The sequence below is a fragment of the Vulpes lagopus genome, chromosome 18 (genome assembly GCF_018345385.1).
Source record: "Vulpes lagopus strain Blue_001 chromosome 18, ASM1834538v1, whole genome shotgun sequence".
Taxonomy (NCBI): domain Eukaryota; kingdom Metazoa; phylum Chordata; class Mammalia; order Carnivora; family Canidae; genus Vulpes; species Vulpes lagopus.
This window is the reverse complement of record NC_054841.1, coordinates 25,178,826-25,321,411: the sequence shown is the minus strand read 5'-3', so window position 1 is coordinate 25,321,411 and position 142,586 is coordinate 25,178,826. Positions and strand designations below refer to the sequence as shown.

The window sequence follows — 142,586 nt, the reverse complement described above, 5'->3', positions numbered from 1 at the left end:
TCCAAGACAGCCATGGGTCCCGGGTTCCAGCCACCCATGATCAGTTCCTGGAGGAGGGGCACCCTGGAGGTTGGTGGATAAATAACCTGCTTCCTCACCCATCGGGGCAGGGAGGAACTCCACACTGGCTCCCACAGCACCCCACAGGACCAAACCCAGGTGCCCACGGGGATCACTTACTTACTAACACCTTTACAGGCTGGGCCAGCTCCTTCCCCGCCTCTCTTTCCCCCTCTACCGGCATCTCCTGGGATCGCCGCTCAAATCAGCCACCTGCCCTCAAATCCTGCTCTCAGGATGGCTTCTGGGGAAGCCAAACCAAGACCAGCATGTGCTCTGCAGGTATGGTGCTAAGGGTGTCACAGACTTCCCCCGTCCAGGCTTCCCCGCAGCCTCTGGCAGCCCCACATGACAAATGAAGAGACCGAGACTCTGACAACTCAACATGACCACCAACCAGCCCCCAACCACTAGCCCACACCACCTCCCTCCACTTTGTGCTCCTTCATCACCTCTCCCCCTTCTCCACTTCCCATAAAGAGGAGAAAGGCTGTCTTCTGCACCAGCCTCCTTCTGTTTGGGCCCCAAAATGCAACCGCCCTCAATGCACCCCTAAGGCAAGAACCCTCAGACCAGAAGCTCCAAGACTCCACCGCCTTCCTGGGCTAGGGGAGGGAAAACACTGCCTCCTTCTGAGTCTTAGCAGCAGCAGCAAATAAAAAACACCAAGTGATATCTCAGTCAGTTATCCTGCCCCAAAGGAATTATTACTGTCTCTGTCTTACAGATGAGATCAAGTAGCACACAGCCAGTGAGATGATGGGAACCCAAGCCTCACTCCTTTGTCCAGCCTCCCACCTGAATCCTTGGCAGGACAGTGGCCCACTTTCTTACTTCTCAAAATACCAGTGACAGCTAAACAGCCTCTAGTCTCTGACAGCCACTCAGTCCCTGGCATAGTTTAGTACTTAGTGCACTTCCTGCGAGATTAACATTCTCATTTTACAGATCAATAAACTGAGGCTCAGAGACAGACTATCCTGGTGTCTCGTACCTCTCTATGTCTTTCCCACAGCTTCCCTTTCATGAAGGAGACCCTCCAGAAATTCCCCATTTCTCAGCAGAGATTAGTCAATGAGGTAAACAGACAACCCACGGGGCTCCCGCCAAATTCGTCCCTCCTGTCCAGTTTAGAAAGGCCAGATTTGGGAAGAGAAGGGAGAGCTACATGCTTCCACCAACATCCTGCTCCAGGCCTCAGTGACTCAGAGAAGGAAATTGCCCCAGAGCCTTTCTGTGCTCCAGGCAGAAGGAGCACAGAAACTTGGCAGTAATGTTGAGACACTATCAACAGAGATGAGGGGTATCCACCAACTTTGAAAGCATCTTCCAGGGACTCCTAGGTGGCCCAGTCAGTTAAACATCTGACTCTGGATTTCAGCTCAGGTTGTGATCTAGGGTTGTGGGATTGAGCCCTGAGTCCAGCTCTATGCTCAGCGTGGAGTCTGCTTGGGATTCTCTCTCCCTCTCCCTCTGCCTCTCTTCCCAGCTCAAATAATCTTTAAAAAAAAAAAAAAAGGCATCTTCCAACCAAAAAGTCCATGATTTCATGACTGAGATTTTAGAATAGGTACATCCCATTGAAAATATGCCACTGATTCATACTAACTCTAGCCATTTGCTTTTGACATTAGCCAAAGCGAGAACTTCAGAACTATCTAACATCAACCTTGCATTTCCCAGGCAGCTGCTGCCTCCCAGAACCCACTCTTCCACCACCAGCCCCTCTGCCCTGAGTGTTCAGCTGAAGACTAGAGTTTAACACCTGCCCTGACCATGCCTCTGAGTTGTCAATGGGAAGAGAGTTAATCACAGGGAGAATCCTTAGAAAATCTAAAAGCTACCTAGAGATGAATACAAGTGCCATTCAGATGACCATGGCAGCAGTTAATGAAGGAGTCCATGCTGACATGGCCAGCTGTGCCCACTCACAATGGTGGCACCAGGATTTCCACGTAAGAGGACCTTTGCATACTGAATTTCCCTTTCACTAGGTATCCAGTCCCTTCTCTAGGCCCAGATTTCAAATCCTACTTTTGCCATGGTGGACATGCTGTGCAACCTTGAGCAAATCACTTAACCTCTCTAAGCCTCAATTTTCTCCCCTCTAAGATGGAAATTAAAATGAATAACTTTTTTGAACCCTTCCTATGGTTCAGGCCCTATGCTGCTGACATCTATATGAGTTCCCTCAATGAATCTTCACAAATACCAAAAAAAGTACGTAGATTTATTATTCCCATTTTATAGATGTCAAAAGTGAGGCTCAAAAGAAAAACTTGCCCACAGCTACACAGCTACTGAGTGACAGTGGTGATTTGAACCCAGGCCTGTCTGGCTGCAGAGGCATGACACAGAACCATGTAATGAAAGGGCTGGCTCTCCCACACGTCGGCTGTCTTCCACACACACACCCCAACACACTCCCTTACTCACTTAGGTTCTGTGACTGCCACATCCTGTATCCATGTATCGGCAGCTTCCTCGGGCCCCTCCCAAGAGCTGAAGTCCTCGCCCCAGGCTCTGCAGCTCTGATGTCATTCCTAAGGTAAAGGGCCCACCCCCAAACCCGCAGAGCCCCCACTCTCCTACCCCTCCTCCCCTGAGGTCTGTAGGCCCCGGGCCCAGTGCCTGCCTGCCAGGCCTCAATGATGAGCGCTATCAGTTTTGGCCAGAAGCCCCTCTGCTGCCTGATGCCAAGAGGACTCCTTCCTCCACTGAACAGCTCCTCTGATCACAGCCCTGGCCCCACCCAGCCGGGCTTCAGAGCTCAGGTTATAAAAATTGTGCCTTTCGGGGAGGCTGGAGACAGAGACCAAGGAGATTCCGGGCAATCCTGTTATTAGAGAGGTAAGGACAAGGAGGGCACTTCTCAAATGCTCTTGGAGCACCCATGATAATGTGAAGTGGTGCACAGGTCCTTAATGGTTGGAATCCAAGCTCTGCCACCTGTGTGACCTTGGGCGATTCATTTCTCCACTCTGAGCCTGTTTTGTCATCTGATAATTGGACTTGCAATCCATGATCCCAGACCATTGTGGTGAGGACTCAGTGATGAAGCTTTACAATGTTCTCGGCATGGTGCCTGCCCCATAGTAAGCACTCAAGCAGACGTTAGGGCTGGTATGGATGATTTAAGGCAAGAGGGAGAGAGAGCTGGGAGACGGTGTGATGTATGGAGGGGAGGAAGAGAGGAGAGGCCAACTTGGGTGAACTGGTTGAGAAAAATGCCAAAATAGGAACTGACTAAACCCTGGTAGGATGAATCGGGGTGAATTTCAGACCAGCCTGGAAGCAAAAATGTGAATATTTAATGCCACAAGAACAAATTTTCCTGTCCAAAACTCACATATACAAATGAATAAATACATTTTATTATTACCCAAAGTAATCACTGTTTTGAGCTCCTATGCCACCAAGCAACATAGGACTGGATACTACTAATTCAAGGCATTACCAGGATTTTCTCAGGTACTTCAGAATAGTCTCAGCCTTTGGGGGGCCTCCTGTCCTTCTCTGAGGGCAGCATTTACCCTCCCGGTGGCTGATTCATGGGAGTGGCATGGGAGGTGCAGCGGTGGCTCCTCAGTGTGCCCTGTGAATGCTGGAGAGGTCTGCATCCCAGCTGGTCTCTGCCTCGTAGTTCCAGAGACTGCCCACTTGGAGGGCTCCCTGCCTATGTCCTTTGGTCACTGGGGCATTTCATCTGGGCAGAGCTGAAGTTCAGCTGATAAGAACCTGTACGAACATCCTGGCTGAAATATTGAAATAGTTCCCTACTAGAGCTGGCAAAGAGCTGTGGCTTCCAGCCCCTCCCTGTGACGCCCAGCCCAGCCAGTCTAATACCTACCCCAGGACCTTCATCCCTTGTCCTCCCCCAAGATCCAGAAACCTCCATAGTTCAAAGGGAATAGTACATCTTCTGACACCTCACAGTATCACCCAGCCACATTAACAGGTGCTGAGCACACTGCTTGCTGAGTGCTCTGCACGTACTGTTGAATGTATTCCTCACAACAACCTATGTTTATCTCCACTTTACAGATGAGAACACTGAAGCACAGAGAGGTCATGTAAGTTGTTCAGGGTCACACAGTCAAGAAGTAACAGAGCCTGGATTTGAAAGCAGTCCACACAATGGGGAAGGGCATTCCAGGAAGAAGGAAACAAAAGCACTAGTGTGAGGTGGTGAGAAGTATAGCCTGTGTACCAGGACATGCAGATCTGGACCTAGGGGGAAAGGCAAGGAGAGGAAAGTTAGACAGAGGTTCCGGGGGAGGCAGAGCTAGGAGACCCTAGACAACGGGTCCCCAGTGGGGACATGGAGGTGGCTACTGGGGTTCCCAGCTCTATGTCCACAGGTCCTGACTGGGAGGATGCTGCTGTTCTGCTGGGGGTTACTGCTATGCTGGGGGCTGTTGCCCCAGGCTCAAGGGGAGGCCCAGCACCAGCTCTTCCTGCGAATCAGCAAGAATCAGCTGGAAACAGGTAAAATTTAAGGAGAGGTCTTCAGGAGGGCAGATCTCAGGGAAGGGCAGGAATGGGAGAAGGTACCACTTCCTTCCCCAAGGCTTTGTTTTCTGGCCTCCCCATCACCAGAAGCAGAATTTGCCTTCCTTCACCCAGACCTGACCTCATTCTTCACCTGCTCTAACACTTGCTTGGTTCCCTAGTGCCCTCAGGAGAAGCTCCAGGCTCCTCATCTTGGCATTCAAGGCCCTGCATTCCCTGTCTCTTCCACTGCCACCTGCCCTGACTTCTTATCCTTCCCAGCCTCTTTCTCTTCCTGTGCTATTTCTTCCACCTACAATTCTCTTTCTCTCCTTCCCAACATAGTGAATTCTGTCTGCCTCATCCTTTAAGGCAAAGCTCTAACAGTCCATCCCAGTTTTCCCAGGAAGAAGGAGTCTCCTTCATCTGGGCTCCCACAGCCCTTTGGTGAAGCCTCATCTATGGCATGACCTGATGTATTACAATACCCTATCTGTCTGTCTCTCTCCCTCTTGACAATGAACTCCTTATTGCCCATCTACTTCCTACCCCATTCACCACTGTCTAGCCTCACTGAACTTTCAGTTCCATAAATTCACCAGACTCATTACCACCTCAGGGCTTTGCACATACTGTTCCTTCTACCTACATTGCTCTCCTCCCTGATCTTGCAATAATGGATTCCTTCACTTTATTCAGGTCTCAGCTCAAATGCCTCCTTCTCAGAGAGGCTTTCTCTGACAACTCTATCTAATATAGACCTCACCCCAGTCATGTTCCAACTCAGCTCCATCTTATTTCCTTTGAAGCATTTATTTACTTTCAAAAATTACCCTGTTTGCTTATCTGAGTGCCCAATTCTTGTCTGTCTCTCCCACTAACATGTACACTCTATAGGCCCAGGCTACCCACTGTTCCTGTTCCCTGAGCCCAAAACAGAGTGTGCACTTAATAAGTACCTGTCGCTAAATCTAAATTGCTGACTCTGAGCTGGTGCTAGTGAGCATTTGCTGAATGACTAAATGAAAGGTAAGCCCCACCTTGAGGAGAGGCTTGTGTCCTCAGACATTTCAGACCTGTTCTCGGAACACCACGTCCTGGACCGCCTGGCCAAGATTCCTGTGACGGGGGCCACAAGTGAAGGTGTCGCCATCCTAGACCACCTGCCCTTCGTAAGAGAAGGCCTCTCCAAGAAGAGCAGTGGGCTTGATCTGTCACTGGTGGGGGACCTGCTCTCGGGGAAGAGCCTCCCACTACTGAGGGAGCTGCTCCAGGCAGACGGGTGAGTCTGCAGAGGCTGCCTCTGGTCTTTCCTCCCCCTTCAGGCTCAGCCGTTTAGGGCAGGTGTCCTTGGAGGTTCTCTATAGCCTGGAAAGCATTCAGCAAGTGCATCTTTAGCGTTCTAAATCTCTCCGAGCCACTTAGAACTGTCCAAGGAACAAAGCACAGTCTAAATCAAGGATGTCAGCCTGGTGGCCCTCCAGACCTCTACATTCAGCCTATACCTGGGTATTGCAAACTTGCATAGTGTTTTTTAAGTATTTCCATTTTTAAAAATTAAACCATTTTAATGAATTGCCAATATTTAAAAATCAAGGGTTTGTTTTTTGTTTTTAGATTTTATTTATTTATTCATGAGAGACAGAGAGAGAGAGAGAGAGAAGGAGGCAGGGAGGGAGAGAGAGAGGCAGAGACAGGCAGAGGGAGAAGCAGACTCCATGCAGGGAGCCCGACGTGGGACTTCATCCTGGAACTCCAGGATCATGCCCTGGGCCGAAGGCAGGCACTAAACCACTGAGCCACCCAGGGATCCCCAAATCAAGGGATTTTAATCAAAATCTAGGTTTTCTGATTGTATAGGTTGTTAGGGCTGCCATAACGAAGTACCACAAACTGTGCCTTAAACAACAGGAATTCATTGTGTCACAGTTCTAGAGGCTGAAAGTCCAAGACCAAGGTGTGGGCACGGCTGCACCCACGCCTCTCTCCTAATTTGGGACATTTTGCTGCCCATTCTAGCGGGTACCAGATGACTCACCAGCTTGTATCTAATGTTCAAAAAGTGCTCTGGGCTCCTCTCACCTCAGGGAGATGCTGGGAACTGACATCACTGAAGGGAGTAGAAGGCTCATGTCCTCCCTCCAGAACACTTGGCAGGGCAGATGGCCCCTCCGCGGATGGCGGTTGGGATGGCAGTTGGGATCACCAGCCATCTTGCTTTCTCTGATGCTTGCTTGCTTCCCTCTTGCAGAATGCCTATACTTGAATTCAGGCAGTCTCAATGCACATAGACAGCCTATCCACTATATTCTCCCCATTTTGTAGAGGGTGATACTGAGGCCAAAAGAAGGGAAGGGACTCAGCCAGGTGTTCAAGGTTTGGAGGCTGGAACTACAGCCCCATTGTTCTTCATCTGGGCTGGGGATCAGGGATAGGGTTGTCCCAAAACTGTTCAGACTCCCCTTGGGGCCCACCCTTATTCCAGCCAACCAAGATACACACACTCTACAGAACAACAGTGGCCTTACCAGGCCATACCAACACCCCCCAAACCTCTCACAGGTTGGTCATAGAAGATGTTAAAGGACCTGAGGTTACCCTGCAAATCCTGAGCGACAGCCTGCTGCAGGTCACATTGCGAAGCAAACTATACCTCTCGCTCCCGGAGTGAGTACACTGGGTTCACCCTCCCAACCTTCCTCAGAGCCAGGCAGGCCAACCCCTAATTGCTATGACTCAAGAGGCAGCCATGCAGGGCTACACAAAGCTTCCTGCCTATGTCACCAGAAGGGTCATAATAATTCTTGCCACTTGGGCGTGTTTCCAACTCGTTTTTACTGATGGGGAAACCAAGGTACAGAGTGGGAGAGGGACCTGCCCAGGATCATACAGTGAGTCAGCAGCAGAGACTGGATAAAACCCTCTGACCCCCACATCAGGGAACATGTGCCGCTCTGAGTGACAGGCAGACACATTAACAGGATGATCTGAGGAGGGTCTGGTGCAAGCACCTTAGTGTATGGCATAACTGGACTGCACTCCCACTCACCATCCAGGCAACTTGAAAAGGGCATCTGCTCCCTGGGCCTCAGTTCCACATCTACAAAATGGGTGTATGATCCAGTCCACTCCTGCACTTGGCTGCTGTGAGCATTCACTGCCGCCCTGAGAGCTTGGATCACCCACTAAGCTGTGGGTGATGCTGCTGACCTGGGGTTGCAAGCAGCAGCAACAGAGGGAGTGCTACGGGTGGTGACTGCACATGAAACAAATCTTCTTAAATGCCCTTTAGGAATATGTCCACTCCTCATTTTCTTATAATATGTAGCCTTCTTGGTCTAGCTTCCCTTTTTAATAGACAAGTGAGCACAAAGAAATATTTCTTTTGATAGAGATGTGGACACAGAGAAATATTTCTCTCCTATATGATAAATGTGTCATCACCCTTGTGGTGATGTGCAGTAAACACACAGTTTGACCTGTGGCCTAGTGGGGACTGGAGCACCTGGAGTACCTGTGGCCCACCTCGAGGTCACCATCAGCCCCAGGTGATTGCCCCACTGCAAGGATGTGAGCGGGTATTGTCAGATCTCTCAGATTTTCCAAAGTATGAGATCTGTATCTTTAATGACCTCTCCTAGTTTTTCATGAGCCCTGCAGGCAGCTGCAGGCCACCAGCCTATGACTTCTGGCCTCCACACTGGGCTGTGGCTTGCAGCCTGCCTAGACATACTGCCCCTACAGGATACTGCGGCTCAAAGTCACCAAGAACATTCGCATTGGGGTACGGCTGGAACATACGGGGAACAAGACCAAGGTGGTCTTCGAGGAGTGCCACACCCCACCAGGATACCTAAGCATCAAGGTTCTGGAGCAGTGAGTACCTGCCCACACCCATGCCCCCACTTCCTGTACTGCTCCTGCTGCCCTGCCCTTCACTGAGACTCACCGCTGGGGCTGCCTCTTCCCAGCCTCATTCTCAGTGACCAAGGGCATCAGGGATAGGACCATCTCCATGGCTACAAGCTGCACACCCCATCCATCAGCATTTCCTCCCTCCACATGGAATGCCATGGCTGAGCGTGGGCATCCACCCAGGTCAAATCTCAGCGTGGCTGCTTCCTATCTCAGGGGCCCTGTACAAGCTATTTGACTTCTAGAGCCTGTTTCCTCACCAGTAAAATGGGATTGCCCACAAAACCCAGCCAGCACAGGGTGCCTATGGGGAAAAGATGGCCTAACCCCGGTGCTGAGATAACCTTAGCACAAAAACCACCTCCTCCCAGAAGCCTTCCCTGACTCTCCCTCCTTGAAAAATCCCAGAGATCTTTATCAGAGAGGAAATAAAGAGATAGACACTGGGAGGGACAATCAGGAAGAAATAAAGAGGAAGAAGTCATAGAGAAAGAGAGTAAAGGCATGAAGGGAATAAAACAGAAAAGGAAAGGATAGGGGTGGGAGAGAAGAAAAGAGACACCAGGAAGGAAGCAGCCACCCTAGAGTTCCCAAACAATACCAGTCCACCAGCCCTGCCATGGACTCCTGCCCCTGGCCTCAGTTTCCCCTTCCCTGGTGTCTCAGACCCCACCTGCTCCCCCCCATCACTAGGATGGACCCCCTCCTGGTGAACGAAGCTCTGGAGTTGGTGACAAGTGTCCTGGATGAGGCATTGCCCTTCCTCCTGCAGAAGATAGTATGTTGTTTATCCTCCTCTGCCTCCTAGAAGAAGGGTGTGACCCCAAGGGAGAGCCCCTCAACCTGACAAGGACCCCGTCATACCTTCCCTGCAGGTGTGCCCCCTGGCCACGACTCTACTCAACTCACTGCTGGAAGGCCTGCTGCATGTCACTCTACGTATGTTCTAGGCTCTGAGAATACAACAGAAACCAAACAAAGCCTATCCGCAGGGAGCCTACTTTCTAGTGGGGGCAAGAAAGGGCACTATGCCTTATGACCTTGGGAAGTCATTTCCCCTGGAGCCTGTTTCCATCTGTAAAATGGGACTAATCCTAGGCATACAAAGTAGATCACACTGTTGTAATAACACACATAACCTGGCACAGAGTTGTTGCTCAATAAATGTTCATTGTCACAAGAAGCACAGACCTAACCCATGAGGATGTTCGAGCTACACAGAGAAGGAGAACAAATTTCTCCCCTCCCTCGCTGCCTCCCCACACCCTTCCACCCTTCCCCAGGGGAAGCTGAGTCCTGGTATCATTGCAGCCCCAACCATCTCAGGCCCAGAAGACTTCCAGTACTATGTCACCACCACGGAGTTCACAGAAGAAGCCATCCTGATGAAAGTCCGAGTAAGCCACTCCCCTTTCCTCCTGCCAGCCAGGGCAGACCATCTGGGAACATCAACTGGCCTGGGGGAGGATGGGCAAAGAGGAAAGTGAGGCAGGGCTTCTCTGGATAGGAGGCATAAAGAGGAGAAGGAGGAGGAGCAGGTAAAAGGAGGTGGCAGGAAAGAGGAGGAGAGAGAGAAGGAAGGAGAAGGAAGGGGACACCTAGCAGGTCCCTGCCCTCGGGGGCTGATGCTGAGCCCAGAGAGTCCCTCCTCACTCCTGGACAGCAGGAGTAGCCATAGGGCTGCGTGTCCATGAGCAGGGAGCAGGCTCCAACAAGAGGGTAGGTGGGGCAGTTCAGGGGTGCAGAATCATGCGTAACACCCAGCTGGAAGGGAACCCTCAGATGGGGAAACTGAGATGCAGAGAAGGGATGAGGCTGGCTGCCCAATTCCTGTTCACTTCCTCTTCCCCACGGGAGGGTCTGGAGGGGGGGTCAAGTGGACAGGAAGGATTTGAGTGGATGGGCAGGAGGCATTGTTCACAAAGGCACAGAGAAGGGAATAGAATCAGATAAGGGAGAAGCAAGGGGAGAACTCCTGGGTTCAAAACCCAGCTCCACCTCTGACCATGTGTAGGACCTCACGTTACCCCTCTGGGTTTCAGTTTCCTCATTTGTCAAACGAGGACAGTGATAGTTCCCATCTCATGGCACCCTTGTAAGGTTGAAATGAGATTGTGCAGGTGTGTTCAGCACTGCCTAGCACACAATGAGCCCTTGATATCGGTTACAGCTGTAACCAGTTGCTGGCCAGAGGAAATGTTGCCCTGAATTTCCCCTTCTTTTCTGAAGCTTGTGACGCCCTGCAGCCCCGGCCACAGACCCCAAAGGCCTGCCCTCCTGACCCCCGAACCTCTTCCAAAATTAGCCGAAGGCAGCATGGCGGACCTGGCTTTTGGGCTAGAAACCTACAATGATATCCTGTCCTGCCTCTACACCAGCAAGGAGATCCGTGTGGAACCCCAGGACTCGAAAGTGAGTACTCAGGAAAGGAGAGTACATGACATTATTGCTCTACTTTTCATATGAAGAAACTAAGGCCCAGCTGGCAGAAGTGCCTTTCTGGGTAGACCTAGGTAAGTCACTTCTCTTTGGACCTCCCTGGAGAACTCCTATTCAGCTTTCAGAACCCAGCATATAAGTCCCATCCTCTAGGAAGATTTCCTTGAACATCCAGGTCCATTTATTATTTCTCTCTTCATAACACTTATCCATTCATTCATGCCACAAATATTAATTGAAAGCCTACTATGTGCCAGGCCCCGTGCACCCAGGGTCTCTGCCCTTGCAGAGCTCAAAGTCAAGGAGGAGAACAGAAACTGAACAAGAAAACAGTCAGATAAATAAAACAATTTATCTTATTTGTAATAAGAGCAATGGATCAGCAAGTGACTAGTGGAGATGACAGGGCTACCTGGGGTGCTGCAGTCAGTGAAGACGTCTCCGGGGAGGTGGCCTGAATGCTGACAAGGAGGTACACACATAGAGGTCTGCAAGAAGAGCAAGTGCCCAGGGTCAATGACGGGATCAAATGAGGGAGAAATCCAAGTACATCGTTGCTTCTAGCAGCTCCTCACCACACTGAATGAAACCCACTCTCCTCCCTGTAGTTCCCCGCCAGCCTCTCCAGCTCTGTCTCCTTACCCACTTCACTCCAGCCACACAGGCTGAGCTGGTACCCACTTCAGGGCCTTTGTATGTGCTGGTCTCTCTGCCTGGAACATTCTTCCTGCCACTGTTGGTCTCAGCGTAAACATCATCTCCTCAGAGAGCCCCTCCTTGACTAACGCATCTAAATACCTAAAATAAGCCTCCCCGTCTCCCCCCACTTCCTCTCTCTTTTTCTTTCTGTCCCTTTCCCTTCAAAACACTGATCACACTATGTGTGTGTGTGAGTAAAGTTGTATATCCAAAGGCATATGTATACTCATACACATACATGTAGGTGTATTTGTGTTTACTTATTTAACTCTCCATGTTTACTGTCTCCCCCACTTTGAGGACAGGGACTATGGATGGTATACTATGTCTACAGCATCCAGTAGGTACTCCATAAACACGGAAATACAAAATCCTAAGACCCATATCCAGAGATCCAACGTTACTGCTTCAATTTTTACATGAAGACACAAAGGCCCACATAGGGAAAGTGACTTGCCCAAGGTGACCCACCGGGTGGGATCAGGAGCGGAGCCAGGCTCCCCATGCTGTTCCCTCCTTCCCACACAGGTGTGGCAGCTCTGTGACGGTTAAGTGAACACGGTAATTCCATGTCTACAGAAATTCTTACACCAGTGGGCAAAGGTATTTGTACAAGAGTGCTCTTTATACCTTCACTTGCTACAGAGTGAAAAATAAAGTTAACCTAGGTGGCCATCAATAAGAAATTGGTAAAATGAGCTAGTTATGGTCATATTAGGTAGAACACTATGCAAGTGTTAAAAAGACTTAGGTTGTTCTATATATACTGATATTGAGAGAAAAATGACCATGATTAGAATGTTCTCATCTGGGACACCTGGGTGGCTCAGCAGTTGAGCGTCTGCCTTCAGCTCAGGGCGTGATCCCAGAGTTCCGGGATCGAGTCCCACATGGAGCTCCCTGCATGGAACCTGCTTCTTTCTCTGCCTATGTCTCTGCCTCTCTCTCTCATGAATAAATTTTTAAAAAATAAAATCTTTAAAAAAAATGTTCTCATCTATGCATGCTTAAATGTGTGTAGAGAACAGGATATACTCCAAAATGCCAACAGTAGTTACCCTGAAAATAGGATTTGGAGTAAAAGGGGAAGAGGTGTTGGGGTAGACTTGTACTTCTTACTTTATACATTTTTTATTTTTTATCATGATTTATGATTTTCAAAAACCAATGGGGTATGGATAGATGGATAAAAGTGTGATAATGGAAGTATAGGAAATGTTTATTGAAGAATCTAGGTGATAAGTATACAAATGTTCCTATAAAATTCTTTCAATTTTGCTGCATATGTGGGAATTTTCACAGTAAAAATTGGGAGGAAATCACTGAAACAACAAAATGTTAACATTTCCAGATATATCATGGTGAGAAACCAGGTGAATGGTTCCTCCCATGTTGACAATGACTAATGTGCAGGTAGTGCATTCAGTTGAAAGCAATTATATAAAATTCACTGAATCCCATTGACACCCCTACCCGGAAGCTGCTCAGAACAGATCTACAAGATTCTAAAAGCCACCCATTTTGCTCTTTTTCCAAGCTGCCAAACTCATTCAGCTGTTGTCACTGGGAGAGCTGGAGCCTGGGCTCCCAATGGGTGTGTTACCATCTTCCTTCCCCTCCAGCACCACAGCCAGGATCTCAGGGAAGAGTCTGGGATGGGGGCAGGGTTGGGTCACATAAGCATGTTCCATCTGGCCAGAGTTACCTACTGTGAGCTCCAAAATTCACTGCACTTACGTCACAGGTCATGAGGTTAGAGGAGTTGATTCGAGCGAGGCACTTTGCTCATCACCCTGCCTAGGGACCATGGCCAGGGTGCTAGCGTTATTACTCACTCTTGAACAGGTCCCTGACCCTGCTAAGGCACACCTACTGAAGCAGACAGATGTGCACATGCGAGACAATAGTGAGCAGTGACTATGTGCCAGGCCCCTCCACCTATATCAACATAATCTGAGACACCTCATGCTTCATCCCATTTTCATATATGAGCAAACTGAGGCATGGCAAGATGAATTCTGTTGCCCAAGCTCACACTGCTCAGTAAACGGCAGAACCAGGATTTAAATCCAGTCCTGGACTCCAGAATCCATGCTCAGTGCCCTCTCTCCAAAGGCTATTAGAATATGGCATCTGATGAACAAACGAGAGCAGCAGATAACAGTAGCATTACGAGCTGCTGGGCTCTATCCTAAGCACTCTACATGACTGAATTCATCCAATCCACATAACAACCTTATGGAGTAGGAAGGATTATCCTTATTTTACAAGTGTGAAAACAGAGAGGTAAAGCAACTTGTCTCAGGCCACACAGCCTACAAGTGGTGGAGTGGGGATTCTGGCTCCAAACTCTATGTCCTTTCTTGCTACTCATGCCCAAGGACAGGAGAATGTGATCTTACCTTAAAGGAGCTTAGAGAGGTTAAGTAAACTTTCCAAGGCCATGCAGCAAGTTGCAGCAGAGCTATAATACCACCTCGGAGACCCTGACACCTTAGATGATCCTGTTCCGATTCCTCCAAGCTGGGAGTTAAGGAACTCCATCCTCTCTATCTGTCTGCACCTTTTCTGCTTTAACCTCATTCAGACTCCTAATCAATCCAGAGGAAATGTGAGACTGACCATCAGCACTCCCGACCCTCCCACTGTCCACATTGACGGCCACACCGCCACCATCACCCAGCCAGGCTCGCTGATGCTGCTGGCGCCTAGCAACACTTCCTCTGTCTCAGTTTCCTGGGTGAGTAAGCCTTGAAATTCTTTGTTCCTCAGGAAGGCCTGGGTCTACTTGGGGGCACCTCCAGGGCCAGCTGACTGAGGCAGCGCCAGACCTCACTGCCAGACCCCAGTGCCCTATCACATGCTAATATTTGATCAGTCCACACCCAAATAGCTGTGCCTGTTGTCAGAACATTAGAATTGAGCACCTGCTCCCCTGAATTCAGCTTCCAGTGTTCCCCCAAGGACCTCCTCAGCAACTAAGGGGTTGGCCTCTGACAACCTCTGCTCAGTGCCTTGCAGGTACTTGTCAAGTCTTCTGACTGTCTTCCCTGGACATGGCTGCATTGGAAGCCCTTGTCCACAAACTGAGGAGAAAGATCAGAGAAAACAGTTCATAAGGGGCTCAGCATGTCTGTGTTCTCTATTTCTGGGGAAATACAGCTTCCTTCAAAGTCTCCACCTCTTTATTCTGAGCCCCCTTGGAATTCCCATTTCCCATTCCACAGACCTTAAAATTGGGAAGGTACCTCAGACAAGGAGGACCAGAGGGTTGCTCCACCACAGGTGAGCCCAGCAGCATCCAATGTATACATAGGACCTTGGGATCTTAGTTAGCATGACTCTGTGGTCAAGAAATTGGTCATCTCTGGGGCACCTACCTGGCTCAGTTGGAAAAGCATACAACTCTTGATCTCAGGGTTTTGAGTTCAAGCCCCATGTTGAGTGTAGAGATTACTTAAATAAGTAAATTAAAACTTTAAAAAAGAAGAAATCGGTCATCTCTGACTGGTAGTAAAAAGTCCTATTTCTGGTCTACAAGGTGACTGTGTGGATTATGGAAGCCCATAGACAACCCCCTCAAAACCAGAGTCCTCTGGCTTCCATCAATAGTGATGCTATGGCCAAGTACCTCATTGCAAAAAGTTTTCAATCCACTGGGCTGAGCCTCATACTCAGCCCCAGCCTTCCCTGGCTTCTGGGAGCACCAGCATCATCAGTGTCTCTCCCATGGTAACACCCACACAGGCATGATCTGAACACACATGACCAGCAGTTGGGGTGGAGGGAAAGGACCACATGAGAGGGACCAGCCCTCTCACAAGCACTCATGGTGGTCAGGGTGAAGGGAATCCCTCTAGCTGGAATATAAACTCCTCTCCTGTTCTGACCTAATTTCAATTCCCACAGAATCTCCTTTCAAAGGCTGTATTTTCCTCAAGAAATCAGGAATTAAAACTCCAGTTCGCTCCAAACAGGTAATGTTCTTCTGGTTTTGGATGTTCAGAAGAAATAAGAGGACTGACAGAGAGATGGGGGAGTAGGGGGCAGGAGTGTGGTCCGGGGTGCATTTCCATGCCCACTGTCAGCATGCACAGAGTGATGTATGAGGAGGGAGGAAGAAAAGGAGGGAGGGGGTGTTGTGTTGGAAGGTCACTGAGTGCTGCACCCTCAAGCAGCTGCCATGACCTGAAAGGGTGATGATCTCTTTTCTCTGGTAGCACTGCTGTCACCCTGGGCCCTTACCCTGCTGGCCTTGCAAAGCAGGTGAGTATCCCCTTACCTCTGGCCTCTCTCCATGGTTCTGAAGGACCCATCAGCAGGTCCCTGATTTAGGAAGGTGAAAGCTTCACTCTCTATCACTGATCTTACCTTGCCCTGGAATCCCACACCATATGGGGTCAGGGTAGCCCCCAGAACTTATCCACTTCACTCTTTCATACACTTAACAAATACCTACTAGGTGCCCAGCCTTGTCTTAGGTATTTGGGATATGTCAGTGAACAAAGCAAAGGATGCTGTCCTCGTGGAACTCAAAATCTAGCAGGATAAGGTCAGATAATGAACAATACACACAGTAAGGTAAACGATATAATATGGAATCAGGTGATAATGCTAGGAAAAGTAGAAGGAGGGCAGGGGATCAGGAGTGCAGGTGAAGGTAATACTAAAAAGGAAGATGGGGGAAAGGTCTAATTGAAAAGGTAAGTGTTTGAGTGAAGACTGGAGGACTTGATGGGAGAGAGCTATGGGGTTATGGGGAAGAGGGGACCCAAGCCCCAAGGCAAGGGTGTGTCTGATGGTTCAGGGAACAGTGAGGGGGCCAGGATGGCTGGATCAGAGAGTGGGAGGGGAGGTCAGAGAGTGAACATGGCCTACTGGGGTGGGGAGGGGGGCTGGATCTTCCTGAGTAAGATAAAAGTTGATGCAAGGTTCTGAGGACAGTAGTAGCAGACTGGAGAGGGCTGGAGCAGAGCCAGGAAGGCCACTGAGCAGGCTGGTAGAACAATGCAGAGGCTTGATGAGGCTTGGACAGGATGGTGGCAGGTGGCAGTGGGGTGGGGGGAGGAGTGGCCAGGTGCAAGACACATTCTGAACATAGAGCTGACAGGATTTCCTGCTGCATTGGATGTGGGGAAGAAGTGAGAGAGGTGTGCAGGATGATGGAACACCTCCTTCTCTACAAGTTGAAAACAGCCTTCTTTGGGAGAACATTCAGTTTGCACCCCCTTTCTGGGTTTCCACACCCATGGCCTCCCAGCTTAGTGTCCTGAGCCACCTCCGCCATCTGCACCCCATGTGGCAGTGAGGAGTTTCTGCTTAGTGTGATGAGTCTGGTCCCTCCTCACCCTTGGGGCACTGGCCCAACTTGTCAATGAGTCCACAGGTGGAACACACGGTCTCTTCCCTCAAGCACTGTTCTTGCTCCTACACTGAAAGTTTTTCATGCCCCTGCCTGTCTGAGAGAGGCCCCCTAAAGTAACTCCCCTTTTGCCCCACCCTGGGGATATCCCACCATCCTCCACTTCCACAAGACTATGAACCTCATTCTCTAGGCTTTAATAGGAGAAGGCTGCAAGATGGAAAAACAACAAGATGAAAGGACTGAACAAGAACATGTTACTGGGAAATACTTCAAAATTATCAGCCCTGCTGTATGAGACCTTGCTCTGGCCTTACTTGCATAGGATCCCAGGCATGAAAGGTCCTAAAGATTATCTTCCCAGGTCAATGTCCCTTCTAAGACATCATCAGAGGGCAGTCATCCAGACCAGGGCTGCTGTATATGGTTGCACAGGTCATGCACTGTACAAGCCACTGACATCATAGATAATACAGATACAAATATGTTTGTAACAGTCTCCCAGTACATGAGATAAGAATGTCTTTAAAAAGGGAAGTCTTTTTCCAATCTGTCCAAATGGATTGGGGCAGCCCTGATCAACCTCTTGAAACTCTTAAACATCCCAGGTAGCAGAAGGCTTGCTATCTCAATGAGAAAATTCCTGCCCCATTACCAAACTGGTCTAAGCATTGGAGAGCTCCTCCTCGGACTGACCCAAAGTTGGTCCCTGTGAAGCTCTGGTCCTGGGGTTTCCTCTGGCCCAACCTATTTGCTCTCTCCCTGGGCCATTCTACAGATATGAAGATAGCCCCTGTGACCTAGAGTGAGGGTAACTCTTTGTCAGGTCCCTCAACTTGCCCCAGGCCCTTCATTCTCCGGTCAGCTGGCTCCAATGCCCTTTATAAATGGAGCCCCCAGGACTATTTCTGATCTCCTTTGGGCACCTGTAGTGTGGAGGTGCCCAATTCCCATGATCAGAATCTGCCAACCCAGCCAAAATGACCTTCCTGTTCTTTTTTCATCTGTTGTAGGAAAAACGTTTGGAGGCCTTTCTCTTAGAGCTTCTGAACAGGATATTTTTGCCCCATCACAATGGTAAGCCCCCCATATTTCTCCCCATGCCCATATACCATGCAGCTTGGAATAGCATCAACTGTATCCAAAGCTCTGCATGGACAGCTGGTTTCTGCCTTGTCCCCTAGAGTTGGTCAAGAACTGCCCACGGGCAAGGCAGATGGAGGCAGGGTAGACACTGAAATTTGGAGTGTGGCAGATAGCGGGGTGGGAAGGGCCCTTGTTCTTTGCCCAGTCAGCTTGTGCTGAGAGGAGCTCAGAAGTGGGATGAGTGGCCAGGAAGGCTTCTTAGGGGAGGTGGGGGTTGGCATCTTGGAAAGTGAGAACAGGTAGGGGCCTTAGAGATGGTGGAGACCACAGTTCACAACTCCAGTGCTTTCAGGGTCCAGGGAGGTACCATTCCCAAAGGAAGCAGGTCAGGTGGGGCCGACAGCAAACATGCACTGCTGTAAGTGGGCAGCTAACACTCAGCTCAGTCAAACGTTGCCAATAGGGTGGATGTTTTGTATCTTAGAGAGACACTCTAAAGCTGAATTTTTTTGAGACATCACATCTATATTTAGCTATCAGCAACAAAACAGCACTGTCTTTGTTCCAGCTCCCTCAGAAGCAGATCCTGAGATAACAGACTGCAGGCAGATGTGAGGGAGATGACCCTAGGAAGTGGGAAGTGAGTTCTAAGGGAGTGTGGAGCCTAGTCAGGTTCCTCTGCTCCATAGAACTCACTGTTCTCCCTCCCCTGACACAATCTATGCAAAAATTGCCCACCTACTTACATGATTATTTGGTCAACGCCCATTACCTTAAACAAATGGTAAGCTGCCCAAGGGTGAGGACCCTGTTTGCTTTTCATTGTCTCCCCACACCCCGTCCAGTGCCTCCCATCCAGGTGACACTCCGGAAGTACATACAGGATAACCAGCTCAGACCTAACTCACCTTTGAGAAATCATCTGGCTTAGCTTCCTCCTTTTTCAAATGGGCTCACTGAAATTAAATGACTTATCCAAGGTCACACAGCAAGTCTGGCAGAGCTGAGCCAAGAACTGTGGCTTTTCTTCCCCCTTATAGGGGCATCTCTCTACACTCCAACTTGAGGACTCCTGTTAGGACTGCAGAGTAAGGCTAGAGATGTAGGCAGGAACTCAAATGCTGGTTGGGTTGAAGGGTTTGGCATCATTCTGTGGCCCTCAATAGCCAGGAAAAGTTCTGGGCATAAAGTAAGTAAATCTGTGTTCAAGAAGGGGGACCAGTTGGAGGTGGTGAACAGTGGTGATGAAAGGCCCAGCAAGGCAGCCAGAAAAAGAGTGTAGGTAAGCAAGGATGCAACCTCACCTGGCCAGTGCCTACCACAAGCAGCTTATTCAATAAGTGTATCTTAGATCCTCAACCAAAGAGAGCTATGGTGAGAGTCAAGAGATAACCCAGGAGCTATGTCTGGGTTCATGAAGCCTAGATAGTCTTGCAGGATCTAAACACCCAGGCCAGTTGGTTGTACAATGTTAGAAGGTGCCATTCACACTGGGGTCCTGTCCAAGCTCCCCCACAAGGAAGAAAGGAGCAGGGCCAAAGCCACTGAAGGAAATACGGGAGAACTGCCTGTAAGAAGCAGCCTAAGAGTGGGAAAATTGGCAGGGAAGAGATTCACAGAAGCCTCTGATGCAGGCAGGGTCATCTGGTCCCAACACAGAGAAAGGATTGCAACGAGGAGTTAGAAGGCTGGTGACAAGGCCTCTGCAAATCACAGGCCAGATGGGAGACCAGAGGCACCTGTCACTCTTCCTCCACCCTGCCTCTCACCTAACTGGGCTGGAATGATACAATGGGCCAGCAAGGGGGTATGAGACCCTCCCCTGAGCCCAGAGTGATGGTGGGGAGCCTGGGGGGGGGGGGTAAGAGCTGGTCAGTGCAAAATTTGGGGCAGGACGGGCCCATGCCAGGCCCTCAAAGTCAAATCTCAGAAATTCAGTTTGCCAAAAATCAACAGGCCAAATGGTTAATTCTTTGAAACTCAATTACAAAATGACCAATTCTCCAAGTTTACCATTTACCAACTTACCAAAAATTTACTCTAAGGACTACCTTTCATATATTTGATAAATGAGTATATTGATTAATATTTTCTTTAATATATTTAATGGATATTTTCTTATTATATAACCAAGTTCCTAGTGTTTTAAGGCTGATTTTTCAGTTTATACTGACTTGTTCCTAAACTTTTTCTGAGACATTTTGTTTCTGCCAACATTCTAGCATTTTCAGGAGCACATTGTTTCAGTTGTTTTCCTCAATTAAATGAAAAGAATGAAATTCATTAATAGAATCCTAAGATGCTTTCAACAAACCGAACATTCCTTAAAATGCTGCTAAGAATATCTCCACAAGAATGTGTTCAAAGTTACTGAAATTCTCCAAGAAGAAATTCCCTCAAGGCAGTTTTTTGGGGTTTTTTTTAAGATCTTATTTATTTATTCGTGACAGACACAGAGAGAAAGAGGCAGAGACACAGGCAGAGGGAGAAGCAGGCTCCATGCAGGGAGACCAACATGGGATCCCAGGTCTCCAGGATCACACCTCGGGCTGAAAGCGGTGCTAAACCGCTGGGCCACTGGGGCTGCCCTCAAGGCAGCTTTTGCATAAATGAGTAGAGTAGCTGTTTAGAGACCTGATTTTCTGGAGTGAGGTTACCTGATAAGGGATGGTGTCCCCTGAGAAAGGGGAGGAGAAAGGGGCCATGCCAAGTCCCTTCTCTGCTCTGGAAAGTGGAGCAGTCAGCCAGGGGCCAGCTGGCATGGCCCCACCCCACACTCATCAGGGCACTGAACTCTCCCCTACCCACACTTCTCACAGAGCTGCTCGGAGAACAAGACCTTCCGCTGCCCAACGTCAAGGGCATCTCCTTTGACCAGGCCCACGTGGAGCCCTCCAAGGTAAATGCTGAGAAAAAGAGCCTCCTGAGACACCCATGGGAGGTCAGAGCTCGAAGGGTCTTGGACCCCTACAGGTGCCTTGTCTTCATCCTGCAGGGGTAGAGGCTGAGTCTCAGGCAGAGGAGGCACTGCATGTGGCAAGCCCTTTACTTCCCTAGTCTCACCATCTCATAGCCCTCCTGGATATAAGGAGGGCTCACATTTATAGATGAAGAAACTGAGGCTCCATGAGGCTCCATGAATCCCTCAGGGAGCCAGGCCACTGGCTCACTGAAAGCTTCAATGCCTCACACAGAAGTTGTCACAATGAGCTCCATGAAGTTGATGTTATTATTTCTCCCATTTTACAAGGGAGGGAACTGAGGCTCAGAGAGGCAGAGACATTTGCCCAGGGTTCCAATTGGGGTTTATCTAATTTTAAAGCCTTCACCCTTAGCCAGGACCACCCACTAACCCCCTGCCCCCAGAACAGGGCTGTTGCCTCTGGCACCTGCTTTCTGTGAACTATCAGAGGGTAGAAACCCAGGCTGGCACTAGGTTGGCTAAATGTCACAGAGGTAAGATGAGGCCAACAAGCAGAGGGGCAAGAAAACTAGCAGAGGACCACAGAGGTGCCACCAAGGAAGAATGCCAGCTCTGAATCTGCCCCCAGAGTCACCCTGCCCCCTTGGCCTTCATTCCATCCCTCCGTGAGGTTAATCTGAGAAGTAGATGGGGTTGGTGGAAAGACATGCCCTTCATGTCTTCATTTCCCACCTTAACGAGACTCCCACTTAAACAGCAGTGCTGAAGGGGCTCTAGGGTCAGGGCAGAGAGACGATCAGATGGAACCTCCTGGCTGTGACATCGGGCAAGCCACTGCCCCTCCCTCAGCCTGTTGTCCCTATCTATAAAATGGAGATAAAGATAGACAGTGGAGGTGAGGGTTCCCCTCAGAGGCACAAGGAACTGCTAGGACCACTGATTTCACTCAGCCCTACTTTGACCCACCATCCCAGACATAAAATTTGAGCTTCAGGACCCTCAGCTCATGCCTGGTTCCCAGTCTTGATATTTGGGAGACACTAGAAACCTGCTTTCAAGAACCAGAAGTTACAGTGCCAGAGGCAGGAGAGAGCAGCAACAGTTTGTCTCATAAAACCCCAGATCCTCACCTGTGCTACTTCCCCACCCCATCCTCAGACCCCTACCCTATGCCCCACTCAACCAGGGGTGACCCTGGCAGGGAGGGGTCAGCCCAAGATGAGCTACTACAGGTAATACAGGGGCTAGGGCTGCTCCAGGAGTGATGCCACAACACCTGGCAAAGTGGGCCAGGAATGGCAGGGGTCCCTCTATAGTTCTGAATGCCAAAAATGGCCAAGTCAGAACACAGCTCCAGCAGCTCTCTCATAACCAGACCTACAGAGACAAGAGGAGACAGAGTGGGAGGACTCGTAGGCTCACTCACTGATTCACTTCTAGGCTGCCTCATACATTTGTGCCAGTTACATATTACACAACTCCAAAATGCACCACTCATACTATGGTACACAAACGACATCACCTGAAGTTGGGCAGCGCACAAAGTGCACATTCTTACATGGCCACCCTAATCACTCCCTCATTCATTCACTGTCACTAGTTCATTCTGTTAATATATATCACAGGCACTCTGTGCCTGGCCATGTGCCGAGTGATGCTAGGGCAAAGATAGGAGTTAGACCCAGTCCCTGAAACCTTCAAGAGCTTTTCCACCCTTCTGGTGGAAAAACAGGTACAGAAACAGATAGATTCCAGTAGCATGGTTTGGGCATTGTGGGTGGGAGCACGTAGAGGCTCTAGCTGGATGAGAGACCTACCTCAGGGTGACCACGGCAAGAGCCCCAGTGCATCAGAAATAGTAGAGGACTCTTGATAGATAGGTTTTCAGGAAGAGCTCCAAGGATTGATCTGTTCCTTCCTTCACAGACATTCTCAAGATCCTTCTTCCCCTGCACTCTGTCCCCTTGTCCAGTCTGTCCCTGACTCTGCCTTCTTGCCAACAGGGGAAGCTGTACCCTTAGGACACATACAACCCTACCCAAGATGGCGAGCTGGGATAGCTGGTTTTGTGGGCAGCGAGGACAGAGAGGGCATGTCTACCTGTTTCTATCCACAGGGTTATGTGCTCCTGACCGTTCCAGAGGAGTAGCCGGTTCTTACCGAAGGCCTGTCCCTCCCTCAGCCACAAGTGGTCTGGATCCTTGAGAGTCCAAGAATGGCCACAGTCACAGTGGAACATCTCAGTTGCAATAAAGATGACTTCTGTTTAAGAGGGAGTCTGGGGGCAGCCCAGGTGGCTCAGCGGTTTAGCACCACCTTCATCCCAGGGCCTGATCCTGGAGACCCAGGATCGAGTCCCACATCGGGCTCCCTGCATGAAATGGAGCCTGCTTCTCCTTCTGCCTGTGTCTCTGCCTCTCTCTCTCTCTCTCTCTCTCTCTCTGTCTCTCATGAATAAATAAAAAAAATCTATAAAAAAAAAAAAAGAGGGAGTCTGGTTCTGAGTTTGCTAGGGGACTCTGGGAGGTGGCAAAGCTACCCTGAAATGTTTAAAAGGAAGGGCTGTTCTCCTTAGTAGTTCTTGGGTGTCCTTGGCACCTCAGGGAGATATTCTGAATTCTGTCTTCAGCATCTCAGGGAAGGGAGGCTCCTCAGAAAACACAGGGAGAGCTTGAGCTTCAAGAGCTCAGGCCCAGGGACACCTGAGTGGCTCAGCGGTTGGGCGTCTGCCTTTGGCTCAGACATGATCCCGGGTGCAGGAATCAGGTCCCACATCAGGCTTCCTGTGAGGAGCCTGCTTCTCCCTCTGTCTATTTCTTTGTCTCTCTCCATCTCTCATGAATAAATGAATAAAATCTTTAAAAAAAAAAAAAAGAGAGAGAGAGAGAGAGAGAGCTCAGGTCCAGAGAGGCAGCTGGGTGACTCAGTGTTTGGGCATCTGCCTTTGGCTCAGGTCGTGGTCCCAGGGTCCCGGAAGGTCCCACAGGGAGCCTGCTTCTCCCTCTGCCTATGTCTCTGCCTCTCTTTCTGTGTCTCTCATGAATAAATGAATAAAAAAATTTTTTTTAAAAAAGAGCCCAAGCCCTGAGAAGATGGGACATAGAATGGTCACAAGGAACATATACATATGGGAAAGTTCCCTGCTCAAGAGGGAGGAAGAGGAAGGAAGCAGTCCCTATGAAAAGAGGGACTACAGGAACCCAGAGATATTTGGGAAGCCCTGAGCTCAGAGGAAAGGGGTTAAGGGAATCAGCTAGACATCTATGGGTGGATCCAGGTCCAGGTGGGTGATTATGATATGGCCACACCATAGAAGTGTGACAGGCAGAAGAGGGACTGTAATGCTCCCAAGAGCAGTGCCATTGAGGGAGAGAGCGAGGAGCCCCCCCTCTCCACCAATGTCCAGTCCTGTGTGGCCCAGGAGGGCAGGGTAGTGCACAGAGAAACCTCAGAGACCAGAGGGCTATACAGGCAGAAATACAAATAGCTCCATGGTTGCCAAGGGTGGCGGAGTGGACAGATGCCTCCTCTTACACCTGGACACCTGCCAAAGCCCACAGCAAGGTAGGCCTGGCCCCAGAAAAAGGCAGATAGGAGAAACTTTAGATTGTGATAAAATCCCCACTGCGGGCAGGATGGAGGCTCATAATGGTTTCTGTCTTGGGAGTGAACAAGTGATCAGCAGCCCAGTAATCCCAGTTGGCCTCTGGAAACTGGAGGGCCTGCAGGGAGGTCCCCCTGAGGCCAGTTCTTCACCAGCAGCCCAAACCGTGGAGTGGCCACTCCCTCATGGGGAGTGCCCTCATGGATCTGGGGCAGGATCCCTGTTCTGTAGTAGGACGTTGCAGCCCAGAGCGAACATTGCTGTGGGTTCTTTGACTCTCCAACCTGTTTTACAAATATGAACCACAAGCCCAACCTTGAAGGAAATAAGTCCCCAACAAGCAGCCCCCAAAGAAGTCCTTGGGCAAGGGGGCAAGACCACCAGCACTTTGGCCTTGCGAAGTCTCCCAGCCCTTGATACACCTTTTCTTAGGTGTATCAAGGGCTGGGAGACATATTCACCGAGGAGAGTTGAATCCTAAACCCAGAATTTTCCCACCCATGTGTGAGCACACTGCCTAGTGCATGGTAGATACACAGTAGGTATAAAATAACTGAATGGAGGCATCCTTAGGACCTTGAAGAAAGCCAAGGAAGCCTTGGCCTGCTCCTCAGCAGGAATGAGCTATCCAGGCATGAGAGGCCCTATCCTACCATGGAAGCTCTTCATTTCCCTCCCATGACTCTAACAGGTGCATCTCACTTTATAGTCTGCAGGCAGGGACAGCTGGTACCCCTTAGATTCTTAGGATAACACTGAGTGGCACCTGATGGGGTGTGCAATTACCCCCATTGGCCCAGCAGGGTTGCCCACACCATCTTTGGTGCTGGAAGTCAACACACTAGATCCAAAGACCACCATCCTCCTCCTCCTTCTACCCCAGAAGACCTCCCCTTGCCCCCACCTCCATCCCAGGCCTCTTAGCTCAGCTGGGGAGCAAATAGCCCAAAACATCTCTCTCATTCACCTGCCTTGGTGGCCTAAAGTCTTCCCCAATGGCATCACTCCTGAAGGTCTTTTTAAGGAAATATACTTTTTAAGAAGTAGTTTTCAAATGTTTTTCAAAGCTAATGATTCATTTCCTCAAATAAAAGCTTGCAAAGAAACCTGATACATAAGGCAGATGACAAAGAGAGGCCCTGATTAGAATAATGCTGGGGGCTAGAGATCTGCTGCTCTAGCTCCACCTTCTAACCTACAAAGCAGACGTATCTGAGGAACCTCTATGCTCCATGGAGTTAAGGCAGTGAGCTACCCAGGAGGGAGGCCCCAGTGCTCAAACCATCAAGAACCAAGGAGCAAAGCGCTAAGGGAAGTGAACAGAGGATGGAGGCGTTTTGACAGCTAGGATAGTAACCTAAAGAACAGAAGAAGGAGCACCTGGTTGGTTGACCATGCTCCTCCACTCTCGATCTCAGAGTGGTGAGTTCGACCCCCATGTTGGGTGTAGAGATTACTTAAAAGAATCAACGGGGGGAAGTTCCTCAGAAGTAAGAAAGGAGTCTAGAAGGGAGGACACAGAAGGCTCTCACTCTTCCCCACTGGCAGCAAGGCACCCCTACTCCCCAGCTGAAGGCTCTGCCTCCTCCACACCTCGTCCAATACCCATTTCAATCCTGTTGCCCTACTTTGTAAATGACTCTCACATCCATCAGCAATACCACATGGACAAGGCACCCATTGTCTCTCACCTGGATTATAATATAGCAGCCAGAAAAGACTTTTCAAAACATAAGTCAAATCATACCACTCCCTGATGAAAACCCTCCAATGGCCTCCCATCCAACGCAAAAGAAAATCCACCGTCTTTACCACAGCCCGAAGCCTCTGCCTCTACTGGTCTCTAGTTGCCTCCCTGCCACCCCCTTGCCCTCCCTAGTCAGGCACACTGGCCTTGACTTGCTCCCCACGGGATTGATCCCTACTGCAAGGCTTGTGAAAGCCACTCCCTCTCCTTCTTTCCCTCACCCTGCGTGGGATAGTATCTTCTCATCCTTTAGATCAACTAAGAAATCACCTCATCTGGGGCAACTGAGTAGCTTGGTGGGTTAAGTGTCTGCCTTTGGCTCAGTTCATGATCCCAGAGTCCTGGGATTGAACCCCACTTTGGGCTCTCTGCCTGCTTCTCCCTGTCCCTCTCCTTCTCCCTCTCCTGCTCCCCCTGCTCGTGCTCTCTGGCTCAAGCTTGCTCTCTCTCTCTCTCTCTCTCTCTCTCTCTGTCTTAAATAAATAAATAAATAAATAAATAAATAAATAAAATCTTTTTTAAAAAAGATCACCTCATCTAAGAGGCCCTCCACTACTCGCATCTCAAACTTTCATTTCTTTCAAAACACTTAGCACAACTTGTCATTATTTTATTGAATGGTCTGTTTGCTTCTTCTGTGTCTGTCTCTCTGACTACAAATTATGATAGGAGAGACCATGGCTCATTGATGCATTCCTGGGCTTGGTACATAGTAGGTGCTTAATAAATATTTGACGAATACATAAATGGATAGATGAATGAAAGGAAGGATGTGTGGTAGACGGATGAACTCATCACCACTAATTCAGGCCCTGCTTCCATCTGAGGACACACTACTGCTAGAAACCAGAGGGTAGGTAGGGCCAAGGACTCCAGATCTTCCATTTGCATAAAGATATATTCCAAGGAGAAATAATCCTTATCCATTTATTAGAGCAAAGAACTCTTTTACATGATACCTTAAAGTAAACAAAACTTAGTTTGAGATGTTAGATGGAGTCAAACTGCTTTTCCTTCTAGCATAAACTTGTAATTCAGATATTTCACTAAATGATACTCACCTTCCCCCACAAGAAACCCAAATGCCTGAGGTTAACAAGAGCAAGCCAGATCTCACGTTGATCAGGAATCTTGAAGATACTCATTTTCTTTGAAGTGTCTATGATAAATTTTCACTTCTGGAGATTTTCTAAAGAAATCATCAAAGATTCAGAGAAACATTTAAGGGCAAGGCTGGTTGCCACAGCTTTGGTTTTATGATGAAAATTTGGGGACAAGCTACATGTCCAACAAGAGAGGATTTATTTTTTTTTTAAGATTTTATTTATTTATTCATGAGAGACACAGAGAGAAGAGGCAGAGACACAGGCAGAGAGAGAAGCAGGCTCCATGCAGGGAGCCCAATGTGGGACTCAATCCCAGGATTCCAGGATCACGCCCTGAGCCAAAGGCAGACGCTCAACCACCTAGCCACCCAAGAAGCCCTAAAAGGATTTATTTTTTTATGACAAATTCTTAGTAAGAAATATTACATAGCCATTAAAGTCATGCTTTTATCTTTTTAAAAAAATTATTTATTTTAGGGTGGGTGGTTCAGTGGTTGAGCATCTACCTTTGGCTCAGGTCATGATGCTGGGTCCTGAGATTGAGTCCTGCATCGGGCTCCTGGCAGGGAATCTGCTTCTGCCTTTGCCTATATCTCTCCCTCTCTCTCTGTGTCTCTCATGAATAAATAAATATAATATTTTTTTTAAATAATTATTTACTTTAAAGAGAGAGCAAGAAAGAGCGTGGTGTGGAGAGATGGGGGAAGGTAAAGTGAGTCTCAAGTAGACTGCACAGAGCACAGAGCCCAACATGGGGCTCCATCTCACAACACTGAGATCATGACCTAAGCCAAAACCCAGAGTCAGGCGCTTAACTGCCCTGCCCCACCCACGGCCCCTAAAGTCATGCTTTCAAAGAACATTTGGTGTCAAAAGAAACTACTCACAAGAAAATCAAGATGCATGGGATGCCTGGGGGGCTCAGTGGTGAAGTGTCTGCCTTTGGCTCAGAGCGTGATCCCAGAGTCCCAGGATGAGATCCCGTATCGGGCTCCCTGCATGGAGCCTGCTTCTCCCTCTGCCCGTGTCTCTGCCTCTTTCGCTCTCTCTCTCTCTCTCTCTGTGTCTCTCATGAATAAATAAATAAAATCTTTAAAAAAAAAATCAGGATACAAAATTATTTAGAATAAGATCCCCCCCCAAAAAAAGAATAAGATCCCAGACTTGAATATATATAAAATAAATTAATTCAAAATGTTATGCGATTGTCAGATGCTTGAGTTGGTAGGATTGCAAATGATTTTAATTTTCTTCTTAACATCTTTTCCAAACATTTTATGGTTAATATGAATGACTTTTATCATTAGAGGAAAAAATGTCCGATTTATTCAATTAATAGGATATCAAGCACCTACTCTGTGCCATGTGAGCAAAACAAAGCAAGAGCAAGAATGATTTCTGCCTCATGAAGCTTGTAAGGCTCAGCCAACAAACAGACACATGACTACAAATTCCAATGATGGCTAAGAAGGAAAACCACAGGGGTACTGGAAGATAATAATGCAGGCGTGCCTGATTTCACCAAGGTGCCAGGGAAGGCCTCTCAGAGGTAACATACAAGCTGAGACCTATAGGATGAAAAAATTAGGCAAAATGTGGAGGAAAGGGATCAAGGCAATGGGGCCAGAATGTGCAAAGGGTCCTGAGACAGGAACAAGGTAGGTATAGCCAAGAAACTAAAAGAAAGCTAATGCAACTAAAGAGATTAGCAAGAAGTGTTGAAGAATGAGGTTAGAGAGGCAGACAGGAGTCAAACCAGACAAAGCCTCACAGGCCAAGGCCAAAAATAAAGATCTTACTCTGTGTGCAATAGTCAATTATTGCTAAGTATTGAGCAAGAGAGTTATATGATCCAAATTATGTCATATATATATGACATAATTATATGTATATATGATCATTATAATATAATTAGTATAACATATTAATTATATAATTAATATAATTATATACATATATATATAATTTCTTTAGAAAGAGAAAGAGCAAGGGGAGGGGGAAAGGGAGAGGGAGAGAGAGAATCCCAAGCAGACTCCTGCACTGAGCACAGAGCCTGACACAGGGCTCGATCCCATGACCCTGAGATCATGACCTGAGCCGAAATCAAGAGTCAGATGTTTAACCAACTAAGCCACCCAGGCACCCCTGAATTATGTCATATATTTTTAGGAGAGAAAAGATTGAACCAGAGCTTCAAAGCTACAGACCCATAGAGCTTTGGGGGATAATCCAATGTCTTTTATCATAAGAAGTCAGAGAATTCATCCCGAGCCATCCAAACTGACCACCTAAAGGAGTCCATATCTCTTCCCAATGCCATTTTGAAAAGGAGTCTGGGACAGGACAAAGGTGGGCTGAAGATGGAGGGAACTCCCTACCTCATGTATGGCTGTCACTCTAAACACGCAGAGCCACTGTGTAATACCGACCCACCATGTAATAGAAGGCAGGGAAATGTTAGCCTATTTGACAGTCAGAGAAACTGAGAAGTTGGCCCATTTATATGTTCATTCACCCATTTGTTCAACATTTGCTATACACTGAGTGGAGAGAGGAATATACAAGATAAGTAAGGCATGCCCCAGCCCTCAAGAATCTCACAGACTAGTGGAACAAGAAGACAAATGGCATGTCCTATGTCAAGGCTTTGGTTTCAGGCACATCTTGGGCTTGGATCTCAATCCTGCCACTTCTGTAGAGAAGTCACTTAACTTGTTTGAGCCACAATTTCATCATCTCTAAACAGGGATGTGGGTGATGCTGCTGCTGCTGCTGCTGTTGAGGATGATGATAACAGGCTGTTGTCAGGGTGGAAAGCATTTTCTGAGTGTTCATTAGTAGGGTTTGGTAGTTGTGGCCTTAGCACTCAAGTTTCATTGCGATTTTCATGACATGACCCTTTCCTCCTTCTCAGTCAGAGCTAGTTCCCCATAATGTAAAACCCAAGCTGGCTGAATCTATAGGCGAATGCCATCATATTGACACCTGCAGCTATATATGGAGCCAACTTATTACACTTCCAGAACAGGATGCCCACAGGATGCCCATCAGCAGCCATGTGTAGCTAGTGATGGCAAAGTCATAGCAAGTGCTCAGAGGAAGAGCAGCAAATACAAGGTGTCTGTCAGCTACTTGCTCCTCTGGGGATAATGAAAAGCTCCTCTCAGCATAGACACATTCACCTCTGGCCTACAAAGTCAAGACCACGGGCCTGACACTGGACATTGACACCTGTGGGGCAACTGGGTGGAAAAAAGAACAGAGCCAATACATAGGCATTTGAAAGGTGTCCTGGAAGTAAATACTTAGCCTTTTGACACCTTTTATGCACTTCACAAGTACAGTTGCAGTAGAATGTACCAAGAAAATTCCATCTTTCTACTAACAATTAAAAACTCAGAGTGACATTAAAACGTCTCTATACCTGCCTTCATTTTGGTAAAACCACTGTAAAGGATCCATTTCTTTTGTAAAGAAACAATTTAAAAATCCATATTTTCCTGTTGCAAATAAGACATGATAGTTGTCAAAATCTAGGGAAATGGTATGAAATCTAAGATAAAGATGGATGAAAAAAACTGAAAAAAGCCAATATGATAATAAAAACTGATTATGATGATGATGATGAGTAAATTATGGAATGCTCACATATGCTAAGCATGGTGCTAATCTTGTAACATATTTCATCTCACTTGATTCTCATGACAATCCTATATGGGGACAATATTATCTCTATTTTATGGATGAGACATTGGGTAATGTCCAAGATCATACACCAGTAGGCAGCTGAATCAAGATATACATCCCGGTCTGTCTGGACCCAAAGCCTGTACACAGAAACTTCACATCCTCCTAAAACTCATATTCTAAGCCTTTGATAACTCACAAAGAAAATCTCGTGAGAGATCCTAAGAAATGAAAATTGACCCAAATTTTACAAGTCACCTAAGAGTATGCAGGGATATAAGTTCCCTGCAGGAGGCCCCTGTGAATTCCTGTTATTGGCCAAGATCTGAGATTGGTTACACCAGAGAAGGAAACTGAGGCAGGACTGCTGGACATGACCACTGAGTTCCAGGGACTAGAAAGACATAGACAACCACATGACTGTGTACACAGGTGTGTGTACGTAACTAAAGAAACACCTACAAAAGGTCAAAATCCTGATGCCTGTCAGCAGGACATGTACAGCTCAGCCAGACCTATTGAGACATCTTCTCACAGAGGCCATTAAGAATTGGTACTTGCCTTATCATCTGCAATTGTGATCTTAGCCAAGCCTTGGCCAGCCTTAAAAGGGTCCTCTCCTTCAAGAGTCAGCAGGTCAAATCACTTAGGGCTTGGTTACAAGCAGGCTCTTTTGTCTAGTATGATAAGCCACCATGCATGAAAAATCTTGGATTAGCAGAATTCAATGGCTGCCCCACCTCCCAAGGTTGAAGGAGAGAAAGACAAAAGAACTGGGAGGTCCCAAGGGCTACTAGAGGCTGCATCCAGGATGTGCCCTTTCCCAGCCTTTGAAGTTGGATTCATTCTTTGGGTCCAGGAAACCACTGGAGGCATCAAAAGCAAGGGCCACGTCCACCAACAGGTATCACAAATTTTGCCTAAAAGATGACTCCATTTCCCTCAGATATCCAAGAAAAATAAGACCCAAGACAGTTGGGTTTTGTCTTCTACTTATCATCATGTATAAAACTCTAGGTTCTACCCTTTGAGAAAAGGTCAACTGTCATTTGTTCTAAGCATCTGACATTTCAGCAAAGCCCAAAATGAGACTTTTGGCAAATGAAACTATAGTTGAGGTTCACAGTATGGGAACCCCCCATGGGGTGGAGGAGAGCCCTGCAACAAACATCTGGAGCCTGCCTGAGGCAGGGATCTGAGCTTCCCCAGCCTCAGGTAGGCAGGAGCAGGCATTAACCAACCCCTTAGTCAACATCATCTCTCTCTCTCTCCCAGACTCTTGCATTGTCAGGCTGTGCAAGAAATCACAAAATTTCAAGTGGTAGGAACCTAACAGGTGACTAGACCTTCTCTAAAATAAAGGAAAAGCCAGCAGCCCAGAGAACAGGCTCTAGAGTTGTGGGGGCCATTAAATGAGGTAACAGATGAGAGCAAGCCTAGAATTCTTGAATACAAATGAGCACCACGCCAGGCTACCAACTCTGTTCAAGTTTTATTCCAAGCGCAATTAGGGAAAGGAAAGAGGACTGAGCAAATTATGTAACTACCATGCTTAAAATCCCCCAGGCATGCATTCATGCTCTCACTGGTTGCAGACATCATGTACTTTCTAAGCCCTCTGGATCCATCACTTCCTTCTTATCACATACCTCTGATATAAAATGTCACTTGACAGAAGGCTCTCCCTAAACACCCTCTCCAGAACAACCCCACCCCTCTCCCTAAGATCCTCACCCTTGCAATGGTCAGTGCTGAGTGCCTACCATGACGAAGCCATGGCATTGGCACCATAAAGGGCTCTCACTGGGTTGGCACCTGGCAGTCTTTCAAATCCCTCTACTCTGCCATTCACACAACACCCACCTAGCTTGAAGAAAACAGGCCTGTGAAGGTTTAAAATAAGGAAAGGACAGATACCTGGCCTGGCTGCACCTCCAAAAAAGTTCTAAGCACCCTGAACATCTCTCAGAAAGACACTGGCAATGTCACAACCATTAACAGGTGCTGATTTTGGAAGTCAGCCTATATCACGCCACCCTTATCAGCACACTTGGATTATGCCCCTTCATGTCTAACAACTTCTGTGAGAGACACTGGGCTATAAAATGAGATGCAGCTTTCCTTCTGACAGTTCACAGACAAGAGCAGGAGAGGACACTTCCAAAAAGTCCACCTATCATCCACAGAGACCCATCAACACTGGGCAAGGTAAGAACTTGCTAAATCAAAATTCATGAAAGAAAAGGCCAAAATTCTGAGGCAGGGACACATATAGGACAGTTAATCAAAGGAGTGATACCTAGGATTTTGCATTTATAATCTCTTTAGCAATGCCCCTTCCCTACTGAAATGCATAGCACTCTATCTAGCGTGGTAGGTGTTAACAAATGCCTGGTATGCAACTGCTTTTAAAAATGAGGGATCTTGGGGATCCCTGGGTGGCTCAGTGGTTTGGCACCTGCCTTTGGCCCAGGGCATGATCCTGGAGTCCTGGGATCGAGTCCCACATTGGGCTCCCTGCATGGAGCCTGCTTCTCCCTCTGCCTGTGTCTCTGTTTCTTTCTGTGTGTTTCTCATGAATAAATAAATAAAATCTTTTTTTAAAAAAATGAGGGATCTTTTGGGGTGCCTGGCTGGCTCAAGTCAGTAGAGCATGTGACTCTTGATCTCAGGGTTGTGAGGTTAAGCCCCATGTTGAGTATAAAGATTACTTAAAAATACAATCTTTTAAGGAGTGCCTGGCTGGCTCAGTTGGAAGAGCATACAAGCATGTGACTCTTGATCTCAGGGTTGTGAGTTCAAGTTCCACATTGGGTGTAAAGATTATTTAAACTTAAAAAAATAATTAATTAAGATAAAATCTTTTTTAAAAAATAGGGGATCTTTCCTGGGATTATTGGATGATTCCATTTAAGACAATGTCTTAAAAATAGTGCCATAAATTCAGTCACAGGCAGAGAAGTTTATTTCTCCCTCACAGGACACCTACATGTTGCCTTAGACACCAAATCCTAAATTCTCACAGATGAAAGTAAAATGAGAAAAATAATGAAAATGTGATGAGCTTTTTCCTAAAGTCTAACTTATTCAATGTGAAAGATGTCATTGACTTCCCATTATGTCTTCCCAATATTTCAATAATAGCGGTTCTTCTCGGTCTTGGTAAATGGCAGGCAGCTTGATTTGGGCAATGCCTATGCATGGCAAGAGCAGAGGTCAAGGAGCCTGAGGTTTTTTTTTTTTAAAGATTTTATTCATTTATTTATTTGAGAGAGAGAGAGAGAGCGCACCAGCAGGGGGGAGGGGCAGAGGGAGAGGGAGGAGCAGGCTCCCTGCTGAGAAGCCTGGGACCATGACCTCAGCGGAAGGCAGACTCTTAACCGACTGAGCCACCTAGGTGCCCCAATAAGCCTGACTTCATAAAACTTTCAAGGTAAGAAATGTAAACAGAGAGGAACTGCAGAGTCTACTGGCTTCATTGAGGGAAAATACCCTAAGACACAAACCTCTCTACTACCTTAAACAAGACAGAAAGACTTGAGAGAATCATTGTTACAGGAGGAATCTGATGGCCAGAGAAGGGAAGTTACCACTAAGTCACACATCTGAGCTCAGAGTCAAACAGGGGTTTTCTGCCTGGGTGGACCCAGCTCTCTGTCTCCTTGCTGAGGCTAAGTCTCCTAAGCTGGAAATGGGATAATAAATATTATCTAATTCCTAGACTTGCTGAGGATTATATAAAATGTTGCAAATGAAATGCTTAGCACACTGACCAGTACCTACACTGACCAGTACTCCATGAGTAGATATGTATGGACACATCCTAACAAAGAGAGGTAAAGTCAAGACTTACAAGTTTACACATTCATGACAGCTATGGCTGCTCATCCCTGGCCAAAACAAAAAGAAGCCACATGCTCTGTGGTCAATAGAAGGAGCTACAGAAAGTGGGTAAATGGGTTAATTCAATCATAAATCCACACAGAGGAGCCTCCTTTGTGCCATCCACCAACACAACAGTGAGGATGGTCCATTCCCACCATCAGACCATGTCTATGCTCTCTGAGTTTAATGGGTTTTTAAAAAGATATGAGAAGGCCTGATATGGTCATACTGCCATAAAGATAGCTCTAGCCTCTGCACACTGAGCTGAAATGCCAGGATAGCTCAATGACCAAAGGGGTGGAGGGTGCCAAACCTGGAACTGATTGAATAGGTGAGTTAGTCCTGATTAGGTAAAACTACCAGCTGGAGACTGGCCATTGGGCACAGGGTGAGCATATTGTCTGCTCTGTACCACAAGTTTCACCATCTTTAAAATGAGGATATATCCTCCTTCTCAGGGTTGTGTAGAGAGTTTAGAGCAACTGATGTCCATTTACTCTCCACAAAGGGTCTGGTACATAGAAAATTCATACCAACAAGGCCAGTACTATATGCTAGTTGACCACATGCTGGGAGAGACTTTTGCCACCACTGGAGTGACATCTATTGTGGCTGGTTCATCCAAAATCCTTGAATTCTCCAGTTGGTAACTGGAAGGCTCCAAGGATATTTAAGAAAGGAAGACTGGCAGAAGGATATGGACCCTAGAGGTAAGGCTGTTGGCAGGGCTTGGCCTGTACTCAAAGGTTGCCACCTGCCTGTAGACATCTTTATGCAAAGTCGAAGAAGTAGTGGGACGCCTGGGTGGCTCAGTGGTTGAGCATCTGCCTTTGGCTCAGGGTGTGATCCCAGGATCCAGGATCAAGTCCCACATCAGGCTCCTGCAGGAAGTCTGCTTCTCCCTCTGCCTGTGTCTCTGCCTCTCTCTGTGTGTGTATGTCTCATGAATAAATAAATGAATAATCTTTGTTTAAAAAAGTTGAAAAAGTAGAAAAAATAAGACTTTGCCATGTGATGGAACATTTTCCAATAAATACAACATACAGACTAGAATATCAATAATGTGAATAGCACCTTTCCACAAGAGCTAGGACCTTGTATGTGCATAGCCAATACAAATGTACAGGTACCCGTATGGTCCTTTGGAATGTGGTGTCTAACAAAGCTCACTTTTGCAGGTATCAGTTGCCAAGATGCTGACCCTCTGGGCCCTGGTCATCACGCTGACCATTCAGGCAAGAGCAATTGACCTGCCAAGTCCATCTTTACTGGTGGGAACTCTTCCTATCAATGAAGCCACCGGGGCTGTGAAAAACGTCCCTCTTGCTCTAACGGGAAGACAGCTCAGAAATACCCAAAAAGGCTCTCCATCTATAAAACGTCAAGTTGGGACCCCAGGAGTCAAGTGTTCACCTGTGGCCAAGTACTTACTATCTAGAAACTACCTTGAAGAATGTAAGTAAAAATTGTTTCACCTGCACACCTTTGATTTTCCACCCCCTCACACACACTTCTCATTTCCAAGCCCAAAAGTTAAGTACACCTTCACTAAGAATACATTAGAATCATCTTGGGAGCTTGTTAACAAAACAGTTGCCTTGGCTCCACTCGCAGACATCGTGGTACAGCACTACTCCAGTGCACTTGAAAATCTGGTTTTCTAATAAGCTCCAAGATGATGTTGAAGCTGCTTGTCTTTAGTCCACACATGGGGAAGGACTGGTTGAAGCAATCTCGGGAAAGGGAACTCTTGGATCCAGCAAAATGTCTGGTTACCTGCATTTTATGTGATCTTTATCACCTGGACACTGCTAGGAGCTCTCACAGCTTCTCAGTGCTGGACTCTACAGTTCACCCCAAACACCCACAGGTGCTTTGATAAGGAGGCAGGAAATGAGAAATCCAGGTCCACTACCAAACTCCCTAACCAGATTCACTCTCTCCAAGTTCTTTTCTCACACCCTTCCTGAGACTCAGCCTCCTCCTCAAAGATGTGGAATTCTGTTCTCCAGCAATCTCCCAGGGCCAGAGAGCATAGGAGCTCAAGAATTACAAGGCTTGGCAAAGAAGTGACTCTTTTGGGGGACCAAGAAAGGAGCAGGACTCATCAGCAAATAAAGGCCAGTAGGAAAGTCCACAAAGCAAACTGTCATGGCCTTTTGCAGCCATGGCTTCTATAGCCAGCCTTCCAGGATGACGAGACAGAGTAACATAGGGGAATCAGTGCCTGCCTAATGATCATAGTGTCCAGTCCCAAAGCTCACACATCCACTGTTTTGCCTCTTTAGGAACATTTCCTCTGCTCTGCCTCCCATCATCCTGCCTTATGGCAAAATACTTGAAATATATAGAAAAGTTCAGACAGTGATAAAAATAACAGCTGTGGAGGCACGTGGGTGGCTCAGTTGTTAAACATCCAACTCTTGATTTCAGCTCTAGTCATGATCTCAGGGTCATGAGACCAAGCCCCATGGTGGGCTCCATGCTCAGTGGGGAATCTGCTTGAGATTCCCTCCCTCTACTCTTCCTCACCTCTTGCACTCTAATAAATAAACACATCTTTAAAAAAAAAATAACAGTTCTGTGCCCAACAAACAGTGATTTGGTGGTGGTAGTTGTTAATTTCATTGTTAGACATACAAAAACCTTTATATATATGTATATATATCAAATACTCTTGTACACACAACTGAGATTAAGGAAGAAAATATCCAGCCACAGGACTGAAGGCCCTGGGGTTCCTGCAGAACTGCCTCCCTCCCTCCCCTTCTCCTCCTACCCCCCAAGGAGACCTCTGGCCTGTTTATTTTTCCCTTGCCATTTCTCTACATGTTGTGATATGTGGCTATTTCTTCTCAATATAAAAAATTGCACTACATGTTATAAAGTTTTCCCAAAAGGTAACCTGCTTGCATGGTCTCTCAATCTAGTTTCTGAGGTAATTAATCCATGTTTAATGAGAAAGACTTTCCATTCATTTCCACCATGGTATTCTCCTGGATGAGTCCTCTAGAATATGCATCTATTCAATTTCCATTCTGTGCAATTCTGTGCTACTCCAAACAATGCTGACCTAAACACCCTTGTATGCATCTCCTAGTGTCCATGTGAAATTCTCTAGGCAGAAACTTATGATGTGGGTGCATCCACCTTACCCTACATAGGCAAGGCTCTCCAGAGCATAGAGCCCTATGCATGGGAAACAGCAGCAAGACTCCAAAAGCCAAGGCCCCTCAGCTCAGCAGGGCTGGTACTAGTGGACTTCTTCCTCCTGCTACTCTGTTGCCCTTTGGTCCAATTAACTTCTTTGCTGAGAGACGCTGGGTTGACCACCAACCAGATGTAATAGCTCCCCTTCTGAGTTGCTTCTCAGGCCACTGAGAGTAGTATGATAGGACAGGACCCCTGTGACTTCAAAGCTCTCCAGTTGGCCCTTGACCATCTCTCCTTCTCAACCATCTTCTGGGATTCCACTTCTCTCTGCCCTGCTTATCTCCAGCGTAGAGGAAAAGACATGGTGAGCACATCCCCCACCCCGACGATAATAATGCTTCTGGAGGATCAGCGCTGATGCAGGAGGTCTCTTAGCATCGGCAGCTTGTCAAAGGTGGCAAGACCTACCAGTGACCCACAAGGGGGAAATGAGGCCTAAAAAAGAGAAGCATTTGCACAGAATCACACAGAAGGAGAACAGGAGAGTCCAGATCTGTCAGCAACACCGTCTTTTCTCTAGCCACCTCAACCCTACTGACCGCTTAAAATTAGCTCAACTCATTCATCCTGTACCCAATAACCCATGCTGTAGGTTCTATCATGCACCCCTGGAAGGGTGCAGAGACTGGAGCTCAGGAAAGAGATCTTGCCCCAGGCTACTCCCAGGAACAGAATCTAGACCTATAAGCTCTGGGCTACTGGGCTCAAAAGCTAAACTAAGTCCTTTCGTTCCATGCTCAAATCATTTTAGATTTGATACTCATACTATACTTAGATTTGATACTCATACTTTAGATTTGATACTCATACTATACTAGTATACGCATACGCAAAGTATGCGTATACTTTGATACGCATACTCAACACCAGGTTGGCCTCAGGTAGGTGCTAATAAATGTTGACTCTTGACAGGGGACAGGTTATCCTTACATCGCCAGGCTGTCCTATTGTGGTCAGTGACAGGGATGAATATATCCACAAGGCATAATATACAGGACCTACAAGCCTCACAATTCAGAGCTGGTGCTGGCTCTCCAGCTGGAAAGGTTCCTCAAGCTGAACCAGCTGGACAGCCAACAGCAGGATCATGTCTCTTAACCCGTTTCAGATCTGAACGCCACCCTGCCCCCAAAGATCAAGAAGAAGTTGATGTGTGAGGAGGTCCTTCTGTCTGGTATGATTGGGAAAGTGATATCCACGGTGTCTAGCTCCGATCTACTGTCTGTGTTAGACATCACTTCAGCCCTCAACATACCTGGAGGTGTTCCTCTTGGTGGCATCCTGGGCAAGGAAAGTGGTGGCCAGTCCCCAAAGCTCCCACTGCCATTGCTCTCAAAAGCCACTGATGCACTTGGTACCCAAAAGGATCTGGGCAGCCTACCACCCACTGGTGCAGAGAAGAATCCTGTAAAAGGACTCATCAACAACCTTGGTCTTGCAAATCTTCCCCTGCCCCTGAATGACGTAGGTGACCAAGCCAGCAAGCTCACAGAATCCACCCAGGACATGCTGAACAGTGTAGTGCCAGCAGGTGTTGAAGACGCAGTTACAGGCCTGCTGGGAAATCTTAACCTAGAAGATCTCCTATTAGGGTAAGTGATTCCTTGATCATAAGGTCTGGCACAAGAAGAAAGTTGCTATTTAGGGACACTGAAGTTCAACCTCCAACAATCTCATGGAAAGGGACAAGCACATCTTCATGAAGAAATATTCTAGCTCTGTGCTGAAAGGGTGCCCTTTCAGAGGGAAATATGATCGAGATTTCTTGAGCTTAGAGAGCAGTGTGGATGGGTTGGTAAGCTGTTAACTGGCTGCTTCGAGGTTATTTTTCCTACTGCCCAGACTGATTCCCGGAGCCAGGACTGACCCATGATACTGTCACTTTGCAGATTAGAGGTTCAAAAAGTGACTGTGGAGAGCATGACAACAACCATGACAGGTGATGGGATTCTCGTCCATGCCACAACTACTGCCTTCATAGGTGGAAAAGGGTGAGTCTGTTTCCAAATGAGTCAGCTGAGACAGCACAGACTGGAGACTTATGTATGATTCAAGGTCCAAGGGTCAGACAGAGATAACACAGAATAAGGTAGAATGACTGAGGATGGGACAAATTGGAAACAAGGCACAGCTGTCTCTCTCCTCTTCCCCAAAGGACCAATGGAGGGGAATGACCCTATGGAGCCCCATTCTCACATAGTGTAAGCACAGCCAGAAATCCAGATTTCCATGTGAAATCTGCACAATTCTATACATGGGCAATAGAGAAACCTCAGAGAATGACATGCATACTGGTATTATGGCCCCAAATAATCTGGACTCTCCAAGGAAAATCAGCCCATTCTACAAACAGCACTGTCCAAGGCAGTAAGGGGGGACACAGATGATTAAAACGCATGCATCATTCGTCCACCTAATCTGTAATTAATACACAGCTCTATACCAGATGTTGTGCTGGGCACAGGAGGACTAATGGCAGTCCCTGTGCTCAGCAAGCATCAACGTGTGGGGGAGAAACAGGTTAACAGTGTAAACTCAAGGCACACAGGAAGGCATTCATGTGAGAGGAAGGTAATCCACACTGGAGAGAAGGCTTCTTGGATGAACACACACAGCACTGAAACCTCTTACTAAGCAAGCTCCAGGTAGGCACCTAACTGAGGCACTCTGAACTCACTGACCCCTTTTGACAACCTCATCAGAAAAGCAATCCTCTTTCTAGACTAGGTAGTTTAAACTATCAAACCCAGTCATAAACCTTGCTCAAAGTCACACAGCTGACAGAGTCTGAACCGAGGCATTGTGCCTCCAGAGCCCATGTTTGTGACCACTACAGTCAGCAGTGTCAGGAAGAATCATTTGTCTTCTCCAGAACATCTGACTCTAATGAGACTTGGCTCTAGTACATGGTGAGTTTTTCTTATGCTGTCACCCATCCAACAGACAGCTGGGGATACTAGGCACAAGCATAACCTGTAATGGACATCTTATTCCAAGTTGGCCTGATGCTACCAACAAAAGAAGACATCTTGAAGGCTGGTGATTGAAGGAGAGTGATTTTATCAATGTTTACTGAATGCCTCCGATGAGCCAGGCTCTGAATCCTGTGTAGAGGAGGAAGCCACCCTTGAGGCATGCTCACTGGAAAACACCAACCTTTCCCTCTCCCAATATAGACAAATGCAGGAGGCTGACTCCCCAAAAACCTATTGTTTAGCCTGAGAGACATCTTGCAGCCAGGTCTGGTTTCACCCACATCTTGCTCTCCCAGTCTAGCAGGACCTGTAGTCAGCATACTAGGATATGAAGTACATGGCGATGTAACCCTGAAAATTGGCATTTCCACGAACAACACCCAGTGTGTCAACCTCCAAGTCCAGGACAAGGACATCAAGGTCAAGAAAGTGACTCTTCAGATAACGGACATGTACGTGAGACCATTTTTCTCATTCTCTAGATCAATGTGTGCCAAAATGTCCCCACTGATACCACCCTTAGAGATGGAATTTGGCCAATCCAATGGTTTGAATAATTAGTAAATGGAGGTTCAGCGAGTAGTCTCTGATTGGGAAGAGCTCACTGTGTTTGAAAATAGTCTTCTCTCACTCTGCCTGTATTATGCTAGGTGTAGTATACTCTTTGTATTTTGTTCTTTTTGCATAAGCAATACACCCACTTAGATCAAAATTCAAAAGATACAAAAAGCCATACAGTGAAAAGTCCTCCTCTCACCCATGGATGCCAACTGGCTAACTATCCTCCCTGGAAGCAACCAATGGATCTAGTCTCTTCTGTTGGCTTTCAGACATATTATTTGCATGTGTACAGTTGTGTGTGATGTATACACACACAGAAAGGGGCAAATATTATATACGCTTTTCTGGACTATGGTTCACTTAAAAAATAGCTTGAAATCTGTTGCATCCATTTAAAAATAGCTTCTTCACTTTTTTTTAAAGATTTTATTTATTTATTCATGAGAGACACACACAGAGAGAGAGAGAGAGAGACAGAGACACAGGTAGAGGGAGAAGCAGGCTCCATGCAGGGAACCTCACGTGGGACTCGATCCCAGGTCTCCAGGATCACGCCCTGGACTGAAGGTGGCGCTAAACCACTGAACCACCCAGGTTGTCTGCTTCTTCATTTTTTATGGCTTAGTATTCCACTATGAAGATGCACTAAACTTAACAGTCCCTTATCAAGGAAGAGTGCATTTTTCAATTAATAACTTTTTTTAATTTTTATTTATTTATTCATGAGAGACACAAAGAGAGGCAGAGACATAGGCAGAGGGAGAAACAGGCTCCATGCAGGAAACCCAATGTGGGACTCGATCCCTGGACTCCAGGATCACGACCTGAGCTAAAGGCAGACGCTCAACCACTGAGCTACCCAAGCATCCCATCAATTAATAACTTTTGTATCCAACTCCAACTAGTAAAGTCCCAGACAAGTATGTTCACTATCATTAACAAGTACGTGAAGCACAAATATCTCTGCATGGGATTGCTGGGTCAGATGTCAGGCATTGGCAGTTTTCCCAGGCATCCTTGCATCTTCCTTAATGACTGAAACTGTAGACAAAAGGGCTCAGGTACTTGAATGAATTAAGAAGCAGGACATCACACAACTGTTTCATCAAAAAAATGGGTTTTTCCCAAAATCTGGGCAAAATCCAGAAATGCAAGAATTACACGGTTCTTCACATATCTTTCCCAGGCTCACAGATACTTTGCCTCTCCCTGTGCCTCTGCCTTTGGACAACATCATTTCTCAAGTGTTGACAGTAGCTATGAAAGAAAATGTAAGTCCTGGGAAAAAGGAGAACACCACCTCAGAGGTCTAGGTCACTGGGGGAGGACAGAGAGGAGCCCCTTTCTCAGATATTGTCTGATGCTGGGAGAGACTCAAGAAGGACATATCAACCCTTCTGGCCCAAAAGACCCCAGCAGCACAACAGAATAAGGCCTCAGGCTGGGAGAGGGAGAAGTCTAAGAAATAGAACAGAGAGGAGGAGGATGGGGAAAAGGGGAAGAGGAGCTGGGCTGAGGAGGAGGACAGGCCTGTTGTACTCCTTTGGCAAAGCTAACTCGTGGTGATTTCACAGTTTCAAGAATCGGAATCGTGTAACATTGATTTCAGTGATTTCAACGAATGCAAGAACTGTGAGTACAACCAGACCTCCCTGGGGCTGACAGGTCGATGGAGGGCTCCTCTGGGATCCCACCAGATGACAGACCAGGGAGTATGGGGCTTTGAGCTCCAATACCATGTACCTCCAAGCATTCAAACCTCAGTACCCTCAGGGCAGAAAATAAGGCAACTTACCTGCTTCTCTAAACCACAGTGACTCATCCTCCAGGACAGAGCAGGGCAAAGAGGTCTCTGTAGCAGCCCGCCTCCCAAATGGTTTGCAAAATACACACATGTGCAGAGTCAGAGCAAAGACCATTCCCAGTCCTCATGCCAGAGAAGCTGAGAAGCAAAAATTCCCTCCCATACCCAAACACATCCAGAAGACAGGAATGATAGGATACAGTGGACAGTGACTACCAACACAGCCAAAGCAGGGAAGCTGGTAACATTTCCCAAATCCCAGAGTAGATGAATCTGGAACCTGGGCAACAAGTCTATCCCTCTCACTTAAGGTTTTGGCACAATGAGGATAGGTTTCAGAAAAACCCCCCATGTTTTCTTCTTCCCTGAAGCCTCCTCCCAGAAATATGGAAAAGTCAGTAAGACACCAGCTTCCTGCCTGGGACCTAGAAAGAGGAGGGTGTCCAACTGATCCCCCATCTGGAGGGCAGGGCCACCAAGAGCCCAAGGGTTGCAGGGGTCTCTATAGCTCTCTTTCCTCTCACCTGCAGCTACTGGCTTGTTCAAGTACGATGTTAAAAGTTCCAGGATTTCTACACGAGGTCTTTTCATCTCATACTGTGTAAGTGTTCTGTGTGCTTACAATAGATTCTGGGGGAGGGCTGGAGACATCCCCGAACTCATGAAACATATGCTACGTGAAGGACACTTAAATGGGGGAATTCACCTGAAAAATGAGGATTTGTGGCTTCTCTTAGACAATCAGAGGTCTGGTAGTCCTACGTTGTACTACATCTTACAGCCCTAAGTAGGGCCAATCTGCTAGAGAGGAGCCATGCTTCCTCCTTTACAAGAGGTGTTCCTACTCTCCATTCTCCACAACCCCACAACTCCCCACAGACTCCTACAGAGGCTGAGAAGGTCTACCACTGTCATCATTCTCATCCACTGCAATGCTCACAAGGGGCACTTCAGTCCTCCAAATCTCAGCTGTGCCTCCAAAGACACAGAAATTGATGTTAGTCTCACATAATGACAGGGATTTTTCTGCTTTTCTTTTTCTAGGCTAAAGCCCTCTTTAACAACAATATAGTCCCTGTGCCCGGAAGCCCTCTTCCACCAGATCCTAAAAATGCCAACATTTCCCTAACTCTATCCCATATGTTACTCAAGGTAATCATCACTCTAAGTGCCAAGCAGAGCTCTGCCAAGGTAAGCATCATCTATATGGCCCCTGGCACCATTCTCCTCTTCACTTAAGCTTAGTCTATAAAACCCTGAAAGAAGGTAAAAATGCAGTGGGTTCCAGAACATTCTTGCAGAGATAAATATGAGAAAACCCTGTGGGATGTAGATTTTCCCTTAATAATCATGTAAATGGATCCTTGTTGACATTGAAGGACAGCAGAGAGCAGGGGAATGCTCTGGGAATACCTGCTTGGCGCCAAATTCAATGCCAGGTGTCTTATTTACATAATAAATGTCCTTGCATTCTCACAATAACACTAGAAGGCAGGGATTCTTATACCCATTTTACAAAGAACCAAAGTGAGAGAAGTAATTTACCCATAGTCACAGTATGAGCAAGGGAGTGGGTTTATCCACATGTGAGGTATTCATTTGCTTCTGGCCCCAAAAGAGAAAGAAGAGAGGCAGTAATTAACAGGGATATAATAATCACTGAGTACTTTCTATGGGCTAGACTCAGTTTCAGCAGTGTACAATGTTTCCTTAACAGTCTCCCAAAATGATCAACTGCAGAGCAGTCTGCCACAAGACCATAGTAAGAAATAGGTTTAAGCTGGATGAATGTAATAGAAAAGTAAGATTTTATGTGTTAAATGCCCTACTGTCTTTCTGAGAATGGAAATGAGATATAGAAAAATATCTGAAATTAGACCCTGTCTGTTGTGGTCACATCGGATGCACCAGCATCAAGCTAGGTGATCAACTCATACTAGAGGGCCAATAAATATTTGAATAAATGAATGATGCATGGGTGTCTCATAAGGCAACATTCTGCAGTCCTTCTTCTCCATATTCTAAATGATGGCTTCTTTACAACAGATGAATAACCTGACTGCAAGCATCACCAAAATAGCCTACTTCTTCCAATCAGGCAACAAAATCCAAGCCACCTACTGGGTTACTGTGGAAAAGGATGGTGAGAGTGTTGCTAATGGGAAAACGGTAAGTACAATAACAAATCAGGATTGAGGTGTGAGGAGGAACTAATAGGAGCAGAGGTTCCATGGAAAGAAAAGTGGACTGGAGTGTAAAGGAAGCTAATCCCAAAACCTGAGGGCCCAAGTGTCTGGATGTCTCTATGACAAGGGAGGCTGGTGTGCTCAGCCCCCAGAGCAGAAGAGATAAACAGGTTGTCTCCTGAGACCAGGTAATCTCTGCTCTGGTCCTTACCTGTGATCTTGTTGGTGATTACCATAATGTGATAGGTTTGCTGACTAGCCAGGTCAAGGTATTATTTTTAACTCATGTTTGTTTTATATTAATACAGACCTTAATCATCTCCCATAACTGCAAGATTTCAAAAGACAAATTGATATTAAGCATCAAGATTGAGAGGTACTGTCAATAACTACAAAATCCTCTTGACATCTGTCAGTGTAAAAACATATATCAAGAACCCAATTTAAATCATATGCATAATTATAGAGAAATCAAAATGGACTTCTACTCACCTTAAAATTGCTTTCTCCTCTGTACCTGACATTTTATTAGTTGCTTTGAAAAGTGACCTAATACCTAAACTCTAGAATTGGTTAATATTTATGTGAAAATAATTTTTCCTTGTATTTTGTTTCCTGACAGCTCTGAACACTCAGTGACACCCCCTGAGGCTGTAAGTAGATTCAATTTTCAAAATATCTCTATGTGAGAAATTATTTTAATGCCAGATGCTTAGTGACACAGGGACTCTGGAAGGAAAAGACAGAGTAGAGCACAGATGCAATGTAGAGTAGAACTACAGGTTCCAAACCTAAGCCCTCTCTGAAGAGTTCTTAAAACTAGTTCCCAAAGTCCATTATTGGAGTCCCACACTCAGTTGGTGACCTAAGGAAGGCCTAAATCCATGCTTTTTTAGTGTCATGGGTGATTCTGATACACAAGGAAATGCTAGGGTCCACTAGAAGAATGACAAAATGATCTAGATTCTAATCTTGCCTGGATTCATGAGAGTTGCTCAAAAATATACCCAGCCTCCCATGGCCTCACTCTTCCCATCAGTGATTCTCAACTCATGTTCTATGGAGTATGCACATGATCACTAGATGGGAGCCTGGGGAGTGGAGAAATTGGGAAAGTAAGGGTAGGGTCCAGTGAGCAGCCTCCAGGAAATTCACAGGTGGTCCACCAACCTACCTTCTTTAAGATATTTGATTTTATACACGTTCATGCCTCCGTTCAACCAATGTTTAGTGAGCACCACTATGTGCCCAGCCTTAGAATACAACATGAAATAATGATGGGGGATGCCTGGGTGACTCAGTGGCTGGGTGTCTGCCTTAAGCTCAGGGCATGATCCTAGAGTTCCAGGATCGAGTCCCACATTGGGCTCCCAGCCAGGAGCCTGCTTCTCCATATGCCTGTCTCCATCTGTTTTTGTGTGTCTTTCATGAATAAATAAATAAAATCTTTAAAGAAAAAAAAAAAAAAGAAATAATGATGAGATCCCTGACTCCAAGAGTGACCCTCAAGTTTAGGTGGGAAGACAGAGACAGACTAAAATCATAAATAAATCAAGTAAATCATTTGGGAGTCTAGCAACCACACACTGGGTGGAGGCATATAATAAGCACCCAGAAGCAAACAATCTTATGACTATCGGTGACTACAGGGACTGTCTGCATCTCATATGTCAGCCCTGAGATATAAAGGAGTCATTTAAGACAGACTCTGGGAGGTGTCACAAGCCCAGTGATCCTTCTTCTCATCTTTACTGCTGTGCAGTTATGTAGCATGCCAGGCTCTATACAGGGGAAGGGATATAGAAAGGCATAGTCCCTAACCATGTATCTACCCACCTGATGGGACACAAACATTTATGCAGGAAGTTGTCAATTTAGCACAAAGATGACAGACAGAGCACCAACTAGATGGCAGACAGTGAGTTCCCTGAGATGATGCCTGAACTTAGCCTTGAAGGAGGAGTTTACCACAAACCCAAAGTGTATACCACATGAAGAAAACAGGAGGGGTCAAAGGTAGGCATCACAGAATCATAGGCCTTTTGAAAAAGGGAAAGATAAGCAGAATGCCAGCAGAAAGAAGCAGATCTTGGAGGCCCTAGGAGGGTATGCAAAGGAGGCAGGCTCAGCTGCTCAATTCCCAATACTGAATTCAGCATTTGTCTCAAGGGTATGCAGCTGCACCAGTGAACCTACAGCACTGTCTGCAACATAATACTAATCCAAAAACATTTGTTCAAGGAGCCACCTAAGGCATCAAAACCTACTAAAGGGCTTTGGAAAACTCCTGAGTCAGAAGAAACCTGAGAGACTGACCCAGATCCACCTCCCTATCTAGTCTTGTCTAGTAATAGACTTCTACTAGGACAAAACCCACGTATCAGAGGCATCCAAAATATACTGATAAAAAATGCTCCTCTCATCTCTTCCAGGAGGACGAGGTGCAAGATATAATGCACTTGCTTCTGAAGAAATTTTTGTCTGCCTTTAATGGTATGTGGAATTAATAATGTAAACACAAGAATCCTAAGAAAGGGACAAGGGTATGAAACCACACTACAGAATGTTCCATGGCACTGAGCACAGTATCATTCAATCACCATCTGGACTGAAAATCGCTTGTTTTCAGATAGAGACTTCAGAATCTTGAGATGGCAAAACATGAAATTAAATCTAAATGCCTCTTCTATGGGTCCTAATGAAATCTAGCTCACTAGGGGTCTTCAGGACCAACATCATCATACCACTTAGAGGAAACATGGACCTGGATCACCTATCACAGAGATGCTGAAGTTTGAGAAACTTGAGACTGAGATCATGAACTTCACAACCATCATGAGATGATGGTACAAAATGCCATTTATACGTATTTGTGGTAAACCTGTAGATGGGTTCCAAAGATTGCCAATAACACCAAAATAACAGGGTCTTTTAGTCTTAAGTTAGTGAGGGCAGACATGCCTACGTGTCTCTTAATATCAATTCTCTGTACATAGAATATCCACCACATTTCCAGTCGGTTCTAGGGTCATTTCTGATCCTTGTGAACTCTCCCTTACACAAAACTAAGAGAATCTATGTCTAAAATCTGTCCATTGAATGGGCATGGGAACAATTCTTCCTAACCACAGATCTAACCAGAGACCCCTCTGGTTAACTGTAGCTAAAACAACTCAGCCTGGTCATTGTTTCTTTCAACACCTATCATAAAATTCTTTTATTTCAGAAATGACGAGTACATGGAATGTTCCACCAGAAATAACCTCAAATCCTCTAACCAATGCCAAGGTTCAAGTACTTAAATCGGTAAGAGAAAAATACAAATACTTTCCTTTTGCCCTAAGGCCTACTCTATACTTCAACCTTCACAAGATTGAATGGGGCCAACAGGCCTCATCCTCAGTCAGTTCCTCCTGCTTTACCAGCTCCGACCAGTCTCCCCATTCTTTCCTAGGCAGATTCATTGCCTATTGTCCCTTTAGACAGAAGTCCTAAAACTGAGACACTCTTGGTTATACATAAGCAAATAATCTACCCATCCCCATGAGGACTCTCATACTTTTCTGAATATGTCTCAATCTCTTCTTTGGAAACATCTCCACCACATATGCCTAACTCATCTACATTATCACCTTCTGTATACTAGAGCCTCTCATTCCTTGCCACTTTGACTCAAATTTCCACCCTTCTTCCTATCTAATCTTAAACCCAGAGAAAATTACAAAGAGAATTTGCTTCCTAAGAAACAGATAAAAGAATGAGATTTTTATTTAAATTTGTCACCAGAAAAACAGCAAATAATGAGGATGGAACAAGGGAAGATATATGAAAGAGCAAAGAAGTTTAGAATCTCCATCACCCTTAGATGTTCCATTCTTGATAAACATGCTTATTGAGTATGTAATCTAACCAGGAAAATAATGCCTTTCATTTCGGTTCAAATATCAGAAGTTGTATACTTGTGCTTTTACTTAACCCTCAAATTTCCCTGGATCTGTGGCCAAATCAATACTAGAGTATAGAGCAGAGTAAATCAGCATTTACCTTACTGTTGGTTTGCTACCTCCTGCTCTTATACTCCATGGCTCTGGGTGGCCTTGGACCTATCATTTAGCCTCCTGAAGTCAGCCTCGAGTCAAGGGATTAGATTAGATGAACATCAGCTATGTTCCAGCTACAAATGATAGCCCATCCAGAACTGGTTTATGAAAAAATAAAATTATAGGCAGTGAACATCCAGGGATGGGACTAGCTTCAGCAGTGACCTGATTCAGGGCCCAAAATATGACACCAGAATCCATCTCTTGGTTCTACTATTTCTACATGGGCTCTATTATGGCTGTACATGAAGGTCTCCATGTACTGGGAGCTTCTCTCTCCATTTCTTTCTGGAATAGTTCAAACAACAATCACCCAGAAATAATCTCTGAGGCTCCCACCATCCTGACTAGTTCTCTTCTTGAAGCAAGCTCTGTGGGCAGAGGAATGGAGTGTACTGGCTAGCTCAACCTGTGCCTGCAGCCAGTTTATGTATTTAAGAGTATAATTAGTTGTCTTTTATCTCCTCACAGAATGATCTTCAGGCAGCAAACTAAACCCACCACACATGATGCCAGATAATTTTCCAGAATGAAAGCATTTTAAAACTTCTTTAAGAAATGTTAAGCCAAGGACATCTTTATTACTAAGAAGCCAAGTAGAATAGAGTTCTTAACATGTCAACTATTCTTTGGAATCTCACCAATATTATCTGGAATTAAAAAGTGCAAGAAAAGCAAGAATCCAGAGATTTTTAGCATTTTGTAAACACTTCTTTAATAATAAGCTTATTTTCATGCAAAAAAACCAGACTCCTTTGTCTTCAATTCATACAAATAGGAATTTTGTCTTATGTTTATGACTAGTGAAAGCACTACTTCCTAGGGACATAAAAATTAATAGTATGAATGATGAGGCAAAAAAAACCACAGGATTAATTTATCTAGTGCACTAGGGGACAATCCTGACAATGATTAAGACTTTTCTTCCCATATCTCTGCCCTCCTCTCCCCGATTCCAAGTGCTTTATTTTGCCCGTTGGCCCAACATGAAAATCACACAGGGGCTAGAATCCAACCTCCCCCATCATCACAAGCTAAATAGTGGGGGGCACAGTCCAAATGCTAAAAGCTGGATGGAAAAGAGAAGGAAGAGCCTGCCAATACCATGAACAGGACAGTAAAAGATCTAGGTCTCAGCTTAGGAACTATAGGCCATGCCAAGTGGCTATGAGAGGAAAGCTAAGCCGAGCAGTCAGGAAACCAATAAATGCAAAAAATTCCCAGAAAAGTATACAAGAGGGATACTGAGAACACAACTGTGATCTCTACATCAGGCAAAGACCCTATGTCTTGTACACAGTGTCTGCTCTGGAACCAAAAGAATTCAAACTGTGGATACAAAGACCAGGTAGGGGAAGCAGGGCCAGATACTGGGCTTGCCTAACAGCAAGGGGCAGCACAAAATTAAGGCCAAATCTTCCTATTACCTTCAGCCTCTTGTCCAAACTTTAGGTTCTGATTTCTCCCCAGGCCATACCTCCCATAGTCAATCCCATCTCAGTAAATGGCAATACAATCCACTCAGGTTCCACAGCCAGACACCTGGAATCATTCTTGACTCATCTTTTTGACCAACAGACCAAGTCCTATTGATTCTGCCAAAAGAAGACCTCTCCCATCTGTTTGCTTCTCTCTCACCATCCTAGTCCAAGTCGTCATCATTTACTAGGGCAACTGGACCTCCTGTTTCTGCCTATGCCACCTACCATCCAGTCTACCTGGATGTGAGAGTGAGAGAGCGCAAGCAGGGGAAAGGCAGGCAGAGGAAGAGAGAAGCAGACTCCCTGCCTAGCAGGGAGCCTGATATGGAACTCAAACCCACAACCCTAGAATCAGACAGACCCGAGCTAAAGGCAGACCCTCAAATGACTGAGCTACCCAGGCGCCCCTAAAACAGAAACAGAAACTTCTAAGCAGAGACTAAACAAAACAGACACTTCCAGGGAAGATAGTGGAGTAGGAGGACCCTAAGCTCACCTCATCCCACAAATATACTAGATAACACCCACATCAGTGTAAATAACCCAGAAAGTGACCTAAAGACTGGCAGAAAATACTCTCCACAGCTAAATGTAGAGAAGAGGCCACACTGAGGAGGGTAGGAAGGGAAGAGAAATGGTGGGGAGCTAAATGGACTTGCAGGGCTGGCCGTGGGAGGGAGGGATACCAAAGGTGCTGCATGCTACGGGGGGGGTGGGGGTGGGGGTGGGGGGACAGACCTTCATACCAGGCATCCCAGGTACAGCGAACCCCCACAGGAAGACAAATCCCCATAACATTTGGCTTTAAAAACAAGAAGGGCTGAATTTCACGAGTTCTTACCATCAGAGGAGCTTAACACCTGGAACTTTAAAAATCAGCAAGCTCAGCTCTCAGAGAGCTGAGAGGGCAATAACAAAAACAAAAACCTTCCTGGGTGACTGAGTGGTTTAATTCGTTTAGTGTCCAACTGTTTCAGCTCAGGTCATGTTCTCAGGGTTGTGGGATCGAGCCCCTTGTCAGCTCCCCACTCAGCACAGAGTCTGCTTGAGATTCTTATTCCCTCACCCACTCTCTCTGCTCCTCCCACTGCTTGCTTGGCTCATGCGGATGCTCTCTCTCAGACAAATAAATAAAATCTTAAAACAAAAACCTTCCAACTCATAGTAGCAACAAACCACTCAGACATTGGTTTCTTTTTTTTTTTTTTTTTTAATTTTTATTTATTTATGATAGTCACACACAGAGAGAGAGAGAGGCAGAGACATAGGCAGAGACACAGGCAGAGGGAGAAGCAGGCTCCATGCACCGGGAGCCCGATGTGGGATTCGATCCCGGGTCTCCAGGATCGCGCCCTGGGCCAAAGGCAGGCGCCAAACCGCTGCGCCACCCAGGGATCCCTAGACATTGGTTTCTAATACCATTCTCTATAAAAGAAACAGGACCCCTTGGAGAAATGGCTAATTCTAGAACTAGAGAAACAGTACAAGATGACCCTGAAGCAGCTTACTAATTACTGAAAAAAAGAAAGTACTCAAAAAAACCACAATGATGGAAGTATGTTAAAGTTACAGTGCTAACTGAAAGGGCTGCAAAAGCTGAAACAACAGAACCAACGGAATAAACAAAGTGGTACTGGATTATAATCCAAATATAAATAAATACCCAACAGTCTATACGGACATAAACAAATTATTCAGTAAATAATTGGGGAGAGAACAGACAAACCTCTTGTGCAGAAAACCCCTAACTCATTTACACAGCTACTTAACCTGCATGGAGGTGGAGCATAACTTCCCACTACTTAAATTCTCAGCTGCACAGTGACTTTTCTCCGAAGAGCACAGTATGGAAAGGAGGAGAAAGCAACTTTACAATGAAGAAACCTGACAAACACTACCTCCAGCCAGGTGATCAAGGGTAACAGGAATAATGATAAATCATATTAACAGTATGTATCCTTATGTTGTGATGAGAATGGTACTCTATCTCAGTAGCCTTCCTCCTCCAAACTTGCAACTGTAGTCTAGTTATGAGAAAAATTTGACAAATTCCAATTGAGGGGCACTCTACAAAGTATATGACCAGTTCTCCTCAAAACTGTCCAGGTCATCAAAAACAAGGAAAATCTGAGAAAGGGTACAACGAAGAGGAGAAACTCACTTTAGAACCAAAGACATAACTAAGTTGAAAGAGAAGGAATGGAAAAAGGTATTTCATTCAAATGGTAACCAAAAGACAAATGAGAAAGCTATTCTAGTATTACACAAAATAAACTTTTTTTCAAACTATTTTTTTATATAAAGATTTATTCATTTGAGAGAGAGAGAGAGCGTGCACGCGAGCATGGTGGGGGCGGGGGGGCAGAGGGGAAGGGAGAGGGAGGCTCCCCGCTGAGCAGGGAGCCCAACTCAGGACTCTATCCCAGGACCCCGAGATCATGACCTGAGCCAAAGGCAGATGCTTAACAGACTGAGTCACCCAGGGACCCCCACAAAATAAACTTTAAAACAAAAACTGTTGTAAGAGACAAGGGACATTATATAATAATATAACAATAAAAAGGCAGGTTATCAAAATGATGTAACAATTACAAACATATGTGCATATGAACCCAAAAGTTATGGAGCAAACTCTGACAGAACTGAAGGCCGAGGGACACCTGAGTGGCTCAGTGGTTGAGCGTCTGCCTTTGGCTCAGGGCAAGGTCCTGGAGTCCCAGGATCGAGTCCCACATCGGGCTTCCTGCAGGGAGCCTGCTCCTCCCTCTGCCTTTATCTCTGCCTCTGCCTCTCGTGAATAAATAATTTTAAAACTTTAAAAAAATATATTTAAAAGATGAGCTTTAAAGGCATGAAAAGACATTGAGAAACTTTAAATGCATATTACTAAGTGAAAGAAGCCAATCTGAAAAGGCCAAATAACGTATGATTCCAACTATACGACATTCTGGACAGGGGCGCCTGGGCTGCCTTCAGCTCTAGTCATGGTCTCTGGGTCCCATGCTTCAGGCTCCCTGCTCTGTGGGGAGTCAGCTTCTCCATCTCCCTCCTCCCCTCCCCCCCTCAGTCCCCTCTACTTGTACTCTCTCATTCTCTCTCAAATAAACAAATAAATGGAATTTAAAAAAAAAAGAAAAAGAAAAAGAAAAAAAAAGAGAGAAAGCTAGAGGCATCACAATTCTGGACTTCAAGTTATATTACAAAGCTGTAGTAATCAAAATAGTATAGTACTGGCACAAAAATAGATCACTACAACAGAATAGAAAACCCAGAAATAAATCCACAATTATATTGTCAATTAATCTTTGACAAAGCAGGAAAGAATATCCAATGGAAAAAGTCAGTCTCTTTAATAAGTGGTGATGGGAAAACTGGACAGCAACATGTAAAAGAATAAAACTGGAGCACTTTCTTACACCATATACAAAATTAATTCACAATGGATTAAAGACCTAAAATGTGAGACCTGAAACCATAAAAATCCTAGAAGAGAACACATGCAGTAACTTTTGACATAAGCAGTGGCAACTTCTTTCTAGATACGTCTCCTGAGGCAAGTGCACCAAAAGCAAAACTAAACTATTAGGACTACATCAAAATAAAAAGTTTCTACACAGGGAAGGAAACAATCAACAAAACTCAAAGGCAACCTATGGAATGGGAGAAGATATTTGTGTAAATGATGTATCTGATAAAATGTTTAGTATCCCAAATATATAAAGAACTTATAAAATTCAACATCCCAAAACAAACCAAAAAAGGGGGAAGAAGATATGAACAGACATTCTCCAAAGAAGACAGATGGCCAATAGACACATGAAAAGATGCTCTTTATCACTTATGATCAGGGAAATGCAAACCAAAACTACAATGAGATATCACCTCACACCTGTCAGTATGGCTAAAAACACCACAAAAAACAACAGGTGTTGGCAAGGATGTGGAGAAAAAGGAGGCCTCGTGCATAGTTGGTGGGAATGCAAATTGGAGCAGCCACTGTGGAAAAACGGTACGGAGGTTTCTCAAAAAGTTAATCACACTACTAGATATTTACCCAAAGAACAGAAGAACACTAATTCAAAGGGATATATGCACCCTTGTGCTTATAGCAGCATTATTTATAGTAGCCAAGATATGGAAGCAGTCCAAGTATCCATTGACTGATAAATGGATAAAGATGTGGGATGTATATACAATGGAATATTACTCAGCCCTGAAAAAGAATGAAATCTTGCCATCTGCAGCGACATGAAAGGAGTTAGAAGGTATAATGCTAAGCTAAGTGAAATAAAGTCAGTCAGAGAAAGACAAGTATCCTATGACTTCACTCCTATGTAGAATTTAAAAAACAAAACAAACAAGCAAAGGGGAAAAAAATGAGAGAAAGGCATATTGGGAAACATTCTCTTAATTATAGAGAACTTCTGGTTACTAGAAGGGATGACTGGGGGGGATGGCTGAAATAGGTGATGGCGATAAAGAAGTGCACTTGTGATGAGCACAGGGTGATATATGGAAGTGCTGATTCACTATACTGTACATCTAAAACTAATGTATTAGTTATATACAACTATAATAACAGTTAAGTAACTGGAATTAAAATTACAATGTACAGGGGTCCCCGAGGGCGACCCGCGAGGCGGCGACCCAGCGGTCCCCGGGCGCGGCGGCCCGGGAGGCGGCGACCCAGGCGTCCCCCAGCGCGGCGGCCCGGGAGGCGGCGACCCAACGATCTCCTGACGCTACCCAGGGTGTGGTTACCGGGTTATGAAAGTACTTCGGGCCCGGGAGCAGGAGCCAGGCAAGGATAAAGTGGAAGACCTTACTAGTGCTCTGTTCATCTAAGTCTTGCTGCTTCTGGCAGAAGCTGGGGAAGGGATGGTTGTGGGTGATTTTGGTCCCTGCCCCCATGTTAAATGTTTGCAAACACTGATCTAAAGAGTTCTAATAAAGAATTGAATTTCAAAAAAAAAAAAAAAATTACAATGTAATATAAAAACAAAAACAAATTTAAAAAAATAAAAACAAAATCAGGAAAAAAAAAATCCTCCAAGTGCTGTCAGACCAAAGGGCAATGAATAAACTGGCAAGCTAAAAAAAGAAGGCCATGAGGGAAATTCTCATGTAAAACATGAGAATAAAGTAAGGAGACAGGCAGCTGAGTTAATGTCATTAAACCAAAATTAGAAAGATAAATAGCACAGTTTTTCCCAAGCAAATGGGACTCTCCACCTTCCCCTCCTTCAGTCTCTAATTTCTAGCATGCAGGGTCAAAAATCAATAAGTTAGCAGCATCCAACCCAAAAATTGGGTTGCTAAACATTTAACACAGACTGTAGAGAAAACCCCAGAAACACTAACCAAGGCAAAAATGAAGTAAAAGTAGAGAGACAAAGGGATCACTTTACTTTTGGTAAATTTAATGACTGTAAAAGCTGTTCACATAGCAGCAAAGAGATACATTTTCCATTTGACATAAAGTTGCTTTACCACTTGCAGCTTGTCTCCAGAAGTTCTACCTCTTTCATTAGTGACCAGTCATATCTCCCTTCCTGTTGGGAAGGACAGCCCATGTCAACTCTAACACCATCCACTCAGGTCAGCAATATGCTGAGGAGTCCTTCAGGGTGGTCCTGCAGAGAACATGTCCTTTAAGTGTCTGAGAGCTGGTGGACGTGATCTGAAAGAAAACCAGTCAGAAGAAAACAAGGTAACCAGGACTGCACTTGAGGGACTTAATGTGGGGCCTCCTGAGGAGAGGCCACCAATAGGGATCTAATGGAGGTGGTGTCAAGCTAGCAGAGACTGCATGGTTCCCATGTGCCCCCAATCCTGGAAGGAAGAGACATCTAATACAGTGGTAATATGTATAATTTAAGAAGTCTAATAGTTAAGTCCCAACTACCACTTCCCCTTTTTCTCTTAGGAGATGGCTCTTCTCTAGCACCAACCGTAAGTTTCTGGTATGAGCTGCCCATCATAGACCCTGCCCTCCTAACCCCAGGGGTAAGCTGTGGTTTAGGCTTACTAGTCAAATACTTCCTTAGGATATTTATGACCAAAATTTGGCAAGAAAAACTCTCTTTTTCTCTCTAATTGAGAACTGAAAGCATGTGACCCCAAAGGAGCTCTCAGGAGAAGACCAGCAAAAATAAGTAACCAAGGATAACTTCAAGCACTGAAAAGTGTCACAAAGATAAAATGGGCTGATGTGATAAAGGGAAACTGCTTTAGCTTCCCTAAAGAGGCTTTTCAAGGAAGTGACATTTCAGAGAGAAACAGAAGGTTAAAAAGACAGCAGTCACATAAAAATCAAGAGCCTCCCAAACAACACAACATGTGCAAAGTCTCTGACACTAGAACTAGGTCTGAGGAGCAAAAAGGAGGCCATCAAGGCTAGAGGAAAGAGATTTAGAAGAATAGAGGGGGCAGGAGGTTGGAAAGGTTGCTAGGACAGATCATATAAGGCCTCAGACACTGTGTTTCATGCTGGTTCCAATGAGGGCTTAAGCAGAGGAGTGAGTGATCTAATTAAGAAAGGCCACAGCAACTACTGTGGGGCGGACAGACAAGAGGAGGGCAAGGATGGAAGTGGGGAATATGAAGCCTTTGGAATTTCCATGCACTGCTGGGGGAGTGCACTATGGTACCTTTACTTTGGCTGGTTCTGTTATATGCACTCTATGACCCAGCAATTCTAGGCCATATATCCAATAGAAATAAATACATATGTGCACTAAAACACATGTACAGGAATAGTCATAGCAATACCATTCATAACAGCTCCAAAATGGAAACAACCAAAATAGCCATCAATAGTACAACACAGGGGCAGCCCGGGTGGCTCAGCAGTTTAGCGCCACCTTCAGTCCAGGGTGTGACCCTGGAAACCCGGGATCAAGTCCCACATCAGGCTCCCTGCGTGGAGCCTGCTTCTCCCTCTGCCTGTGTCTCTGTCTCTGTCTCTCATTAATAAATAAATAAAATCTTTAAAAAATATAAAAATAGTACAACACATAAACAAATTGTAATATATTCATGGATAAATATTATCACGGATGAACTGTACAACATAAGACTGAGGAAAAGAAGACAAGCACCAAAAATACACACTGTACAATTCAATTTTGTAACAAAAATACACAAAACTAAACAATGGTATTAGAAATTAGGATGTAGAGGTGCCTGGGTGGCTTAGTTGGTTGAGCATCTGACTCTTGATTTTGGCTCAGGTCATAATCTCAGGGTGGCGGGATTGAGCCCCACAATGGGCTCCATGCTGAATGTTGAGCTGCTTGGGATTCTCTCTCCTCCTCTGCCTCTCCCCTGCTCTCTCACACTCTCTCAAAAAAAAAAAAAAAAAGAAGAAGAAGAAGAAAAGAAGAAGGAGAAGAATAAGAAGAAAATTACGATGTAGGGAAAAAGAGTGATGAGTAGGAACATGAAGGCCTCTGAGGTTCTGAAAATAGTCTATTTCTTGATCCATGTGGTAGTTACAGGGGTAGGATCACTTTGTGGTAATTCATCAAGTATTATAATATGGGCAATTTTCTACATTTATGATATGCTTCAATAAAATAATTCATCTTTAAAATACAGAAGCAGAAAATCCTGAGAAGGCTGCTGAAACCTCCTAGCCAAGAAATGATGATAGTTTGGAGACGTAAAGAAATAGGCAGCTTCAAGATACATTCCATAAGCGAGCTGAAACAGATGAACTGCTGATAAAGAAAAGGAAAGTGAATATCTAGGATGAGCCCTATATTTTTAGCTTGAGCAACTGAGTGTGCCATTTACTGAGATGGGGAAGGCTTAAAAAGAAGAAATTTGCAATAAAAAATTCATTCTATTTTGGCTACATGAAGCTTAAGATGCAAAAGAGAAAGGATATAAATGTAAATCTTGAGAGGATGAGAAGGAATGGAAAGGAAAATATACAGGGACAGTGTAACAGAAAATGAAGATGTTTCCTATAAAGTCCCATATGACTGGACAGCATGTATGAGTAGGGATATGAATGAGCCAGTGGAAATAATGAGACAATAAGGCTTCATCTGATTATATTGCTTTTCTTCATGAAATATGAGGCAAAGATATCAGCTGAGAAAAAGTTTAGATAGGTGAGTAAAGATTTAAGGAGAAAAAGTAGGAAAAGTCAATTTACTAGGGAAATATAGTAGGATCAGGATTTCAGGGTCATGCTGAGTGCTCATGTAAGTTTCATCATCACAAATTTGAACTGAATGCAGCTGGATTCATGTGACAAAGACTGTTATTTGTCTCCCAACACTCCTCCTCTTCCTAACAAAACCCAATTTTTAGCTGGGCATCTGATCATTCAGAATGAAGACCACACTTCTCAGCTTCTTTGCAGCCTGATATGTTATAAAAAGTGTGGGGAAACTCCCACAAACTGCCCTGAAAGGAAGAGAGTATGCCCTTTCCTGCTCTTTTTCCTTCCTGGAAGAAGGAAGAAGGAAGATATTTTTCTTGCTAGTTAGAATATGGACATCGTAGCTGGAGCAACCATCTAGGATAACCTTAAGAATGGAGACCACACACAGCAGGGCAAAAGATAGGAGCCTGGACCCCTGATGATCACAAAACCATCCCAATCACCAGTTCTGGACCTTCCATATCTAGATTTTTATGTAAAAGAGAACTACCATATTTTAGCCATTGTATTTTGAGTTTTTAATCACCATCATCTGACCTAATCTATGTAATAAAGATTATCTGTATGCTTTTCCCTAGCAATGTTCAGCTGCTAGGCTGCAGATGCAAAATAAGAAGATAACCACTTTCACCAGGGTTGGGGTTTAGCCAAATAAGCACCAGACAAAAAAGGAGACAAGAAAGTGAAATCTAGGGCACCTAGCTGGCTCAATCGGTGGAGCACGCAACCCCTGATCTTGGGGTTATAGGTTCAAGCCCCATGTAGGGTACCGGGATTACTTATTTTAAAAACTTAAAAAAAAAAAAAAACTAAAAAAATCAAAATATGAGTGTATCTATCTCTAGTCTAGAGACTCTCTGTGAAGAGAAATGAGAACAGCAGAGGAAGGAACAACAGAGAAACCCACAGAACCTCTGCTCCACAGAACTTCTTTATTTTGATCCTTCCACTAAATCTTTCCTGTGAGGTTTAGGTCACTTGGGAACAAAAAAGGAGTAGCAAGTAATACAGCATCAACTTTCTACCTTTCTTGACAGATGGAATTTTTCCATTACATAAAAGAATATCGAACTAACAATAAAACCCAGCACACCAACCTCATCCTTTTTTCAAGTAACCCTTAGCTAAAGTGAAAAGAAAGCAGGAGATGTGAGAAAGTAACTAAAAACCAAAAGCAAACATTCAAGACAAAGAAATAAAAAAACGAAAGTGTCCTAAAAAAACAACAAATGGAGAGGCCTATGAAGAATTATTTCCAAATCAATCACATTGTTGCCTATTAGGAATTATTCCACTTAGTAAATTCTTAAAGTAAGACAAAGCTCAGTTGAAACAAAGCCAGAAGGAAATAGGACCAACCAGCAAACTGAATGTTTTATGTTTTTGTCAGATGGACAGAACCGAACATCTCAGTGATGGTAAAATTTCCAGGTCAATCCAAAGAAGTTACATGCCTTCTTCAACTGAAAGCCACAAACCATGGCCCCCATTACAAGACAGATGTGACAATAAAAGCAAGGACAGAAAGTAGAGTAAAGGGTTAGGCATGAGGGAACAGGACAAAGGATATTATACTGATCAGCATCAGCAGAAAAAAGAATCACCCTCTCTCCATTTCTCTCTTCTGTAGATTCTTCAGACCTTGGTTTGGAAGAAGTGGCTTTATTCCTGCCTACCATCAGTATGTGTCCTGTCAGGCTTTGGTTCTGGGGTAAAGTGGACATGTGGACCAGAAGGAAAGGAAGATGGCACTAACAGACCTGTACAGTATGATAAGGAGGTAGAAAGAAAATACAGGAAGGAGGGAAGAAAGGGGAAATCCCACAGCCATTCACCTCCATCTGCTAGTCCAGAACTGAGGGATACCTAGGATATCAGAGACCTTAGAGAGTATGCTCATCTCTGACAAGAGAGATGATCAACTCACTCAGAATCACTTACACTTCCTAGTCTCTCTATAGTAGGGAACTGTATGCTACTACGTACTCTAATCTCACCAAATTCCCAAAAAGAACCCTTTAAGACAGAAGAAAGGAGAAGAAAGACAGAAAGGTATTAGTTGGGAGCAGTTTAAAATTCAATTCAAGGTGTCCTTTCATTGTTCAGGCTGAGAAGAGATTTTTATTTCACTAAAAAATTTCCCCTGAAGAAATTCCATTCCCCCAAATTATCTAACCCAACATCCATCTCACAATGCAAGCTAAAAGCCCAAAAGGACACCTTACCTTCACCAGTACATAGTCCCCAGGCTGAGCTCTGACCTTGACGTCAGAATTATTAATGTCCTCCATCTCTACATCGGGGAAGATCACTTTAAGGTTTCCATCATTCCGGCCACATAGATCAGTGGCAGAGCGTTTACTGTGCTGCAGAAAGAACAGAGACAGTTTATGAATCTGTCACAATTACCAGTTCTGGGATAGCAGAAATTATGCTTTCTCTGCCTCAGATCCCTAAAGGTCTTACTTACAGAGCATTCCTTAATCAAGCAGTCACTGAAGTGTTTACTGCTGCTTCACCAACAAGGAGAGTGCATGACAAACTATAGAAACTCAATAAAGTTTTGCTGTCTATATCTTAATAAAGTACTCAATCAGTCTTTGATTAAAGAATCACCTTCCTGGGAATCTGCCTTTGGCTCAGGTTGAAACCCCGGAGTCCTGGGATTGAACCCCACATCGGGCTCCCTGCAGGGAGCCTGCTTCTCCCTCTGCCTATGTCTCTGCCTCTCTCTCTCTCTCTCTCTCTGTGTGTGTCTCTCGTGAATAAATGAATAAAATCTTAAAAAAAAAAAAAAAAAAAGGAATCACCTTCCTTAGGAGTGGACTTCCAACAATCCTGAAGGCAAGGCAATGACATATGGGTGATGCAGGTGGCAAACTGACTTTCACTATACCTAGTCTCATATTAATCACTCGGGAATGTTCTGGGGTTGTTTGGCCTGAGTTACTTGCTTCTAATGAACAGGAAGACATGACACCAGAGTCTCCATCACAACATATAGAAGACAAGGTCAGGAGAATAATAAAACCACTCTAAATAAGAGAAGAGTTTATTATTGTAAGTGTATTACATTATACATGTTCCATGGGATCCCTGGGTGGCGCAGCAGTTTGGCGCCTGCCTTTGGCCCAGGGCGCGATCCTGGAGACCCGGGATCGAATCCCCCGTCAGGCTCCCGGTGCATGGAGCCTGCTTCTCCCTCTGCCTGTATCTCTGCCTCTCTCTCTCTCTCTGTGTGACTATCATAAATAAATTAAAAAAAAATTTAAAAAAAAAATTTTTTTACATGTTACATGATGCCCTATCTGCGGTTAAAACAAATGGCCATGGGGTACCTGGGTGGCTCAATCAGCTAAGTGGCTTTACCTCAAGTCATGATCCCAGGGTCCCAGAATTGAGTCCTACATCGGGCTTTCTGCTCAACTGGGAATCTGCTTTTTTTTTTTTTTTTTAAGATTTTATTTATTCATGAGAGACACAGAGAGAGAGAGGCAGAGACACAGGCAGAGGGAGAAGCAGGCTCCATGCAGGGAGCCTAATGCAGGACTCGATCCCTGGACTCCAGGATCATGCCCTGGACCCAAGGCAGGCGCTAAACCACTGAGCCACCCGAGGATCCCTGGGAGTCTGCTTCTCCCTCTACCCCTCTCCACTGCTAAAGCCTTTGTCCCTAGATTAGGGGCACTGAAGAGTCACCTGTTATACTGACATTGATGGTGATGACATCTTGCCTGGTACTGTAAATCTACTACATTAACAGCTATGGAAAGTCTGGCTCGGGGTGTGTGTGGGGGTGTACCTGGCTGGCTCAGTCAGCTAAGCATCTGCCTTTGGCTTAGGTCATGGTTCCAGCGTCCTGGGACTGAGCCCCACACTGGGCTCCCTGCTCAGCAGGGAATTTGCTTCTCCCTCTGCCTCTCCCTGCCCAACCCACCAACTCATGCTCTCTGTCAAATAAATAAAATCTTTTTAAAAAATAAATGAGGGACGCCTGGGTGGCTCAGTGGTTAAACATCTGCCTTTAGCTCAGGGCATGATCCTGGAGTCCTGGGATCGAGTCCCACATCGGGCTCCCTGCATGGAACCTGCTTCTCCCTCTGCCTATGTCTCTGCTCCCCTTTTTCGCTCTCTGTGTCTCTCATGAAAAAATAAATAAAATCTTTTAAAAAAATAAAAAATGAATGAATGAATGAATGAATGAATGAATAAAACAAATGGTCAAAGACAGTCCAAAAGATAATTTGTTCTTAGAAAAATCAAGCTCCCAGGGCGCCTGGATGGCTCAATTGGTTAAGCCTCTAACCCCAGATCTTAGCTCAGGTCTTGACCTCAGGGTCATGAGTTCAAAACTGCACTGAGCTCCATGCTGGGCATGGAGCCTACTTTAAAAAAAAAAAAAAACCAAGCTCCAACTTCATACTATATTCTTCAGTGATCAAAGACACAGGAAGAAGTTTAGTTCTTTTTTTTTTTTTAATTTTTATTTATTTATGATAGTCACACACACACACACACACACACACACACACACACACACACACAGAGGCAGAGGGAGAAGCAGGCTCCATGCACCGGGAGCCCGATGTGGGATTCGATCCCAGGTCTCCAGTATCGCGCCCTGGGCCAAAGGCAGGCGCCAAACCACTGCGCCACCCAGGGATCCCAGAAGTTTAGTTCTTAAACTAATACTACTTTAGGGAAACACCAGTCAGGTAAGATTTAAAAAGATTCCCCACCATCTCCTTACAAAACACTTAACGAGTTACAAAAGGAAAAGAGTAACTTTTCAGTCAACAAGCCTAGCAGACAACACCTTAATGAAATGTTCAAAATTGATATCACCAGTAATGAGATAATCAAAACCGCATGCCACCCCAAAGGATACAATTAAGAAGAACACAATATCATTCCTTTAATATTCCTGCCTAAAATATATAACCTGAATCTTATCACAAGTATACTCTTTAGACAACTCAAATTAAGGAACGTTCTACAAAATTACTGGCCCATAATCAAGTGACAAGATTATAAAAGCCAAGAAAGACTGAGGACTTGTTCTAGACAGACAGGAAATTAATGTAACATGTGACACTGAATTGAATGTTTTTCCTATAAAGGACAGTTCTGAGACAAGTGGAGAAACTTAAATAGGGTCAGAGGGCTAGATGGCAGATATCTAACAAGATTAATTTCCTGATTTTGATGGTTGTACTTGTAGTTATGTAGAAGAATGTCCCTGTTTATATAAAACATATACTACAGTATTTGAGGGGGTTGAGGGCATTAGTCAACAACTAACTCTCAAATGAGTCAAAGAAAAAAATTCTTGGTACTATATTGCAACTTTTCTGTAAGTCTGTGATTATTTTACACAGGTTCTGTGATTTGAACAGACCAACGCTAAAAGAACATTTATAAGACAAACGGGGGCAGCCCGGGTGGCTCAGCGGTTTAGCGCCGCCTTCAGCCCAGGGCATGATCCTGGGATCCCAGGATCAAGTCCCACATCAGGCTCCCTGCATGGAGCCTGCTTCCCCCTCTGCCTGTGTCTCTGCCTCTCTCTCTCTCTCATGAATAAGTAAATAAAATATTAAAAAAAAAAAAAAAAGACAAACTGAAATTGAAACAGACTAAATATCTGATAATATTAACAAACAATTATCAATTATTTAACATATGATAGTATGATGTTGGATTTTTTTTTCTTAAAAGAGTCCTTATCTTAGGGCACCTGGGTGGCATAGTCAGTTGAGCATCCAACTCTGGATTTTGGCTCAGGTCCTGATCTCAGGGTGTTGAGATCAAACCAGGCTCTGTGCTCAAGTCTCTCTTTCCCTCTCCGTCTCCCCCTCCCACACTCTCTCTCTAAAATAAATACATAAACCTTTTTTTTTTAAAAAAAGAGTCCTTATTTTTTATCTTTTAAAGATGTATATAGGGATCTCTGGGTGGCGCAGCGGTTTAGCGCCTGCCTTTGGCCCAGGGCGCGATCCTGGAGACCCGGGATCGAATCCCACGTCGGGCTCCCGGTGCATGGAGCCTGCTTCTCCCTCTGCCTGTGTCTCTGCCTCTCTCTCTCTCTCTGTGTGACTATCATAAAATAAATAAAAATTTAAAAAATAACTAAATAAAGATGTATATACTAAAACATTTACTGACAAAATACTATGATGTGTAAGTATAATATGTAAAATATGATATATAAGGTACTTGCTTCAAAACAATCCAACGGGAGGCAGTAAAGATGAAACAAGATTAGCCATGATTAACACTGTACTGACAGTTGTTGAGGTTTGTTAATGAGTGCATGGACATTCATTATACTATTCTTTCTATATCTATGTATTTTTTTAATTCCCCATAATTTAAAAAAAGGAGGAGGGAGGGAAGGTTGCTTAGAGGCTCTAAAACGAGAAAGACCGAAGTCAAATTCTGGCTCTGCCTTACTAGCTGTATGACCTTCAGGAAATGATTATACTTCTCTGAATCTCTGCTTTCATCTCATAAAAGGGCTAATAATAGCACTACCTCTAAAAACTGTGGTAGAGGGCAGCCCGGGTGGCTCAGCAGTTTAGTGCCACCTTCAGCCCAGGGTGTGATCGTGGAGACCCAGGGTCAAGTCCCACTTTAGGCTCCCTGCATGGAGCCTGCTTCTCCCTCTGCCTGTGTCTCTGCCTCTCTCTGTGTGTCTCTCATGAATAAATAAATAAAATCTTTAAAAAGAAAAAAAGGAACTAAAGAAAATGTGGTAGGACTCAATGTGCTAATGACCATAAAGTGCACAGTTCCTTTAAAAAAAAAAAAGTCCTCAGTTCCTGGCAGACAGTAAATGCTCAGTATACATGAGTTATCACCATCTTCTCTGCCACTCTGGATATAGGAACCTGAAGTTTTAAATTGACCAAGACTAAAGGAAGGAAAGTCTCCTCTAAAAGAAAGTAAAGATGGGCAGCCCAGGTGGCTCGGCAGTTTAGCGCCGCCTTCAGCCCAGGGCCGGATCCTGGAGACCCAGGATGGAGATCCACATCGGGCTCCCTGCATGGAGCCTGCTTCTCCCTCTGCCTGTGTCTCTGCCTCACTCTCTTCCTCTCTGTGTGTCTGTCATGAATAAATAAAATCTTTAAAAAATAAAATAAAATAAAATAAAAAATAAAAGAAAGTAAAGACTCCCAACTGCTAGCCCTGAAAATTCCACTTATTCTCTAGCCACAAGTGAGTACCCACTTATGATAGATGCATAACAAAGAATCTTGTTTTGATTTATTTAATTACCATAGGTTCTCTGTAAAACTGATGAGGTCAGAGACACAGATTAGTAAACTTTCAGTACTTATTCATTCATTCAAAAGACAAATTTAAAAAAAAAGACAAATACACTATTCTCCTCATTCTGCGAGGAGAGCTGGGAATACAATAAAATGGATAAAATGTAGACTGCTAATAGGCATGCACATGTACAGATCTCCAGAATCACAGCTTATACCCTAAATTACAAAACATTTAGTTAGGCAAATACCTTCTGGGGTATTACACTAGCTCAACATCACCATCCATTGGCCAACTGCCAGTCTAGACCACAGGAAGATACCCTAACCCAGATGATTTCCCCTCTGAAAATTGGAGCTGGGGCTGAGAGACACTATTTTGGTCTGTGAATAGCTAGAACTACACTATGCAAACACAGGAACAACAGGGCTGCTGTGCTCTGCAACAAAGATGAAGAAACAGGAAAAGCTGGTCTAAAGAGGAGACAAGAGGGATCCCTGGGTGGCGCAATGGTTTGGCGCCTGCCTTTGGCCCAGGGCGCGATCCTGGAGACCCGGGATCGAATCCCACATCAGGCTCCCGGTGCATGGAGCCTGCTTCTTCCTCAGCCTGTGTCTCTGCCTCTCTCTCTCTCTCTCTCTGTGACTATCATAAAAAATAAATAAATAAAAATAAAGAGGAGACAATAAAGTATGAACCTGAAGGGCTTCCCAAACTGAGTACAGTCCTTTCTAAACACCTGCAGTGTTCCTGCCCTTGGGCTCCACAAGACACCCTTGAAGTACAAAAAAGAATTCCTTTCGTCTTAGACTGAATGGCTTGATGAAATTACTAAATACCAGAGTCCTAACAAACACAAATGCCAGGAAATCAGTGGCTTTGATGCTACCATATCCTAAGGCTTGGAAGAGGACTCTTTTTTTCTCAATCCAAGCCTTGGGAGAAGTCACAGAAAGAGCCCATCTCTCTCCTTCTCCTCCTCTCCAAGGGCTGCAGCATATAGCTTCACGCTCCCAAACTCACCCCTTAATCCATCTGTTTAGTGATCTAATGGCTAGGTTCCCAGGCTTGACCACAGAAGCCCAGAGGAACCCCAAAATTCCTGAAACGCAGTACATTTCTAAGAAAATGTGATGCCTGGCTGGCTCAGTTGGTAGAGTGTGCAACTCCTGACCTCGGGATTGTGGTGAGCCCTATGTTGGGTAGAGGTTAATTAAGAATATAAAATCGTCAAAAAATTTTAAAAATAAAAATATTTTTAAAAAGGATTAAAGACAGATAAAAATGATTCTAAAAACATACATATGCTACTGCTTCCAAAAGATGGTGCAGACATACTTTTCCCTAATCCTTCTGCTGCTAAGTACAAAAATATCTTTCAGGAATGAAGGAGAAATCAAAACATGATGAAGAAAGACAATCTGCTGCCAGGGTGTCTAAAGGAAGTTTTCTAAACAGAAAGGAAAAGATAAAAGAAGGAAGCTTGGAAGATCAGGAAGGAAGGAAAAAAACATAATGACATGATTACCTATGCAGAAAATCCCAAGGAAAATACCAAAAAGACTCCTAGGACTACTGATTTCAGCAAGGTCACAGAATACAAGATAAACACACAAAATTCAATTATTTCTGTACAATACAATGAACACAAGAAACACTTATAATTTAAAAATACAGTAGCAACTATAATAGCTGAAAAAAAAAGATAATCAGGTGTAAATCTAACAAAATACATATAGGATCCTTAACACACACATACACACACACACACACACACAAAAAAAGGATCCTTAACACAAAAAAACACAAAAAATCTGATGAAAGAAATCAAAGATCTAAATAGAGACATACTGTGTTCCAAAACAAACAAACAAACAAAAAATATACATATGACCTTACCCCCTCCACCAACACCAGCTGAGTAGAACCCACAGAGGCCATGTTGGCTTTTGTTGCTTCTTCTCGAAAGACAGTAATAAGTTCCTCCAAACGTCTTAATTTTACCTCTTCTGGAACATCATCTTTCAATCTGTGATATGCCCGGGTCTTCTATTAAAAAAAGAGAGAGAGGAAAACAAGGACTCATAGAATCCCTTTTTTTCTTCCCTCCGTTAAATCTTTTTTTTAAAAAAAGATTTACTTCTTTTAGAGAGAGAGAGAGAGTGTGTGCAGGTGAATATGAGCAGGGGAAGGGGCAAAGGGAGACCAAAAAAGATCATCTTCACGCAGACTCCCTACTGAGCAGGGAGCCTGACGAGGGGCTCGATCCCAGGATCCTGAATCATGACCTGAGCCAAAATCAAGAGTCAGATGCTTAACTGACTGAGCCACCCAGGTGTCCCCCCATAGAATCCATTCCTAAGGTAGAGAGGCAGACCAGATTCATTCCACCTACAAATTACAGACATATGTACAGGAATCTAAGCCATGTCAGGAGGGTTCTCTAGCTCTCTCATTCTAAGAGAAAAAGGTAACTATGCAGTCAAGTCACATTTGTGCAAGGGTTAAATTCTAAATCTAGTACATGAAAATCATGGACTCAAAATTGTTCTTAATATATTTAAGGGATACAAAAGTAACCTTTATATAAATATACTAAATAACTTATGTACCATGTTACTTATACTTAGCACTATTTATAAGATACAAAATGCAAGGAAGCCTAAATGTTTATCAATGGGTTATTAGTAAAACAAATTATGCTTTATCTACATAATAGAATATTACACCAGCAAAAAAGTAATGCAATAACTCAGGGCACCTAGGTGGTTCAGTTGGTTAAGCATCTGCCTTAGGCTCAGGTCATGATCCCAGGGTCCTGGCGTAGAGCCCCAAGTTGGGCCCTCTGCTCAGGGGGGAGCCTGCTTCTCCTTCTCCCTCTGCCTGCTGTTCCACTTGCTTGTGCTCTCTCTATATGTATCAAATAATATCTTTTAAATAAGTAACAACACAGCAACTCCGTATGTACTAATATGATTTCTCTCCAAAACATACTCTTAATAAGGTACAGATCAACATGTATGACAACTTTGGTGTAACAAGAACACATAGGGACGCCTGGGTGGCTCAGTGGTTGAGCGTCTGCCTTGAGTTCAGGGTATAATCCCAGGATCCGGAATCCAGGACGGAATCCCACATCAGGCTCCTTGAGGGGAGCCTGCTTCTCCCTCTGCCTGTGTCTCTTTCTCTCTCTATGTCTCTCATGAATAAAGAAGAATAAAGAAAAGTGGTTGCCTTCAAGGAAGGAATTCAAAAACTAGGCAATGTAGGAAGAAGGAAGAACAAGGATTTCTCATTGAATACTATTTTGAACTTTTGAATTTTATATAACGAGCTTGTATTACCTAGTCCAAAAAAATTTTTAAAAGAAAATTTAGGGACACCTAGGTGGCTCAGTGGCTGAGCGTCTGCCTTGGGCTCAGCGCATGATCCCGAAGTCCTGGGATGGAGTCCCATATCAGGCTCCCCACAGGGAGCTTGTTTCTCCATCTGCCTATGTCTATGCCTCTCTCTGTCTCTCATGAATGAATAAATAAAAACTTTAAAAAAAAAATTATCCTTGGAAAGCCTTTAAATTGTCCAAAACCATGGATGAGGTGTATACATGTATGTGTGTGTGTACAGTTTTTTTTTTTTAAGTTTTATGTACAAAACCTTATAACATAGTTGAAAAAGCTTATAACATAGTTGAAGAACCACTGAGCTATATAAAAGTACAGTATAAGAGGAAAATCTCTATGCCAAAGTGTGGTCATTCAAACCCATTGAGGTGACTGGAAGAATGAGAAATGACCCATGTAAATTGATCCCTGCCATTGAGGAAATGGCAGCAGACCAGAACTATCCTCTCTCTGCAGCAAAACATATTACTCTCCCTTTCCTTATCTCCTTCTGCTTGATTTTCCTGGGAATTTATGTTACAAGAGAAAATCTATAGTGGCTATCAGTAGGTTCACTTGGCCTGAAAAAATGAAAACGAAAATAGCTGAGGATGGCTAGTTGGACAAGATTCATCTGTAAAACACATCACATTTGTAAGCCAAACAAGTCCTGCATATGGAGAAATGATTTTAGTTTTCTTATAAGGAGAATAGCATCCCTACTTCCACATTCCAATTCTAAACAATCTGGGCAGCCCAGGTGGCTCAGTGGTTTAGCGCTGCCTTCGGTCCAGGGTGTGATCCTGGAAACCCGGGATCAAGTCCCACGTCAGGCTCCCTGCATGGAGTCTGCTTCTCCCTCTGCCTGTGTCTCTGCCTCTCTCTCTCTCTCTCTGTCTGTCTCTCATGAATAAATGAATAAGTTAATTATTTTTTTAAAAAAATTCTAAACAACCTAAAGATAATTTACAATATTTTATGAAAACAAATATTGTCACAAGCAATCCATTTTCATCTCAAATCACTGAATTGGATAAAATAGTAGACAGGTTGACTAGAAAAAATAAAGAAATGAGTGGTAAATAAGATCCTAATGGCTTCTCAAGGACTGCCTCACTGCCATTGTTTTTTCTTCCCAGTGTCTACAAGCAACCAGAAACTGGTCAGTAATTATGTCAGTGTCAGTACAGAAGTAGCTCCTCCTCCATTCCAGGGCTTACCTGTCTCATACTGTAAGCAAAAAGGAAGCCCATGTTGTACTGAACTTCCCGAAGCAAAGACACTGTCTGGAGGTGATCTTCCTCTGTCTCACCACAAAAGCCAGCAATGAAATCGCTGCTGAGGCTCACACCTGCAACACGTGACAAATGACAACATGTCACTGCTGCTTACCACGGAGAGAAGCCTTTGGCACTTGTGGGTTACAAAGGATGAAAAGCAATTGCAAACCTTTCCTAGAGCTGCTAAGCCCATGTGCAAGTGAAACAGAATAGTCATTATAGAGCAAGATGGGATAGGCCTGCTTATCTAGCATGTTCTCACGCCAGAGCCTGGCTTCTAAGTCTATATTCTCCTCAGCAACAGAAAAGGCATTTTTACTTCAAATATTGGATTTAGAGACACAGCAGGAGTCCACATTTTCAAACTGGTCTTTCTTTTACTGGTAAAAACCTTGCAATACCTCATAAAAACATATACTTTTTTTCTAAAATTTTATTTTTTCATTTGAGACAGCAGGAAGAGAAGCAGAGGGAGAAGGACAAGCAGACTCCATGTTGGGTGAAGAGCCAGATGCAGGGCTTGATTATTCCAGGACCCTAACATCATGACCTGAGCTCAACCGACCAAGCCACCCACATGCCCCCTTTGCTCTTTTTTTTTAAGATTTATTTATTTTAGAGGGAGAAAGCATGCATACAAGCAGGAGAGGGGCAGAGAGAAAGGAAGAGAATCTCAAGCAGACTCTGCATTCAGAGAGTGTGATCTCATGACCCTGAGATCATGACTTAAGCTGAAACCAAGAACTGGATGCTTAACCAACTGAGTACCCTTACTTTTGTGGCTTAGTCAGTTAAGTGTTGGACTCTTGGTTTAGGTTTAGGTCATGATCTCAGGGTTATGAGGTCGAGCCCTGTATGGTGCTCCACATTGAGTAAGAAGCCTGCTTCTCTCCCTCTCCCTCTGTTCCTTCCCTGGCATGTGCACTCTCTCTCTCTCTAATAAATAAATAAGTCTTTATAAAGCAAATCTTTTATAAATTTTTTAAATAAAATCTTAAAAAAGGGGGCACCTGGGTGGCTCAGTGGTTGAGTGTCTGCCTTTGGCTCAGGTTGTGATCCCAGAGTCCTGGGATCTAGTCCTAAATCCAGCTCTCCACAGGGAGCCTGCTTCTTCCTCTGCCTGTCTCTGCCTCTCTGTGTGTCTCTCATGAACATAAATAAAAATCCTTTACAAAAAAAAAAAGAAATTTGGAAACAAATGTAGACGTTGTCAACCAAATCTAAATTAAAAGACTACAAAGTTAATTTTATTAGGAGGAAGGGAAAAGAGAAAAGGGAGTAAGAGTTAAGATAATAGGAAAGGAATTACTGGGATCCCTGGGTGGCGCAGCGGTTTAGCGCCTGCCTTTGGCCCAGGGCGCCTTCCTGGAGACCCAGGATCGAATCCCACGTCAGGCTCCCGGTGCATGGAGCCTGCTTCTCCCTCTGCCTATGTCTCTGCCTCTCTCTCTCTCTCTCTCTCTGTGACTATCATAAATAAATAAAAATTAAAAAAAAAAATTTTTCCTAAAAAAAAAAAAAAAAAAGGAAAGGAATTACTGCTAAGTACACATTTTTAAAGATATCAATTGCTCTCAACTAATTTAGACCAAATTAACTTTGCCAGCTAACAAGAAGGAACAAGGTCTGTCCCATAAGTTCAGAAACACAAAGACTATAGAAAAGACATCTCTTTAGCCTTGAGGCCACAAGCTGATCCACACCTTTGTGAATATCTAGCAAGACATTAAAAAACCAGAAAGGAGTAAAATAAGAAGAGGAAAATAAAGAAGAGCAAAAGAAGCATAAAGAGTATGATAGGCATAAAGAGTAGTATCATAGGCATTGCCTGTATCTGATAAAAACACTGTGGTCAAAGAGATGGAAAAATATTCCATGCTCATGGATTGGCAGAATTAATATTGTAAAAATGTCAATGTTACCCAGGGCAATTTACACGTTTAAAGCAATCCCTATCAAAATACCATGGACTTTCTTCAGAGAGTTAGAACAAATTATTTTAAGATTTGTGTGGAATCAGAAAAGACCCCGAATAGCCAGGGGAATTTTTAAAAAAAAAACCATAGCTGGGGGCATCACAATGCCAGATTTCAGGTTGTACTACAAAGCTGTAGTCATCAAGACAGTGTGGTACTGGCACAAAAACAGACACATAGATCAATGGAACAGAATAGAGAACCCAGAAGTGGACCCTGAAATGTATGGTCATCTAATATTCGATAAAGGAGGAAAGACTATCCATTGGAAGAAAGACAGTCTCTTCAATAAATGGTGCTGGGAAAATTGGACATCCACATGCAGAAGAATGAAACTGGACCACTCTCTTTCACCATACACAAAGATAAACTCAAAATGGATGAAAGATCTAAATGTGAGACAAGAGTCCATCAAAATCCTAGAAGAGAACACAGGCAACACCATTCTGAACTTGGCCACAGCAACTTCTTGCAAGATACATCCACAAAGGCAAAAGAAACAAAAGCAAAAATGAACTATTGGGACTTCACCAAGATAAGAAGCTTTTGCACAGCAAAGGATACAGTCAACAAAACTAAAAGACAACCTACAGAATGGGAGAAGATATTTGCAAATGACATATCAGATAAAGGGCTAGTTTCCAAAATCTATAAAGAACTTATTAAACTCAACACCAAAGAAACAAACAATCCAATCATGAAATGGGCAAAAGACATGAAGAGAAATCTCACAGAGGAAGACATGGACATGACCAACATGCACATGAGAAAATGCTCTGCATCACTTGCCATCAGGGAAATACAAATCAAAACCACAATGAGATACCACCTCACACCAGTGAGAATGGGGAAAATTAACAAGGCAGGAAACCACAAATGTTGGAGAGGATGCGGAGAAAAGGGAACCCTCTTACACTGTTGGTGGGAATGTGAACTGGTGCAGCCACTCTGGAAAACTGTGTGGAGGTTCCTCAAAGAGTTAAAAATAGACCTGCCCTACGACCCAGCAATTGCACTGTTGGGGATTTACCCCAAAGATTCAGATGCAATGAAACGTCGGGACACCTGCACCCCGATGTTTCTATCAGCAATGGCCACAATAGCCAAACTGTGTAAGGAGCCTCGGTGTCCATCGAAAGATGAATGGATAAAGAAGATGTGGTTTATGTATACAATGGAATATTACTCAGCAATTAGAAACGACAAATACCCACCATTTGCTTCAACGTGGATGGAACTGGAGGGTATTATGCTGAGTGAAATAAGTCAATCGGAGAAGGACAGTGTATGTTCTCATTCATTTGGGGAATATAAATAATAGTGAAAGGGAATATAAAGGAAGGGAAAAGAAATGTTGGGAAATATCAGGAAGGGAGACAGAACATAAAGACTCCCAACTCTGGGAAACGAACTAGGGGTGGTGGAAGTGGAGGAGGGCGGGTGTTGGAGGGGAATGGGTGACGGGCACTGAGGCGGACACTTGACGGGATGAGCACTGGGTGTTTTTCTGTATGTTGGTAAATTGAACACCAATAAAAATTAATTAAAAAAAAAAAAAAAAACACTGTGGTCACTGGTAGAATGATGTGCTCAAAAGAATACATTTCTTAAATGTACCTGGAATAGATTCTCTAATATGATGAATTAATTCCACATAAGCTTCTCTTGAATATCTGCAATAAAGAACAAAAAAAGAAAATGCTTAGATGAATGTCTTCTTTAAAAGATACTACTATGAAAGAAAAAAATAAAAAAATAAAAGATACTATGAATTACCACATATAACCAACCCCTCCTCATCCACACAAGATAGTACAAAAGTAGGTTAATGTATCCAAAACAGCCCTTTTGATCCAAATCCTGTAGTGTAACCTAATCTACAGCCCATGAATCTTTAGTTAAAGAACATACATTATTTTAAATAGCCTTTTTAAAAACAAGTAGGGGGCACCTGAGTGGCATAGTAGGTTAAATAATAGGCTCTTTTTTTAAAAAAGATTTTTATTTATTTATTCATGAGAGACACAGAGAGAGGCAGAGACATAAGCAGAGGGAAAAGCAAGCTCCATGCAGGGATCCCGATGCGGGACTCGATCCTGGGACTCCGGGATCACGCCCTGAGTCAAGGCAGACGCTCAACCGCTGAGCTACCCAGGCATCCCAAGACTCTCAGCTCTTGAGATCAAGCCCCATGCCAGGCTCTACACTCAACAAGGAGTCTGCTGGAGATTCTCCCTCCTTCTCTTACTGCCCCTCCCACTCAAGCTTTCTCTCAAATAAATAAATAAATCTTAAAAAAAAATAAGTAAATAGGTAAGTAGCCCTTTTTATTTAGAAAGGACAGATTAAACACTTGAGGATCTCTAAAATTGCCAATGTGGAAAACAAGGCAAAGCACTAGTTCTATACAGCTTGCCATTTGTTATCTTACCCCTTCAGTCTTATCTCTGCAATACATGTTAGTCCTGAAGTAAGTGAACACACAATGTTTAAATTCCAAGACTTAAAAAACTTTAATGTTAGAAGCTGAAAGATTCCAGTTTCAAAAAGAGTGTGCCACATAGTAAATAATTAAAAGAAAAACATGCTATAGGCACCTGAGTAGCACAGTCAGTTGAGCATCTGACTTGGTTTTGGATCAAGTAGCGATCTCGGGGTCATGAGATCAAGCCCCGTGTCTGGCTCTGTGCTCAGTGCACAGTCTGCTTAAGACTCTGCCCCCTCTCACGTGCCCTCTCTCTAAAATAAATAAATAAATCTTACAAAAAAAAAAAAAAAGAACATACTAAACAAATGACATGAATGATTCAGTCCTTAGTCTATTACTTATGGAGTAAACAGAAGCAAGCTTATAATGTCCATGAGTTTATTCCTAGAACAGATATTTATTGAGCAGCTACTACTATGTGCCACACACTCTACTACATTCTTAGACATTGTGTGTTCCATAAGAAAACATGGAGAGGTACAGGAAGCCCCCTCCCCAAGCAAGTCTGACCCCCTCCTCATGGCCTCCAATACACGGCTGCTTCCACTCTGGGCTGGTAGGTGGATCTGTTTACAGATGTTGTCTCTCTCATGAATCAGCTGTAGAACCTAATCAGACAAAACATATTAGACATCATCAGAGTCTCACCAAAGAATCCTGCAGAAACGAATGTCATGTCCACTGTTTCTCTAGGAAGGTTAATTTTCAAGTAATTAACTGGCCAATTAAATCAAACCTATGAATTACCCAAATCCTTTACTTTTGCTCAAGCAATGCTGTCTGTCCCAGACATTTCATTGATGGCATCTCTGTTAAAGAGTAAAGAAAGCAAGCGGAGCTCAGATTCAAGCCATGGGCTGACACAGACAAGAAAGGAAAAATGGTATTTGTTTCATCTAACTTTCAAACTAATTAGCCACTTTAAAAGACACTATCGGGCAGCCCGGGTGGCTCAGCGGTTCAGCGCCACCTTCAGCCCAGGGCCTGAACCTGGAGTCCCGGGATCGAGTCCCACATCGGGCTCCCTGCATGGAGCCTACTTCTCCCTCTGCCTGTGTCTTTCCCTCTCTCTCTCTCTCTGTGTCTCTCATAAATGAATAAATAAAATCTTAAAAAAAAAAAAATTTTTTAAAAGACACTATAAAGGTCAGCCCGGGTGGCTCAGCAGTTTAGCACCACCTTCAGCCCAGGGCCTGATCCTGGAGTCCCGGGATCGAGCCCTGCATTGGGCTCCCTGCATGGAGCCTACTTCTCTCTCTGTCTCTGCCTCTCTCTCTCTCACTCTCTCTCACTCTCTCCATCTCTCGTGAATAAATAAATTTTTTAAATCTTTAAAAAAAAAAAAAAAAAAAGACATCATCAAGAAACGAACTAGACGGGGCACCTGCTTGGCCCAATTGATGGAATGTGCAACTCTTGATCTCAGGGTTGTGTTCAAGCCCCATACTAGGTGTAGAGATTACTTAAAAATAAAATCCTTGGGATCCCTGGGTGGCGCAGCGGTTTGGTGCCTGCCTTTGGCCCAGGGCGTGATCCTGGAGACCCGGGATCGAATCCCACGTCGGGCTCCCGGTGCATGGAGCCTGCTTCTCCCTCTGCCTATGTCTCTGCCTCTCTCTCTCTCTCTGTGTGACTATCATAAATAAATAAAAATTAAAAAAAAAAAAAGAGTTGGATGCCTAACCGACTTAGCCACCTAGGCGCCCCTTAAGGATTTTATTTTTAAAATTTTTTTTTAAAATTTATTTATGATAGTCACAGAGAGAGAGAGAGAGAGAGGCAGAGACACAGGCAGAGGGAGAAGCAGGCTCCATGCACCGGGAGCCCGACGTGGGATTCGATCCCGGGTCTCCAGGATCGCGCCCTGGGCCAAAGGCAGGCGCTAAACCGCTGCGCCACCCAGGGATCCCGGCATCCAACTCTTGATTTCAGCTCAGGTCATGATCTCAAGGTCCTGGGGTCAAGTCCCGCATCAGGCTCTGCAGTCATCAGGAAGTCAGCTTGAAATTCTCTCTCTCTCTCTCTCCCTCTGTCCTTCCCCCTGCCCTTTGTTTGCATGCTCTCTAAAATAAATAAATAAATCTTTAAAAAATAAAATATTTTAAAAAAGAAAGAATTACTAAAAAAAAAAGACTTAGAAAATATGCTGACAAAAGATTTATATCAAGAATACATAAAGAGGGACACCTGGGTGGCTCAGTGGTTTAGCATCTGCCTTTGGCTCAGGGCAGAATCCCACACGGTCTTGGGATCAGGTCCTGTAAGAGGCTCCCTACAGGGAGCATGCTTCTCCCTCTGCCTGTGTCTCTTCCTCTGTCTCTCATGAATAAAATTTCTTAAAAAAGAAAAGAAAAGAATGCATAAAGAACCTTTAGAACTCAATAAGAAGGCAATCCAGTGGTGAAAAGGTAGGGGGGGGGCCAAAAGACAGATATTTCACCAAAACAAAAAACGAAAAAACAAAAAGTTTTCATATGTAGGCTATACACTCTACACATTGCTAAGGCACTTTGATAAGTACCTTCCATACTTTTTACCTATTTCCCAACAACCCAAAATAGGAGATAATTATTAACTCCATTTTATAGATCAGAAGATGAGAATCTGACCCTAATGGCCTTGAAGACAAATTTTTAAAAATATATCAGTCCTATCTCTGCCCTACCTGGGTGGACTTTAAATCTTTGGTGGAATAAAAGGGCAATACAGCAATACACCACAAGATCCTCTGAGTGAGATTCAAAGACTGCTGCCTTCCACTGGGTCCAGCCTTTGGTATGCTTAAGGATACTGAGAAGAGCTTGGCACAGTACACTGTCAATACTCACCTCATCAGGAAAGTCTTTGGGGTGGGGAGAGGTGAAACGGATCCTCATTTCAGGATCTACTCTGGAGACCTGATCCAGAAGGTAAGTGAAGCGAAGGCCCCCTTTCTTGGGTTTATAGTTGGTAGAAAAGCCGCGACTAAGGTTAGTAGATACTGCATTGTTGAACTGGACCTCTGAACGGTCCTGAAAACTATTAACATTCTGACCAAGAAGTGTCACTTCTTTCAGTCCCTAAAAAAGGGAAAATATACATTGGAAGCAATTTAAAACTTTTTTGATAGTTTCATGTCAAATCACTACTTGGAATTAGTTGAATCTACCAAGAGCCATCCATAAATATATCCTCTTCTATCTTTAACCCAATAATTTCACATTTGGGCATCTTGGCTGAAGAACTGAACTTTAGAATAAAACCTCAAATAAAAATTACCAGGACACCGGGATGGCTCAGTGGTTGAGCGTCTGCCTTCAGCCCAGGGCTCCCTGCATGGAGCCTGCTTCTCCCTCTGCCTGTGTCTCTGCCTCTCTCTGTGTCTCTCATGAATAAATAAATAAAATCTTAAAAAAAAAAAAAAATTACCATCAAAGGATTTTTTAGAGTAGCAAAAAACTGGATACAAACTCGATGTTCAATGATGTTAATCCATAATACCATGAACCAAATTATGACAGTATTATGTCAGTTGAAAATTATATGATTATTGCCTATTCTTTCCAAAATAAATATTTAGCCTAAATTAAATCAAGTTTCTACACCTAACTTGCAGTTTCCCAGAATTCAGAGGAGTATTCTTCCCCCCAGAGGAATATTTTAAATGACAAATGAAGAAGCAATCAGACAAATCCAGACATATCTGATCTCTTAACATATCATTTAAAGCAAACAACAAAAAAGTGAGAGGGCTGTTTTAAATTAAGAGGAATTGAAGAAGAGGGCCTAGGGGGCTCAGTCGGTTAAATGTCTGCCTTTAGCTCAAGTCACAACCCCAGGGTCCTGGGATCAAGTCCCACATCAGGCTCCTTGCTCAGTGGAGCTTGCTTCTCCCTCTCCCTCTGCCCCTCTCTCTCCTTCCCTCGTGTGCTTGCTGTCTCTCTCAAGTAAATAAATAAAATTAAAAAAAAAAAAAAAAGAGGAATTGAAGAAATATAAAAAACAAGCAAAACCACAAATCTTAATTGGATCTTGGTTTGAAAATAGAATAGCAATAAGATATCTTTGAACAATTAAGAAATCTTGAGGGACACCTGGCTGGCTCAGTGGGTAGACCATAGAACTCTGGATCTCAGAGTTGTGAGTTTAACCCCCATGTTGGGTATAGAGATTACTTAAAAACAAACTTAGTATATAATACTAGTTGTTAAATTTCCTACATGTGGTATTGGTATTATAGTTATGAAAGGAAAAACTCTTAGATACATACCAAAATATCCAGTGTTAACTAGCCTGATACCTAAAACTCACTTTCAAATGTTTCAGAAAAAATATATTTATACATCTATAGAGATAGGCTGATAAAATAAAAGTGTTATATGACAAAAATGTTATTAACTATGCTTACCATACTAGTCTTTCAACTTATCTATTTTTGAAAATTCGCATTATAAAATTTCAGTAAGTAAAAAATGGTTGCTATAAAGACTAGGGATCCACATACCATAAATCAAATTTTTACCAAAATAATGTCCAGGTAATGTTCTTTATAACTTTGCTTTAATCTTTATTTAAGGGCAGCCTGGGTGGCCCAGCGGTTTAGCACCGCCTTCAGCCCAGAGCATGATCCTAGAGACCTGGGATCAAGTCCCACATCAGGCTCTCTGCATGGAGCCTGCTTCTCCCTCTGCCTGTGTCTCTGCCTCTCTCTCTCTGCCTCTGTGTCTCTCATGAATAAATAAATAAAATCTTTAAAATAATAATAATAATAATCTTTATTTAATAATGGCATGACTAGGAATTTATCCTATAGATATAATCATCAAGATGGACAAAAATAATTGCATAGAGAGGACTTCTACACAGCACTATTTTTTTTTAATTTTTTTTTAAAATTTTATTATTTATGATAGTCAGAGAGAGAGAGAGGCAGAGACACAGGCAGAGGGAGAAGCAGGCTCCATGCACCGGGAGCCCGACGTGGGATTCGATCCCGGGGCTCCAGGATCGCACCCTGGGCCAAAGGCAGGCGCTAAACCGCTGCGCCACCCAGGGATCCCTACACAGCACTATTTTAATAGGAGAAGAACCAAAAGCAATTTGAAAGCTATTATCCTACAAGTAATCCTACGAAAAATAAGCTAAAAGCTGTTAGTGACATAGGAAAATGCTCACACTATTAAAAACGATACAAAACTGTTAAACGAGATCACAACTACATAAAAGTATGTTTTTGGTTTTTTAAAAACCCTATTTTTTCCTAATCAGAACTCTACTCTAGGACCATTATGCAATACATTTAATTGTCATGACTCTAGTCTCCATAAAGACTAGGAATTATTACAAGGTATGACATATTGCTAATCTAAAAAAACAGGATAGGGGCTCCTGGGTGGCTCAATCAGTTGTCTGGCTCTTGGTTTTGGCTCAGGTTGTGATCTCACGGGTGATGGGATTGAGTTTCATGTAGGGCTCCACACTTAGTGAGGAGTCTGCTTGAAGATTTTCTCCCTCTGTTCCTCCCCCAACTCAATGTCTCACTCTCTCAAATGAATAAATAAACCTTTAAAAAAAAAAAAGTGGGGTGACTGGGTGGCTCAGTTGGTTAAGTGTCTGCCTTTGGCTCAGGTCTTGATTCCAGGGCCCTGGAATTGAGCCCAGCTTTGGGCTCCCTGCTCAGTAGAGAGCCTGCTTCTCCTTCTCCCTCTGCCTGTCACTCCTCCTACTCTCCGTCATATAAATAAAATCTTTTTAAAAATTAAAAAATAAGGGCAGCCCTGGTGGCTCAGCGGTTTGGCACCACCTTCAGCCCAGGGCCTGATCCTGGAGACCCGGGATAGAGTCCCACTTCAGGTTCCCAGCATGGAGCCTGCTTCTCCCTCTGCCTGTGTCTCTGCCTGCCTCTCTCTCTCTATTATGAGTGATTAAATAAAATCTTTTAAAAAAAATTAAAAAATAACAAAAAATTTTTTTAAAGATTTTATTTAATTTTATTTAATAATAAAATAAAAAAATAAAGATTTTATTTATTTGAGAGAGTCACAGAGCAAGCATGAACAAGGTGGTGGGGGATGGACAGAGGGAGAGGGAGAAGCAGACTCCCCTCAGAGCTGGGAGCTGATGTGGGGCTTGATCCCAGGACCCTGGGATCATGACCTGAGCTGAAGGCAGATGCTTAACCACTTGAGCCACCCGGGCACCCCAGAATAACAAAATTTTTTATTTTTTATTTTTTATTTTTTTTAATTTTTATTTATTCATGATAGTCACACACAGAGAGAGAGAGAGAGAGAGAGAGAGAGAGAGAGAGGCAGAGACACAGGCAGAGGGAGAAGCAGGCTCCATGCACTGGGAGCCCGACGTGGGACTCGATCCCGGGTCTCCAGGATCGCGCCCTGGGCCAAAGGCAGGCGCTAAACCGCTGCGCCACCCAGGGATCCCCAACAAAATTTTTTAAATATGATGTGGATCCTGGATTGGATCCTCAAAAAAAGGTTATTAGTTGAATACTGGCAAAATCATTGGGGCGCCTAGGTGGCTCAGCAGTCTAGCATCTGCCTTTGGCTCAGGACGTGATCCTGGTGTTCTGGGATGAAGTCCTGCATCAGGCTCCCTGTGTGGAACCTGCTTCTCCCTCTGCCTATGTCTCTGCCTCTCTCTGTCTCTCATGAATAAATAAATAAAAATCTCCAAAAAAAAAAAAAAGAAAACTGGCAAAATCAGAATGAAGTCTGAAGTTAGTTAATGGTAACGTATCAATATTAATCTTTTAGTTTTGACAAACATACCAAAGTTACATCAATGTTAACATTAGAGGTAACTAAACAAGTTTATTATAAAAAAAAAAAAAAAGAAAAAAAGAAACTACATAAACGTGTAAAAAAAATTAACAGCCAAATGTAGAAAGAGTTGTGGGGCAATTTGATTATGGGTAGACTAGGATGAGATGAGATGATTGATATTGAGCAAATTTACTTAAATATGTTAGAATTAACAGTATTGAAAATAATTTTAGGGGTGCCTGGATGCCTCAGTGGATAAAGCAAGCGACACTTGATCTTGTGGTTCCAGCCCCACATTGGGTGTAGAGATTACTTAAAAAAAATGAAGTCTTGGGATCCCTGGGTGGCGCAGCGGTTTGGCGCCTGCCTTTGGCCCAGGGCGCGATCCTGGAGACCCGGGATCGAATCCCTCATCAGGCTCCCGGTGCATGGAGCCTGCTTCTCCCTCCGCCTGTGTCTCTGCCTCTCTCTCTCTCTCTGTGACTATCATAAATAAATTTAAAAAAAAAAAAAAAAAATGAAGTCTTTGGGCACCTTGGTGGTTCAGTCGGTTAAATGTCCAACTACTCATTTCAGGTCAGGTCATGATCTCAGGGTTGTGGGATCAAGCACCCCACATTGGGCTCCAATCTGAGTGTGGAGACTGCTGGGGATTTGTTTTCTTTCTCTCTTTCTCTCTCTCTCTCTCTCTCTCTCTCTCCCCCACCCCTCCCTCTGCCTCTCCCCCAGCTCGAGCTATCTCTGTCGAAAATAAATAAATAAAATCTTTAAAATACAATAAAATCTTAAAAAAAAAATAACAAAATAACCTTATTTTGTAATGCTTAATAACTCAAGGGTGAAATATGTTGAAACACTTTATCAACAAAAAATAAAGCAAATATGACAAAAGGTAATCATTAAATTACTGAAAACCATCTGAACTACCCAGGAGCCCCAATCATTATTAAATTTAAGTGACTGTGACCTGGGGAAGAGGGGGTCATTATGCAATTCTCTCTTTTCTGTGCATTTAAATTTTTTTCATATAAAAAAGAAACTTCGGGGATCCCTGGGTGGCTTAGCGGTTTAACGCCTGCCTTCGGCCCAGGGTGCAATCCTGGAGTCCCGGGATCGAGTCCCTCGTCGGACTCCCGGCATAGAGCCTGCTTCTCCCTCTGCCTGTGTCTCTGCCTCTCTCTCTCTCTCTATGTCTATCATGAATAAATAAATAAAATCTTTAAATAAATAGATAGATAGATAGATAAACAAACTTTAAAAGAAGGCTGCTTACTGATGACTTCCAGTCAATAACCATGATTTAAATAAACACCATTCCTTTAAAGGAATATTATTCTATTCTCTTTGCAACTGTTGTCTAAAAATCTAAATTAAAGAAAAAAATCTTTTAAGAAATTATCCTTAGGCAAAATAATTAAACAGATACTTTAAAACCCAATGCAGAATCTTAATTCTTCATACATCAGTAGCTTTGAATTCATCAAACTTCACCTTAATGTTATTAAGTTCCTTCTTTTATATGCAAATACCCTAGAAAGGTTAGGTAGTTTCTGTCACCACCTCAATCTATTTTTTTTTTTTTTTTAATTTTATTTATTTTATGATAGGTACACAGTGAGAGAGAGAGAAGCAGAGACATAGGCAGAGGGAGAAGCAGGCTCCATGCACCGGGAGCCCGACGTGGGATTCGATCCCGAGTCTCCAGGATCGCGCCCCGGGCCAAAGGCAGGCGCCAAACCGCTGCGCCACCCAGGGATCCCCACCTCAATCTATTTAAACAGAACGTCTCGGGATCCCTGGGTGGCGCAGCGGTTTAGCGCCTGCCTTTGGCCCAGGGCGCGATCCTGGAGACCCAGGATCGAATCCCACGTCGGGCTCCCAGTGCGTGGAGCCTGCTTCTCCCTCTGCCTGTGTCTCTGCCTCTCTCTCTCTCTCTCTCTGTGACTATCATAAATAAATAAAAAAAAAATTTAAAAAAAAATAAATAAATAAACAGAACGTCTCTCTCTGGTAAGTTCTGGTACTGTGGAATTGGAAGAGGAGGAGGAGACAACTTGAGACCAGGAAGCACTTGAAGAGGTAGGGTATGGAAATACCTCACAGTGCCTGTGAGCAACCAGGGACCAAATCAGGGAACTGAAAATTGAGGAACGGGAGATGAGAAGAGAGCACTGCCAGAGTGTAAGAACAAAGACAAATTACTGACTGAAAACTGGAGCAGGGGCTAGCCTCCCACAGTTCCTGAGCCAAGCAAGTAAGGAAACAGGAAACTGGAAACTCTAGTGGAAGAAAAGCTTCATATTCCCACCTACAGTCCTCCTTCTCAGGGCTAAAGGATCCACGCCTAGAGTTAGCATGGACCAGCTCCCAACAGGAAGAAAATATCTCCCCTCTGGCCTCTGATGGGATTTGCTACCCTCATCTATTCTGTCCCTCATCTAGTGAGCTTGCTCTGTGATAAAATGAACAAGATATTTGGGAAGTCTCCCTAAAATAAATCATTCTCTGAAAATTTACTATGTGCCAGGGAGCTTAAAAACATTTAGGGATGGAACCCTGGGTGGCTCAATCAGTTGAGGGGCCAACTCCTGATTGGACTCCTAATCAGGTCACAATCTCAAGATCCTGAGATCAATCCCCATGGTGGGGTCCATGCTCAGTGGGAAGTATGTTTGAGATTCTCTCCCTTCCCCTCTCCCTCTGCCCCTTCCCCAACTCTCTCTAAAATAAATAATAAATCTGAAAAAAAAAAAAAAAAAAAACAGCATCACTTAGGGGGGGCCTTGGTGGCTCAGTCAGGTGAGTGCCCAACTCTTGGTTTCAGCTCAGGTCATGATCTCAGGGTCGTTGAGATCAAGCCCCATGTTAGGCTCCTAACTCAGCACAAAGCCTGCTTGTGAGTCTCGTTCTCCCTCTCCCTCTGCTCCTCCCCCTACTCATGCGTGTTCTCTAAAAATAAATAAATCTTTTTAAAAAAATTTTTTAAACTACGGGGGCACCTAGCTGGCTTACTCAGTACAGCGTTGAGTTAGAGCCCCATGTGGGATGTGGAGATTACTGTAAAAAAAAAAAAAAATTTAAACTACAACAATCCTTCCAATAACCCAGAAAGGAAATTACTATTCTATCTTCTTTTCATAGATGGGCAAACTATGTTTCAAAGAAGATAGTTAAATGACCAAGGCACCAAACCAGAGGATGCTACAGCCAGGATTGACAATAATCTGATTCTAAACCCATGCTCTTTCCATTCCACTGTGCTGCCTCCTCAGCAAACTTCACATAGATCTGCCTATAATTTATGAGCAGCAACTCAGATATTCACCCAGGTATTTCTTTCTGGCCAGATATGGGTTCTAAAATTTACAGCTCAGAGATAGCACACGCAGCAAAACTTGAAAGGTTGTCCTCATCCTCCTAAAACACACTTGTAAGACAAAGCCTGGAGAACTTTTCACCTGTTCTGAAAGCTTCCTCACTTCCTCTAGAATGGAAGCAACAGGTCGACTCCTCTCCCGGCCACGTGTGAAAGGAACAATGCAGTAGCTGCACATGTTGTCACAGCCTCGCATAATAGACCTAGGAAGAAAAGCATCAAAACTTAGTAACAGAAGTAACAGGAGCCTTACTCCTCCTCAAGGAGCAGGACACAGCTGCCTTGGCATTATCTTTTGGCTCTGAATTCTCTTGGCACCACATTCAGACTGGACCAATCTGAGGCATTTTAAAGGCAGACTTTTTTTTTCTTTAAAAACTAGAATCTGGGATCCCTGGGTGGCGCAGCAGTTTGGCGCCTGCCTTTGGCCCAGGGCGCGATCCTGGAGACCCGGGATCGAATCCCACGTCGGGCTCCTGGTGCATGGAGCCTGCTTCTCCCTCTGCCTGCGTCTCTGCCTCTCTCTCTATCTCTCTGTGACTATCATAAATAAATAAAAATTAAAAAAAAAATTTAAAAAAAAAAAAAAAAAAAAACTAGAATCTGGGATCCCTGGGTGGCGCAGCAGTTTGGCGCCTGCCTTTGGCCCAGGGCGCGATCCTGGAGACCCGGGATCAAATCCCACGTCGGGATCCCGGTGCATGGAGCCTGCTTCTCCCTCTGCCTGTGTCTCTGGCTCTATCTCTGCCTGTGTCTCTGGCTCTGTCTCTCCTTCTATCTCTCAAGAATAAATAAATAAAATCTTTAAAAAATAATAATAATAAAAATAAAAAAATAAAAAAATAAAAAAATAAAAACTAGAATCTGGGGATGCCTGGGTGGCTCAGCAGTTAAGGGTCTGCCTTCGGCCCAGGGCATGATCCTGGGGTCCTGGGATTGAGGCCGTTGGGTCTCTGCCTCTCTCTCTGTGTGTCTCTCAGAAGGAAGTACTTCTCCCTCTGCCTGTGTCTCTGCCTCTCTCTCTCTGTGTCTCTCATGAATAAATAAATAAAATCTTTAAAAAAAGAACTAGGGGGCAGCCCCGGTGGCACTGCGGTTTAGCGCTGCCTGCAGCCCAGGGTGTGATCCTGGAGACCTGGGATCGAGTCCCACATCAAGCTCCTTGCATGGAGCCTGCTTCTCCCTCTGCCTGTGTCTCTGCCTCTCTCTCTCTCTCTCTCTCTCTCTCTCTCTCTCTCTCTGCGTCTCTCATGAACAAATAAATAAAATCTTTAAAAAAAAAAAAAAAAAAAACTAGAATCTGGGGATCTCTGGGTGGCTAGGCGGTTTAGCACCTGCATTCAGCCCAGGGCGTGATCCTGGTGACTAGGGATTGAGTCCCACATCGGGCTCCCTGCATGGAGCTTGCTTCTCCCTCTGCCTGTATCTCTGCCTCTTTCTCTCTGTGTCTCTCATGAGTAAATAAATAAAATCTTAAAAAAAAAAAAAAAACCTAGACCCTGATCACAAGATAGAAACCACATCATAATTGGCGGATATAGCAGTTACCCAGAGGGAGCACGGTGGTGAGAAAAACAGTGCAGATATACCACTTCTGGTATATCTGTATCCCATAAATATAAAATATAAATATACTGTTTGAACTTTTTTCATCTAGAGCAGAAAAAAAAATACAGAATGTGTATAATAAAAAGAAACCTCAGATTTGAGACAGAGGGTTCTGGGACACCTCAGGGCGTGGATCCTGAGGTCCAGGGATGGAGTCCCACAGCAGTCCCACAACAGGCTCCCTGCAAGGACCCTGCTTCTCCCTCTGCCTATGTCTCTGTCTCACTCTCTGTCTCTCATGAATAAATAAATAAAATCTTAAAAAAAAAAAAAAAAAAGACAGGGCAGCCCAGGTGGCTCAGCGGTTTAGCGCTGCCTTCAGCCCAGGGCCTGATCCTGGAGGCCCAGGATCGAGTCCCACGTCAGACTCTCTGCATGGAGCCTGCTTCTCCCTCTGCCTGTGTCTCTGCCTGCCTCTCTCTCTCTCTCTCTCTCTCTCTCGGTCTCTCATGAATGAATAAAATAAAATCTCAAAAAAAAAAAAAAAAAAAGACAGAGGGCTCCATATTTCTCACTCATTCCTAATCCAATTATTATGGTATATAAATTAAATCACTCTCTTTCTTCCATTTGCATCCTGTATTTGAAAGCCTCAAATTATGTTAAGGAAATAATTATGAATATGTATCAAAGATGTTCACTGAAGAACTGTTAGATAAGTGTTAGTTATTATTTTCATTAAGCATTCCAACAACGGAGTATGCCATTAAAATGACAGAGGTTGGGGATCCCTGGGTGGCGCAGCGGTTTGGCGCCTGCCTTTGGCCCGGGGCGCGATCCTGGAGACCCGGGATCGAATCCCACGTCGGGCTCCCGGTGCATGGAGCCTGCTTCTCCCTCTGCCTATGTCTCTGCTTCTCTCTCTCTCACTGTGTGCCTATCACAAATAAATAAAATTAAAAAAAAAAAAATTTAAAAAAAAAAAAAAAATGACAGAGGTTGGCAAACTTTCTATAAATAAACAGAAAATTAATTAATTAATTAATTAATTTAATTAAAATTAAAATTAAAAAACAATCAGTAAATATCTTGGGCTTTGCATACCATACAGTCCCTGTCCCTACTCAATTGCTATTATAGTAGCAAAAGCAGCCATGGGTAACATATAAACAAATGAGCATGGCTATATTTCAACAGAACTATATTTACAAAAAACAGGCTGTAATTTTTTTTGCCAATTTGCCAAACTCTGTTATAAAAAATTTAATGCCATGAGAAATGTTCACCATTTATAATAAGGTTATAAAACCAAGTAAATTGGGATGCCTGGGTAGCATAGTCTGTTAAGCATTAGACTCTTGGTTTCAGCTCCAGTCCTGGGATCTCACAGCCCTGGGATCAAGCCCATTAGACTCCGCTTAGGATTCCCTCTCCTCTCTTCATCCACTCCTCCCCACTGTGCTCCCTAACCCCCTCTAATGAATAAATAAATCTTTTAAAAAAATAATTAAAAAATTAAAATTAAAAATTCCAAGTAAATCAAGAGCCAATTTTTACAAATAAATGCAGATATAAAGTATATACAGAAATAATATTACAAAATCATAATTGTTCATCATTAGGTGTTTGGAATAGATGATTCTGACTTTCTTCATATTTTTTCTATCTTTTCCACATATTCTTCAACAAATATGAACTCTTGTCACTAGAATCTACTACTTTTTATCCAGTTAAAGTTCAGGAAGAAAAAAAAGGAATAGGAAAGCTGACGATATATTTTAAGTAAAAAATTAAGAGTATACAAAGAAGGGTAAGAAAGACCCCATATCATGTTTATGAATGGATATGCAAAGAATACTTCTGAAAGAATAATACAAAAAATTACTAACAAGGCTATCTCTGAAAGACTGGTATGACGGGTGAGGGAGTCTGAACTTCATCATTTTTTAGTTTTTTATGTTTTGTACTATATGCATGTATTAATTTTTTTAACACAGCAAAATTAGCGCTTTTTTTTTTTGTAAATAGACTCCACACCCAGCAGAGAGCCAAACACAGGGCTTAAACTCATGACCCTGAGAACAAGACTTGATCCGAGATCAAGACTCAGACACTTGGGATACCTGGGTGACTCAGTGGTTGAGTGTCTGCTTTGGGCTCAGGGTGTGATCCTGGGGTCCTGGGATCAAGTTCCATATCAGGCTCCCTACAGGGAGCCTGCTTCTCCCTCTGCCTATGTCTCTGCCTCTCTCTGTGTCTCTCATGAATGAATGAATGAATGAATGAATGAATGAATGAATGAATGAAGAAAGAAATAAAGAAATAAATAAATAAATAAATAACTCGGACACTTAGCCAACTGGCACCCTTAACGTTATTTCAAAAGTGCGAAAGGAGAGGATCCTTGGGTGGCTCAGCGATTTAGCACCTGCCTTTGGCCCAGGGCGTGATGTTGGAGTTCCTGGATCAAGTCCCACATCAGGCTCCCTGCATGAAGCCTGCTTCTCCCTCTGCCTGTGTCTTTGCCTCTCCCTCTCTCTCTCTTTCTCTCTCTCTGTCTCTCTCATGAATAAATAAATAAAATCTTTTTAAAAAAATGAAAAAGGGGATCCCTGGGTGGCGCAGCGGTTTGGCGCCTGCCTTTGGCCCAGGGCGCGATCCTGGAGACCCGGGATCGAATCCCACATCAGGCTCCTGGTGCATGGAGCCTGCTTCTCCCTCCGCCTGTGTCTCTGCCTCTCTCTCTCTCTCTGTGACTATCATAAATAAATAAAAAATTAAAATAAATAAATAATAATAAATAAATAAATAAATAAATAAATAAATAAAAAATGAAAAAGGAGGAGCACATGGGTGGCACAGTCGGTTGGACATCCAACTCTTGGTTTTAGGTCAGGTCATGATCTTACGGTTCTGAGATCGGGCTCTGCAATCTGTGAGGAGTATGCTTGAGACTCTCTCTCTGCCCCTCCCTATTCCCACCCCCAACCCCAGCTCATGTGTATGCACTCTCTTTTCTCTCTCTCTCTAAAATAAATAAATAAATAAAAGAGAGAAAGGAGGTGTTCACTCCCGGCCTCTTGGGTGGTGTTCTCACACGAAAGCAGAAGTAGCACTAGGGCTTGTCTGGACTGGCATGACATCAGCATAAGTCTCATCCAGAGAGAGCAGCACATTGGCAGCTTGTTGGCCTGACTCAGCAACAGCCAGCAGTCGAGGAAGGTCCCGATAGGCATCTGGACCTGCCAAAATATCCACCATTTTCTCCCTGTTGAGAATCTCCTCCTTCAATCTCTCAGCCATGCAGCCTGGAAAGGAAAAAAAAAAAATGAGCACCTGTTCTCAAATTCATCTATTCTCATGGCTACTTCTCAGTACACATATCTCCAACTATGATCAGAGACAAAGGCACAGAAACTTCACAAAGAGTTTAGCATTAGCATCATCACTCCTCAGATTTGCCCAATACTTCATAGCACTAGAACCTGCATCTTCCTATACAAGAAAAACCACAGGAAGCAAGCAACTAAAGAAATTCAATAAATATCCAGAAAAAATTAAACCATCCCCAAAAAACATTTCTAAACGTGAACCATCTCTTTTTTTTTTTTTGAACCATCTCGTTTTTCAACTGAAATTTACTTGGTACTCCAAATAAAAAAATATTTTTTTCAGGAACTTATTTTTAAAAATAAAACTTACATACAACTGCACTTATATCTTTTATCCCTTTTTTTGCCCATAATGCTCAGTAAAACCTTTAAGAAATGAATTAACTATGTATGCTGCTATTTTCTGTATCCTAAAAAACCCATTGTTTATTTGTAGGGCTATAGAATTTCAAAGTCTAGGGGCACCTGAGTGGCTCGGTCAGTTAAGTGTCTAATTTCGGCTTAGGTCATGATCTCCAAGTCCTGAGATCAAAACCCACACTGGGCTCTCTGCTCAGCAAAAAGCCTGCTTCTCCCTCTCCATTTCCCCCATTTGTGCTCTCTGGCTCTATCTCTCTGTCAAATAAATAAATAAAACCTTTAAAAGAAAAAAAAAAACCAGTTCAAATGATGAATTTTATCTTACATATATTTTACCATAATAAAAAACAAAGTATCTAGGAGATTTCTGAAATTCCTAACAAAGATATAACCAGGGACTTCTATAATGAAGGAACTGAAATGTTTCATTTCAGCAAATCCTTCCAATCTTCTACATCACTTAGTACATTAATCTGTATAATAGGATATGCTCCAATACTTCATGTTTTGACCCATCATCAAAAGAAATTAATTTAATTATTCCACAATGGGCAGTCTGTTTTAAAGTTAAACACATTAAAAAATAAATAAATAAATAAAAAATAAATAAATGAATGAATAAAAATAAATAAATAAAAATAAAGTTAAACACATTAACTAAATTCTGAGACCAAGAGGGTACAGATTATTCATTTTTTAAATATGCTTCCCAATTATCCACATCAGAGCTGTACTACAGAACTTTCTAAGATGAAAGAAATCTTCTTTATCTGTGTTGTCCAAACTGCTAACCACTAATTAAGTGTGGCTAGTGAGCAGTCAATATGTGGCTAGTGAGAGTGGAAAAGTGAATTTTTAATATTACTTTATTTTACTTAAATTTATTTTTTTTAAGTTTTTTTTTTTTTAGATTTTATTTGAGAGAGAGAGAGAGAGAGAGAGCACGCAAGAGCAGGAAGAGCTGCAGGGAGAGAGAGAGGGAGAGGGACAAGTAGGCTCCCCACTGAGCAGGGAGCCTGAAGCAGGGCTGGATCCCAGGAACTGAGGATCAGGACCTGAGCGGAAGGCAGATGCTTAAGCCACTAAGCTACCCAGGTCACAGGTCCTCAAAGATTTCTTTTTTTTAAATAATCTGTATATCCAACATGGGACAGAAACTCACAATCCTGAGATCAAGAGTTACATGCTCCACCAACTGAGCCAGCCACGGGTCCCTAATTTTAGTTAAAGTTAAATAACCACACGTGGCTAGTGGCTACCGTACTGGTCAGTGCAGATCTAGATCTTCACTTGGGCATATATCAGGAGTCAAGATGAAAGGTGCCTCTACTATAAATTCATGCTGCTCTTTCATATTCCAAACTCTCTCCTATCCATAACTCTACATTGCCATAAGCCACATCAGACTCTAGGAAGGATAGGCCACTTTCTGAGTACTATTACTTCAAGGAACTATGAAAAGCCCTTTTATGAGCTTTACCTCATTTAACCCTACAACCTCTGACATCAAACACAAGAATTACATGAGGTGTATAATAGTTCTTCAAACACTAGGAATCCAGCCTCTAAGGGTTTCCCAAGTATCAAAACACAAAATCTGCAAATTACCGGATACCTAGAATCCCAATCCTCAGAGGTACTCGGGAGCGGAGCCGTTTTGTCTTCAGGGCTTTAAGCTGTTGTAAACGATTCCAGATGGTCTGCTCTGCCTTCTCCCTACAAAAATCAAGAGGCAGAACTGAACCTGAAAATAAACTATAGCACAAGCTAAAAGAGTAGGACAATGGAAACAAAATTAAAACAAACTTCAACTTTTTAAATGAAAATCTATCTTTTAGGTTAAGGAAGATAGGCAGGGAGCCAACTGAAGAAGCATCACTTGCTGTAATTTACCATTCCCACAATGACACCCTTCCTGAATATCTCCAAACCTGACAAGCCTTTTAGTCAAATTCAGAAACAATCTACTTCACAAAACCTCACAGAGTTTTGCCTACTCTTCAAATGCCCTATCATTTTAACTATATTTTTTCCTATAGTTATAGCAACTTCTCTTTGATTTTTTTTTTTTAATTTTTATTTATTTATGATAGTCACAGAGAGAGAGGCAGAGACATAGGCAGAGGGAGAAGCAGGCTCCATGCACCGGGAGCCCGACGTGGGATTCGATCCCCGGCCTCCAGGATCGCGCCCCAGGCCAAAGGCAGGCGCCAAACCGCTGCGCCACCCAGGGATCCCCTTCTCTTTGATTTTTTACGTAGCGCTTTCTGCCAGACGTTAGACCTATGCTGTGTCTCTGCCTTAGTTCCCGTATCAGACTAAGCTCCTTAAAGCCAAGCTCCATGGAAGGATTCATTTCTGAATCTCCCAAAGCCATGTAGTTCAGTATCTTATAGCAGAAACACTCCAAACAAAAATGTTGGATTATAGTAATACTAAGGAAACATTAACACTAATACCTTGTACACAAAAACAAAGTAAGAAACAGTATGTTCACTTCTGAGGGATGCCACCATCTCTGCACTGACTGCACCCTAACCCTTATGATATGAATTGTATCATAAACACATGCCATTACCTGCAACAGAAACCTTAGGAAAAGTTGGATGCCTCTGCATATTCTCAGTTTCCTCATCTATAAAACAGGTTTGATAACAGCACTTACTTCATAGGATTGTTGTGAGAATTAATTAGTGCATGTACAATGCTCAGCACAGGACCTAGTACACAGTACGTTCTCAGCAAATGCTAACCCAGTTCTATCAATGCTATCTCCACTGCAGTAAAATTGCAAGTCCACTGACTCATCTCCACAGCCTGGCACTGTTAACTCTGGCATAAAATATATTTACTCTCTAAGTAAAGAACAAACTCCTACCTGATGGAACATGTGACAAGGAGGATCACATCAGCCTAAGTGGAAAACAAGGGGAAAAAAAGGAAAATTATGATCTTTGCAATCTCCTTATAGAATCACTACTCATTGTCCTTTTTTAATTACTGTGGTAAAACATACATACCATAAAATTTACCATTTTAACCATTTTTAGGTATATAGTTCAGTAACATTAACTACATTCACCATCACCACCACCACCAACCTCCAGAACCACTGGGGAACTCCCAACTAAAACTCTGTACCCATTAAACACTAATTCCCCATTCTCCTCCACCTCACAGCCCATTTTTAACTTAGTTCCTTGCCTAAAAGTGAGCACCACCATAGAAGTTTCAAAAATAACTGAAACAAAAATATACCTTAGTTCTATGCTACACACTTTATTCAAGGGAACTCACTCTCACCAGGCCATACCCTATTTCTGAAGCCGTATCTAAAAAGTGGCACAAGGGCACCTGGGTGGCTCAGTGGTTGGGCATCTGCCTTCAGCTCAGGGAGTGATCCCAGAGTTCCTGGATTGAGTCCCACACAGGGCTCCCTATGAGGAGCCTGCTTCTCCCTCTGCCTGGTCTCTGTCTCTCTATATCTCTCATGAATAAACAAATAAAATCTTTTTAAAAAATAAAAACTGGCACAATAAAAGTCTCACCCAGGCCCAGAAAACAATGGAAGGAGAAAATGCATGTACCTCTTGGAGGTTCCTGGTCCGCAGGTAGCCACTCTTCTGTAAGACAGACCAGGCTATCTCTGTGTCATTCACATTCATCTGGCAGCCATAGGTCTCCAGATAGACTGCAATAAGAGAGGGATTCCGCAGTAGGCAGACTAAAAGGGACCACATGTCTCAAAAGGTCTCCTTCCCAAATGCCCCAGAAACATCTGAGGGAACGAGTTGTCCACTAAATCTCCTGTTGCCTCAATTCTAAGACACCATTAAGTTCCAGTTGTACCCTGAATTAATGACTTTCAGAACAAAAGAAATACTACATTATATATATACATAATCACAAACCATATCATTTAAAATACAGGAAAAACATGTACCTGAGAATCAAGGCAACTGGTTATAAAAACAATTAGAAAAGGGAGGACTAGCTGATAGTGCTGATTATCAACCTGAGGGAAAAATTTAAATCTACACATTACACTCCTCCTTCTCAAATGATTCTCCAACCTCTGAAGGTAGTAGCAGTGGCCTGAGGGTACACAAAGCCACAAAATAAACATGAGGTAACTTCCTACAATAACTTAACAAGCATATTAATGAAAGCAAGCAATGGCTCAATTGGTAGAGCACACAACTCTTGATCTCTAGGTTGTAAGTTCAAGCCCTACATTGGGTGCAAAGATTACTTAAAAATAAAATCCTAAAAAAAAAGAACGAAAGAAAGAAAGCAAGCAAGCATGGCTATATTATGATGTAAAACATTCGTGCAGGGAAGCCTGGGTGGCTCAGCGGTTAAACGTCTGCCTTTGGCTCAGGTCATGGTCCCAGAGTCCCTTGATGGAGCTCAGTGGGGAGTCTGCTTCTCCCTCCCCCCTCTGCCTGCTATTCCCCCTACTTATGCATTCTTTCTTTCTCTCTCTCTCTCTCTCTCTGTTAAATAAATACATAAAATCTTTAAAAAAAATTTTTTTTTTAATTTTAAAGTGGTGCCTGGGGGGCTCAGTTGGTTAAGCAACCTGATTCTTGATTTGGGCTCAGGTCATGATCTCAGGGTCATGGGAGAGAGCCCTGCACGGGGCTCCACGGTCAGTGGGGAGTATTATTAAAGATTTTCACTCTGCCCCTCCACCTACTCACATGAGCGTGCATACACACACTCCCTCTCTCTCTAATAAATAAATTTTAAAAAAGAAGAAAATCAGGTTAGGCATAAAGAGGGAATTCCTACAGCACGAATTGTGAAAACTGTCTTATGACTTAAGACCTAAAAACCTAAGAGATCTAAAAATCACAACAGAGGGATGCCTGGGTGGCTCAGTGGTTTGAGCGTCTGCCTTTGGCTCAGGGCATGATCCTAGGATCAAGTCCTGCCCAGGCTCTACACAGGGAGTCTGCTTCTCCCTCTGCCTATGTCTCTGTCTCTCTCACTGTGTCTCTCATAAATAAATAAATAATATCATAAATAAATAAATATCAGAACAGAGATTATAGGGTTTCCAAAGGTAACTAAAGAGAGGACTCCCCAGAACTTCTACCCCCACCACCAGTCACATGGACCAAAAGTATGAGTTTCTTTTATTTTCTTTTAAGATTTTGTTTATTTAGGGGCATCTGGGTGGCTCAGTTGGTTAAGCATCTGCCTTCAGCTCAGGTCATGATCCCAGGGTCCCGGGATCAAGCCCATCAGGCTATCTGCTCAGCAAAGGACCTGCTTCTCCCTCTCCCTCTCCTTCTTGCTCTGCCTACTTGTGCCCTCTCTCTCTCTCTCTCTCTCTCTCCCTTTCTGTCAAATAAATAAAATCTTAAAAAAAAAAAAAAAAAGATTTTATTTATTTGAAAGAGAGAGGAGACAAAGTGCACCAAGTACACACATGCTAGGCAGAGGGGCACAGGGAGAGGGACAAGCAGACCCTGCTGAGCACAGAGCCCTACAGGGGGTTCAGTTGGTTCAGTCAGATACTTAACTGATTGGGGCAGCCCCAGTGGCTCAGTGGTTTAGTGCCGCCTTCAGCATGGGGTGTGATCCTGGAGACCAGGGATCGAGTCCCACATCAGGCTCCCTGCATGGAGCCTGCTTCTCCCTCTGCCTGTGTCTCTGCCTCTCTCTCTCTGGCTGTCATGAATAAATAAATGAAATCTTAAAAAAAAAAAAAAAGATACTTAACTGATTGAACCAACCAGGCACCCCAAGTTTCTTTATATTAATGTTACTTTAGAAGTCTCTGACAATTCCATAACTAGCAGCTATTCCCAGACTATTAATCCTCCAAAGCCAGGTCTACAATAAAAAAATAATTAAGAATCAAGCCGTCAATGCTGGAAAGGAGCAAAGCAGGAAGTCCAAAGAGAGAAGAAAAATAAAACCAACCTTTTCTCTGCCTCCCTAAAAGTTCTTCCACTGTGACATAGGGGGGTGGGTCCTCCATGTCTGGCTTCTCTTGAGGAGCTGAAGCACTTCTTAAAAAATGCTGAAAAGTTGGCCCAGTGGCCAGCCTGGAGCTGAAATCCTTCCGAACTCCATCTTCCTGCTGCTTCTCTGGACTGGGACATGCAGTGCTGGGGAGACTACTAAGTGCCCTGCAGGTCCTGAGCAGCAGCCAGGACACAGAAGCCAAGGGCCCCCACCTCTGTGCTTGCAGGACACACTGTAAAGGATGCATGGCACTAAATCAGCAGCCCAAAGTCTGCAAAAGAATAACAGGAATCACCAACATTTATTGAACACTATATACAGGGTAATGCTTTAAAAGCTTCCAGTGTACTAATATTATTTAATACACAAAAACACAAGAAGATACACTTAATATTATTCCTATTTTGCAAGTTTAAAAAAACTGGGGCAACTTTCCCAAGATCACACTAAGAAATGCTAGGTAGGATACAAATCTAGGTAGTTTTCAAAACAAAGGAGTGCTAGAGATCAAACGAGACGGTGCAACAATATAAGAAGCATCTTGTGGGCAGCCCTGGTGGCTCAGTGGTTTGGCGCCTGCCTTCAGCCTGGGGTGTGACCCTGGAGACCCGGGATCGAGTCCCATGTCGGGCTCCCTGCATGGAGCCTGCTTCTCCCTCTGCCTGTGTTTCTGCCTCACTCTCTCTCTCTCTCTCTGTGTCTCTAATAAATAAATAAATAAAATCTTTAAAAAAGAAAAAAGAAGCATCTTGTGCCAGGAACAGTTTCAAGGGCTTTCCTGTAACAATGCATTAAATATTCAGAGCAATCCTCAGCAAAATAGACAATAGACACTATTATTATCCCCCTTCAGAGATGAGGAAATAGATGCAGAGATGCTGAGGAACTTACCTAAGCTCCTTAGGCAACAGAGCCAGGACTCAAATGAAAGTCTATATGACTACAAAGCCCATGCTCCTAGCCACCTTGCTACATTGCCTCCCAGTACTATGAAAACCACTTACTATCTGAGGGCATCTTCCTTTGAGTTCCTTCAAATGGAAAGTATCTAACATGGGGTACCGTATGTCTGATCAGTGACTCCTACCCTTCAAGATCTTGAATTACTGCCTTTAAACTTTCTACCGAGGCCCTCTCACACATAGCTAGGAGGATGGAAAACAAGCATGCTCTTTATAGAGGGCAATTTGCCACTTGCCACCAAAGTTACAAACACACAAACCCTTGGAGCAAGCAGTTCCATTTCTAGATATTTATCCTACAGATACAGTCTTACATGTGCAAAATGACCCATGTATATGGATACTCAATGCAGCAGCAAAGGTACGGAAAATATCTAAATGTCATCAAAAGGGGAGTAGTTAAAGAAGTCATAGCACATCCATGCAATAGGATCAAATCCAACTGTTAGAAAGTAAGGCTGTACCTATACATGACGAAAACAAGGAAGCAAGGCGCTCAATAGTACCTTAGTGTGCTCTACTTTAATCTGCAGTGGGTGGGGGATCCCTGGGTGGCGCAGCGGTTCGGCGCCTGCCTTTGGCCCAGGGCGCGATCCTGGAGACCTGGGATCGAATCCCACATCGGGCTCCCGGTGCATGGAGCCTGCTTCTCCCTCTGCCTGTGTCTCTGCCTCTCTCTCTCTCTCTCTCTCTCTCTCTCTCTGTGACTATCATAAATAAATAATAAAAAAAAAAAATTAATCTGCAGTGGGGGAGGAGAGAGTACAGGAATACTAAGGTACACACTTGTAAATGAACATAGTATCTCTACAATGCATAAGAAACAGTGGTTGTGGGACAGGTGGTTCAGCGGTTTAGCGCCGCCTTCAGCCCAGGGTGTGATCCTGGAGACCTGGGATCGAGTCCCACGTCGGGCTCTCTGCGTGGAGCCTGCTTCTCCTTCTGCCTGTGTCTCCTCTCTCTCTCAAATAAATAAATAAAATCTTTAAAAAAGGAAAGGAAAGGAAGAAAAGAAAAGAAAAGAAAAGAAAAGAAAAGAAAAGAAAAGAAAAGAAAAGAAAAGAAAAGAAAAGAAAACAGTGGTTGCCTCCCAGGAAGGAACTCAAGTGACCCAAAGTACAAGGGATGGAGACAGAATTTCCACCACACATCCTTCAGGGACCTCGGGATCTCCAGCCTGACTGCCTCACTCCAGTGGTAGCATTTTTGTACTGATCTTCGCTAGCTTCTAGGCTGTTATATACGCTGTACTCTCTGGCCAGCCTATCTTCTCTCTGACTCAGCCAACTCCTGTGCTTTTAAGGCCTCTGCCTCCTCCCAAAAGCCTGTCCTGACCACCATTCTCAAAGTCCAGGTTGGGGTCCTCCACGAGGTTCCCAAAGCCTCCCAATGTCTATCTCACGACTCCTCACACTTTGCTGTCAATGACGACTTACACTTCGGCTATCCCTTACAGACTGGGAGGTCCCTAAAAACAGGGAACAATCTTTCATTTCTACATCTTCAGCATCTCCCACTCAGGAACTGGCTCATGGCCGGTGCTGTACGGGTAAAATGAGCAGATGGCGTCTGTTACCTTTCTAACTCGGCCACCTGCTGGATACGCACGCCGCCAGCCCTTTGGGCAGGCGCAGTGCTAACCTACATTCAAGTATCAGAGGATAACAGACTTCAGGGTGAGCTTCCAAGTCACTCTTGTCTGCGCCCTTACTTGCTGTGTGACCTTGGGCAAGTCAAATTCCGATCTCTGATCTGCCAATTCCACACGTGTAAAGAGATAACGGCAGTTTATCACCCAGGCCCCGGAGGTACCGTGAGAATTAAAGATGTTAAAAATCCAACGTGGCACACTGTAAATCTTCAGTAACCGCACAGGTGCAGCCGGCACTCCCTTTCCTGGGAGATACACGGCCCCCGGACTCACAGTCGGCCCCAGCTGCTGCGGAGCCAGGTAACCCTGGGCACCTGGGGACCGAGCTCCCACTGCTCCAGGAGTAAGATGCGGAGAGTAGTAAGATCAAATGTGATGATACAAATACAATGTTTGCAAAGCACAGTGTGGGGAGCCACGAGGTGGAGAGGGGCGGGGGCTCAAATAACGACAACACGGCAGCTTCATCTCAACAGAAGTAAACCTAACGATAAAACCTCCCAAACATTCCGCTGGGGTGACTACAATGCTGCAGGCGCGGTGCTCCGCGCTTCCCACGGATTCCCGTGTGCGAGCCTCACGGCAACAATGCAGAGCAGGTTCTATCGTCCCCACCTCACGGGTGACGAGGCTGAGGCTGAAGGACAAGGAGGTGACGTGCCCAAGGTCATAGGGAAATAGGCAGAGGGGCTGGGGCGCGAACCCCGACAGTCTGACTCCAGCGCCCCCGCCATCCTCCCCTGTGCGGGGCTCCGCCGCCCTTTGGCCCCAAGAACCGGCCACCTCCGCCGACCGCCCGGCTCACCTCCCGCAACCCGAGCGCCCGGCGACAGAAGCTCCCCCAGGCCCGCGGGATGCCGTCTCAGCCTTCCTCGGCTAAACGCGCACGGTCGACTTCCGTTCCGCCGCGACTTCCGTCCCGGGCGCTCCGGCGGAAGCGGAAGTGCTTCTCCCTGTGCGGTCCGGGTGGGTCCCGGGTCCGGGTTTTGTGATACCGCTGCCACGCTGAGCCGAGTGAGTGGTCGACCCTCATTGTGGCTTCCGAGTGCTTGGAACGGTGTGAGTGAGAAGTAATGTGTCCCGAGTTGTAAAATACACACCGGATGTCGCAGGAAGAGTGCAAAATAATCAATCGTTTTCATATTGCTTACGTGTTGAAACAATATGTGGGATATACTGGGTTAAATAACTATAAATTAGTTTCGCGGCACCCAGCTGGCTCAGTCAAGGGAGCACATGACTCTTGATCTCAGGTTGTGAGTTCGAGTCCCACGTTGGATGTAGTAGAGATTATACTTAAAAAATAAAATAAAATCATTTAAAAAAAAACTAAAACTTTGGGCGGCCCGGGTGGCTCCGCGGTTTAGCGCCCCCTTCAGCCCAGGGCGTGATCCTGGAGACCTGAGATCGAGTCCCGCGTCAGACTCCCTGCATGGAGCCTGCTTCTCCCTCTGCCTCTCTCTGTGTCTCTCATGAATAAATAAATAAAATCTTTATTTAAAAAAATAAATAAATTAGTTTCACTTGTTTCTTTTTTTTTTGATGTGGCTACTGGGAAATTTTAAGGATTTATTTATTTATGATAGGCAGAGACACGGGCTCTATACAGGGATCCTGATGTGGGATTCGATCCCAGGTATCCAGGATAGCGCCTTGGCCCCCAGGCAGGCGCGAGACCGCTGAGCCACCCAGGGACCCCCACTACTGGCAAGTTTTAAATTGCATACGTGGCTCACGTCCTCTTTCCACCGGACAGCGGTGCGCTGTAGGTTGAAGACGTCCCATTCACTGTTCCAGCCTGGACTCAGAGTCCAGCTGCATAGGGGGCACCTCCCCTTAGGTATCTAATGACTAACTTAATACAGAACTCTTCAAGGACGCCTGGCTGGCTCAGTAGTTGAGCGTCTGCCTTTGGCTCAGGTCATGATCCTGGGGTCCTGGAATCAAGCCCCATGTTGGGTTCCCTGCTCAGCCGGGAGCCTGCTTCTCCCTCTGCCCCTCCCCCATCTCTCTCAAATAAATAAATAATCTTTAAAAATAAAAAAAGAGAGACTTTGTGTTTTATTGACTCAGAGCTCATCACTCTTCCACTGAAAACACTAGGTGGCTTGTCACAGCTGTTACAATAAAATCCAGATTTCCTACTGTGTCCTAGGGCCTGTGGGATCTGGTCGGCTTACTTTTGCTTCTCCAACTTACTTCTAATATGTTCTAATTGACTACACATCAACTCCCTCCGTAACTTTACTTTGCTCCTTCAGTAAATACGCCAAGCACGTGTCTATATGAGAGTCTACTTAATGTTCTCTTTCTGGAATGCTCTTTCCCTCAAGATTGTTTTTGCCTGGCCCCGTCTTGTCATTCTTCATGTCTCAGCTTAAATACCAGCTCTAAGAGAGGCCCTCCCTGACCACCCCCGTGTAACCTGCTCCTATCACTATCACATCATTTTCCTCACAGCACTTGTCACTATCCAAAATGATGGTGTCATTTGTTTACTTGCTGTTGCTAGTTCCCCAGGCTTTAAGGTCCCTGAGAGCAGGGACACATTCTGTCTTGTTTGTTGCAACATCCCCGGGATCTAGCACAAAGTCTAACTCGTGAAAGAGCTTAATAAGTCATTGCTGAATGAATAAATGATTTGCATTATATTTCAGTTTGGGTTCCCCAGAAATAGACCTGAGACAAGGATTTGAGTGTAAGTAGGTGGTCTCAGGAAACACTAATGGGGTAGTTAGGAAATGAGACAGGAACAGGATAGGGGTGATAGCCAATAAAGAATGTTACCATGGTGGGCATCTGGGTCTTAATTCTGTTGGGGAGTCCTGGGAAACAGTGCAGTACATACAACTCAGAATTATTTCACCCAAGAAGAGAGGAAGCTAAAGTAGTTACATGTTAGCAGTCATGGTAGAAAGATGCTCCTGTGTATATTTAGTTCCTCAGCACTTCTCTCTGCACAGGGGGGGTTGTGATCTGGAAGAAAGCCCTGTGTCAGTAAGATGTAGACACTGGCCCCAGCACTCCAAATTAGTAAGACTCTGGGGGCTCTGCTGCCATGATTTCTTTGACTACCCATTAGAACTCTATAAACTTATTATTGTCCACTTTAAGGCAAGAAAACTGGAAATACAAAAGGTAGACACATGCTGAAGCTTGCACAACTAGTGCATGGCTGAACTGGGATCCACCCACAGGCCAGTCTGACCCCAAAGCACTATTCTTACCACTGACTGACTAAATGAAAGTCAGACTGGCTGGTTTCCACTGAGGCTTTGACACCATGATAGCCAAGTCTAAACTAATCACTCTTGCTGATTCCCAGTTTCTTTGCCAATAAAGTGGCTGCTGTTTGGAGAATACTTTGCACTGGGGGTCAGAGGATGGAAAGACAAATAAGGAGAGCATTTAGAAATCTGTGGCAATTGCCCAAAGATTGTGGAGTCCAGGACCATTGTGCTGTCTTGGGGTTGTGAGGATGATGGAAACAAAACTGGATTTCAGGAGTTTGAAACATACTGGAATTAAACTCATACTGTCTCCTTAGATGACTGCTGGGTACCGATTCAGTCAAAAATGCAAAGGCAAACACAGGCCAAAAACTATATTATGGTTCTTAATTTTTACTCTGGTTCTCCATATAAGCTAGAATGTGATCTAATCATTTGGGGGTAATCATCAATACTGTGAAAGTATAATGTTTCAGAATTCCTGAAAAATGCTTAAACTCTAGAGACGAGGGGGATGCCTGGGTGGCTCAGCAGTTTAGCACCTTGTCTTCAGCCCGGGGTGTGATCCTGGAGTCCCAGGATGGAGTCCCACATCGGGCTCCCTGCATGGAGCCTGCTTCTCCCTCTGTGTCTCTGCCTCTGTGTGTGTGTGTCTCATGAATAAATAAATAAAATCTTTTTTAAAAATAAAAACTCTAGAGATGAGTTCCTGGTCACTCTGGAATCTAAAGACTCCCACTGGAGAAATATTCAGGTTTACTGTGAAGTTTTTTACTGCAAAGGGAAGATGTCCTGTCCAAATTTGGCCATGGAAGGGGGAGCAGGTGCACCTGTCCCACAGAGCCCCACCATGGTGGCAGCACTTGCATCCCAATATGAGTTGTGTTGAAGGAGGGATGTCTTCCACACTGCCAAGGGTGACCATCAAGCATGGGCCCTGTCCTTCCATGCATACCAACTTCCTGTTTCAGGTCCTGCTTATGGTATCAGCATGGCCCTCTCTTTACTCTGACTTGTCCTCTTAGAGTGACAGGAGAGAGGAATTCTAGAGCTAGAAGGAAGCCAATGTGAGAAGGTTCCAATGTGAGAATCAGGGAAAAGTCAGGGTTTGAACCCAGGTCTCTCCAGAGCTTAGAACTGCCTCTTTCAAATCTGGCCCTTTCCCTCGCAGCACCACAGGGTGATGTCACCTTCCCCCTTTGTGGTCAGGGCAGGAGGCTGCAATTCTGATTGCCCACAGGATGAAGCTGGGAGCTTGAGGGATGTTCTCTGTTTTGCTGCACTCAACACATATACACTCAACAGCCATTCCCAACATCCCTTACTATCCCGCCCTGCACACATACCAGCACACATGGGAACCAGGGATCATTTCCCACCACCTGCCCCATCACATCTCACCACATTCCAACCACAAGGCTCTACTTTTAGTTGCCATGTTGTAGACTGTTGAACAGTGTTGTGTCTTGGACAATGAATGTAATGAAAACCCCACCCTACCCCCAGATTCCAGTTTAGACACTCCTTTGTTCAAATAAGGAGAGCATTTAGAAATCTGTGGCAATTGATCACCGCTGATCTCAGTTCAGGATCTTTCACCTGGGATGCCATTCCCTCCCTTCCACCTAACTCTTACTGGCTGAGGATAGTTGTTACTGAGCAGTGATTCCTCCCCTTCCCTTTCCCCACTGATGGCTCAGCTACATGACATGTTTTGGCCAATGGAATGAGAGGACATAATGTAGACAGAGGATGTAACCATGCTTGTGTAATTTGCTTGTCTTTGAACTCCAATGACTTGCCAGAGAACAACCCCTCACAGCTGATGTCCCTTCATCCTGGGCTCCAGAAACTACACAAAGTAGACGTGAGCCCAACCCATAGCCTTGGGCAAAGCCACACAGCCAAGCCCAACTTATAATGGTCAAGCTGCAGTCAACGAGCAGCCCCAGGAGCATGAAAATAAATGCTTGTGGCTGTGGCCACGGAGGTTGGGTTAGGTTTTTTTTTTTTTCCACCATAGCATTATAGCAGTGGGAGCTGATTTTTACAATACTTGGTGGGTTTTTTTTTAAGATTTTATTTATTTATTCATGAGAGACACAGAGAGAGAGAGAGAGAGAGAGAGGCAGAGACACAGGCAGAGGGAGAAGCAGGCTCCATGCAGGGAGCCTGATGTGGAACTTGATCCCGGGACTCCAGGATCACGCCCTGAGCCAAAGGCAGAGGCTAAACTGCCGAGCCACCCAGGCATCCTAGCATTCTAGTTTAGATGAACATTAGCTTCCATGTCTCCTGAGAGAAACCTCCCCTGAGCCCCTAGAGTAGATCAGGTCCCTGCTGGCCCCTCTGCTATTTCTATATCTGTTCAATCTGTATCACACATTTGATTGTGGGAGATCCTGCTGGATTTCCATTCCCTGTGCATGGGGACCTGTCAGTCTTGCTCTTTGCAAACCAGCTCCTGGCACCAAGGACTAGCAACAGAGTAGGCTTACAGTAGATATTTCTCAGATGACAATGTATTGACAGATGGATGGGCAGATGGATGGATGCATAGGCAAGGTTGGAATACCTCTGCTCACCTGCATCTCCCTAGACTTCCAGGACCAGCTCTGGCTCTGGCTCATTATGTGACTTCACATGGGCCTCAGTGTCCTCATGCAGAGGCTTGCTTAGGACTGCTTAGTCCAGTACAATAGCCACCACCCACATGTGGCTACTGAGCACTTGATATGCAGCTAGTGTGAATGAGGAACTAAATTTTATTTAGGTTTAGTTACTTTTAATTTAAAAACTGACAAATTATTTGGAAAATCTTAGTGCATTTAGAACAACTTGGGCATGTGATTCTACTTTTTCAACTATAAATGTTATGAAATATAAATATAAATCAAGAATTTCGAATTGGAACACCCGGGTGGATCAGTCGGTTAAGAGTCCAACTCTTGGTTTCAACTCAGGTCATGATCTCAGGGTCATGAGATTGAGCCCTGCTTCTGGCTCTGTGCTCAGAGGGGAATCTGCTTGAGATTCTTTCCCTTTCTTCTCCTTCCCTTTCTGCTCCTCCCCCTACTTGTGCTCTCTCTCTTTCAAAAAATAAAATCTTGGGCAGCCCCTGTAGCTTGGTGGTTTAGCGCCACCTTCATCCCAGGGCCAGATCCTGGAGACCCAGGATCGAGTCCCATGTCAGGCTCCCTGCATGGAGCCTGCTTCTCCCTCTGCCTGTGTCTCTGCCTCTCTCTCTGTGTCTCTCATGACTAACTAAAATCTTTAAAAATAAAATAAAATAAATAAAATAAAATCTTAAAAAAAAATAAGATTTTCTAATGAAAATTTGGCACCTGGGATGCCTGGGTGGCTCAGCGGTTGAGCATCTGCCTTGGTCTCAGAGCATGACCCCAGAGTCCCAGGACTGAGTCCCACATCAGGCTCCTTGTGTGGAGCCTGCTTCTCCCTCTGCCTATGTCTCTGCCTGTCTCTCTCTGTGTCTCTCATGAATAAATAAATAAAATCTTTTTAAAAAATAAAAATAAGGGCAGCCCGGGTGGCTCAGCAGTTTAGCACCGCCTTCAGCCCAGGGCCTGATTCTGGAGACCCATGATCGAGTCCCACATCAGGTCCTTGCATGGAGCCTGCTTCTCCCTCTGCCTGTGTCTGTGCCTCTCTGTCTCTCTCTCTCTCTCTAATGGATAAATGAATAAAATCTTTAAAAAAAATAAAAATAAAAATAAATTACTCTCACCTATTTTTTTTTTACTTTTTAAAATGTGGCTACTAGAAAATTTTTAGTTACATATGTGGTTCACATTATATGTCTGATGATGGCTCTGAAGTGAAGGAGACCTGGTTTGGATCCAAGCTCAGAGCTGTGTGACTTTGAGCAAGGCATCTTCTGTCTCTGGGCCCCAGTTTCCACACCTGTGAAATGGAGATCATCGGTGTGTGGTGAAGATCCAATGAAGAAATGTATGCAGTGGGCAGCCCTGGTGGCGCAGTGGGTTACTGCTGCCTGCAGCCTGGGGTGTGATCCTGGAGACCTGGGATCGAGTCCCATGTTGGGCTCCCTGCATGGAGCCTGCTTCTCCCTCTGCCTGTGTCTCTGCCTCTCTCTCTCTCTGTGTCTCTCATGAATAATAAATAAAATCTTTAAAAAAATTTTTTTAAAAAAAGAGAAATGTATGCAGAGTGCCTGGCAGATAGCAAGCACTCTCTAATTATAAGCTGTCAATACTGTTGTCACTGATTTTCTGGACAATGCAAGCAAGTACAGAGTTATAAATGTGGCATGCTTACATCCAAGCAACACATTACAGCTTCTAAAGAACATTCCACAAAGCATGTTCAAAGTGTCCTCTCTCCTGCAGGACAGGGGCCTGAGGCTCTGTATGATGGTTTCTAAATAGGTCCACAAATTCTCTGACATTCCTTTCTTCAATAAATGAAGCCTAATTCCCTTCCCCATAAGTGTCAGCTGGACAGACGACTCACTTCTAATGAGCAGAATGAAGCATAACTGACAGTCTGAGATATCCAAGATTGGGTCATAAGAGGCATTGTGGACTTCCTCTTTGGCTCTCTCTTGTGTGTCACTCACTCTGGGAGAAGCCAGCTAGTGCTCACTTCATCAGCATATTTGCTAAAATTGGGGGAAGCCAGCTACCTTGTCATATATGATTAGGCCCATGTCGTAGGAAACTGGGACTGGAAAACTGGAAACAACCAAATGAGTGAGTGATATTGGAAATGGATTGTCTAGCCCTGGTCAAGCTTTCAGGTAAGTGCAGCCTCAGCCAATACCTGGACTGCATCCTCATTAAAGACCCTGAGTCCAGAACATCCCAGCTTAGCCTCTCACATACTCCTGATCCACAGAACCTGAAAAATAATAAATATTCATTGTTTCGGGCACCTGGGCAGTTCAGTCGCTGAGCATCTGCCTTCAGCTCAGGTCGTGATCCTGGGGTCCTGGGATGGAGCCCTGCATTGGGCTCCCTGCTCAGCAGGGGAGTCTGCTTCTCCTTCTGCCTGTGTCTCTGCCTCTCTCTCTCTGACTTTCATGAATAAAATAAATAAATAAATAAATAAATAAATAAATAAATAAATAAATATTTGTTGTTTCAAGCTGTTAGATTTGGGGATCATTTGTCACGCAATAACAGATAACAAATACACTTTCTTTATGGGCCTGTGGTTACAGGTCTGCTCTTCTCCAGAAAAAGGAGTGCCAATCCTGGGTCTGGTCCTTCTTGGGACTACCATGGCTACCAAAGAGTCTAGAGGCCAAGGTACAAACCACAAACGCTAGGCCAGGTTGCCTATGTGCTCACAGGCTGTTTATTTGCCCAAGAGTAAGGAGGAGAGAGGATGAGAAGAAAAACCGATGCCCCAAGGTGGTGGAGCTGAGGGGAGAAATGAACAGAAAGGTTCCTCCTCTTTCTCTTGCCATGGACCCCAGGGAACTCCAGCTTCAGATGAGGCCTCTGAGGGTGGCGTAGGGGCCTCTAGGAGGCCTGGCAGTTGTTGTCTGGGGTCAAGATCCCCACAGGGGCAGGTCCCAGGCTCGGAATGGCTTTTGTGTACACAAAATATCTCTCTGCAAAAGGCACTGGTGGGGGAATGGTGGGGCAGCTAGGAGGTTACCCCATCACAGGCAGGATCCACTGTGTCCTGAGTCTGGTTCCCAGTCCCAAGACTATCCCAGCCTTTAAGGGAGTCCCTTAGAGGCTGGGACTTTGCACACTTATCCCTTTCCTCTCCCTTCCCTCAGCCCAGTGATGAGCAGGCAGTCAGCGGAGGGCCAGGTCACGCCATGTGGCAGACACCCTCTCTTCAGGGCTAGTGCATCTGGTGACCTCTAGGCCAAAAGCCCCAGGCGGGTGACTTTGGCTGAGAGGAAGGAGTGGATGATGAAGACCATGGTTTTGGGGCACGAATGCAGGTCCAGCTGCTGCAGGGTGGATGGAGAGAAGGGTCAGGAGCCCCATCCAGCCTGGCCTCCAGGAGAACATAACCCCCCCACCCCCTCCACTCACAATCTCTCCTTCAGCACCCCCGAAGTCCAGGAAGAGGAGGCTGGCACCGTCATCCGAGGACATCTGCAGCTTCTCAAAGGGCTGTCGAAGCAGCACAGCTCGGGCAGCGCCAGGCTCAGCCGCCCACAGTGTGAAGCCCTTGTCGATGTGCACGGAGAGGCTGCAGGGACGGCCATTCCATGTACAGGCTGCAGGGAGGCATGTGGATACAGGCACAGATGGCATCTCAGAGACCCATAAGCCCTCACCAGCAACTCCACAAATGGGGCTTGAATACCACTCGGGATGGGAAGTTCACTGCCTGTTATGTCATCTGCACTTTCACCCTGCATAGAGTTGCCCCCACCCTAAAATACAGAGAAATGGTCCCTCAGAGAAACTATAACCCACTTCAAGTCCCACTTCCAGAAACATCAAAAGGGAAAGCTTAAACTCTACCATGCTCAGAAGGCCCACTCCCTTACTCCCTATAAAGGTATCAGTAGACCCACCAAGCATGGCCCTTGGAGACCTTAGACACCTGTAGAATTGCCCAGGTAAATGTGAATTTCAGATAAACAATGGATAATTTGGACATACTTATACTAAAAAAGATTCGTGGTTTATGTGAAATTCACATTTAAGTGGGTGTCCTATATTTTACCTGGCAATCATACTCCAAGTGCCATGTCTTGGAATCACAAAGCCAGGGCAAGAAAACCCAGAGTAAAGAGTCTTACTATCTACTGAGACACCTGCACATCCAAAAGAGAGAGCCCTTGAAGACCCCAAACCCCACTTTTTATCCCCTTCCTGAAGTACCCTAAAAAAGGAAATTTGGATGCCTCTAGGGGTGAGAGGCTCATTACCAGAGAGGCACGCAGAGATCTGCCCAGCCCACCTGTAGACACCTCCTGCACACCCTCGGCAGCCCGGTGACAGCCATCCACCAGTTGCCGGGTCCAGGTGGCCAGCTCCTGTGGTGACTCCACGCTGAACAGGTGAGTGTCCACACCATGACGTGTGCCCGTACGCAGGGCAAAAGAGAGCTCTGCATCATAGGGCACTGAACCCTTAGAGGGGCCTGAGTGCACCAGCCTAGGGGCAAAGGGGAGAGGGCTAAGTATGAGGTCTCACACTGTGGGGAAATAGGTGGTGACCCGGGAAGGAACTCTGTGACTCCTTTACCATCTAATTGGTGAACAGGACTTCCAGCTGGCCCCTGACTGACTCACAGGAGCCAATCTCCTGCCATCCTCCCCCTTGCTCCCTCAGCTCCAGCCATACCAGGTCTTCAAACACACCAAACACATTCTTGCCTCAACAGCTCTGCACACACTGTTTCCTCTGTCAAGTGCACTCTTCCCTGATGATCTGCACTGCTCACTCCCTCACTTCCTTCAGATCTTTGCTCAAATGTCATCTCCTCTGAGAAGCCTTCCCTGACCGCTCTGTCTAAAATAACACCCCTGGCACTCACTAGCCTTACTTTTCATCATGATACTGGAAATGATACTTATTCTTTATTTATTTCACTTGGTTTTTGATCATCTTTTTAACTAGAATATCATCTAAGATACAAATTTTTGTCTAATTTGCTCACCACTCTATTCTGAGTAATTAAAACAATGCTTGGGGGGCACCCAGGGGCTCAGTCAGTTAAAAGTCTGCCTTTGGCTCAGATCATGATCCCAGGGTCCTGCGATTGAGCTCTGCATCTCTGCATCTGGCTCCCTGCTCCACAGGCAGCCTGCTTCTCCCTCTCCCTCTGCCTTCCACTCCCCCTGCTTGTTCATTTTCTCTCTCTCTCTCTCTCTCTCTCAAATAAATAAATTTTAAAAAATAAAAAATAAAAATAAAGCAATGACTGGCATGTAGTAGGTGTTCAATAAACATTTGTGACCCAAATTAATGAGTCACTTGATTAGTTTGGCAATCCATGACCTGCTTATTCCTGGTAGACAGCTGGCTCCTAACACATCAGCCAGAGCCCCACCCAGAGGAAGAGACATGAGCAGCAAGGGCCCAGGCACTCAGTCTGATTCCCACTTGCTGTGTAACCTTGGGCAGCTTACTTCCCCTCTCTGGGCAACAGACTCAGAGTTCTGGCCCTTAGCTCTCTTTGCTTCTCACTCCACAAACTCTCTCTCGTAATTTCAGCTACCTGCTAGAGCTGCTGCTGACACTGTTTCCCATTTTCCAGCTTGGAACTAAAACTCACAATTCCCCAAGATTCCTCTGCAAGCTCCCTATCCGTCACCCCCCCACACACACATTTTGCACTCAACTCAGCATCTTTCTCCAGCCTCCCCCTTTTGCACTCCCACCCCTAATCCCACTGCTTGCCCAGGCACACGCTCCAAACCTCCCATTCATCCATTCATCCTGGACACCTCCCTCACCCTCCCCATCTGGCAAGCACTAAACCCAGTTAATTTTACCACCCATGTGTCTTCCAATGCAAATGCGGCCTTTCTTCTCCATCTGCTGCCTCCACCCACCTCCACCATCTCTCCTGCATGACTGCACCAGCCTCCCAGCTTCCATCCTGCCCCCTCCAGTGCATTTTCCACGTGGTATCCACAGGGGTGCTTTTAAAACTCAACCCAAGTCTGGGCGCCTGGGTCGCTCAGTTGGGTAAATATCTGATTCTTGAATTTAGCTCAGGTCATGATCTTGGGGGTCATGAGATCCAACACTGCTTTGGGTTCTGCATTCAGCAGGGAGTCTGCTTGGGATTCTCTCTCCTCCCTCTGCCTCTACACCCCTCCCTGCTCATTTGTGTGCTCTATCTCTCTCTCTAAAATAAACAAATAAAAATAAATAAATAAAAAATAAAATAAAATAAAATAAACAAATAAAGCGTGGGTAGCGTGGGTGACTCAGTCAGTTGAGCATCCACCTTCTGCTCAGGTCATGATCTCAGGTTCCTGGGATCAAACTCCCATGTAGGGCTCCCTGCTCAGTGAGAGGGGGCAGGGGGGTCTGCTTCTTTCTCTCCCTCTGCCCCTCTCTTCCTCTTGCTCTCTCTTGAGCTCTCTGTCTCTCTCAAATAAATAAATAAATAAAATATTTTAAAAATAATAATAAGGGATCCCTGGGTGACTCAGCGGTTTAGCGCCTGCCTTCAGCCCAGGGTGTGATCCTGGAGTCCTGGGATCGAGTCCTACATCGGCTCCCTGCATGGTGCCTGCTTCTCCCCATGCCTGTCTCTGCCTCTTTCTCTGTGTCTCTCATGAATAAATAAATAAAATATTTTTAAAATAATAATAAATAATAAAAAATAAAAATATAATAATTTTTTTTATTTTAAAAGCTTAAAAAATAATTTAAAAAATTAAAACACACACACACACACACACACACACACACACATGCAACCCACATCACCTCACTCCCAGGCTAAAACCTTTCCACTCTGCCACAACTCTTAAGATAAAGCTACTAGCATTCCTTAACCAGGCAGGAGAGGTTCTGCAAGGTCAAGCCCTACAACTTCCTGTCTCATTTCTCTCCATTTCCTGTATAGATTCAACATACTGGTTATAGCACACTCAGAGCTCTATGAACACACTATAGCCCTTAATAGTTCTATACCTTTGTCCATGTTGTTCTCACTGTGATGCTCTTCCACTCTTTCTTAAATAGCAAACTTCTACTCATCCATCAAAATCCAGCTCAATAGCACCTCTTGCTAAAGGCTTCCCCATCAGGCCAGGCAGAGTTAAATGGCTTCTACAGCTCTGCACTATGAAGGCTGTTCCTAGGTCAGCCTTCCCTACCAGACTGGGTGCTCACTAAGGGCAGACTGTTGGAATCCGCTCCCTATCCCCTGAACCATGCTGCACAGATTGGGCAGAGTAGGCGTCAATCAGTGAGTGACTAGTGGGACCTCACATCCTTCTCTTGCAAGTCCCCATCTCACAGATGAAGAAACTGAGGCCCAGACAACATAGAGACTTGTTTCAGGTCACCTGGGAGATAACTCAGGGCAGTAAAGGCCTGGAATCCCCCACTCCTGAGGCTCATTGACAGCATCACCCCCCAATCTCTGGGTGAGACAGACACCCTCACCTGCCCATGGATACCTGGTAGCAATGAGCGGGGCAGTACGGTTTGGCTGGCTCAGTGCCTCACGGGTCTGGGGTAGATGGCAGTAGAGAAGCAGCTCCTTCTCGGTCAGCAAGGCCAGGGTAGGTGCTGTGCCCCCATTGGGCAGCTGCAGGGGGTAGGCAACAGTGAGATGGGGCACAGGGGGGAGAGGTCAGAGGGCCAGGGTAAAGTGGGATGGTAAACAGGAATGTGGTTAGCTCCAGGGGAGGGTTGGAGGTGGGGGACAGATGCCTGGCCCAGCAGGCACCTGCTCAGTCAGCCAGCCGATCTGCTTGATGTCTTGGCTTCCAGTTGTACTGGTGGCTGCCAGCAGTGCCTGCAGCTCGTCCTTGACCCAAGGCATCAGAGCGTTGACCTGAGCCTGGATGGCAGCTGCCCACGACTTTGCACTAGCCTCATCCTTGGCCCTCAGGAAGAGGGTGTCTTGGCCATCTGCTGAACAGATCTCCAAATACCTGCAGGCACAAACAGAGCGGAAGGGAGGACCAGTCCACTAGGCTGCAGCTGGCCAACCTTGAAATCTGGCCCCAAATCCCATTCACTGCAAAACCAGGAGAAACCACAGGATACTCATGAGACAATCAGGAGTGACACTCACCGCTGGGGCTCCAGCCACAATTGGGGCTTCATGGGGTCAAGGGACAAGAGACTATGACATGTACACACAGGAGCATATACACACAAATTAAACACATAGTCAAACATGTGTGATAGGAGCCAAAATCCCCATGTAAGTTTCATGATCTTGTTTTTGTCCCTTGGTTTCTAAGGGGAAGGCTTCTCCTGTTGGGAAATTTCTCCCCCTAGCTTCTCCCTTGTGGCATAGGACCAAAGTAATAAACCGATGTGGCAGGGGCAGGGGGAGAGCATAAAACTGAAGAGGTTTGAGAGGCCAAGTCAGTCTATATAAAAAGAGTTGGAGCAGAGAAGGGAGAGGGAAGGAGATAAAAAGCCATGTGGACAACTGGGGGTGGGGTAGGGTTTCGGGGAGGTACCAAGAGAAGTAGTGGCAGGAAAAGGATTTTAAAATGGTATGTGAAAAAAAATTAAATTAAAAAATAAATAAATGAAATGGTATGTGGACCATTAAAGATTCGATCCTCCTCTGGTTTTTCTGTCACAGATGAAGTTGGGCAGGACCTACTTGAAACCCCTTCACTTTTGTCTCCCTCTGCTGCAGAACTAGGAAACAAAATACTTGAATTCCCACCTCTCTTGCAGCTAGGGCTGGCCATGTGACCCAGGTCCAACCATGAGATATAGACAGAAGTCTCTGGGGAGGGTGTCCTTTCCCAAATGAAGGTAAAGTTTCCCTAGATGTGGTAGTTCCTTTCCAAAGATGGCCTCTACCAAATCCTTCCCTCCCTGCACACACAGCCCACTTTCCTCAAGAGGTGAAGTTTATTTCTCTTTTCTTTGACCTTGTAACTTGGTTTGACAAATAAAATGTGGCAGTGGGATCCCTGGGTGGCGCAGCGGTTTGGCGCCTGCCTTTGGCCCAGGGCGCAATCCTGGAGACCCGGGATCGAATCCCACGTTGGGCTCCCCGTGCATGGAGCCTGCTTCTCCCTCTGCCTGTGTCTCTGCCTCTCTCTCTCTCTGTATGACTATCATAAATAAAGAATAAAAAAAAAAAATTTTTTTTAAAAAAATAAAATAAAATAAAAAAATAAAATGTGGCAGAAGTGACATTCTGGCATTGCCAACACACCATGAAATCCAAGTACCCTGGACCAACTATCCTTAGAGGAAACACAAAAAGGTACACAGAAAGGCCTATGGAAAGAAGAATGCTTAGCCAGCTGTTCCAACCATTCCAGCTAAGGCAGCAGACATGGGAGCAAAGCAGCCATTCTGTACTTCCAGCCCCAGCAGATACCACATAAAGCAGAAGCACTGGCCAGCAGAGCCAGCTCAGATTATAGAATTGGAAGAAATAAACAACTGTAATCTTCTACGCCACTAAATTTTAGGATGGCTTATTATGCAGCATAAGAACAAAATGCCAGGGCAGCCCCGGTGGTGCAGCGGTTTGGCGCCGCCTGCAGCCTGGGGTGTGATCCTGGAGACCCGGGATCGAGTCCCACATTGGGCTCCCTGCATGGAGCCTGCTTCTCCCTCTCCCTGTGTCTCTGCCTCTCTCTCTATGAATAAATAAATAAAATCTTTAAAAAAAAAAAAAAAAAAAGAACAAAATGCCAGGAGAAAAGTTCCTTTGCATTTTGCCTTCTTCCTATTTGGAATGTAGACACATGCTTTGAGGCACAGCCACCAGTCTATCTCCAAAAAGAAAATACACAATAAAAATGGCAGAGGAATTGGGACGCCTGGGTGGCTCAGTGGTTGAGTGTCTGCCTTTGGCTCAGGGTGCGATCCCGGAGTCCTGGGATTGAGTCCCACATCGGGCTCCCTGCATGGAGCCTGCTTCTCCCTCTGCCTGTGTCTCTGCCTCTCTCTGTGTGTCTCTCATGAATAAATAAATTTTTAAAATCTTTTTTTAAAAAATGGCAGAGAAAAAAAGGCAGAAGAAGCTGGAAGCCTGATTCATTAAGGGCATTCTTTTTTTTTTTTAATTTTTTTTAATTTATTTATGATAGTCATACAGAGAGAGAGAGAGGCAGAGACACAGGCAGAGGGAGAAGCAGGCTCCATGCACCGGGAGCCCGACGTGGGACTCGATCCCGGGTCTCCAGGATCGCGCCCTGGGCCAAAGGCAGGCGCCAAACCGCTGCGCCACCCAGGGATCCCCATTAAGGGCATTCTTGAGTAGTGATGAAAGATCCTAAGTAGCTGACCCTGAACTACTAAACATGTGGAAAAATAAACCCCTCATTTATTTCAGCCATCACTTACTGGCATTTCTGATACTTGCAACCCAACATAATCTTACCACTTAGTGTAAGTATGAAATATTTTTCATTATATTTTGGTTACCAGATTGTATTCCTTTGACTGGGATATTTAGTGCTAATAAAGAACCCCAGTTATATTCAAGTTACATGTGTTACACATGTGCACATGGTCAAACACATGTGCATACATGCATACTATATGTATGAATATTAACATAAACACACACAAACACATATGCACAAATCTATACCCATATCCAAGCAAATGCTCACATATACACATAAACATTTGCATTTACATGTCAACTACATGTGTACACACAGAAATACATGTACACACATGCTTCAGGTGATGTCTGGGATCAGGCTGGGAACCACGATTAACCTAATAATGTTCTGTAAGTGTCGAGGACTCATACCACCTTACCTTCACCCAACGCAAAAGGCCCCTTTTGTGAAACACCTTAGGTGACCTGTAATCACCAGTTCTTGCCTGTTGGGGGCAGCCTGGGGCTGGGGTATAAGGTAGGGCTAGGAGATCTGGATATTGAACCTCCAGGCCAATGTTGAGCACCTGACTGGCATTGAAACTCAGCTGTAACTAGGACCCAAGTCTTTCATGTTCAGAAGACTTTTATGTTCACACTATGTATACCACCCCCGATACTGCATACCCCACTTGATCAACATATACTCCACTCACCCACCACCATCACTCAGGTACCTACAGTTTCTAAAGCAGAGGGGCTACCTGGAATGAAGCAAGTTCCATCCCTTCCTGGTTGTGTGATCTTGGGCAGGTTACTTCCTCTCTCTGTCCTCATCTACAAAATTGGGGTGAAATAATAGGACTTTGCTCATAGGGTCACTGCGAGTGTTAAGTTGTGCATGTAAACACTCAATAATGTTGGCTGTTACCAATCTTATCATCAGTGAACTGTTTAGGGCTGCTCATATGTGAAGGATGGTAACTTTCCATGGCTCTGACACGAATGTTACTAGATCTCTAAGAACCTCAGCAGAATTAGAAAAGACTTGAGAGGATCACTGAGTCTGAAAACTTTATTTCCCAGTGAGAAATCTAAAGGTCAGTGAGGCAGAGACTAGTTCAAGGCGAACCAGGACTGGAACCCGGGGTTCTTCCGCAGACCAAGCTCCTCCTCAGATGTGAACTACTCACAGGAAAAAGCCAAGAATGCCATTATCCCCTTAACTTTGCTCTTACATCCATTCAACAAATATTTCTTAAGCCCTACTATGTTCAGGCATTGTGCTGGTCGCTTGCAACACAGGGCTATCTTTCCTTTGGCCCCACCACTTAACAACAAGGCATATCTGCCTGGGTTCCCCCCACCCCAGACTTACCTATGCTCCGGGTCAGTCGGGGTGCACCTCCTCGAAACATATGCCATCTTCAAGGACATGTGTTTGGCATCACTGAGGTCCCGGGGTGAGGGGCCAGGGGAAGACGGCTGTCGCGGAAGGGGTGAAGCAGGAGGAGAGTCCCAGCCAACCGAGGTCCCACCAGCAGAGTTCTTGAAATATGGTGAGACCTCCTTCATGTACTTGACTGGTTAGAGGACAGGTCAGCAGTTACTGTTGTGACATTGGCTCCCATACACATCACAATTGTCACTAATTCATAAGAGTTTAATTTATGTTCTATATCACTATCCTCCTCTAAGCTAAAGTCTCTGACCAGGCAGTGTGGTAGAAAATACTGGATGCGGGATCCCTGGGTCGCACAGCGGTTTGGCGCCTGCCTTTGGCCCAGGGCGCGATCCTAGAGACCCAGGATCGAATCCCACGTCAGGCTCCCGGTGCATGGAGCCTGCTTCTCCCTCTGCCTGTGTCTCTGCCTCTCTCTCTCTCTCTCTGTGACTATCATAAATAAATTTAAAAAAAATATACTGGATGCATACCAACATCCATGCTCTCATGTTTTCACTGGTTTATAGACTCATGCCACCTGGAAGAAAAACTACACTTCCCAGCCTCCTTTGCAGCTAGATATGGCCATGTAACTAAGTTCTAACCAAGTAATTAGAAGTATTTGGACCTTTGGGATGGCTACTTAAAGGGAACGGACAACAGCCACAACAAAGCAATGAAAGAGCACTGAGACAGAAGTCAGGAGATATGACTACTCTTCCATTGGGCCATTGTTTGCCTCTATTTCTTCAGCCTGCTCATCTGTAAAGAGGAAGCATGGAATGAGAGTCCTATGGGACAGGTTGCCAATTGTCCTCTAATATAGTGATAGCCCTCTAGCTTGAGACTTCACTTTCCAGGCTCCCTTATAACTACAAGGACTTACGTGCCCAAGTCTAGCCAACAGGATGAAAGCAGAAGGGATGCCACTATCAAGTTCTGTCTGTTAAAGAAAGATTCATACCCTTCCTTTCCTCCTCTTTTCCCTTGACAGGGTTGAGCTGGCTGGAACACAGACAATGAAGCACCATCTTGACCTGAGGACATGTACCATAATCTAAGGAAAGATGACCAACAAAACAGAAAGGAATGGATGCTGACACTTTGGAGATACCATGACACTTTGGAGATACCATGTCAGACTTGGACTGTTACCTAAGAAAGCAAGGACTTCTATTATCTATCTATCTATCTATCTATCTATCTATCTATTTATCTATCTATCTATCATCTATCTATCTATCTAATTATCTACCTACCTACCTATCTAAAAGATTTTTACTTATTTATTTCAGAGAGAGATAACATAAGCAGGGGGAAGTGCAGAGGGGGAGAGAGAGGGACAAACAGACTCTGTGCTGAGTGCAGAGCCCTACTTGGGGCTCAATCCCAGGACCCCAAGATCATGACCTGAGCCAAAACTAAGAGTCAGACACTCAACCAACTGAGCCACTCAGGTACCCCAGGACTTCTGTTACATTTGAGCCATAGTATTTTATGGGTCTCTTGTTACAGTAGCATAGCTTATACACTAACCAATATACCTGCTCTTAGCTCTAACATCATTGACTAAGTATAGAAGACACTTTCTAGATAGCATTGTCCAACAGAGTTTTCTATGCTTGTGTAAATGTTCCATATATACACTGTCCAATACAGTAGATACTAGCTGCTGTGGCTACTGAGCACTTGAAATGTGGCTAGTACAAATGAGGAACTGAATTATTTTTATTTCATCTTAATTAATTTAAAATTAAATTCAGGGACACCTGGGTGGCTCAATGGTTGAGTGTCTGCCTTCAGCTCAGGTCATGATCCCAGAGACCTGGGATCAAGTCCCCGCATCAGGCTCCTGCAGGGAGCCTGCTTCTCCCTCTGCCTATGTCTCTGCCTCTCTCTATGTGTCTCTCATGAATAAATAAATAAAATATTTTAAAGGCTAAATTAAATTCAAATAGTCACTTAGAGCTAATGGTGACCACGCTAGACAGTAGAATTCTAGAATAACAGCTCATATCTACTTCTCTGCCCAACTGATCCATAAATGCACGTTCTAATATGTGATCCTGCCCTTCTGGCTCTGCTAGCTGGACCAAGGTGAACACCAGACCCACACCAGGCTACCCGAATGAAGCCTGGTAGAGATTCTAGACTGGTGTTTTGAACCAACATAAATGCTATGGGGCAACTACTTTCTGTTATGGGAATAGAGAAGAGGAGAAAGCTGGTTTGTAGAGAAAGAATTAGAGATGCATGTGGAGAAACAGAGGGAAGGCCCTGCCAATCACCTGCTAATGCTCCAGTTTCTGATACTCATCCTTTAGAAAGTTGAACTGCCATCCCAACAGGAGTTTTATTTGCAACCAAAACAGTCCTGATTTGGGCCTGAATCCATGCCTTTTTAGAAAAGGAAGATCTCACTAACAATGACAGCTAGAAGTGAAAGGCAATAATGATGACAAGAGTGATCTGAGAAAAGCCTGGTAGGAGTAGAGATTCAGAAACAAGTCAGTTTTCTTGAGTACCTACTCTGTGCCAGGTATTGGACTGGCCTTCGGTAGGAGTGGGATGGTAAAGATATGCACTTGAACTACCACTTATTTATCCTTTGCTCATGAAAGACATCATAAATCATAGTAATTTTTGGCAGCCATTATTCATCCATTAAGGCTGATTGGTGGCAGCCTGGGTGGCTCAGCAGTTTAGCACCTCCTTCAGCCCAGGGCCTGATTCTGGAGACCTGGGATCGAGTTCCACATCAGGCTCCCTGCATGGAGCCTGCTTCTCCCTCTGCCTGTGTCTCTGCCTCTCTCTCTCTCTCTCTCTCTCTCTCTGTCTCTCATGAGTAAATAAAATCTTAAAAAAAAAAAAAAAAAGGCTGATTGTTAATAAAATTTTTTGGTCATTCTTGCTTATTTATTAGATGAGTTTGGCTACAAATAAGAGAATATATGATATAAGTGCCTTAAGCAATAAAGATATTGATAATTTCACATAACAAGATGTCTTAGAGGCACTTGGCTGGCTCAGTTGATAGAGCATGCAACTCTTAATCTCAGGGTCATAAGTGTGAGCCCAATGTTAGGCATGGAGCCTATAAAAAAATAAAAATAGGGGTACCTGGTTGGCTCAGTGGTTGAGCATCTGCCTTTGGCTCAGGTTGTAATCTCAGGATTGAATCCCAGGCTCCCCACATGCTTCTCCCTCTGCCTATGTCTCAGCCTCTTTCTGTGTGTCTCTCGTAAATAAACAAAATCTTTAAAAATAAATAAATAAATAAATAAATAATAAAATAATGAAATGTTATTTTAAAAAGCAGTCTAAGGACGCCTGCATAACTCAGTAGCTGAGCATCTGCCTTTGTCTCGGGGAGGGATCCCGGAGTCCTGGGATCAAGTCCCATATCAGGCTCCCTGCATGGAGCCTGCTTCTCCTGTCTCTGCCTCTCTGTGTCTCTCGTGAATAAATAAACAAAATCTTTTAAAAATAAAAATATAATTAAAAAATAAAAAAGCAGGGCAGCCCCGGTGGCACAGTGGTTTAGTGCTGCCTACAGCCCAGGGTGTGGTCCTGGCGACCAGGGGTCGAGTCCCACATCGGGCTCCCTGCATGGAGCCTGCTTCTTCCACTTCTCTCTGCATGGAGCCTGCTTCTCCCACTTCTGCCTCTCTCTCTCTTTCTCTCTGTGTCTCTCATGAATAAATTATTTATTTATTTATTTATTTATTTATTTATTTATTTATTTATTTAAAAAATAAAATAAAATAAATAGCAGTCTAGAGGAAGGCAATTTTAGGACTGGTTCAGTGACTCAATGACATTAAATTCAGGGTAGGCCTCTCTGCCATTCTCTTGGCCTTCCCCTCATGGCCACAAGATGGCTGCCACAGCTCAAGCCAATCATTCCTTACAGAACAAAATCCAGAGCAGGGACGTAATAGGCAGAAAAGGGGCTTTCTCTTCAGAGCTCCTTCTTATCAGAGAAGTAAACATTCCCATGAAGACTTGTATCTCGTTGGCCTGACTGCACTCCATGCCCACTTCCAGCACAATCATTAGTAAAAGGGAATAGTCATAACTTAGATGAAATTTCACCCAATAATATCAGGTTTCTGTTAGCAACGAAGAAGAGGAAATACTTGGTAGGCAGGCAATCAACAGTGTCTGCCACATTTGCCCTGGCATCTGGACTGTTCCCAGTTCTGACGAGCAACAGTCTCCTCCCTAAAATCAGGTAATAGGAAGACAGTGTGTACATCAAGGTGGTTAAAAGACTTGCTCAAGTACTGGCCTCTCTTCACCTAGTGAGGCTGTCCCCTCTGCTGCCCTACTAAGGGGTGCCTATATCTGCTAATCTCTGGGCAGCCTCCCTTCCTCCCCACAACTGCCATGCTCTCATAGCCTTCTAGCTTGCTAACCAGCTGACTTCTGCAGTCAAAGCCTAGCCAGTATGCTCTGCCTGTGAGCAGACAAGCCAGGAAGGGGTGAGGAAGCAGTTATTGGACCAGCTCCATGGAAAAAACAGATAAGAAGCTATTTCTATCACAGGAGACTATCCCTCAGGCTCAGACAGGATCCAAGGCAAACAGCAGTGAAAGTGAGAGGGAGTTACAAATCCTACTGGAGTTGGAAGAGCAATTAAGTTGAAAACAAAAGCAGGGTTTTTTTGTTTTTGTTTTTGTTGTTTTTAAGAACTATGTCTTGGCCTAAAGTTTGGGAACTAGGGCTAAAAATGACTCAATGACTCATCCTCATCATTACAGCAATGACTTACAACAGGACTATTGGATTATGTCTCAAGGGGCAATGGAGGTGGGACACATCACAGGCTATCTGACAGCCAAACCGTTCTCCCCTTTCCTCTGCTAACAGAATCCTGAGCCCTGGGCTTCTCCCCAGACAAGGAAGAAAATCATGATTGGTCAAAGCTAGTCATGATGGTTCCATCCCTCTTGCTTGTGATTGGTTTAGAAAGGGGCAAATGTTACAATTCTGGACAATGAGAAGTGAGGGAAAGCACACTCTTTCTCTCCTCTCCCTAGCCTTTACAAGTTGCTGGTAGGGGAGCTGGTCCTAGAGCAATGAGTCACTTTTTGAGTACAAGGACTGGGCTCCACACATTGAGGATGGTGCGGCCTTAAACGAATCTACCCTGTAGCCATACTGCTTTTGAGTATTCTGGAAAAAAGCTCATTTCCTTCTATGTAAACCATTTTGAATTGAGTTCCTATTATTTGCAGATGAAACCATTCTGATTAATATAAGCTCCTCACTCTGTATGAGTGGGGGATATAACTGATAATATCCTCCTGATGTCACTAGCCACACTCCTCCCCTGCATGAAGTCCTGTTCTGGCTCCCACACTTTTCATCAAAATCCAAGGCTTTACAGGATTTGAGCCCTGCCTACCTCTCTGGCTTCACCTCCTCCCACATCCCTAACCTCACCCTCTAGTCTAATCATCTTGGCCTCTTCAGAGCTCTCAGAAGCTGTATGATTTTCCAAACTTGCACACCTTTGAAAATGCAGTTCCACCTGCACAGAATGCCCTTAGTACATAGTTTCTTTCTTTTTTTTTTCTTTCTTTCTTTTTTCTTTTCTTTTCTTGTCTTTTTATATTTTATTTATTTCTGTATTTAAGAGAGAGAGAGAGAAAGTACTTGAGTGGAAGGAGGAGGAGAGGGAGAGAATCTCAAGCAGACTCTGCACTGAATGTGGAGCCTGACTCAGGGCTCAATCTCACAACCCTGAGATCATGACCTGAGCCAAAACCAAGAATCAGACGCCAATCAACTGAGCTACCTAGGTGCCCCATGACATAGTTTAGAGACAGGCATTCTTGGATTTGCATTCTAGCTCCAGCATTATCTAGCTATGTGATCACAGCCAAGGGAAATCACCTCTCTAGGCCTCATTCTGCAAGTCAATAAAAGAGAAATAATAATAATAATAGGAGTAATAATAGGTGGCTCAGTCAGTTAAGCATCTGCCTTTAGCTCAGGTCATAAAGGTCATGATTCTAGGGTCCTGGGATCGAGCTTTACATTGGGCTCCCTGCTCAGCAGGCAGCCTGCTTCTCCCTCTCCCTCTGCTACTCCCCCTGCTTATGTTCTCTCTCTCTCTCTGTCAAATAAATAAATAAAATCTTTTTTTAAAAAAAGAGGAATAACAATATCTACCCCAGAGAGATGTTAAAATTCAATGAGATGATATAAAACATGTGGCGCAAGTAAACAACTCAAGATCTATGAGTTTCTCACTTATCACCCACCCCTGCCCTTCTTAGAACTCTGCTATGGTTTTGTGTGTTAGGGCTCTCTCTCACCAAAATGAGTGTTTCTAGAGGACAGAAACTGGAGTTGATTTGAGCCTCGAGTCAGTGTTCTGTAAATGGAGAAATGAATGCCAGGGCAGGACAGGTTCATTCCAGAGGGAGAAGGTGTCACAGCCCAGCCCAGTTCCATCACCCCTCCAGGAAACTTTCCCAGATGCCTACTCTGGATTCACCACATGCATCACTTCTGCAGTCCCCTACACCCCACTCCCCTATGTGTCTGTGTGGGAGTTTGTGCCCTCACCAGGCTGGGAGCACTGTGAGAGCAAGGACCTCATCTGACTCATCTCTGTGTCCCCAGAATCCAGCAGGGATCGCCTATGCTACAGGCTCAGCAAACGAACATTTGTCAACTTTGAAGCCAGAGAAACTACTTAGAGCCCCTGCTCACCCAGGCCATCCCAGAAGTGAGTCTTGCATCTCTTTCCCCACAGAAACATACTATAAATGGACAGCACACCAGCTGGTGCCCAAAACAGGGCTTGGGTTTCACAAACCAATTGGCTTGTCCCAGAGTGTGGGTGGAGGCCAGGGGGCCCCAGAGCGTGGCCATAAATAGCCCAGCTCTGAGGCCTCCTCCCTGCTCTGATTTCTGTCTGAGTCACCTGACCAGGCAGGGTGGGGCTATCCAAAGGCAGTGGCCTGAGAGCTGATGGCCCTGTGGTCAGCATTCTTGAGACTCCAAAGATAAGCCCAGCTGGTTATCCACACCCTCCCCAGCCAAGCCCCTGACCCAGGAGCCTAGTGAAGCAGAGACATATGGGCCCTTCCTCCACAGGGAAGCTAAGACACACAAACACAGGATACCCTGCCCCTTCCAGAGGCTCCAGATCCCCTCCAGTTCGGCCAAGAAGAGACAGGACCCAGCCCTGGCTGCAAGGATCCAGGAAATAGATTCCACCAGAAATACAAGGAACTGAAACAGGGTAGGACCATTTACCCGGGCCAGTACACTTAGGAGGGAACACATGTGCTGCAGAGAGAAGGGGATACATCTGCTTTGGCTCAACACAGTATCCCCAGTACTCATCCCAGTGCTCAATAAATGTTTGTAGCTGAATGTCCTAAGTTTGAATCTTGAATGAAGCCTGTCCTCCAAGCTCAAACTGTTCCTTGTCTGTTCAGTGGGTGGTCACTTACTTTCCCCTGCCCAAAATTACAAGGTCTATCCACTTGTTTACTAGGCTATAGCCTCTCCTCCAGCCAAAATGTCAGCTCCATGAGAGCAGGGACCTGTTTTCTTATTCACTAGGGTATCTCAGAATCTAGTATAGTACCTCACATATAGTACCAGGTTATCAGTAGGTATGAAATTTGTTAAATGAACGAACATAGGCCGAGGGCTTCTCAGCCTGGAGAGAAAACACTGAATGTGGGCTCTGGAGTGAGACAGGTTTGGGTTTAACTTCTTTGCTCTGTGACCTTGGACAAGTGACATGACTTCTGTGACCTTCTACTTCATTTTTAAAGATTTTATTTTATTTTATTTTATTCTATTAGAGAGAGAGATTGCATGTGAGCAGGGGGACTGGGGAGGGACAGAGGGAGAGGAGACAGAGAAAATCTCAAGCAGACTCTGTGCTCAGCATATGGAGCCTAACACAGGACTCGATCCTCGATCCCACGACCCTGAGATCATGACCTGAGCCAAAATCAAGAATTGACTGTTTAACTGATTGAGCCACCCAGACGTTCCAATTTCTTCATCTTTATAATGAGAGTAAAATATATCCATTTCTCAGGGTACTGAGACTCAATATCTGTAAAGCACTTTGCCCTGCCTAGCATAGACTAAGTCTTCAGTAAACTGCAGTGTGGTTATTATTTCTGTTGCTGTTCTTAGTAGGACTGCTTAAGGAGACAGGCACAGGAAGCAGTGATAGATTTCAGTCTAGGCCCTCTCACCTGCTATCTGGCCTTGGCAAATCCCAAGGTCTCTCTGAGCCTCATTTTCCTTGCCCCTATGGTGGGCACCAATGCACACCAGCTCTGAGTATAGTATGGTGAAAATTTAGGCCCAGGTTGCCCATCTTTAAGGTCCTGGCATAACAACCTCACTTTATCACACCTGTGCAGTATAGGCGACGCCATCTCTTAAGATCCTAAAGCCATGTGAGCCTTTTGACCTAACACCCTTTGTAGGAACCCTTCTTCAGATAAATGCTCACAGGTGAACCAAGGTTTTCACAGCACCATTGTCTCTGGTGCAACAGGCTAAGAACAACTTGAATGTCCACGAGTAGGGGCTGCTGAATACAAAATGTGAGCTTCGGGCAGCCCAGGTGGCTCAGCGGTTTGGCGCTGCCTTTAGCCCAGGGTGTGATCCTGGAGACCCAGAATCGAGTCCCATGTCAGGCTCCCTGCATGGAGCCTGCTTCTCCCTCTGCCTATGTCTCTGCCTCTCTCTCTTCTCTGTCTCTCATGAATAAATAAATAAAATCTTTTTTTAAAAACATGTGAGCTTCCTAACTGGCAGACCATTCTATCTTACTCATGGCTATATCCCTGGTGCCTACATCGAGTCATGGCACAGAGCAAGGGTTTAGTAAATACTTGTTAAATGAATATATGAATCCCAATAATGGGATAATAGGCAACCATTAAAAAGAATGAGACAGAACTACAAGTATTGTCCTGTCCAAGTATTGTCCATATTGGAAATATGTCTTCAACTTGTTAAATGATAAAAACAAATACAGAAACTTTCTGAAACTGTGAAAATATCAACTGTAGTTATCTCTTTAAGAAGATAACTAGGGTGACTGGGTGGCTCAGTCAGTTAAGTGTCTGACTTTAACTCAGGCTTGAATGTCCATGGGTAGGGGCTGCTGAATACAAAATGTGAGCTCCCTGGGATGCCTGGGTGGCTCAGCGGTTGAGCATCTGCCTTTGGCTCAGGGCATGATCCCAGGGTCCTGGGATCAAGTCCTGCATCTGTCTCCCTGTTTAGCAGGGGGTCTGCTTCTCCCTCTGCCCTTCCCTCCCCCACTCATGTGCTCACGCTCTCTCTCTCTCATCAATAAATAAAATGTAAAAAAAAAAAAAGAAGAAGAAGATGATAATTGCTTTACATTCTCCTGGGGTTTTTTTGAAGTGTATATTACTTTTTACATTTTTTTAAAAATCTACTTTACTTTCAAAAATATACCATCACATGAGTTGTTTTTTAGTTTTGTTTTGTTTTTAGATTTTATTTATTTATTCATGAGAGATACAGAGAGAGAGAGAGAGGCAGAGACACAGGCAGAGGGAGAAGCAGGCTCCATGCAGGGAGCCCGGTGTAGGGCTCGATCCCAGATCTCCAGGATCACACCCTGGGACAAAGGCAGCACTTAACCGCTGAGCCACCGGGGCTGCCCCCACAAGGGTGTTGCAACTGATGAATCACTAAACTGTACCTCTGAAACTAATAATACACATATGTCAACTAAACTGAATTTATTTTTTTAAACTGAATTTAAATAAAAATTGTTAAAATAAAAAATAAAAAAAAATTGTTAAAATATACATATGGGGATCCCTGGGTGGCGCAGCGGTTTGGCGCCTGCCTTTGGCCCAGGGCGCAATCCTGGAGATCCAGGATCGAATCCCACGTCAGGCTCCCGGTGCATGGAGCCTGCTTCTCCCTCTGCCTGTGTCTCTGCCTCTCTCTCTCTCTCTCTGTGTGACTATCATAAATAAATAAAAATTTAAAAAAATAAAAATAAAAATAAAAATATACATATGTGTGTATATATATATATACATATATATATTCCAAACCATATAAGAGAGGATCCAGAGATGAAGCTCTCATCACCTTGATAAGCAAAGGGCTCCAGGACCTTAGTACTGGGAGAAAGTCACGCTTACTGAGAGCCCACCAAAGACCAAGCACCAAACTTTTTTTTTTTTTTTTTAATTTTTATTTATGATAGTCACAGAGAGAGAGAAAGAGAGGCAGAGACACAGGCAGAGGGAGAAGCAGGCTCCATGCACTGGGAGCCCGGTGTGGGATTCAATCCCGGGTCTCCAGGATCGCGCCCTGGGCCAAAGGCAGGCGCCAAACCGCTGCGCCACCCAGGGATCCCCCAAGCACCAAACTTGACTCTCACAAACACATCTTCACTTAACTGCAACAATTCAATGAGAAGGATCGTGTCCTTACATAATAGTTAAATACATTGAATAAATAGTCTGACAGGGGTGACATGCCTTGCAATGCATCGTAACTATTTTTTTAAGATTTATTTATTTATTTATTCATGAGAAACACACACAGAGAGGACTCAATGCAGGACTCAATCCCAGACCCCAGGATCACACCCTGAGCCAAAGACAGATGCTAAACTGCTAAGCCACCCAGGTGTCCCCATAGATGCACTTTTGAGGATTCGGTGAGAAAACATATGGAAGGCACTTGGCACAGTACCTAGCACATTATAGGTCCTCAATAAACGGCAGACAGTACCATCATGATCATTATCGTCATTATTTCCACCACCATCAGCAGCCAGGGTCACACAGCTAATTGAGGCCAGAACCTGTCTCCAGAGCCCCACGGGCATTTTCATCACAATCCAGGGAACAGGCCAGGCCTAGATTAAGCCAGGCTTTATCTATAGGGAGTCACATGGCCCAAAGCCATGTATGCATGTGTATGGGTGTGTGTGTGTGTGTGTGTGTGTGTGTGTGTGTAGCCAAATAAGTGTTTCCCTGAGAACAATGATTAAAAAGAACAGGTCTTTGTGGCCATGGGAGGAGTGGCTGGAGGCTCCATTCTTGACTTGGTTCCCAGGTCAGAAGTCCCTCAGAGGCACAGCATCACTTGGCTAAGCCAAGCCCAGTGCCTTCATATTAGCTGCATCCATTACTTATATCCCTCTTTTTTTTTTTTAAAAAAAACGTGGATCTTGCATTTTCTTTTTTTTTTTAATTTATGATAGTTAGAGAGAGAGAGGCAGAGACACAGGCAGAGGGAGAAGCAGGCTCCGTGCACCAGGAGCCCGACGTGGGATTCGATCCCGGGTCTCCAGGATCGCGCCCTGGGCCAAAGACAGGCGCCAAACCGCTGCGCCACCCAGGGATCTCCTTATATCCCTCTTTTGACAACAGTGATACATCAAGCCAAATTTTGGGCAGGACATCTAGCAGTGCCCATCTCCCAGGGGAGGAGCCAGCAGGAGTTCCAAGGACTCATAACGGATACTCTCCAGACTTAGTCAAGCCCAGCTTGAGCCTTGATCCCATCCTAAGTATTTAGGAAAGTCAACCGCAATTGACAAGGCCAAGGTGAAGTAGAAAGGGCGAGAGATGTACCCCGGGGATCAACCCCTACTGACCAAGAGCTAATGTGTTCTTCTGTGTTCTTCTGGGCTCAGAGCCAGAGGTAGGCCTCTGAGATGCACAAGAGTTTTGCCCTGAAAGACCTTTGAGTTCGCTGGAGGAAACAAAACTGACCACCTGCTGCTGACGTAAGGACGAGAGAGGCTGATACTCATGAATGATGACACATGAAAGAAATTGTGCCAGGCATTTCAAATGCACTGTCCCATCCTTAAAAAGAGCAAACCAACTAAGTAATTGAGTACCTGCTCAATGAGCACTGCCTTGGTGTGTTTTATTTTTTAATCTCGCAAATAGGGGATCCCTGGGTGGCTCAACGGTTAAGCACCTGCCTTCAGCCCAGGGCGTGATCCTGGAGTCCCGGGATTGAGTCCCATATCAGGCTCCCTGCATAGAGCTTGCTTCTTCCTCTGCCTGTGTCTCTGCCTCTCTCTCTCTCTCTCTATCCGACTCTCATGAATAAATAAATAAAATCTTAAAAAAAAAAAATCTCGCAAATAACCATGCAAGGTAGGTACTACCCAAAGCTGAACAGTGGTCTCTGTAACCAAACAGACCTCAGTTTGAATTCTGTCCATTTATCAGCCATATGACCTGAAGAAAATTATTTCTTCTCAATAAACCTTGGTTACCTTGTCTATAAAACAGGGATTATGGCAATTCTTATCACTCTATACTACCTTTTTTTTTTTAAGATTTTATTTATTTATTTGAGAGACAGAGGGAGAGAGCATGAGCAGGGGAGAGGGGCAGAGGGAGAGGAAGAGAGAGAATCCACAAGTAGACCACTGAGCGCAGAACCTGATACAGAGCTCAATCCCAGGACCCTGAGATTGTGACCTGAGCTGAAACCAAGAGTCAGACACTCAACTGACTGAGCTACCCAGGTGCCCCACTCTATACTGTCTTTTATCATGAATACTTATAGGCATGCTATTCTATGCTTGTTATCTTCTAAAAGCTTGATCTTGAGGTACCTGGGTGGCTCAGTCAGTCCTGCATCAGGGTCCCTGCTCAGCAGAGAGCCTGCTTTTCCCTCTCCCTCTGCCTGCTGCTCCCCCTGCTTGTGCTCTCTGTCAAAAAATATATATATATTAAAAAAAATTTTTTTAAATAAAAGTTTGATCTTTATGTAGGATGTACCTTCCCTACTTTGTACAAAGTATTGAACCTGACTTTAGTTTTTACTATCCTTTAGTATTTTTTTAAGATTTTATTTTTATTTTTATTTATTTTTTTTGAAGATTTTATTTATTGGGATCCCTGGGTGGCGCAGCAGTTTGGCGCCTGCCTTTGGCCCAGGGCGCGATCCTGGGGACCCAGGATAGAGTCCCACGTTGGGCTCCCAGTGCATGGAGCCTGCTTCTCCCTCTGCCTGTGTCTCTGCCTCTCTCTCTCTCTGTGTGACTATCATAAATAAATAAATAAAAAATTTTAAAAATATATTTTATTCATTTATTCATAGACACAGAGAGAGAGAGAGGCAGAGGGAGAAGCAGGCTCCATGCAGGGAGCCTGATGTGGGACTGGATCCCGGGTCTCCAGGATCACACACCCCAGGCTGCAGGTGGTGCTAAACCGCTGCGCCATCAGGGCTGCCCCTTTTATTTTTTTTTTTTAAGATTTTGTTTATTTATTCATAGAGATGTAGAGAGAGAGAGAGAAGCAGAGACACAGGCAGAGGGAGAAGCAGGCTCCATGCAGGGAGCCTGATGTGGGACTTGATCCAGGGTCTCCAGGATCACGCCCTGGGCTGCAGGCGGCGCTAAACCGCTGCGCCACCGGGGCTGCCCAAGATTTTATGTTTAAAGTAATCTCTACACCCAATGCAGGGCTCGAACTCACAACCTCGAGATCAAGAGTCACACGCATGGGTATCTGGGTGGCTCAGTCAGTCAAGCGTCAGACTCTTGATTTTGGCTCAGGTCATGATCTCAGGTTTATGGGATCAAGTCCTGTGTCGGACTCCACGCTCAGTATGGAGTCTACTTAAGACTCTCTCTCAGGGGATCCCTGGGTGGCGCAGCGGTTTAGCGCCTGCCTTTGGCCCAAGGCGCAATCCTGGAGATCCCGGATCGAATCCCATTTCCGGCTCCCGGTGCATGGAGCCTGCTTCTCCCTCTGCCTGTGTCTCTGCCTCTCTCTCCCTCTCTGTGTGTGACTATCATAAATAAATTAAAAAAAAAAAAAAAAAGAGAGAGAGAGACTCTCAGGACGCCTCGGTGGCTCAGTGGTTGAGTGTCTGCCTTCGGCTCAGGGCATGATCCCAGGGTTCTGGGATCGAGTCCCATATTGGGCTCCTTGCATGGAGCCTGTTTCTCCTGTCTGTGTCTCTGTGTGTCTCTCATGAATAAATAAACAAAATCTTTTAAAAAAAAAAGAAAAAGACTCTCTCTCTCCTTCGGCCCCTGTCCCCACTCACACACTCTCCGTCTCTACCTCTCTCACTCTCTTTCCCCCTCTCTCAAATAAATAAATCTTTAAAAAAATAAAAAATAAAAAACAAAAAAATAAAATAAATAAAAACAAACAAACAAAGAAGAGTGGCATGCTCTACCATCTGAGCCAGCCAGGTACTCCTGTCTTTTAGCATTTTTTTTCAAATGTATCTCAGGTTCACTTCTGTCCCTGTCTTGCCAGCCACAATGAGGGTAGTAAGGGCAGACAGCATTTAGCTGTCTCTCCCTTTTCTCCCAGGCCTGGTCTCCAAAGGCCCAGGCTAGCCCTGGCTCCAGGTCTGTGCACACAATGGGCCTCTCTAAGCAGCAGACAGAGGCGTGTTGGCTGCCAGCTTGGGCCCAGACTCTGATCACAAACACAGCCCTGTGGCTGAGAACAAGCTGAAAACATTTGTGCAAACCCCTGACCTACCAGAGGCAAGGTCTAGAAGGTAGGCTAGGGTTACCGAAGCCCAAATGAACTCCTGTCTTAGGTCAGGGAAGTATAGGGTTGGCACCCAGAGTTTGCTAGTAACATCTGTCTTTCTAGGATGCTCTGCGGGGGCTCTGTACCCCATTAAGCCCCAGCCCTCAGGAAAGATGCCTAGCTGCCCTGCCAGGTTCATATCCAAAAGACAGGCCATCTTTCCATGGTCCCATGGAGGAGGGATTAGGAGTAGGTTGGGGGTGGGGAATTTTGAACAATGTGGCTAGTAATTGGGATCCAAGGCAAAACTTAGGCCCAGAGAGTGTCTCAGGAGCCCTGAGTCCAGACTGGTGAAGCTGCCAGACCCTTACCTTCTCCACAAGCTCCCCCAAATCTCAAGGACTAATCACATCCCAGCATCCTAGCTCCCTCATATCCTCCAGGCTTCTCAGGTCACCCCTGCAATTCAAAGACTCTTGACCCCAATGCCTTTCCCCTAAACCCTTTGCTGTCTTGGGTGGAATTATCCTTCCACAAGCCTGCTGAACTAGGAGAGCAACTCAAAAGAGACTTCAACTAAGAAAAAGCTGGAAAAAACTAGCAAGAAGGCCACGACCTCCAGACTCTTCCTCCTATCCAAGTCTGCTTAGGTTAAACCACCATCATCTTCCTGTTCACAGTCCCAGGTTCCACGCTGCCATTCTGTTTCTGCCTCCCTCCGAACCAGGCTGATGCCACTAAAACCCAGATCTGCCTATGTGCTGCTCCTGCTGAATCCCCTTTAATGGCCCTCTGTTTCCCTCCAGAGGAAGTCCAAATGCCTTTAGCCTGGCATTCAAGGCTCTGGGGGCTTTCCTTTTTCTCCACTCCCTTCCTCACACCTTCAGCTCAGATAACACTAACTAATTCCCAGGCAGGTGCCCAGGTAAGTCAAGTCATTTCATCCCCCTGAGGTCTTGCTCACACAGCAACCCTGCCTGGAATGCCCTTCTGCTCCCCACACCCACATCTGCTTATTGTTCATAAAGTGCCAGCATCCCCATCTCCAGAAATTCTTTCCTGACTATCCAGAGAGAAGTAACCACTGCCTCCTCTGATCCCTGGACAGACTCCATTTCAGGACCTATGATACATCTGTAATCTGGCAGTTTTGCTCAGCTGTCCCCCCAACCACCACCACCACACACACACACACACACACACACACACACACACTAGACTGAGATTCCCCTCAAAACCACTGAGCAGGGGCAGCCCCGGTGGCTCAGCGGTTTAGCACTGCCTACAGCTCAGGGCGTGATCCTGGAGACCCAGGATCGAGTCCCCCACATCAGGCTCCCTGCATGGAGCCTGCTTCTCCCTCTGCCTGTGTCTCTGCCTCTCTCTCTCCTCTCTGTGTATTCTCATGAATAAATAAATAAAATTAAAAAAAAAAAAAAAAAAAAAAACACTGAGCAGAGGAGCACCTGGGTGGCTAGTGGTTGAGCATCTGCCTTCGGCTCAGATCGTGATCCCAGGATCCTAGGACTGAGTCCTGCATCAGGCTCCACGCGAGGAGCCTGCTTCTCCCTCTGCCTATGTCTCTGCCTCTCTTTCTGTGTCTCTCATAAATAAATAAATAAAATCTTTAAGAAAAAAACCCCACTGAGTAGAGCAGTATAAAGGGAGGAGGAAAAAGAAAGCAGAGAGCACTCTCACCCAAAAGGGAGGAATAATATGGGAAAACTACACAACTTTATGCCAATAAGTTTGACAACTTAGATGAAATGGACAAATTCTTAAAAAGACATAAACCAACAAAGTTCATTCAAGAAAAAATAGATCATCAAAATCACTCTATTAACAACACTAAAATTGCAGTTAAAAGCCTTTCTATAAAGATGGCTTCCTTGGAGAATGCTACCAAACATTTCAAGAGGAAATAATACCAATTCTAAATAAATGTGATGGGGCAGGAGGGTAGTTACTAATGTGTACTGAGTGCCTACTATGTGCCACATCTTATTTTGGGTAAGAGAGAGGCCAGGCTCCAGCTGGAGGCCTGGGGCAAAGTTTGCCAAGGAAAGACCTTATCCTGGAAAAAGTCTCAGAAAATGTAACAGCTAAAGACCTTCAACTTGGAATGGTACATGTTACTTCTCGTCCTTACTGTATCCATGATAGACATTGCTAATCACTTCCAGCTCCTTCCTGCTGAGCTCAGATAAGACTTCCCAATCCTTCCAAATACATGTCTCCTGGTAGCCACCAGGGAAGATGACACTCAAAATGAAAGCTAGTGGTCATCTCTACTCTGGTCTAATCCCAACCTATAGGGAGACTGAGGGCCAGAGAAGGCAAGGGTCTTACCCAAGGCTAGAGATTCATCACAGAGCAGACAGATTTTAGAAACTGATTTTTAAAGAGTTTGTATGAACAAGACTCTCCTCCACCAGATAATGAGCTCTTTCAGGAGAAGGCCTGGGTCTGATTTAGCTTCTGACCCCGTGCTCTGCACACCAGGTACATAGTAGGTGTCTATAAATGTTTCTTGACTTAGTAAGGAAAGAATGGAGTACAAGAATGATACAGAAGGCTTGGGTATTAGCTCCTGAAACCAGAAGCCTCAAGCTTTCAACACTCAGAGATGCTATCTTCTCAGAATGACCCATGCTGAGAACCCAGAGAGACATTCTCAACCTAAAGACGAGAAGATGAGGGGGATCTCAGTGTGCATTAGAATTGTGTCTACAGTAGAAATCTTACCATCTACAGGTTAAACTTTCAAACAGCATAAACTAAAAGATCTTCTCAAGTCAACCAAAATACAACATTTTGATGAGTTTCAACTGCATTACCAGCTATAAATATCAACATAATGAGGCATGGGGGGGGGGAGTCTTTTATATCCATATCATCTCTCAGTGATCTTGTTATTTAACTTTGCTGTTAAAATATGACTGTTATACTTAAGCTTCAAGGACCAATACCACAGAGTTGACTTTTTTTTAAAGTATATATTTTAAAAATGCACCAGTGTTACTTAGAGATACACAAAAATGTAAAAAATAAAACAAAACCAAAAGAGAACTGAGATCAGGGCCACAACACACCAAAGATCACCCAAAGCCTGTTTGTTTCCATGGCCTCTTGGAGACCTGTTTGGGGAAACAAAGGCAATCTATCAGGATCTAGGCCTGGGGCTCAGCCTAGCAGTTACACTAGCCATGGCATTCTCCATCAGCCCCCACCATCTCCCTGTGCCTGTTCTGGGCCTAGAGCCAAACACACATTCCTCGGGCCCCCACAGCTTCCGGAATTGATGGGAGTTTGAAGAAAGGGCTGAGCAAAGCAGAAACCTCCTGAGAGAGATAGCAAAAGGCAGATGCGGGACAGCCACAGCAAGAGGCTATCACAATCGATGGGGAAACCAAGGCCCCGAGAAGATAAAGGTATTGTCCAAGACCACACGGTGTGAGCATAGTGGAGGAGAAGCACAAAGCCCCCCATCGAAACTCTTCTCTGATCCTTGCTGGAAGGATCTGATGTTCTGCAACATAAAGGTCAAGTCTTCTCCCACAGGAGGATGGGTCTCAGGGTTTCAGGGTCCCTGGAGCTAGGAGCTCTCCAGTTTCCTCAAGAGAGAATATTAGCTGCTCCTTCCCCAGTCTCTGTCCCTCTCCTTCCCTGATTCACTCACTGAGTGGCAGATCCTGCCATGTACCTTTTGTCCTGAACACACAACCCAACAAGACAGAAGTTACATCCCTGGTTTTTGTTTTGTTTGGGGTTTTTTTGTTTTTTTGTTTGTTTGTTTATTTTAAATACTTTATTTATTTGACAGAGAAAGAGAGACTCAGAGAACATGGGAAGTGGCAGGCAGAGGGAGAGGGAGAAGCAGGCTCCCTGCTAAGCAGAGCTCAATGCAGGACTCGATCCCAGGACCCTGGGATCATGACCCGAGCCAAAGGCAGACACTTAACCGACTGAGCCACCCAGGTGCCCCCACATCCCTGTTTTATAGATGAAGAAATTGAAACTCAGGGAAATAAAATGACTTGTCCAAGTCTACAGAGCTAATGAATGGGGGAGAAAAAATGAAAACTAGATCTGTCTGGCTCTATACCGGCTCTCCCACCACCACCCTGTACTGTGTCAAAGCAGGTCCCCATGTACTGCTTCTGTTTTCAACCCTGCCCACCTCTCAGTCCCCATTGCTGGACTGGGGCTACTTAAGGCCTAGAGGAGGCAGGAGAGAATTGAACACCCATAGGGTCCCCAGTGCTTACCCTCCAGCACCACCTCTTTGCCTGTCTTCTTCAAGACCTGCACCGCCTCATCATGGGTAGCAGAGGAGAGATCCTCCCCATTCACAGACAAGATGGCATCTCCCACGAAGAGGGCCTCAGTCTGGTCAGCTGCCAGGCCCTTGAAGATCTTGGAAATGAGAATAGGCATCTTGTTCTCCCGGCCCCCTGCATGGGCACAGAAAGAGGAAGAGACTGAAGCAGATGCTCCAATGCTTAAGAGTCCCACGAAGGCAAAATTATTTCTGAAAGCCTACCTCGGCGCCCAGCCCAGTGCCAGGAAAGCAGGGATGAGAGAGTAAAGAGAATCTCAGAAAGGAGTCTTACAAGTCTGGAACACTAATAAATCATTTTCTAAATTCTTTTTTTATTTTATTTTATTTATTTATTCATGACACAAACACACAGAAAGAGGCAGAGTCATAGAGGGAGAAGCAGGCTCCCTATGGAGGGCCTAATGCGGGACTCAATCCCAGAACCCCAGGATCACACCCTGAGCCCAAGGCAGACACTCAGCCACTGAACCACCCAAGTGTCCCTCGTTTTCTAAATTCTTTTTTTATGTATATTTTTTTTATTGGAATCAATTTGCCAACATATAGTATAACTCCTAGTGCTCATCCTGTCAAGTACCCCCCTCAGTGCCTATCACCCAGTCACCCCATCCCCCCACCCAACCCCCCTTCCACTACCCCTTGTTTGTTTCCCAGAGTTAGGAGTCTCTCATATTTTGTCACTGTCTCTGATTTTTCCCACTCATTTTCTCTCCATTTTCTAAATTCTTAATGGAGTTTGGTCACTGGATCGTTGGTTAAATGCTTTGGGTGTTCGTCCATGTTTGAGTAACTTACAAGTGTTTCGATAGCTTTTTCTTAAATATTTTATATTTTAAGTTATTTTCCCCCCAATGGGGGAACCCACTGATACCACTTAATCTGGAGTAAAGATAGAAATCAGTTATTGCTATGGCCCCCCAAGGACCTCTTCACAATTGGAAAGTTTTACAATCCAAGACCCAGCTGAAAACCAAGGCCTTAAAGTCTAGATTTCAAAAGCCTATCCAGATTGCATCTCTGATGCAAAAAAACCTAATACATCTTACTGAATCACTTTATGGCTGAGCTCTTGAATATCCTTTTAAAACATAAAATAGGGACACCTGGGTGGCTCAGCGTTTAGCACCTGCCTTCAGCCCAGGGCATGATCCTGGAGTCTCGGGATCGAGTCCCACACGGGGCTCCCTGCATGGACCCTGCTTCTCCCTCTGCCTGTGTCTCTGCCCCTCTCTGTGTATGTCTCCCATGAATAAACAAAATCTTTAAATAAATAAAAATCTTAAAAATAAAAATAAAACATGAAATAGTCACAATAGTTTGCATTAGTTTCACATACCAAGTGCCAAGCATCGTGCTAAACGTTTCCAATGTTGTCTCACTGCATCTTCACGACATCCCAATCACACATGCATGCTCAGTTTCCTCTCAGGAAAAATAAAATGCAGAGAGAAGCTCCTTGCCCAAGGTCATCCAGCTAGTTGGTGGCAGTAAAGCAGTATTTTAACCTAGGTCTCCTGGCTCCAGAACCAGGCTCTTAACCCTATGGTTGACTGTAAATTAGGCCCTCAGATATCATATTACTGGTCCATCCCAGAATGCTGAAGATGAGGATCTAGTGGCCCATAGAGAGGAGGTCATTATTTCAAGGTCACACAATAAGATGGTGGCAAAGGTAGGACTAGAATGCCTCTCGTGGCCCCCATATAGGCCCAATAGTATGCTCACTGCATGGCACAGGACTAAGACTAGAAAGGAGTGGGTTTCTATTTATATCTGCTCTCCTCCACCTGAAACTAGGAAATTCAGTTCAATCTGAAGCTATGATCATCCCAAGCCACCTCAAGCCAGGCTGGACCCTGAAGGGAGGTCACCATGGCAACAAGAGCCCAGTCTCTATTCATGAAGAACTGAATGGAGCTAGTAATTCCCCTGACCTCTCCTAAAAGTACCTTCACTCCCACTGGGCAGTATGAAGCTAAGGAGTAACTTCATGTGACCTTGGGAAGTCTGTGCTCCTCCTCTCCAAGTCTCAGCTTGTCCATCTGTAAAATGGAACTCTATATTAACTCTCTTTCTGCTTGGGATGCCTGGGTTTGGCTCGGCAGTTGAGTGTCTGCCTTTGGCTCAGGGCATGATCCTGAAGTCCCAGGATGGAGTCCCACGTCGGGCTCCCTTCATGGAGCCTGCTTCTCCCTCTGCCTGTCTCTGCCTCTCTCTCTCTCTTTTTTTGTCTGTCTCTCTCTGTGTCTCTCATGAATAAATAAATAAAATCTTTAAAAAATAAAAAAAAAATTAATTCCTTTCTGCTTTAACACATCGAGTGTCCAATTTCTGGATTGATCTGTTACCCTATTCCACTCTGGAGTTGAGGGGCAAGACTGGTATCCACTCTCCGCATTCCCCATTTCTCCCTTTTAGATTCCTTTGGTCAGCTGCCTGATAATCTGCCCTTCGATGGGGAAGAACCAAATCCTCTGAGCACTCTCTTAAGGCCTGATCATTGAGGTTCAAATCATTCACTGTGTGATCCTGGGAAGATTGTTTTCCTTTTCTTTTTCTTTTTTTTTAAGATTTTATTTATTTATTTATTCATGAGAGACACCGAAAGAGAGGCAGAGACACAGGCAGAGGGAGAAGCAGGCTCCATGCAGGGAGCCTGATGTGGGATTTGATCCAGGGACTCCAGGATCACACCCTGGGCTGAAGGCAGGCTCCAAACCGCTGAGCCATCGGGGATCCCTGTGTTCCTTTTCTGAGTCTCAGTTTCTTCCCCTGCTAAATGGAGATTGTGCTCCTCACTTTTTACCACTTGTTGCCTGGATAAAATAGATCCTAAGTACTGAACACAGCATTCCAGCACACGGTGGTAGCTGAGTCACCACCATCCCCGCCCCCTCACCCAGGCCAAAGGGTCTGGAGACACCAATGAAAGGACCCAGCAGCAGGGAGAGAACAGCGCATATCCAAGGTGATTCAAGAGCCAACACCCTTTCCCAAGGCAGACAGCACCCTGAGAAGCAGATGGGTAGGAATGGTGAACCCAGCTGCTGTGAGTATACAGGGATTTTAAGCACAGTGGTTAGTTGCCTTGGCAGTCTCTCCTGGACTCCATTTTTCCTCTCATCTAACAGCAATAATTAACTAGGCATCTACTGTGTGCTGGCAGAGTACAAATTTCAGACTCCTGTTCTCTTGGAATTGTTACAACTCTATCATTAGCCTCATTATATAGCAAAGAAACTGAAATCCAGAGATGGGAAGTGACTTGTCTAAGTGCACACAGATCCAGGATTCAAACACTACCTGCCTGCATCCTAAAGAAAGCTCTCAGGATTGGGGGCCGAGATTTCTCTATGCCCACTCTCAATTCTGCGCAAGGTGATGATGGCCAGGCAGGGAAACTCAAACCCAGTTGTCGGGACTCTCCACCTAGATACATGGGGTCCTGGGTCCTCGGATGTCTGGGTCCTTCCTGGACCCCTGTCTGTGAGCCCAGCCTGTGCCTCTCCCCAAGTCTCCAAACCTGTGCTCCCAACTCCAGGCCTTAGCCCTCCCCGCCACCTTGGCACCTTGGCGGTGTCTCAGGGAAGCTTCCCAGGCCTCGATCCCCTCTCTCCATCCCTCGCTCCCCTGGCTCCTCTCCTACCTGATGTCCACGCAAGCCCTGACGTCCCTATGCTTCCACACAGAAGCCACCCGCCTGTCCTTGGCGCGCCCCCACGCCCTCCGCCCGTGCCTTGTGCCTGAGGCCTCCGACCTTGCTGCTCCCCGTGTCCCCCTCGGTCCCTCTGCCCCTCAGACACCCTCCTCGTCCCCAGACGTCTTCCAACTCCGCGTCCCGCGTGCGCCGCTCGGCGGCCCCGCAGACCCGCGCCCCCCGTGCCCCCGGCGCCCCCGCGCCCACCTTTGATGCTGATGCCCAGCCCGCCGGCGTCGGCCTTGCGCACCGTCACGCGGCGCCGCTGGAGCAGCAGCGCCTCGGGCAGCTGCGGGGGCGCCGCGCCGGGCTCGGCGGCGCCGTTGAGCTGCGCGGGCTCCGGCTCCCGCGGGGCGCCGGGCTCCGGGCCGAGCTCGCCGTCGGCGGGGCTCACGGTCAGGGCGTCCTCCGCCAGGCTGAGCAGCACCCGCCGCCACCGCTCGCCGCCGGCCCCCGGACCGGCCCCGGCGCGGAGCTCCAGCAGCCCGGTGCGCGGGGAGCGCCGGCCGGACGCCATCTTCGCCGCGGACCCCCGCGCCGCCGCGATCGCCCTGCCCCGCAGTGCCCGGCCCGCTCCGACCGAGCGCCCGGGGCAGAGGGCAGCGGGGGCCCGCCTGGGCCAGCCGCCACCCTACCCCGGGCCGCCGGGGGTGGAGCCTGGGGCGGGGCCGCCGGGGTGTGGCTGGCGGCGGGGGGCGGGGCGCGGGCGAGCCGGCGTGGCACGCGGCGGCGCGGGGACCTGAAGGACGCGGGGGGCACCGCGCGCCCGGGGGTTGCGGTCCTGGGGCGTAGGGCTGGGGGTCCAGGGTGAGGAGCGCCGCGGCCACGCGCGGGGCGGGGCCTCGTGTCCGGAGCAGGATCCCGCGGAGGGACTCGGCGCTCCGCAAGGCCGTCGAGGGCCGGGACCGGAGCTCGCGGACGTAGGAGCCTGAGAGAAAGCGGTAGGACCGCGGAGCCCGTTGCGAGGCTTTGGGGGTGCTGCGGGGAGCTGCTCTTAGCGACAGGGCGAGTGTAGACACGGAGCCCCCAGGCACTTGCAGGCCGGCTTTGGAAGCGGCTGATTTCCCGACGCGGGGCCGGGCCCTCGGCCTGCCTGTGGGCGTGGCTTCTCTCGCCGACAGGTCCCGCCCACTGGGATGAGCGCGCTGCTGGCGGCTCAGGGCCCCCCGAGGGAAGGGACGCGGTCCCCACCTCGACGGAAGGGAGCTTGAGAGATTAACCACCTGTTCTGTTAACAGTCGGACAGAAAAAAGAAAAAAAAAAAAAGGCCTGAAGTCCCACAGTGCCCTCTGCGAGACCTGGCTGGAGAAGAACCCAGGACTCCTGGTGTGAGGAAAGAGGCCTGGAAGGTGGGGCTCTGGGCCTGGGGCCTCACTCTGTTAGCTCCTTGTCGACCTTGATCTCATCACTTCACTTCTCCAGGCTTCAATTTCCTTATCGATGAAATGGGGATCACAAGAATCGCTACCTGACAGTGTTTGTGTCAGGATTAAATCGATTTGCAAATGCGTTGTAGACTGCGACTCCTGTGCAATCAATACAGTCGCTTTTATTTTTTTAAGGTTGTATTTATTTATTTGACAGGGAGAAAGAGCACAAGCAGGGGAAAACAGCAGAGGGAGAAATAGAAGCAGGCTCCCCCGTGAGCAGAAGTCCAACATATGGCCTGGATCCCAGAGCCCCAGGATCGTGAGCCCAGAGGAAGGCAGAGCCCTAACCAACCGACTGAGCCACCCAGGCACCCTAGTCCCTTTTATCTATTGAGTGCTTACCATTGGCCAGGCCTAGATCTGAGCATATTCCTGTGTTATCGCAACTTTACAGTAGCCTGCAGGAGTAACTGTAGTTAGCAACACTCCCATTATACAGTAGGGAAAACTTAGATATAGAAGGCCTAAATGGCCTCTATCACACATTCGTGAGTAGGACAGGGAAAGGACTCAAACCTAGGCTTGTGTGACACCAGTGCCTAAGCACTGAACCACTGCCAGACAGCTGCCAAATACAGAAGTGAGGTGGGATCATTACAGAAAAATCCCACCAAATTGCACACTTCACCCAGCCTTCCTATCTGCTCCTGTCTCTAGCTTCCACTCCTAGCAGTAATGTGTTAGGTGATACTTAGGGCCACATCACTATGTAGATTGCCTGCATCTCCAGGTAGATATGACCAAAGGAAAAAGAAAACGAAAAAAAAAAAAAAAAAAAAGGATACTTGGGTGGCTCAGTGGTTGAGCGTCTGCCTTCTGCCCAGGGCGTAATCCTGGGATCCAGGATGGAGTCCCACATCAGGCTCCCTACATGGAGCCTGCTTCTCCCTCTGCCTATGTCTCTGTGTGTGTGTCTCTCATGAATAAATAAAAATATTTTTTTTAAAGAAAGGAAAAAGAAAACAGTTACATATACAAGTTGTCCACAGCAAATGTATGTTTGCAAATAACTAGAGACCAGCCCAACTGT

The 142,586-nt window shown here is 45.1% G+C and overlaps 4 protein-coding genes and 1 long non-coding RNA gene across 8 annotated transcripts; 3 read left to right on the top strand and 2 right to left on the bottom strand.

Moving 5' to 3' along the window:
* Positions 1 to 4,436: 4,436 nt before the first annotated feature.
* LOC121477841 lies at positions 4,437 to 23,124 on the top strand. The gene is made up of 14 exons (XM_041732374.1): positions 4,437 to 4,548; positions 5,617 to 5,833; positions 7,114 to 7,218; positions 8,296 to 8,427; positions 9,160 to 9,244; positions 9,342 to 9,405; positions 9,778 to 9,863; positions 10,696 to 10,878; positions 14,192 to 14,344; positions 15,514 to 15,581; positions 15,825 to 15,870; positions 17,980 to 18,043; positions 20,872 to 20,951; positions 23,092 to 23,124. The coding sequence occupies exons 1-14, from the start codon at positions 4,437 to 4,439 to the stop codon at positions 23,122 to 23,124; spliced, it is 1,428 nt and encodes a 475-aa protein (XP_041588308.1).
* Positions 23,125 to 33,286: 10,162 nt separating this feature from the next.
* LOC121478305 (vomeromodulin-like) lies at positions 33,287 to 50,467 on the top strand. Its single transcript, XM_041733253.1, has 15 exons — positions 33,287 to 33,327; positions 36,183 to 36,459; positions 39,326 to 39,809; positions 40,107 to 40,208; positions 41,489 to 41,644; positions 42,940 to 43,024; positions 43,328 to 43,385; positions 44,088 to 44,158; positions 44,602 to 44,748; positions 45,604 to 45,726; positions 46,052 to 46,119; positions 46,366 to 46,396; positions 48,176 to 48,236; positions 48,970 to 49,049; positions 50,315 to 50,467. The coding sequence occupies exons 2-15, from the start codon at positions 36,198 to 36,200 to the stop codon at positions 50,336 to 50,338; spliced, it is 1,752 nt and encodes a 583-aa protein (XP_041589187.1). The 5' UTR covers positions 33,287 to 33,327; positions 36,183 to 36,197; the 3' UTR covers positions 50,339 to 50,467.
* Positions 50,468 to 56,723: 6,256 nt separating this feature from the next.
* CDK5RAP1 (CDK5 regulatory subunit associated protein 1) lies at positions 56,724 to 100,849 on the bottom strand. Of its 3 annotated transcripts, none has more exons than XM_041733380.1 (14): positions 100,728 to 100,849; positions 97,265 to 97,580; positions 94,918 to 95,021; positions 94,209 to 94,243; positions 92,946 to 93,046; positions 90,676 to 90,886; positions 86,113 to 86,233; positions 78,722 to 78,952; positions 76,404 to 76,501; positions 75,023 to 75,078; positions 71,370 to 71,500; positions 68,669 to 68,818; positions 61,726 to 61,866; positions 56,724 to 57,004 (listed from the first exon to the last, which is right to left on the bottom strand). In XM_041733380.1, exons 2-14 carry the CDS (start codon positions 97,554 to 97,556, stop codon positions 56,924 to 56,926), a joined length of 1,752 nt encoding a protein of 583 aa, XP_041589314.1. In that variant the 5' UTR covers positions 97,557 to 97,580; positions 100,728 to 100,849; the 3' UTR covers positions 56,724 to 56,923. The 3 variants fall into 3 exon arrangements, with proteins under 3 accessions (XP_041589314.1, XP_041589313.1, XP_041589315.1); XM_041733379.1 differs by lacking the exon at positions 100,728 to 100,849 and adding an exon at positions 98,778 to 98,918; XM_041733381.1 differs by lacking the exon at positions 100,728 to 100,849 and adding an exon at positions 98,778 to 98,918 and having other exon boundaries at positions 68,669 to 68,815.
* Positions 100,850 to 108,466: 7,617 nt separating this feature from the next.
* Positions 108,467 to 140,759, bottom strand: SNTA1 (syntrophin alpha 1). Of its 2 annotated transcripts, none has more exons than XM_041733289.1 (8): positions 140,334 to 140,759; positions 136,356 to 136,541; positions 117,497 to 117,701; positions 113,527 to 113,734; positions 113,255 to 113,385; positions 110,036 to 110,264; positions 109,188 to 109,375; positions 108,467 to 109,102 (listed from the first exon to the last, which is right to left on the bottom strand). In XM_041733289.1, exons 1-8 carry the CDS (start codon positions 140,641 to 140,643, stop codon positions 108,991 to 108,993), a joined length of 1,569 nt encoding a protein of 522 aa, XP_041589223.1. In that variant the 5' UTR covers positions 140,644 to 140,759; the 3' UTR covers positions 108,467 to 108,990. The 2 variants fall into 2 exon arrangements, with proteins under 2 accessions (XP_041589223.1, XP_041589225.1); XM_041733291.1 differs by having other exon boundaries at positions 110,068 to 110,264; positions 140,334 to 140,757.
* Positions 140,760 to 140,845: 86 nt separating this feature from the next.
* LOC121478249 lies at positions 140,846 to 142,282 on the top strand. The gene is made up of 3 exons (XR_005984441.1): positions 140,846 to 141,067; positions 141,365 to 141,475; positions 141,711 to 142,282. It is a non-coding gene; the product is annotated as an uncharacterized LOC121478249 (long non-coding RNA).
* Positions 142,283 to 142,586: the final 304 nt, after the last annotated feature.

Excerpts from the sequence above, each read along its gene's own strand:
- LOC121477841 (XM_041732374.1), top strand. The coding sequence starts at position 4,437 with ATGCTGCTGTTCTGCTGGGGGTTACTGCTATGCTGGGGGCTGTTGCCC. Across the intron at positions 7,219-8,295 it reads CTATACCTCTCGCTCCCGGA|GATACTGCGGCTCAAAGTCA; the intron begins GTGAGTACACTG and ends CTGCCCCTACAG. Across the intron at positions 9,406-9,777 it reads CCTGCTGCATGTCACTCTAC|CCCCAACCATCTCAGGCCCA; the intron begins GTATGTTCTAGG and ends GTATCATTGCAG.
- LOC121478305 (XM_041733253.1), top strand. The coding sequence starts at position 36,198 with ATGCTGACCCTCTGGGCCCTGGTCATCACGCTGACCATTCAGGCAAGA. Across the intron at positions 43,386-44,087 it reads TTTCAACGAATGCAAGAACT|CTACTGGCTTGTTCAAGTAC; the intron begins GTGAGTACAACC and ends TCTCACCTGCAG. Across the intron at positions 46,120-46,365 it reads TTAAGCATCAAGATTGAGAG|CTCTGAACACTCAGTGACAC; the intron begins GTACTGTCAATA and ends GTTTCCTGACAG.
- CDK5RAP1 (XM_041733380.1), bottom strand. The coding sequence starts at position 97,556 with ATGCATCCTTTACAGTGTGTCCTGCAAGCACAGAGGTGGGGGCCCTTG. Across the intron at positions 76,502-78,721 it reads CCAAAGACTTTCCTGATGAG|GTTCTACAGCTGATTCATGA; the intron begins GTGAGTATTGAC and ends TTGTCTGATTAG. Across the intron at positions 71,501-75,022 it reads TATTAGAGAATCTATTCCAG|GTGTGAGCCTCAGCAGCGAT; the intron begins GTACATTTAAGA and ends CACGTGTTGCAG.
- SNTA1 (XM_041733289.1), bottom strand. The coding sequence starts at position 140,643 with ATGGCGTCCGGCCGGCGCTCCCCGCGCACCGGGCTGCTGGAGCTCCGC. Across the intron at positions 113,735-117,496 it reads CCGACTGACCCGGAGCATAG|GTATTTGGAGATCTGTTCAG; the intron begins GTAAGTCTGGGG and ends TTGTGCCTGCAG. Across the intron at positions 109,376-110,035 it reads GATCTCTGCGTGCCTCTCTG|CCTGTACATGGAATGGCCGT; the intron begins GTAATGAGCCTC and ends GCCTCCCTGCAG.